This window comes from Lepidochelys olivacea (assembly GCF_965140295.1).
Source record: "Lepidochelys olivacea isolate rLepOli2 genome assembly, chromosome: 9".
Taxonomy (NCBI): domain Eukaryota; kingdom Metazoa; phylum Chordata; order Testudines; family Cheloniidae; genus Lepidochelys; species Lepidochelys olivacea.
In genome coordinates, this window is record NC_140419.1 from 1688605 (window position 1) to 1829020 (window position 140416).

Sequence of the window (140416 nt, forward strand, 5' to 3'; positions counted from 1 at the left end):
GCCCAGGAGCCGCCTGAGGGGCCCCGCTGCGGGGGGCTGGCCTGGAGAAGCAGTGCGCCCTCGGCTCTGTGCTGCTGCTCGGTAAGTGACCAGCTGTTTCTCCTCCCTCTGTCACGGGGGGGATGGAGCTGTCCCCCAGTGGGGCGCATGCTGTGTCAAAGCCGCCGATGGGGAGGGGCAGCGCTGACGGGGGGTTGCAGCTGGGAGGCAGCAGCCCTGGGCTCTGTTCCCTGCTGTATCCCTGTGTGACCTTGGGCAAGACACTTAATTTCCCCGTGCCTCAGTGTCCCCATCTGAGAATTGCAGCCCCCTCCCTCTGTACAGCGTGCTGAGGTCAGCGGGGAAAGGCGCTGTCTGAGCAGCTTGAGACTCTGGTAATCATCAGCCTAGCTCCCGCTCTTCCCAGGTCTGTAGGCTGGTCCCGCATATCACTGGAGGGTTGTCTGTGATCTGTTGGGGGGGGGAGCTCTCCTCCTGTGACCAGGACCTGTGATCTAGGCGACATCTCTGCTGTTGTAACATCCAGTTCTCGGGGCTCGCTGCTTCCCTCCAGACAAAAGCATCAGGACTCTCAAGGATTAAAATATAGGGTTACATGACAGCTCTTGAGACAAACGTTCCGCTCGTTTTGGGAACATCAGGAGGGAAATAGTCCCAAGGTTTTTCTATTCCAATGATTTCTCTAGCCTCTGACACTGCCCCTTTGCTGATTCATTGATTTGGATGGTTTAAATACTGGGAGGGGACACGGCACTCTGCTCACACAGCAGCACTGTGCTTTCTGCTGCTTAACATCTCCCTGGCTCTGCAAGGTCTGAGCAGCAAGACACAGGGCTGGTAAGTTTTTTTAATTTATTTTGTTGAGAGCTCTCACTCGAGGCTCAGTGCGGCTCTTCAGGGACAGGGCTGAGGGACATCAGTGTGTTCATCCAACCCTCCAGTTCTTTTAGCAACTCTGAGGGTTTGCCTGGCAAGGGTTTGTTCTTACCCAGCAGACCAGTTCTAGAGAATTATTGTGAGATCAGAAATATTTAGATAAGAGGAGTAAAAATCAAAGCATCATAAATAATAATCCATAAAGAATGGGTGAAAAGAAAAAGCCAAGTAAAAGTTTCAGAAGGGTTGATTGTTAAAGGGAAACAGGGTGTGTGTGTGTGGGTGTGTGTGGGTGTGTAATATTCAGGCACTTCATTTGTGCAGTGGTAAGTTCTTGTCCTGACCAAGACAAAGGAATATAATAGTTTTCAGCTGGTTTTAATTAACTGGTGCTTGAATTTTTCAAGTTCTCTTTAAAGGGTGTGACACGAAGAGACCGTTTGATGTGCAGAGTGCTCGGTTAAGTTTATAAGCTGCTTGAGGTAAACAAAATTGTTCTCAGATGCAAACTGTTTCCATCTGTAAACCAAAAAAATGTGATGGCTTTTTAGGGATTTTTTCCCTCTTGCAAGCAAATATTTTCCCTGGCAGCGACACAGAGAGTCCAGTTAGCGAGTCCTCCCTGCTCCACTTTGGGACGCTCACCCAGCACTTAGGCAGGTAAAGGGGGTGTCAGTTTGAGTTACTGGAGTCAGGGGTCAGAGCTCCTGGGAAGCTGCCAAGGGCTGGTGATTGAGTCCTGGGCAGCAGGAGAGGGGAGCAAACAGCGAGTTTCCATTTCTGCCCTGTGTGGACCAGCGCCACTAAGTCGAGTTCTGAACTGATGGGGGCTGGATGGGGCTGTGATAGCATCGGGGCCGTGGCTCTGTTCCAGCGACGGGTGGGCCAGTGGAGGTGAAGGTCACAAGCTCAGAGTGGGAGGCTAGGGGCTCGGGATGGATGCTGGGGCTCTGCAGTGCTCCCCGTGGCTGAGAACGGTCGGGCTCCAAAGGGCGTCTGTCTCCTCCCGCACCCTCCCACCCAGGTGTGGTGGGCCGGGCTGCTGCGAGCCTCACGCAGACACCTCCTGCCCCTGGGGCAGGGTTTGCCGGGGGTCTCTGGACCCACGTAAAGAGCCAGGAGTCCGGGCGTGCGAGAGAAGTGCAAAGCGGCACCATGATTACCCCAGTGCTCACACCCGTGCGCGGCCCATACCCTGGCACCACGCCATCGTGCCAGGCCTTCGAGAAACAGTCTCCACCGGGCTGCCTGTGCTCCAAGTGCCCCCCTCCCCAGGAGCGGGGGCTGAGCGTAGGCTCCGTCTCTGCCTGGCCGCACATTGCCGGGAGGAGGCTGCCTTTGATTACTTGACTCTCTCTCCAGCGGTTTCGGAGAGGCCGGCCAGCCTCTGCTGTCCGGCTGCAGGCTCCTCAGCGCACCACAGCCCGGGGGAGCTGCTGTCCCCTAGGGAGCCACGGCTGCCCGCCCCTCTCCAGAATGCCAGCTTTAGGCCTGTCTCACGGGCGTGGCTCTTTGGGAATGGGCTCCAGGGCCACAACCCGCCGCATCTGATCCGCGCTCCGGGGCTGGCCGCTAGATCTAGAACAGACAGAACCGAGATGGCAGCTCTCAGCTGTGGATGGCCTTTCTGGAGCCGCTGAACCAGTGTTGGGGCCTGGGTGCTGGGACCCCGTGTGTCTGTGGGAGGTGGGGGGTTGTGCCCTCCTGGGCATGCGTCTGCCAGTTTGGGCTCACTGCTCAGCCCCTCTGCGGGGGCGGGGGGCACAGTATGGTGCAGGAAGGGGCATGTCCTGCTCCTTGTGGGCTCAGAAGCCAGGTGCCCCCATTGTGTGTTTCATCCCCACCCGCCCTGCAAAGGCAGGATGGCCCCACAGCCCCATCTCCGCACTCCTCCCCAGGAAGGAGCCAGGCTGACCTTCAATACCAGGGTCCAGCCAGCACCGAGGCTTCCTCTCCAGCAAGGCCCGTGATGGCCTTCCCGGTGAACTCCCTCTGGCAGCCCTCAGTGCTGCTGCTGCGTCAGTCAGGTTTGGGGGCTCTGCAGATGGGGCAGGCATGTCCCCTGGGGACGGCCAAGCTCCTATGTATGTGCCCTGAGTAGTTGGCCTGCGAGCCAGACCCAGGCCCTATTCTGAGAATGGCTCTAGGACCCCTGTGCTCCCAGCCCCAAAGGGCAGAGTCCCAGAGCTGCCCTGCCTTTCGCTGGCCTGAACAAACCCAGGGAGATAGAAAAGGGGGCTGGCCCGGAGAGCATCCTGGCAATCCGTCAGCAGGCTCCCTCCCACAACCCAGGGACACCATCCACCTGGCCCACAGCACAAGCCGAAGAACTTGCACCAAGGCGTTTCCTTTGTCTCCCCAAAGGGCTAACCCTGAACAAAGAGATGCTTTCTGGGAACGTTAGCAACGGTTCCAAAGAGCCTGGCACTTAACATGAGTCACAACTCGCCCCGCCAGGACTGCACAGCGCCTGGAGGTTCCTGTCCTGGCATGCAGCGAAGCTGCAGTGAGTCTGTGAAAGCATCCCCTGGGCTCTGTGCACCCGGTGCAGTGAGCCAGTGGGGCTGACTGGCTCGCAGTGAATGTGCAGTGGCTGGAGTCATTGCAGTTACCGGGGCTTGTAAACAGGTCCAAAGCAGAGCCCAGGGTGTAATTATGCCTGCTCAGCAGCCCTGCAAACGCCAGGGCTCAGAGTTTCCAGTCATCAGTCTAACCACCTCCGTTTATTGCCATCAAGCACGCAGGCCTGGGGGTCTGTGCTCAGCACTGCTTCTCCCCAGCGGCAAGTGCCACAGAGATGCTGCTGTGGCAGAGGAAGCCGCAGGCTCATTCCAGTGGGGAACCGGCTGGACCGTGCAATTAACGCCGATTATTGTTGCACATGCAGCGGATATAATTAGTTCAGCTCCACTAACCGTTTGAAGATGGAGGGTGCTACCTAACTGCCCAGTTTTCTCGTTCGCAGCTTTGCTCACCTAATTGTCCTGGGGTTTGGCTGAATTTCTAAACCCTGAATGGATGCCAGGAACTGCTGGTTTGAGTTTTCCACTGGGTTCTGCTCTGGAGACTTTCCAAAGCTGGTTCCAGCTGGAACAGCTCGCGAATGCTGCTCTGCTGGAGCACAGGAAACCACGCTTGCAGCCCCTGGGGACAACGCAGGAGCAAAGCAATTTTCAGTTTTGTTGCAAAAAGTCTGTGAACGCTTCTAGTAGCTGTGGTGGGGTGCAGGGGCCGCCGGGCTGCGTGTGAGACACTGGTTGGCTTTGCTCCCAGTTTGTTCTAGCCTGCCCTTTGTTTGTCCAGGCTGACACTCAGAGATCCCGTTCCCATCCCTCGGTTGGGTGGGAGGTCTGTGCATCCTCAATGGGGTGGTCGAGCCCTCCAGCCTGAATCTTCTCCAGGGAGAGGGGCTGGCTCAGGGAAGGAACTGTAACTGGTTTTAGTAACGTGTACAAAATCTGTACCACAGAGCCAAGCTAGGATCTTCCGGCCCCATTTCCAGCCAGCTAGGCCCCTGGGCACTACATTTCTGAGAGTACAACTCCCACAGAGCAGCACTGATCGGTCCAGGTGCATCATGTGGATTTTATACTTCCTGTGGATGCATCGGTCATTGGCCACTGCCAGCAGCCCCAGGGCTAGATGGGCTATTGATCTGTGCCCAGGTGCCAGCTGCCATGTGTCTATTAGCATCTTCCCGTTGAACCCAGGGTGTGAATGTGTGTGCCCTGGTCCTTGCTGTGGGCGAGGGACTCCTGGCGTGTTGCCACCCTGGGAACGGGGAAACTGGCGCACCCTCGCCCCAAAGGCCCTGTTCCAGCTGGAGTGGTAGTGGGAGAACTCCCTGTCGCAGTGTCATCTGCCTCGGCGTCCCTGCGCACACGGGGAGGCGGGGGCAGGTCACGGGCGGGGCAGCTGGAGCCCAAAGATGTTAATAAGGGAAGTAGCGTGTTCTAATGGTTAGAACCAGGACTGGGGACCTGGTCTTTAACCCCACTGCTCCCACAAACCTGCTGGGCCCTTGTGCCAGTCACCTCCCCTCTCCACCCCTCAGGCCCCCCCGTGAAGTGGGGGTAACAAGGCCCACGTCTGTAAAGCCTGCAGACCCTGTGGCCACGTGCTCTATAGCTGCTAAGGGCTTATCACCCTTTGCTCGTATAAATGTGTCTCGGGGGCTCTGTGCATTTCACCCAGATGCCGGTTTCGTCTAATCTCACCCAGCCAGTGCAGGGCATCTCTGCTTGAATGCTAGTTTCCCAGCTGGTCACGGGTTTCCTTGGCCTGTTCTGTGTATTGTATGGTATGAAGCTGCTGCATCTCTTGTGCTGTAAGATCCACTCTCTGGTGAGGGGATTGATGGCACTAGGGACCTCCAGCCCGCCTGGCATTCTTGCAGCTGATGGGAAAGCGTGGCAGTTGAATGCTCTTTGTTTGTTTTGCTTCCAGGCCCCATGGAGCTGACAGGCTGGGTCCCGCTGCTCGTGGGGTTTCAAGTCCTTCGCTTGGCACTTGGTCAGTGTCCTGAAGAATGTCAGTGCTCCAAATCCGCCCAAGTGGAGTGCTCAGGACCAGTGATCACGCAACTTCCCAGCCCCATCCCCGCGAATGCCATGAGCCTGCAGATAATCAACACCCACATCGCTGAGCTGGGTGACGTTCCCTTTGGCAACGTCTCCATGCTGATTGCGCTGAGAATTGAGAAGAACGACCTGTCCCGGATCAGCCCCAGAGCCTTTCAGGGCCTGGCTGCCCTGCGCTACCTCAGCCTGTCCAGCAATAAGCTGCAAGAGCTGCCCGTGGAGCTCTTCCAAACCTTGGGGAAACTAGAATCTCTGCTGCTGTCAGGCAACCAGATCCTGCACATTCAGCCCTCCCACTTTGCCCAGCTCAGCAACCTCAAAGAGCTGCAGCTGCACGGAAACAACCTGCATTCCCTCCCGGAGGGGGTGTTCGACCGGCTGCCCAGCCTGACCAAGCTCAACCTGGCCAAGAACAGCATCACTGCCCTTCCGGCCAAGGCCTTGCGGCGGCTGCCGAGGCTGCAGGTGCTCAGGCTGTACGAGAACCAGCTCCGTGAGATCCCTGCGGGCGCCTTCGACAAGCTCCGGGAGCTGCAGGAGCTGGGGCTGCACCAGAACCAGATCAGGCGCCTGTCGGCCGGGCTCTTCACGCACAACGGCCAGCTGCAGAAGCTCTTCCTGTCCAACAACGTCATAGCAGCTCTGCCCCCGGGGGTCTTCCTGCACCTGCCCGAGCTCTCCAAGCTGACGCTCCATGGGAACGCGGTGCGAGACATCGCCCCTGGGGCGTTCGGGCCCATGCCCAAGCTGAGGGAGCTGTGGCTCTATGATAACCAGCTCACCACCCTGCCAGACTTCGTCTTCAGCAACCTCACCCACCTGCAGCTGCTGATTCTGAGCAGGAACCAGATCCGCTCCATCGCCCCCTTCGCCTTCCAGGGCCTGAGCGAACTCCTGGAGCTGTCCCTGCACACCAATGCTCTGCGCACCGTGGACGGGGCGCTCTTGCAGGGCCTGCCCAAGCTGCAGAACGTCTCCCTGCAGAACAACCGGCTGCGCGCCCTGCCGGGGGACCTGCTCCAGAATGCCACGGGGCTGCTGAGCCTCCAGCTGCAGAACAATTCCCTGGAGAGCCTCCCCGCCGGCCTCCTGGATCCTCTGGCCCAGCTGCGCCAGGTGAAGCTGCACGACAACCCCTGGCGCTGTGACGCCAGCATCCTGGCGCTGAAGAACTGGCTCCGGGTCAATCGGCTAAAGGTGGGGGACACCCCGCCCCTGTGTGCCCTGCCGCTCCTCGTTAGGGGTGCCCCAGTCGTATCGTTTGATGAGGGGCACTCCTCCCCAGGGACCCCTTCTGGGGCCCCGACGTACGGACCGAACCCCACCTCCTTCGGTCACCCAGAAACGTCGCCCTATGCCCATCCGTCCAACCAGGCTCCAGAGAAAGTGCCACCAACTCCCCTCGGCCCCTCGCTGGCCAACCAGCCAGGCGCAGGGACGGAGCGTGGGTCCCTGACCAGGCCACCGGCCATCCCTGGCGTCGCCCAGGAGAAGGGGCTGTGGGGCCTGACTCGCACTCAGAGCGGGGTGGTGGTGGCTGTCATCACGCTGGGCTGCCTGGCTGTGCTCTGCACGCTGGTGGGGCTGGTAGCATACAGCTGCCGGAAGAGGAGCCAGCTGGTCCTGATGCGGAGGAAGGGGCAGAACAAAGCGTAAGCTGAGCACCGTGAAGCTCTGTGCGGACTGTGTTGGCTCTGCAGAGCCCCCCGTGCCCCGCCCCCTCAGGGCAACGCAGGCGGGTGTGGGGCTGGGAGAGGGGGAGGATTTCAGTCCACACGCTACCAGCCGGGCCTTGCATCGAATATAGCGACTGAGGCTAAATCGCCTTCCTCACAAATTGACCCAAACCTCCTCACCCCGCCCTGTAGGCAGAGCCTGAGGCCTCTTGCCCCCACCGCATCACCCTTGCCCTCGGGGGTGCCCCCATGGGCCCAGCCTAGGCACACAGGAAGTAGCCCCCCCCGCCCCCATGGGCTCTCCGTGGCCTGCCGCCCCATGAGTGGCACAGCTCCCCCATGCGCTGTGTGGTGGGGTCAGCCTGGGGCCTTGGATGTAGGCGAGAGGCACCAAACGCTGGCTTCCTCCAGCAGCTCTGAGGCAGAGCCATGGGCGTGTGACGAGTTTGCTCAGTCAGTCCCTGGCCCTTCGTCCCTCTCACTGTCCCAGCTCCGTCACCTGCGAGGGTCCAGGGCTCTGCTGGGGAAGGGCCGGGGGCCTGACGCTCGGCCAGGACTCTGAGCTGCCCCCACCCCAGCGCCATGTGTGCAGGGATCCGCTGGCCATGGCCCTGCTGCCGGGACAGGTGGGCACGGGGTGCCCAGAGCTTTGCGGAGCGGGTGCGCGCGTGCGAGCTAGGCCCTGGCAGGTAGCGGGGTGCTCAGTCACGGCGGAAAGGGGAGTGCTGAGCGGGTGGCCCCGGAAGGCAGAAGGAGAAGGGCTGAAACCCTTCACCCTGCCCTTCTGGAGCCCAGCTCTCCGCCGCGCCTGGGACCAGGGCTGCTCCTGGTGGGGCCTGTCTCTAGGGCAAAGCGAGTCTGAGCGGCGTGAAGCCCTGAGTTGTGTGGGACCCCCCGGGTTCTGGGCCTCATTCCCCAACCCAGGCTGGGGGCAGTGGCTGAGGGGCACGGACCCTCTTGCCGAACCACTTTCCCTTTAAAATTTGCTAAGTTGAAATGGCCGCACACTGCCTCTGCTGGGGCTCGTGCCCAGCCGTGACACAGGTGTGTTGTGGCAGTGTGTGTCCGTGGGGGTGCCCCGTCCCCCCAGGCTCCCGCTCCCGTCAGCCCTGAGGCAGAGCTGGCCATAGAATCAGGCTCCAAACCCACGAGCAGCTTGCAGAACCAGTCAGCCCAATTTAGGCAAACAATTGTACTGCATGGAAACTCAGGAAAAACCGGGCCCAATCCAAACGCCTGGTGCCCTGGAAATGGTGCGGCCCGAGGTCTGGGCTGGATCGGTGCATGTCTGCCGCGCAATCAGCGGCGGGGCGCGTCCCTGTGCTCCCACACTGCATGCTGTTCATTATGGAGCATGGACCTTCCTGTTTTTTCACCTCTCACCACCCATAACTCTGACCCCCACAGCAGTGCCCAGTGTCTGCCTCTTCCCTGATCCCTATGGCACGACACCCTCCCCGCTGCCATCCCCCCATTTCCAGTATGGGCTGGAATCCCTCACTTATCACGGCTCGAGCCATCTCCCCACTCCGGAGCTGACCCCACTGCTCATCGTGCTGACCAGTATGGTCTCGTCGTTTCCTTGTGCTTCTCCATTGACCTGTCTGTACTCACCTGTTGTCTCTTGGCCAATACTTAGAATGTGAGCCCCGTGGGCCAGGGACCCTCTGTTTGCTCTGCATTTGTACAGCGCCTTGCACAATGGGTCCTGGCCCAGGGCTGGGGTTCCTAGGTGCTACAGCAATATGAAGAATAAGTGACAATAAATATCACTGACCCAATCAAACTCCCCTCTGTCTGCTCACTAACATCTCCTCCCACCCTCCAGACACCGGACTCTGAGAGCCGCCTGCCATGAGGCCCCAGGCAGCAGCATCTACCCCACCCTCTGAAGCACACGGTGACTGACCTGGCCTAATAGCTCCCTTGCTCTCATGGTCAGAGACTCCTCTGATGCACTCGGGAGAGTTGGTGGGGGGAGGAGAGGGGGCTTGGTGTAAACTGGTAAAACAAAACCTCCAGGCCCAGAAAGCAAGGGCCAGAGCGTGACCCTGGCGACGCTGGCTGTAAATCCAGGGTAACCCCGCGGACCTTACTGCACTCACTCCGGATTTACACCTGAGTCACTGAGGCCAGACTCTGCCCCGCCAGGCTGAAGGCTCTGACATGACTGTATCTGCAGTGGGCGTTTACTCCAACGCAATTGGGAGTGGCAAGAACCTCTGCCCAACCTGGGAAAGAGCCCAGGCTGATGGCTGGCGCTGCCCCAAGCCGGGGCTGGGCGTGACCTGTCAGCCAACGGCATAGCACCGTCAGCTGTGCTCCCTTTCCATGCCAAGCACGCCCCCACCTCCTCTGGCATGGCTTCTCCCCAGCCCCGGCCTGGCTCAGTCTCTCCCCCTCGTGCTCTGGCCGACCACTGTCAGCGTCCTCAAACCACAGCCCTTCGCCTGTGCTGTCATCCGCCCGCGTTGCTGGAGCTCCTCCTCGTGTTCACAGCGAGGGCTGAGTGTGCTGGCCCTGCTCTGGTCAGCTGGCATTAGGAGCACCTCATCCCTGCGTCCCGCATCCATGTAACTCTCACTTCCCAGTGCTGGTCTCTCCCCAGGGCGCCCCCGCCCGCCGAGTGTACTCATCACGGCCATCTTTGCCGCAGGCCGAGGGACACGCACGCGCCCCGGGGCGGGTTCCCTGCGTGGCTAACAAGAGTGCAGCCCCGTAGTGCACTGCGCGTAGCTGCCCAGGCTGGGGCCTGCTCTGCTGCAATTTGTCAAACAAAAGTCCCCTGGCCTGAGCAGTGATTTTTGTTTCGAAGCCAGATTCCCTCCCTCATTTTAGTTTCAAACCCTAATTATGGCTAAAATTCTGGCGGGGCAGGGGGGTTGGCTAACTGGAAAGCATTGGCAGTGAGCTGGGGGACATGGGTCAGGATTCCCCTCATTGCCCTCCTCCCAGGACAGGTGTGACGCTCTGCTAGGACACCCAGACCCGTAAGCCGCTGTGTTACCTTTGCCTCAGCAAGGGTGAGCTTTGCTGTGACTTAGCCTCTGCCACACCCGTCTGTCCACCCCTCCACCTCAGGACTCTGCCAGACTTAGCCTTCCTGGTAACACTCAGTGAACCCCGTTCCCGAGCTCCCCGGAGATGCCTCTCTGCAGAGTCCGGTCTCTCTGCCAGGAGACCCACAGAAATGACCCACGGCTGCTGTCTCCAGAGTAGCAGCCGTGTTAGTCTGTCTTCGCAAAAAGAAAAGGAGGACTTGTGGCACCTTAGAGACTAACCAATTTATTTGAGCATGAGCTTTCCTGAGCGACAGCTCACTTCCTCGGATGCATCGGATGTCTCCAGAGAGACAGTACACACACCAGCCTGTTTGGCTCCCTGCGGACTTTCTCGTTACTTCAAAAGAGCAGCATGGAGACGGCCGAGAGTACAACTAGTACGTTCCTTAGTAAAGCTCAGAGACTGACGTGATGATAAGCAGAGATCATAGAAAACAGCAAATGGTCACAAACAAAACCAAACAGGCCTTTCAGTGTCTGTCTGTCGCAAGCTACCATCTTCCCTCAACAGCTGCCTCGCTGCCATCAGGCCACCAGCATTTCCCGGCCCTGCATCCACCACTCCCGGGTGCTGTCCCCTAGGCGACTGGGGGTTCCCTCTCCGTCCTTTCAGCGTCCAGTGACACGTGGAGAGGTAGGCCCTTGATAACGGCTTCTCCCCTGCTGCTTGTGCAGGCTGCAGGCTGTGTCCCTCCCAGGCTGGTGAATTTGGTTCTCCAGGTGGCTTAATCGCAGTTTACCTTAGACGTAAATGTCCTTCCATTGTCTCTGCGCTCACTTTACCGGGGAGACGCAGGCAGATGAAACACCGTTCCTTTGTCTAGGACAGGCTGGTATACCCATTGCCTCCAAAACCTGCGTACAGAACACACTTCCAGCATACACACGCACACTTCGTTACACCCCGGCTGTGGAGACGGCATGCACTGACAGGCAGGCGTAGCATGTCACCAGGGGCGAGACGGTGCTTTGCTTGATACACTTTTAAGGTCCAGAAATCCTGTATCCAGTCAGGTGACTCAATTGCTTATCCCCTGGAGTGCTGAGCCCCGGTCTCTCCCTGCGGCGACTGGCCCCTGATTGGCACCCAGGCCAGCGGGGCGGCTGAGCCCCTGTGTGGCCCTATCACTGTGGCGGCCCGCTGGGAAAAGCGAGCCCAGCGGTGTCGCTATGGAGGTGCCGTGGCAGAGCGGACACCAGGCTGGATCCGCCTCCCCACCAGGGTCAGCAAGGCCTGCTGTGTCCAGCGGGCTTCAGCCCTGGGTGGGCAGACGGCATGCTCACCACTGTCCCATCCACAGGGGCTCTGCCGGCTGAGGCTGCGGGTGTGTGTGTGTGTGTGTTGGGGGGGGGTTCAGGTCACGTCCCAGCTGTCCTGGCCATCTTCGGGGTTGTGCTGGCTGCTTGCAGGCGCCCCCCTTCCCTTGTGCCACAGCAAACCCTACGTTCCTGGTGGCTGTCCTGCCCTGGCTCTGTGCCAGCAGGAGGCCACTGGCTGGAGGAGAGCATGCGTGGATGGTGCCTATTGGCGGCACTGAAATATAAAGGGCCAGATTCCCCCTCCACACACCCACCTCCTCCTTCTCACTCACACCCTGGTGTCCGTCAGGACTGACCCGCACTGGGGTCAGCACAGTTTTCTGGGGAGAAAAACTGGTGTAAGAGAGGGGGAATGTCTTTATTAAGCCTAACCAGGGACCCCACCACTGGGTTTGCTTGCCTTGAGGCTGACACAAGACTAGCCATGGGCACCCCTGGGAGCTCTAGGGCACTGACAGGGAGAGGGTGAACGTCCAGCCACGGAGGCCTGTAAAGAGCTCTGTAGCTCTGTATGGCCCAACTCCTGCTCACCTGGTGATTCCTGCCCCAGCACCTTCCTGTCAGGTTTTATTCAGAGGAACGCATTTGGCTGTGCGAAACCGCCTGCAAGCGTGTGAAAGCACACCGTGCCCGTTCGGTTCCGGTCCTGCCTGGTGTGTGCCACGCCCTCTGCTGTCGACACACTGAGTGGCCGTGTCACTCCCAGAGCGCGTGGGGCCTTAGCCCGCGCGTGCGAATAACCTGGCAGTTATTTTCTGGTCCTTCGACAAGCGTGCTGAACACACCGCGCCGGCCGCTGAGCGGCTGTGGCTCAGCGTAACCCCATGGCCACGGACAGCAACGGGGACACGCTGTGGTGCCCCAGCTGAGAACCTGCCGCAGCACCCTGACAGGTGGAGGAGGTGACTAGGGTGACAGGACTCAGGTGTGTGGGCTTGGCTGACCCGGGGCAGGACCTGGGCATTTCTAGCTCACGGGGAGCCAGTGCCATGGGATAGCTGTGGGGCGGGCCTGTCTGAAACGGGTCAGAGAACGCCATGCCAGCCCCGATGAAGAATCTCATCACCTTTTGCTTGCACCAGGGTCGTGCTGGAATAGTGCCCTCGACGTCAGCGGTGCTACGGCTGACTTGCAGCGGCGTGAGCGAGCGGGGACTCCCCGCACTGCTGCTCTCGGGCGCTTCGTTAGACCCGGGAACTGAACTGTTAGGCGTGTTATGGGGCAGCTGCGGGTTTCACCGCGGGGCAGAAAGTACATTGAGCCCAGCACAGCTGAGAGGAAGTGGTTGCTTCACGTTAACTCAGCTGACAAAGTGCTGAGTCTGGCTTTTCTTTTTCTGCTTCTACAGCAAGAGACGCTTCCGACCTTCCATGGCCCAGTCTCACCCCGCAGAGAGCAGGAGCTCAGAGGCACTTAAAACAACCCACCGCAGCCGGGGGCTTAGTCTGGCTTTAGAGAGCCAGTTGCTGATGTGACTATGACAGAAGTGACTGAAAACGATACGTTTCGTACAGTAGCAGCTCTGGGCATCCAGCCAGCCAGTGACACCTGTACAAGAACCCCCCCTTACCAGACGACGTCCTCAGGTATGCGACCATCTCCCCGCCAGCGACCCCCCAGATTTACTAAATACAACATCCAGCCCCCCTGCTAGCTTGGGCAACTGTTTTCTCTTGGCCCTTGAGGGGGGTCCTTTGAGCGAGGACTCACTGACAGGGCCTGGGGAACAGGGTGTCTCTCTGGCCATCTCACAGCGGGCCAAGATCTCTGCTCTCCCATGCCAAGCAAGCCTGGGGGCTGGATGTGAGGCTAGCCAGGGGCCCCAAGGGCTGCAGGAAGCAGTGCTGGCTGATCAGGAGATGGTGGTTGTCTGTCTGAACTCTGACAGCGTGCCCAGTCTGGCCCTGGGGACTGCACTCTGGAAGGGATGCCTTTCGGATGAGATAAAACCAAACCCTCAAACCCTTGTGGTTTATGAAGAATCCCGTGGAACTTTCTGCAAGATCATCAGTGTTAGTGCTAGATCCTGTCCAATTCCTAATGGCTAGGGACGGGGCTGAGCTGTGCGGTTTAATGTTGATGGGGCCGAGCTGTGCAGTTGTTTAAAAGGCCTTAACAGAGAAGTTGGGGAGTGGCCTGGATCTGAGCTTCCCCAAAGCGTGTGCGGGGTTGCAGTTTGCATCTGGATTTCTGTCTCTAAGGGGCACATTCTGCACCCCTCTCATTTCCCCTTTGGTAGCAACAGGAGAAGTTACTGGTCACTTCCTCCCCTAAAAGCTCTGGGCGGTGTTCTTGTGTCAAGCAGCTGCTGCATTCCACCCCAGTGGTGGCTGCTTTTCAGGCGTGGGTGAGAGACCCCTTTACTATGCAGGCAGTTTGTAAAAAGCTGTGAGATCCTCCTAAATGAAAGGTGCTCGATAAGCATCAGATTTTTATATTCTACCCACTTTGCTAGGTCCATTCTTGAGTGAGCTTCATTAAAGACAAGGGGGAATTTAAAAGCGTAGCTGATCGCACTCTAATATTTTTAGTGAGTGCTGATGCTGGGTGTTCCAGAAGCTGTCCCCCGCTCTGGAAAGTGCCTTTGTTTTGCGGGAGCCGGTCAGTGGTGGTGGTATGCTGCTCTTTCGTTTACTGAGAAGCAACGTGTTTATCTCTGTTCACCCCGACACATTAAATCTTTTCAGAGCGCTCTCAGGACACAGGATGTTGATGCTAAGCAGAAATCACTGGCCCCACCCAGTCTGAAAGTACTCAGTCAGCTGGCTCCATGTCCCTTTCAGTAAACATGTTGCTATTTGAAGGGGCAAGTCCCTCCTGCAAGGAAATGGAGGAATCGCGCCCGCTGCCTAGCTTGGTTCGACGGTAGGTGTCCGCATTGTCACTCCTCTCGGGTGCTAGGGATCCTGGGTTTGTTGGCAGGAACGGGGACTTTTACAGCTGCTTTTGGCTTTGCATGAAAAACAGCTTGGGTAGTACACCTGAAAAGGGTGGGTCAAATCCAGCTCTGTTGCCCTGGTGTAAATTCAGAGTATCTCTAATATCATCAGTGGCATCACTCTAGGCTGACAGCAGTGCCGTGGAGAGCAGAAGTTGGCCAGATATCTCGTCGGTGTAACTAGTGCACGCTTTTGGCTACTGCAGATAACAGCTGTGTTCTGGAGGCTGCTCATTGCTCGAGCGGTCTGAAATCTCTATCGCTGCCTGATTCCATATAAACTAGGACTAGTCATCAGGACAGTAAAATGTCACCCAAAGTTGGCTGCAGCTATTCAGCTCACCCAGTATGGTCTGGGAAAGGGAACAAAGGTTCATCTGATAGCAAGCGTTGTGCAAAACTCAAAGCTCACCACGTATTTTCAGGTTGGGGAAAATGTGAAATGGTTGGTGGGTTTGTCTGAAATGTTAACTGGGTTCTATAAATGTGAGAGGCGCTTCCTAGAGACTCCTCCTTGTCCCTCTTTCTGGCTGGGCGTTGTAGCCGTGAGAGCTAGGGAGTTACAAGTGCAGGGGTGTGTTTTACAAGTACTACTGGACGGATGCGCAGATACCGCTAGTTAACCTGACAGATGTATGTGCAAATCAGGGCATTGTGTTTATACTCTTGGCAGTGCACATACAAAGTTAGGCCACTTTGCCTGTGCACAGACACACCCCTACAATCTCACTAAACCTTTGATGCTGACATGTGACTTGTGCACCTACTTTGCACACGCACGCTGCTACACAGGTGTTCTAAATCCCTGATTGTGCACATGCATGGCAAAATAAGTGCCTTTGTACACCAGCAAACCACAGATTTCCAAATGCATACAGAATGGTACTGGCATAAAGCAGGCGCATCACTGAATGTGTGCAATGCATGGAGACCTGTTTACATAAAACCAGGCCTAATGGGGTAGAGTCTCATCTAGCCTAGGTTGGCATCTCTCCATTAAAGTCACTGGAGCTATGCTCATTTACACCAGTTGAGGATCTGGCTCACTAACCCTGAAGTTTGTTAGACACGTGAGTGTAGACCAATTCTACAGAACATGCCTTTACTAAGGGCCGGGTAATGAAGTTATGTACGTAAGAGCGACAGGTGCCTTGGCGCAGAACAGGTATATTCCTAAACCTACCAAGTGTCTGACTGTGTCCTCCTCAGATGTGGTAATAAACTCCAGTTAGACGTTTACTTTCGCCCCCCTGAATCCCTCCTGCTCCCCACACGTGCACGTTAACTAGCCGTGAGGCCTAATCACTCTTCACCACCGATTTCAAACATCAGTGTCAAGTGCACACTTGTGGGGCCAGGCCAGCTCCGTCCCCCCGGTGTAAATCTGCAGTGAGGCTGCTGACTCAGCGTAACTCGCTAGTAATTCCCCTGGTGTCACCAAGCGCAACGTCTGGCCCGTTCAGCAGTAGGCCTGAGGGATCCTTCTCCCCTCCTGGCACAAAGCCCAGATGTGGTTCTGCTCCCAGCCCAGCACGTGGGTCTAATAACAAACACTGCATGAGCAGGCGGCCACGGAGACGTGGCAGAGACAAACCCCTCTGCTTAGAGGAGAGGGGCAGGTCTAGGGTGGGCGGGGTCCTGGGCCCTGAATCACAAATGGGCGCTGGCTGCTGCCCTTAAAGGTGATAAGCCAAAGAAGACTTTGACGGCACCAGTTGTGTGAGTGGCTCAGAGCAATCTGCGAAATACTGAGCCTAAGCCTGCACTCAGCAGGGCTGAGAACTGGGCCACTTCCTTGGGTGCCTCCCTCTGGGATCACAAGCCCAACTGCAGGCCCCCCACACCCCGAACCGCTCCAGCCACTGTCCCTTGGGAAAGGCCTCACGATGGCTCCATGGCAGAACAGGGACTAAACCTCGTCTTGCCCCTGCTTCAGGCCTGTGCTCCTGCCGCTGCGTAGCCGGGGGGACCTAACCTGCCTCTCATGTCACTTCCCAGCAGCTCTATCGGGATTCCCGCCCGTCCCCCCAAATCCCGCCTCCCCCACCCGGCTGGAGGGAGCTGCCTGCAGTGGGACCACTGGAGTGGGGGGCTGGTGTGCAGGATTGCGACGTGGGGCCACATGCAGGAGCTGGGCACCCAGTGGCTGCCAGGTCGGGGGGAGGCTCCCTGCCGAGCTGCAGGGAGAAGATTTTGGGTGAAGGCAGTAGATCCCCAGATCTCCGGAGGCAGGGATTGTTGCGGGAGAGGCACTGCCCATGGCTGTACCATGGGGAGCCGGTGGAGATCCCTAGCAGCCTGCCCTGCCCCACGGTGGCAGAGGTGAGACCAGCCGACCTCAGATCAGACAGCTGTCACCCAGAGCAACCTTTGCCTTAAAGGAAACCCTGCAGCCTCTGGTGAGCTCCCGCTTTCTGTGACTTTTCCAGTCCCCCCCGCCCAGCCCGCAGCCAATGGCATTGCCGCGGAGCTGGCGGGGGCCCGGTGCATCTAGAAAGGGGCTGTGCCAGGGGCTATTGACCAGTGTGTTTTTCTCTAGTGCAGGATGATGCTTCCCAGACCCCTGCTGCTGTGTCTCCAGGGCCTGCTGCTGGGCAGGTTTACCCAGGCCTGCCCGCCCCCCTGCCAGTGCTATGATGGAACAAAGGTCTTCTGCTCCGGGGAGGAGATCTGGGACATCCCCGAGGGCCTGCCAGGCAATGCCACTCAGCTCTTCTTTGTGGAGACCTCCCTCACCACTATCGGGAGCGGGCCCTTCAGCAACCACAGCAGCCTCGCCAGGCTCGTTTTCCTTAACAACCCGAGCCTGTCCCTGGAAGCGGGCGCCTTTGGGGAGAGGCCCAGCCTCACCGAGCTCGAGGTGTCAGGCAGCAATTTGTCAGCCCTGAGCAGCGAGGCCTTTGGCAGCCTGCTGGAGCTGCGCAAACTCTCCCTCACCTTCAGCGCCCTCCGAGCCCTGGAGCCGGGGCTCTTCAACCGCACGCCCGGCCTGGAAGCGCTTCACTTGCAAGGGAACCAGATAGAGGCCCTGCCCCCCAAGATCTTTTCCCCGCTGAGGGAGCTGAGGGTGCTTGACCTGTCTCACAACCCCATGGCCCAGGTGCCCGACAGGCTGTTCGACCCGCTCGCCCAGCTCCAAGTGCTGAAACTGAGCAACATCAGCCTCGCCCGCCTCCCACTCGGCACCTTCCGGCGCCTGAGAAGCCTCCAAGAGCTCTCCCTGGACAGGAACACGCTGGCGGATCTGCCCCCGGGAGCCTTCTCCGGGCTCACCCACCTGCGGAGGCTGCAGCTCCAGCACAATGCCCTCACCGGCCTGCGCCCCTACATCTTCTCCTGCCTGCCGAGCCTGGACTTTCTAAACCTGGAGGGCAACCGCCTCTCTGCGCTCCCCGCCGGCCTGCTCCGGGGCACGCCTAAGCTGAGCCAGCTCTTCGCCGCCTCCAACCGGCTTGAGACCATCCCTGAGGGGATCTTCAGCAACCTGTTAGAGCTGCAGACCATCGTGCTCTCACACAACCGGCTTACTCACTTGCCCGCTGGGGTCTTCGGAGACCTCTCCAGCCTCACCACGCTCCAGCTGGACCACAACAACCTCACCGCCCTGGCCGGGGACACCTTCCACAACCTCACCAGCCTGGAGGTGCTGGACCTGACTGGGAACCGCCTGCAGGCGCTGCCCGAGGGGATCTTCGACTTCAATGACTACCTGCTCGGCGTGGCCATGAAGGACAACCCCTGGGTGTGTGACTGCCGGCTGGCCTCTCTTGCCAGCTGGATCCGGACCTGGTCTGCGCCCCTGAACTCTCAGACCTTCTGCGCAAGCCCTGATCACTTAAAGGGATGGGCACTCCCAGCTTTACCTCAAGAGCAACTGGTGTGTCTGGCTGCTCCAGGCCAGGCAGACTCCTCCTTGTCCCCGGGAGAGGCAGAGACAGACCGGGCCCCATGCACCTACAGTGACCCCGAAGGCACCGTGCAGCTCACCTGTGATGCAGCCGCATGCCACCGGCTAACTGTTCATCTCCCTCCACAAGGGGCCTCGACTGGCCAGGGACCGGGCTACGATAGCGACTGGGTCTTGAATTCCAGCTGTGGAAGAGTGAGGGTCTCGGTTGCCATCCGTGCAGAGCCAGGAGGGACGGTGAGAGAGGAAGAGGCTGTTTCTCTCAACCCCCATTCTGAGCCCTAGACCGGAGCTCTTCCCAATGGGCTGGTGCCATTAAAAGTCACAACCGGAGTGATGGGTTGCTACTGTTCAGGTCATTTGTCCCCTGCTCTGTGCCTTTATTGTCCCCGAAGCGCTGTCTGAGAGCGGGGCATTGTTACGGGATTACGTGCATCCCTGTGTATTGATTGTAGCTCAAGTTTAATTAAACGCTATTCCTAGTTCAGAGTTTCCCACCGTAAAGAAAGTGAGGCGGCTCCCAGGGTGAGGCTGCCTCCCCCGTTCCGGCGGTGCACCCCAGGGCAAAGGGGCGTCCTCGCAATCACCAAGATAAATACATGCAGGGCTGCAGTTACCCAGGGTGTCCCTCAGACACACCAGCAGGGAGGGGCCTGATTCTGACCTCACTTCCGCTGGTGTCAGCTGGGAGTGAATCATTGAATAGCCAGGCCCAAGGCACCAGCTCCAAAACGCCAGAGTATTTATGGTCTATAGCAGCCTAACCCAGCAGGGATGAAGGACAGAGCAAAGGGTTGGGAGGGGCACAGAGATGGGGTGGGGGGTTCAATAAGCAATCCTCCTCTCGTTTGCTCAGCGCTTCTGGAAATCAGGCCCTGGTCTTCAGCTGGGACACAGAGGCCCCCAAATGAGTGGGGGGTTGTCATGCTGTCTGGAGCGGTTCACGACCGTTTGCATGAAGCTTGGGGCCAATTGAGAGCCAAGACCCCAGACTGGCTGCATGTTCTACAATTCGATTTCACCAGCTCGGTAACCAATGTGAACACCTGAAGCAGTGTAACCGTCTTACCAGACAGTCCCCTTGGGCACTCCAGTCTGTCGTGCCACCCAGGCAAGACTCCGGGATAAATAGGCTGTTATACCAAGGATGACACAATATTCAGGTTGCTCCCAGTCCCAAAAGACCATTCACTTACCCCAGGTCAATTTGTATCAGAGACCTCACACCAAAGACAGCGCTGGTGGCCTGTCCCGTAATAAACTAACTAGGATCAAGAAAGAAGAGAGTTAATTACAGGTTAAAGCAACAGCTGTACATACACCAGTGAGGGTCAGTCTGTGGGCTCGTCTGCACTTGCTGCCTGCTGGAGCACTTAGTGAAGATGCTACCTACGGTGATAGGAGAACGTCTGCCATCGGTGTAGTTTCTCCACCTCCCGAGAGGCGGTAGCCGTGTTGGCGGGAGGAGCCCTCCCGTGCAGGTAGTGCTGTCTGCACGGGGGGATCATAGCGTCGCTCGGGGGGGGATTTTCCATGTAGTTAAACCGACATGAGCTGGCAGTGCAGCCGATTCAAAGGGCGACAGGGTTGTAGTAATCTGGCCGTTCAAACCGTCTCCTAGGGCTGACCCTGGCCAAGCAGCAGGGCATCTCTTTGCTTATGTCTACGTAAGGGGACTGTTGCCCCCTTACTAACATTCGGGGGGGGGGGGCGTTTTAGTTGCTAGCTCCCTGTACTAAAAAGGGGGAAGGGTCGATGGGGAATCAGGACCCGAGACTGACAGCCCCCAGGAACAAAGGGGAGAGGCCAATGCTCCAGGTCAGCCTGCATGACAGGGCGGGCCGGCTAATCGGGGAGTCAGGAGGCCAGGGAGGTCCCGTCCTCCGTGTGAGCTGGATTTGCCTGGGTCAGACAGAGTGGGGCCGAGCTAAGGGGAAAGCAGGAGGCCAAGCTGAGCTGTGCCAGATCCAGAGGGACCAGACCCTGTCCTGGCAGCAGAGCTGCAGCCCCAAAGCCAGAGGCGCAGCCCAGAGAGAGCAGAACTGTCCTGGGAGCGGAGCTGCAGCAACCAGAGCCAGAGGGGCCAGAGAAGCAGCCCAGGGAGCTGGGGGCAGAGCAGCAGCAGCCCGGCAGAGACCGAATGGTGCAGCTGGGGCTGGAGCCGTCCGGAGCTGGGTGCGGTGAGCCGCTGGGGAGAGCGAGGGGGACCCTGGGCAGCGGGCCCGGCACAGGGAGACGCCTCAGCCAAGGGGCTCTGCAGGCCAGGCGTGGATCGTAACCCCGCCAGGGCGGGGGCGACACCGGGAAGAAGGGTCCTGCCACTTAGAGCCTGAGAGCGTGTGGCCACCACCAGAGCAAGTGTCCGACCCGCAGCATCCCTGCAGCACGGCCAGGGCCGGAGCAGGGGGCCTGGGACTTACAAGGAGCAGACTGTGAACTGCCCGGACGTTCCAGAGACACTGTTTGTGATGTTCCCTGCCACAGAGCGGGGTGATGTGTTTCCTTTCACCTTTCCCATTTTCCCTTATTCTTTTTAAAATAAATTGTTGATTAAATAACTTGCATTTGCTTTAACTTGTATGTAATGGTCAGTGGGTCATAGAAGTGCCCAGTGCAGAGAGAGTACCCCGGAGTGGGGACACCCTAGCCCCTGTCCTAGGTGACCACAGCAGGGTTGGGGGTCGACCCCCCCCATGAATCCTGGGCCCAGCCTTGTTGGGGTTACGAGGACTCTGCCAGACAGGAGAGTGGAAGGGGAGTCCTCAAGGGCAGGGAAGCCACTGGGTAAAGGAAGCAGGAGCGAGGACTCAGATCCTTTCGCTAGCCCACTTCACCGGGGTAGTGCAGAAGCCAGGAAAGTTCCCCACAAGAGCAGGACTATCTCCCGCTTACATCTAGGAATCTTTGCCCCTCCAAGTTCAGACAGCATCAAAGAGATTCAGTTTCTTCCTGACAGGGATTTTATCCCCTCTACTCCAGAGTCCAAACCCATGGGATGAGCCCATGCCTTGGTCTCTCCTTGCTGGAGGGAGTGAGGACTGCAATCCCTGGGGCCTCTTGCCTTTGATGCTAACACTACCTGGTTGGCCTTCCACAGGCTGAGACTTTACCTTAACTAACGCTGCTGCTTCTGTGTGGTGAGTTACACAGCGACAGAGCTTACAGCCGACCAGCAACAGAGCTACCCCATGGGCTAGCGAGGCTCTAAGGGAGAGCAAGACATGCTGCATCCTACAAGCATTTGGTGAAGTCTAAGCACGCAATGCAATGCAAGTCAGTGTTACCAACTTCCTAGCCAGTCCCTAGTCTGATAATGCTAATGCACAGGCAAGCAAGACTGTTTCCAGCTATGACTTTGTAAGTTTTCAGGGCTTGGCATGAGCTGTTGCCTGGTCTGCCAGCGTCACAGGGGCGGGGGAGGAGTATTTGGGGTACACAGAGCGGATTGCCCTATTGTGACAGTGACGTCCCTTCTCTGGAATGAAGGCTCTGCTGTACGTGGGCTGGACACCCAGAGGATCTCCCCCTTTGTCTGTGCACAGGCTTGGGATGGAGGTGACAGCAGTCACGTGGGGCCGGGACCCAGTGACAGCCAGCCCTGTGCCAAGGCCTCTAGCTAGTCACCGGCCTTTGACTGACAGATGGGGGGGCGGGGAGCCGCTTTGCCATTGAGTCTCCCCTGAGCGTCGGTCTGGTGGGGGCTGTGCAGGGTCTGGCCAGGTGAGTGATGCTCTTCTCCTATGTCATAAACTTAGCGTTTGTCCTTTCAGAACTGTCCACCCCCTCAGCCCCCGCTTGGTGACTTCCCTCGCCAAGGTCATGCCTGCAGCTGTGGCTGGCTGGGCTGGGGAGCAGAGGACACCGAAGCAATTTGTCCGTGCTCAGTGCATTCCTTGTCCCAGAGGTTATTTGAGAGAGTCTGTGGTGCCTTCCGCATGCAGAGCAACCCCTCGCTCAGGCTGAGAAACCACGTCTATGAGGCAGGAAATCTCCGTCCGAGATCTGTGTAGAATCATCCCGGGGTAGGACGCTTGCCTGCATGGCTGGCTGGGGCAGCACAGGGTCGTTTCCCGCCCCCCCCCACCCGTCCCCGTTCCCCCCCCAGCACAGGGCTTTGCTTAATTCAGTAATAAAAACTACAGGCTCTCTGGGGCAGGGCCTGTCCCTGTGCTTGTACAGCACCTAACACCCTGGGGTCCTGGGCCATGGCTGGCTCTCTTCAGCACTAAGCAAATACAAATAATAACAAGAAAGCCCTCGCTCCACCCCCTCCCCCTGTTTTTAGTGCACTGCACTGGCTGCCTAACCCAGCCCCGGAGGGCGTGTGTACCCTGCAATCCAAGGTGAGAGTGCAGCCCGGCTAGACGTACCCTGCCAGCTTTACCCACGCTAGCGAGCTAAACGCTATTGATCCGGGGGTGCAGGCTCCAGCAATCCCAGCACATCCCCAGGTGGGCTCGTCCAGCCGGCATCTCCAGTGCTGTCTAGCTGCAGTAGCCCAGGGAAAGCTACCCAAGCGGCAGTCACGCCTCTGAGTGCAGCATGACAATACCCATCGCCTGGAGGGAAAGGGCGGAGGGTGGCTGGACAGGGGACTGGTGAGGGGTTATTGCCCTTTCACCGGCCGCTCCACAGCGCCGATGCTGTTACCACCTGTTGGCTGGTGTGAAGTGAGCTGGTCCATGCCCGCGTGCTGCCCAAAGGAGACAGGGACCGGGCTAGCCTGGTGACCGTAGCCTGGGCCCTTCCAGAGCCGGATGGCGCACCGCCGCTGCCCGCGCTGTGGAAGGAGCTCTCCGGTTCCCGGGGCCACCGGTCCCATTCACTGCAGTCGTGCCACGTTCGCAGGGAGGGATTTTTCGAAAGAGAGAAAAGTAGATACAAGTATTGTTTCTCTTGGGCAGTTCTGTGCTCTCCGGCCCCACGGGCCCCAAGTCTGGTACTGGGGTCCCACTGCACCAACTGAGAGGAGATTGTCCCCTGCACGGCTGCTCCCCCCGAGCCCGGCTGAGCCCCCAGGCCATTTCCAGCCCTGGCTGGGCTGGGCCATCTGTAGGCAGGTCAGTCACTGATGAACCGAATCGCGCTTTATTGATCTACTGTTCCTAGTTCCCTGGCTGCTGCCCCAGCCCCCTGCAGCCTCAAGTCCTGCCAAGTGAAGCCCAAGCACGTGGCGAGTGTGCCCCTGCAATCCGGATCCCTCCCGCTGCGAGGGCTGGGTCACCGGGAGAGGCTGGTCTGCACCGGAAAGTCAATTTGGATTAAGGCAGGTTGTGAAGTGAAAACTCCACTGGTGACTCCAGAATAACGCCCCCGGGTGACAAGCTGGGGAGGAAAGTTACTCAGAGGCCTGTGCTGCAGCGCCACCTCATGGCCCAAAGCAGGGGGTGCCGCTGAACTGGAGCCCGAGGATCAGCCCTAGAGACATGGGCACCCAGCGCCCCGAACAACGTCGTCCGCGGGCGGGAGGGAAGCCAGCCAGCACACTCTGGCTAGAGGAAAACCTGTGTTTACACTCTCCCCATGGGGTGCGCCTCCCCCAGTTCCTTCTCCGCTCCGGGCTGCCCCGCCAGGAGGGCAGTGCGGCGAGGGAGGGAGCTGCCTGGTGGACAGCCACCATTGCCCTCCGAGCAGCTGGGAGCTCCCGCTGCGTCCTGGTGCTGTGCCCTCCAGCCGGGCCGCAGACTCCCTGGGGTGCCCTGGCCCCTCTGCCTGCAAAGTTATAACTGTACCGCGAGAGTTAAACCGCTGAAGTGACAGCGACGTAACGCCCGGCGGGGACCCTCTCGTTCTGCACAGGAGTGATGTGTCCTGGCCTAGCTTAACGCCCTTCCCAAGCGACCTCAGATGAACCGGAACAAGCCATTTACACCAGAAGATGAGCGTCCCCACACAGCACAGCGGGGTGCTGCTGTAACAATAGCGGTTTAAATCCTGCCCTCCCTTAGGCTGGGGACTGCCCCACGCAGAGGAGCTCTCCGAGGCGTGGGTACTGTGGCCGCTCAGTGACCACTGTGTAACTGGCTAAATGCTGGTGTCCTGGGGCGTGTCCACGCTGCACCGGGAGGTCTAACTGCAGCACACAGACCCTGCCCGACCTAGCTAGAGCAAAGTCAGCTCGAGTAACCGCAGCAACAAAGCCGCATGGGCGTTGGCTGCACGGGTATGTGCCCAGGGTCCCGGGCAGGAGGGGCCCATGCACCCGCCCATGCTGCTGAGGCTTCCCTGGGTTGTTACTGGATCTGGCTTTGCTCTAGCTAGCTCGGGTACATCCACACGTGCTGCAGTCACACCTCCTGAGAGCCACATGCATGGCCCCGAACGCCAGCCCCTGAGCTGTGCACAGAGCACGTTCCAGCCAGGAGTCGCCTGGCCCAGCCTGCTCTCCGCACCCTGCCCACGCTGGGTTACTAGGGTGCTTCTGCCAAGGACTCACTGCTGTGGGGCAGCAGGGCTCCTTTACCCCAAACCCACAACCTGACCCCTCGTTCCGCACTACCTGGAGTGAAAGGGCCACAACATCTGTACACACCCACAGCCCATGTGGGGGTGAACTTTGTGGCCTGGAGGTAACTGATCCTAGATTTGATCTCAGTCAGGGCTGGCTCATGACATCGTGAGGAAATTAACAAATATTGCAGAGCAACAGAAACTTCGTTGTCAGCAGTCTGACTGAGTTCCAACTCCTACTAACGAGGTGTGTTTGTCAGGGAGGGGCGGCGGGGGTGGACCAGGACACCTTCCACCCCAGGTTCTGCAAGCAGGGCCCCTGGCTGGCTGTCGCACCATTGTTCACTGTTAGCGAACTGGCGTTCATGCAGATGTAGGCTTGACTCGAAGGGAGCGCTGTCTGGGCCAGGAGCTGAGCCGGTGTAATGATGGTGCGGGTCACACAGCTGTGGTTCTAGAAGGGAAGTACTTGTCTGTCCTAGAGCGAGTCTTGACCTTGAACTCTTCTGTTGGTTGTGATTCCATAGGCTGCCAGGTCCATCACTCCTGAGCCGCTCTTTGTGCAAACCAACACGTTGGCTATAAGATCAAGACAGTCGAGGTTGGAGCCTTTGTTAACTTGGAGAAACTTGAGGAACTGGAAATCTCTGGTGCCAGGTTAGAGGAAGTGGCTGTTCGTACCTTTGAAAATCTGGCAAGCTGGAACAAACGGGACCTAAGCCCGTCAGATCAGACAGATCCAGAAAGGGCTGTTTAATGATCTTGCGGACGTAGAAGAATTTCATCTGAATGTCCGTGAAATCCCTTCTCCCCCTCAGGCGTATCTGACTCATTTCTCAATCTCACATTCTCACCCCTGGCTAAAAACGAGACCCTAGCTCTGCCCAAGGTGCCTTGAGCAAACTCTCTTGGCTGAAGGTTCTCAGACGCTCCGAGAATGAGCTCGTCGACCTCCCCGATGGAGTGCTGGGCAATCGGCCTGGCCCAGCAGAGCTCGGTCTCCAGAAGAACAAGATCAGAGCATTGACCGTCATGCTCCCAAAGAAGCTGCCGAGGCCAGAAGAACTGCTTTTGGACAAAACTGGATCGGGAGCCGCCCACCCCAGGCTTTCTTTGGACAACAGTTGAAGCTGGTTCAGACCAGCTTAAAATGCTTCCTTGTCAGTTGGCTGCCAAGGGAGCTGGGTGTGAGTCAGAGCAGGTTGGCACTATCCCAAAGGACCCCTTCATCAACCTCATGTCAGCCCGCAAGCCAACCAGCAGCCCTGCCCCGGGAGCTTCCACCAGGCTCCAGTTAGACACGAGCGAACCCTCCCCTCGAAGAGCCGTGGTTTTGCTGCTCTCCCGGATCTGAAAACCCGCAGTCTCTGCAAGAACTACACATTCCCATGGGGCTCTCTGACTCTTGGGGCGAACTCAGCTCCGTGGATCTCTGAGTGAGGCTTCCTGGAGGCGTGACGGTAACCTACGCTGTCCGCACACCTGGGTTCAGCGCCTAGAGCCTACTGCAGTGCTGTGCACAAATCCAGATGATCCGGGAGGGAAAGCGAACAATTGGTTAAAAAAGAGACCAGTTAATTTGCTTAACCACCATGCCCATTTCATCTACTTTCACCGCCACTTGGCCATCCACTTCCATCTCCGCTTCCCCAGAAGCGATCGCTACGTTACTAGCCACAATATTCCTCCTGGCTCGGAGGCTCGGAGGCTGAACTGGTTGCCAAGATGGTGCCACCATGCCAGTGCCATCCATCCCTAGAACTGCCACCACACTGGTTCCAACCACAATGCTGGAGACCACCATGGCCATGCAGGCAACTACCGTGATGTCAGCACCATACATAATGCGGGAGGCTGCCTCCACCACACGCCAGCCCAGCCATGCTGCCGGAGGCCACTTCCAGCACACCGGTTCCAACCATGCCCCTGGAGGTGACCGCCACTGCCCCAGCCCCAAGTACAACACTGCAGGCAGCCATCACCAGCATGGAGCCAGAGGCTGCCACCACCGTGCCGGCCCTGACCGCGACACCAGAGGCCACCGCCATGAATAAATCTGCTACCTCTGTTAGTACAAATGTACCATCTGTCCTCCCTGCAGCCCTTGAGCACCATGACACCTGCGTTTGAAGCCACTCCTAATGAATGGTCTACAGTATCCCGAACAGCCGTGGATCATCGCACGCCTCTTAGTACCTCCACAGCCAATGGGTTCACCTCATTCCTAGCTTTACAACCTGCTTGTCTCTTGGCTATAACCGCAAGCCTTCTGGCTACCACCACCAGGCATCAGCATATTCTGGGCACCCGCTGCATTCCCCACACCTGTGATCATGCCAGCCCACAGCCAGGACTCTAGCCCTCCTGTCTCCACTCCTTCATCCCCTTCCCAGCTCCATCCTTGGGGTTTCCAGCTGAGTTCCAGTTATAGGTCTTGCCAGTTGTCTCTGGGGCTGTATTTGCCTGAGCTTGTTGTGGATATCTGCCACATCGCCTTTTGGGTAAGTTTGTGTTTCTCTTCTATAAAGCCACATGCTATAAAGATCAGCCCTTTGCACCTGTAAAACTGGCTAAACTGTAACCCAGGAAAGAAAAGCTATAGTGCAGCCCGGCCAATATCTCCTTCATTAAATCTCATTGATTCTGGTGTAGAAAACTCAAAAGCATCAGGAAGTGGGGTTGGCTCCAAACACCTCTGACCTTTGAGGAAGTTTGGATCCAGATCTAAACGTCACATCTGGCCCCTGTGTGATTCATCAAACATCAACGTTCCTTGAGTGCAACCAACTCGCTCATCACAATTCATAGAATATCAGGGTTGGAAGGGACCTCAGGAGGTCATCTCGTCCGACCCCCTGCTCAAAGCAGGACTAATCCCCAGTTTTTGCCCCACATCCCTAAATGGCCCCCTCAAGGATTGAACTCACAACCCTGGGTTTAGCAGACCAATGCTCAAACCACTGAGCTATTCCTCCCCCCGTTCAGGATGTAAATAACTTCCAACAAAAAAAAAATTCGGGGGGAAACCAAATTTGTGGTGCTAGCCAGGAAGTTTGTGACGACACGGTGACGGTCTCTGAAACGAGGCACATTTCAGAGGTATGCCCGTGCAACTGTAGGCCAACCCCACTGGCTGGGGCTGGTGGCACTGAGATCAGAATCCAGCTCTGTGTTTGCCAGCTTCAGGTGAACACGTGAGTGAAACTGCATGACACTGCATTTCCAGATCTGTTACCCCTTGTCTGGCTGGTGACTCAGGAGAGGAGCTGGCAAAGGGCTGCTTTGTCTCTTAGCCTTGCTGCGCTCCAGTCACCGTCTGCACTGCAGAGGACAGACAGCTGCTCACAGCAGACACCCGGAGAAGGCTGATACAGGAAGGCTGAATCTCGCCATAGTGACACCATTATGAGTCTCTCCGGGCATGGACCCATGTGTGGGGGAGGTGGCTGGATACAGAAGAAATAACACAGAGGTTCTGCTAAGTGCCAAGGCTGTTGCCCTAGAGGCTGGTGGCCGAGTCATGAGCGGCAGAGAAGCTGAGGAGTGGAGTGACGGGCTAAGGGGCAAGACCCCAGAACCCCAAGTACTTCACCAGCAAACTGAGTGGTCGTGAGCCCAGCTTCCAGCACCATTCATGTCTTTCAGAAACGTTGTCAGGGCCCCAGGCAAGGATTCCACGTGGCTGGTTTCTCCCCGGGAAGGCCTTGGAGGTAACTAACCTGGACCTCTAGCCCCTGCTCTCTGCACCCATCTCCACCGGGGAATGGTTCGTGGTCTTGCGCTGGGGCTGTGGGGGTGCTGGCTGCGGGCGAGAGCCCTGTCCATGCTTTGCCAAAGGCACCACTCGCTTTCCCCTGCCCTCCAGCTTCCCAATTACAGCCACTTGCCCTCTCGGCTTGACCCTCTGGCTGGCTGGTCAGTGGAGCAGGAGCCCAGGGCCTTGTGTTCCTGAGCTGAGGAGGTAGAGGTCTGTGTGTGGAGTTGGGGGGTCCTGGCTTCAGTCCCCACGGATGGGGATATCGCTAGTTGCAAGATGCTTTGGGGTTGTGACAAGTAGGTGTCTTTACGGCTGCCTTGTGACTGCCCCCTCCTGCGGCTCTGCTGGGCAGCGGGGGAGTCAGAGCGGCAGTGATCAAACAGTTCACCACCTGGCCCGACACCCAGAACAGCAAATGAGCTCAGCCCCCGGCCCCCTTCCCACATGGGAGAGACACGGGATCAGCTGTGATGCCATCCTAGGGCACTCCACTGCGTGCCGCTGTCCTAGCCCTGTCGCCTGGCACAGTCAGTGAGGGGGGCAGCGGGTCCAGGCTCAGAGCGCAGCCAGGAGGGAAAGACCAAGTTAAACGGAGACTGGCGAGCACCCTGTGAGTCCCCCCAGGGGAGCCCTAGTTCCCCCAGCCTGCCCCCTCTGCTGTCTCCTCCCCCGCCCCTCCCCAGCCACCTCCCCCACACAGCAGGGGATCCTCACGCAGGCTGGACGGAGGGGAGGCTGTGCCTTGGCCCAAACCAGCTGAGCTGGGCTTTGCCCGGGGCCTCGGGCAGTCTTCGCAGGCGTGTAAATAACAAGGGCAGCCCAGTGCTCAGCCCATCACTCGCTGACACCGGCCTGCTCCGTCAGTGGAGCTAGACCCTAGATTGCAAGAGACCCTGGGGCAGCTCGGTCACACTGCAGCCCCTTTAAACACGACCCCCCGCTGGAGGATAGTGCCCAGGGCTCTGGGTGTCACAGAAGGGGGGATGGCTGTGCCCATCTTGGGCTCTGGGAACTGAGTCCATCTGCCCAATCCTCCAGCGCCCACCCTCACGCTGGCCATTGTGGGTGTCTCATCCCCCCACATCCCCTGGTGATGGGGTTCCTCTGGTGGGTGCTCTGTGTGTGCACCTCCCCGCACTGTTTGCAGGGTTAGCTGAACCCAGGGAGCGGCAGGTGCCATTCACCGGCATCCCTGCTGCTTTAGTAGACTCAGCTGGGGAGCTAGCCTGCCTCCAGCGCTCGCTTCGCTCATACAGGGTCTCCTGTGAGAAGGACAGCGCCCTGGGGGAGGCGCGGGGAGAGGAGACTGGGGTTGCGGGGGCGGGGAGAAATGGGGTTTGTGGAGACGGAATCTCTGCCCCATAGAGTGTGTGCACAGCTCATCACCGAGAAAACTGGCAAAGGCGCTAAGGGAAAACAAGACTGCGCTGACTGATGTCAGCCAGGTTGCTGGGACTGGAAATCTTCTGACGGGTCTTTCTGCAAAGAGTCGCTAGATGGCACCAACCGATAGCCAGTGATCTTGCTTCACACCGCCCATGGGCTACTGAAAGTTTGATGCTCCAGCTCCTCACTAACCAATAGCTTTACACTGCACCTTGCACTTCACTTAGCAGCAGCGAGAGGGAATGGCTGCACGAGCTGGAAATAGAGACTAAGGACTCTGGAAGCACTGGCAGAATCCACCAGGCTGGGATGGCACAAAGTAATGGGCAGTTATTGGGACAAATTCCTTTGGGTGGCTCTGGGATTCTCTACCACAGGCAAAGTGTCAAACTCACTGCCACAGCTGAGTCTGAAGGACTTTTCCCCCTGTTGGTCCTGGGGACTATGGGGCACGGAGGGAGTCCTGCATGAGTTCAGCTTGGGTTTATGCCACGCAGCACAGGAGTAAGGGAGGCTGGTGCTGAGCTTGGCTCTGATGGGCCTTTGCCCATTTTAATCTGCTTTCTTTTTCCTTCATTTCTAAACTTCATTTGCCTGAGACAGCCCATAGAGATTCGTGAGCGTCCACCCAGAACTAGGTATTTGCATTGCTCTGGTGCACTTGATTTGTGCTGTTTCTGACAAAGCTGATCGTCTTCTTTGCCTCTGACAATTGAGCTCCCAAGGGACAGGACAGGCACACAGGGTTTGAGCCTGCTCCCGTTGACTGTAGAGGGCTTGAGCTCATTGTCTTGGTTTCCTTCTTGTTACTGGAAGACTTGACGTGTGGATTATGCAAAGAGCCATGCCTCAGGGCAGCTCCCCAGTCACAGCAAACCCCACAGGGCTCTGTGTTCTGTCCAACTTCCCCTGCACTGTGTTACACGACAGACCAATACTTGGATGTCTGAGCTCCTCTCTCTCTCTCTCTCTCCTCAGTTTCCTCTTCTCTGATATTAAAGTCGTCCTTATGTGCCTCTGCTGCCTTGTATTAACCCGGTGACCAGACAAATGCTTTTATCCCAAGGTCTTTCTCCTTGTAACCTCCTGCAGTGGGTTCCTGTTCCTCGTCTTCTGCTTGAATGCTGGGGTCCTAAACCAGAACTTGCTGGCAGAAAGCTGTGAGCACCCCTGGGTGGGAAATTTCCCTGACACAATGGCAGAGCGAGAACAAGCATCTTTTCCTTTAGATTACTCCCCACCAAAAGCAAACAACAAACCCGCCACCTCTTTGAAATGCTGCCTGACCGATGTGCTGCCTGGAGCTGCAGTTTGGCTGGGGACAGGCCAGTTTGTTCAGCTACAATAACTGACCCGAACCTTCCCCAGAATCTCCAGCTGACTCCAGCTCTCCTTTGAACTTCAGAACAAGTCTGGCCAACTGTCCTAATCTCCTGATTTCGGACGTGTGTCCCCGTCTCTGTAGTCCTGGGCTCCCGCTCACAGCAGAAAGGTGCGTGCCAAACTACCACAGAGTCTGTCATGGGGGTTGCCCTGGCCTAGCAGGAAGTTGCAAAGCTGTCACTAGGAAGTTGTTCCCATGAGATCTTTAGTCCAGCTGCTGACACAAAGGGTTCAGGTAGAGCTGATAAGCTCTGGATAATAAGTGTGTTCGCTCTGGAGCTGTTATGCCTTCATTTGCAGTGTACTGCACCTTTAACTCTCTAAGAGCTGATGTTTACAGAGACAGGGAGCCAGAGTTTTGTTCCGTTCAATGCAGCCTGTCACAGAGGGGAGAGACACATTGTGTGTTCTCCGCTGGAGAGTTCAGTGTTGCTAGCTCTCAGTTTTATCATCAGTCTCACAATAGCTTTTTTTACAAGCCCCAGCTCCTGTAGTGAAGTGAGTAGGTGAGAATCTCAGCTTCTCTTTGAAAAACAAAGCAAAATGTAAATTTCAAGCCCTCATGATTGCAGCGAAAAGCTTGAGAATGTGAACCTTAAAGGCTCAAACCAGAAGGCAAATAAAAGGACTGAACATGTATTATTGATTAAAATCTTATGCTTTTTTGGGATCTGACTCAAGTTTTTTGAATGCTTGGTGCTGGCAACATTGTGACTTTATTTTTATTCTTTCTTGTTCTGTTGTTCTCAGTCAGAAATAAACCATTGTGACTGAAAGTGTCTGTGCATCAAAAACAACAACAACAAAACCAGGTGAGGTTTTTGCATCCGATTCAAACTGAGCCACGGCTCTAAACATTGTAGAGGTTCCCTCACCACTAGTTTTGGATCCAGAGGTTGAAAAGTTTCTGCAGCTTTCTGAAATGTCATCCCAGTGTGGCAGGTTCCAGAGGAGCAGCCGTGTGAGTCTGTATCCGCAAAAAGAACAGGAGGACGTGCGGCACCTTAGAGACTCACCAATTTATTTGAGCTTAAGCTTTCGTGAGCTACAGCTCACTTCATCGGATGCAACATCGCTGTAGCTCAGGAAAGCTCACGCTCAAATAAATTGGTTAGTCTCTAAGGTGTCACAAGTCCTCCTGTTCTCTTTATCCCAATGTGGGGATAGCTAAGAGGACACAAAGCAGGAGAAAACAAACACAGCTAGCCAAATATTAAGGAAAGAAGAGCCTGGCTTTCCACTGTCTTCTGGGTTACTCAGAGGGGAGAGGCAAAGTTAGACTCAATCCATGTTTTGAGCAGAATAGGATACAGAGCACACAACTCCTATGTATCCAGAAAGCTGACAGTGCTTTGTGTTAGACTGCATTAGAAATGGGCGTAGACCAAAACTCTTAGAGGGGACACCACTGAATATTGGGGTGTTTGTTCCAATGACCCTTCTCTCTTTATAATGAGCTCAACCAAACCCCCAGATCTTTACATCCTTGGCCTTTGGAAAAGTCTGGATCCAGATTTGGAGCCAACCCCAAACTTTTCAGCTCAGGCCCATTTCATGCATCAGTGCAGTCAAACTCTAGGTTCCTGGTCTGATCCCCAGCTCTGAACAGCCTGAGTGCTGGGATGTTCAAGATTCATGGGATCGGGATGTTGCAGTCTGAATTGGACGTGTTTTTCTCACGGTCCTTTATACCGTGGGAATAAGGTGGTGAGAAACGAAAACTCCCCTGGCTGTGCAATACAGCACATAGTGCTGGCTACCGACTGCCCACACATGGCACCCTGTGACCGTCGCACAGCTTGGCCCCATTAGGACTTAGCACCGTTTGCATAGCACGGGGGCAGCTCAGCTGCTAGTTCGCTGTGAAGGTGCACCAGGTGCAGGCTTTCGATGGCATGCTAGTGAGGGATCTGCGAAGCAAGGACTGTGTTTCCCATCTCACCTGTCCCCACTGCACTTCCCTTTCCCCTGGCCAAGGGGAAGGGTCCTGAATCAGGAAGGGACGGGGTACTTTGGGGAAGTGGTGGCTGCATGGCTTGCCAGGAGCTGCCGAAAAGCTGGATGCAGCAGGAAGCCCCAGGAGCTGCCTGTGGAAGCCAGACATCACAGCTGGCAGGGAGCAGGTCTGTGTGGCACTCACTGGGGAGCAGCAGCAGCTGGGCAGGGAGCCAGGGCAGAGGGGTCCCAGTGAGAGACACTGACTGAGCCTGGCTTGGAAACCCACCAGGGCGTATTTGCTTGAACAGAGACAGGCCTGGAGAGGGCAGCTCAGGCACTAGGCTGAAGAGCCCTGATGCTCGGTTGGGCTGCCCCAGGGACCCCAACAGGAACGGCTCTTGCTGACTTTGAACTGTGACTATTTTAGCCTCTGTGTCTAGGATATCTGCCACTGCCCCTTTCCTGCCAGCCCTAGTGAAATACTCTCTCCCTCAGCCCCTTATCTGAGTGGTTACTGGGGCCTCCCCATGGCCTAGCTGCTGAAGGGCCTACAGTGGTACACCTGGCATGCTGCTGGCACCCTGGGCGTTTGGTGTGTACCAGCACTGACCAGCAGCCATAGTTACCCTGGCAAAGTGCCTAGAGCTTATCCCGTGCCTTGTGCTGTGTTGTGTTGCTGCTGAAAGAGAGCAGGGCAATGTCTCAGCAGAACTTGCCTGCCCTCAGCAATGTGGGGGAAATGCTCTAGAAGGAGCAGAACGTAGCTCTGTGTTAGTTCGCTAACCCTGACTGTAAGTTTGTGCTTAGAGCTAGCATGGTGTTTCAGGCCCTGCAGCTGCTCACCGGAGCCCCAACGATGTCTGTAAAATACTGTAGGGAAAAGTGGGGCAGCCGCACATCTGCATGGGATAGAGAGAACTAGAGCCCCGGGAAGGCCCGTCACTCAAGGTAATGAGAGACAGATGTGGGGTGGGTGTGTTTTTCCTGGCAGGCCATATGTACTCTGCTTAATAAATGCTTTTGAAGGGATGGGATTTTACAGGGTTCTGGGGAGCAGAACCCTGGACATTTCACAGGTGAGAGGGATTGGTTTTGATTTGCAGATACTGGCTGGCCCGGTGCATTTTCAACAGGGCAGCACTCGAGGCTGTGAGTAGCGCAACATAATCACATCTTTAGGGACATTAAGGAGTCCGGTGGCACCTTAAAGACTAACAGATTTATTTGAGCATAAGTTTTCGTGGGTAAAAACCTCACTTCTTCAGATGCATAGAGTGAAAGTTACAGATGCAGATGTAAATAAACTTTCACTCTATGCATCTGAAGAAGTGGGGTTTTTACCCACGGAAGCTTATGCTCAAATAAATCTGTTCGTCTTTAAGGTGCCACCGGACTAACACGGCTACCCCCTGATACTTTAGGGACATTGAGAGCCACAACGCACGCTCACCTTCTTATTAATTATGTCTTATTAGCACAGTGTGGCCTGTGGCTAGCGGTGCACATTCTAGGGTATATGGGCTGCCCTTTTCTGCAGATCCGTGTACTTTTCAGAGGCATGTCCCGTTCTCCCCCCCACCCCACGCACTGTTTGGCAACTGAGCAAAATCTTTACAGAGTTTTGTCCTAGAGCCGGCCCTGGGTAGGGCTGGGGCCAGAGCAAAGAGAAAAGTGAGCACCGGCATGGAGGGGGGTACTAACCTCCAGTGTGTGCCCTCTTGCTGGACTCCCGTTCAATCTCTGTGCATCACAGGTGCTGTGGGAACGCCCCGCCTAGCGCTGCGTGCGAGGCGAGTGACGTCCGTGTGAACGACCGGTCACCCTGACATCCAGCCTGGACTAGATAATGGAGCAGCTGAGAGGGGACTCAACTAATAAAGAATTAAAGGAGGCTATTACAATTAGTGCCCATCAGCATGGGGGTTCATGGAAAATAGATCCTGCCAGGCGAGCTTGATATCTCTTTTCAATGAGACGTGACGAGTTTGGCTGGTAAAGGTGAGAGTGTTGGTGGAACAGACGTAGTGGCCTGCAGGGCGTTGGACTTGGTAGCACGTGACGTTTTGATTAAAAGACTAGGATGATACAAAATCAACATAGCAGACGTGGAATGGATTAAAAGGTGGCTAATAACAGGGTTCAAACTGGACAGTCTCTACGTAAAAGAATAAATGGACACAAATCAGATGTCAAGAATTATAACATTCATAAACCAGTCGGAGAACACTTCAATCTCTCTGGTCACTCAATCACAGACATGAAGGTCGCTATCTTAAAACAAAAAAACTTCAAATCCAGACTCCAGCGAGAAACTGCTGAATTGGAATTCATTTGCAAATTGGATACTATTAATTTAGGCTTAAATAGAGACTGGGAGTGGCTAAGTCATTATGCAAGGTAGCCTATTTCCCCTTGTTTTTTCCTACCCCCCCCCCCCAGATGTTCTGGTTTAACTTGGATTTAAACTTGGAGAGTGGTCAGTTTGGATGAGCTATTACCAGCAGGAGAGTGAGTTTGTGTGTGTATGGGGGTGAGGGGGTGAGAAAACCTGGATTTGTGCTGGACATGGCCCACCTTGATTACCATGCACATTGTAGGGAGAGTGGTCACTTTGGATGAGCTATTATCAGCAGGAGAGTGAGTTTGTGTGTGTGGTTTTAGGGAGGGGGGTGGGGGGGTGAGAAAACCTGGATTTGTGCAGGAAATGGCCCAACTTGATTATCATGCACATTGTGTAGAGAGTTGTCACTTTGGATGGGCTATCACCAGCAGGAGAGTGAATTTGTGTGGGGGGGTGGAGGGTGAGAAAACCTGGATTTGTGCTGGAAATGGCCCAACTTGATGATCACTTTAGATAAGCTATTACCAGCAGGACAGTGGGGTGGGAGGAGGTATTGTTTCATGATCTCTGTGTGTATATAAAGTCTGCTGCAGTTTCCACGGTATGCATCCGATGAAGTGAGCTGTAGCTCACAAAAGCTTATGCTCTAATAAATTGGTTAGTCTCTAAGGTGCCACAAGTCCTCCTTTTCTTTTAGGGTTCCAAATGTAACTGTTAATGGGGAATGGTCATCGAGTGTGTGTGTTTCTTGTGGGATCCTGCAGAGATCGGTTCTTGGCCCTGTGCTATTTAACATTTTTATCGATGACCTGGTGTGATGTTATTGACTTGAACTGGGACCGTATAGAACATAGTTGCAACCAAGGCCCTATGATGGCACCAAATCTTGTATAAAGGGGGTCAAATGAGGTGTCTAGGACAGGGTTGTGGTTTGCTGGTTGTGATTGTGCTGTCTGTGTGTGTGTGTGGTTTTTGTAGTTGAAGTTATGAACGTTGGCTCTGTACTGTCTCAAGCTTGTGCTGTGCTTCAGGGGGACACCCCAGACAGGTTGGGGTCAGCTCTGCCTAGCCTGCTGGGTGGCCCATTAAGGACCATCAGCGACACAACTGACCCACTGAGAGAAGGCAGACACGCCTGGGGACTCAGCCAGGCATACAGGGACCTGCCTATGGACAGAACTCTGAGGTGTTTCCAGGCCATGGGGTGGGCAGCTTGTCTTTGGGACAAAGAAAGCAGAGACCACACGGCAAGAGACTATAAATAGCTGCTGCAGCTTCTACATCTTGTCTTCAATCCTGCTTCTGCCCTCTGGAGGGACTTTACTACACTGAAGCTTTGAACCAAGGACTGAAAGACCCCTCCCAACTGGGGATGTTTTCCAGAGACGGGATTTGAACCTGCAGTTTAATCCATCACTGCTGCAAGCCTGAACCAAGAACTTTGCCATCACTGTATGTCATTGATTCCATTGAACCAATTCTAGCTCTCGTCTCTATCTTTTTCCTTTTATGAATAAACCTTTAGATTTTAGATTCTAAAGGACTGGCAACAGTGTGATTTGTGGGTAAGATCTGATTTGTATATTGACCTGGGTCTGGGGCTTGGTCCTTTGGGACCGAGAGAACCTTTTTTCTTTTACTGGGGTGTTGGTTTTCATAACCCTTTGTCCCCATAATGAGAGGCACTGGTGGTGATACTGGGAAACTGGAGTGTCTAAGGGAATTGCTTGTGTGACTTGTGGTTAGCCAGTGGGGTGAGACCAAAGTCTACTCTTTTTGGCTGGTTTGGTTTGCCTTGGTGTGCATAGGAACCCCAGCCTTGGGCTGTAACTGCCCTGCTTTAAGCAATGTGTCTTGAATTGGCACTCTCCGTTGGGTCCCGCCAGAACCAGCATCGTTACACCTGGAAGGAAACATAAAATCATCACTGATAAAGTTTGCAGATGACACAAAGATTGGGGGAGTGGTAAAGTAAATAACGAAGAGGACAGGTCACTAATACAGAGCAATCTGGACTGCTGGGCGCATGCAAACAATGTGCATTTTAATAGGACTAAATGTATATGTATCCATCTAGGAACAAAGAATGTTGGCCAGATGTACAGGATGAGGGACTCTATCCTGGGAAGTCATGACTCTGAAAGAGACTTGGGGGTCATGGTGGATAATCAGCTCAACTTGAGTTCTCAGTGTGATGCTGTAGCCAAGAGGGTTGATGTGATCTTTGGCTGCATGAACAGGGGAATCACAAGTAGGAGCAGGGAGGTTATTTTACTTCTGTGTTTGGCCTGGGTGCAACCGGTGCTGGAATCCTGTGCCCAGTGCTGGTGTTCACAATTCAAGAAATACTGGAGAGGGTTCAGAGAAGAGTCATGACAATGCCTAAAGGATTAGAAAACCTGCCTTATAGTGATAGACTCAAGGAGTTCAATCGATTTAGCTTAACAAAGAGAAGGTTCAGGGCTAAGTTCCCTGTAAGCTATGCGGCCGCGCAGGTGTTCTGGGCTGCAGCGGGGAGAGGCACCTCTCTGGTGGCCCCAGCCCCGGACCTGCTGCGGCAGGGAGAGGTACCTCTCCCCGCCTGCCCAGGTGCTGCTGCGGGGAGAAAGGGCTGCGGGGGGAGTCCTCTCTCCCCACCGCAGCCCCGGGATAGCCTGCACCCCAAAAGTCCTCATCCCCAGTCCCACCCCAGAGCCCCCACCCCCAGCTGGAGCCCTCACCCCCTCCCACACTCCTACCCGCTGCCCCAGCCCTGAGCCCCCTCCTGCACCCTGAACGCCTCATCCCTGGCCCCACCGCAGAGCCTCCATTCCCAGCCGGAGGCCTCCCCCTTCCCTCCCCCCCACACCCCAACCGTCGGCTCCAGCCCTGAGCCCCCTCCTGCACTCCGAACTCCTCAGCCCCACCCCACCCCTACACATCACCTCCATATTGGTGCACATAACAAAATTCATTCTGCACATGCATGGGAAAAATTAGAGGGAACACTAGTTAAGGGGTGACTTGATGCCAGTCTATAAGTATCTACATGGGGGACAAATATTTAATAATGGGCTCTTCAGTCTAGCAGAGAACGATTTAATAAGATCCAGTGGCTGGAAGCTGAAGCTAGGTGAATTCAGACTGGAAATAAGGCATACATTTTTAACAGTGACAGTAACTAACCATGGGAACAATTTACCAAGGGTTGTGGTGGATTCTCCATCACTGGCAATTTTTAAATCAAGACTGGACGTTTTTGTAGCAGATCTGCCCTAGGAATTATGTTGGGGCAGGTCTCTGGCCTGTGCTGTACAGGAGGTCAGAGTAGACAATCACAATGGTCCCTGCTGGCCTGTGTGTCTATATGGTGTCATCCACAGCTGGCTTTTTCTCTGGAGTGGGGTGGAGAAGCAGCCATGCCCATCACATGGAAACAAGGCCGTGGCAGGCCCTGTGCTGAAGGGTGGTGTAATGCAGCATGGATGCCATGCTGAGCCCTTGTCCACAATCACGCTGCGCTGTGCTGATGTGTTCTCTGGCTGCCACTCTGCCGCTACCTTCCGATCTGGTCCTACTGAAGCACTGCTGAGTGCAGTCAGGCCACCTGAAGCCTGTCTGGTACAGCAGCGATCCTGACGTCTTCACATGTAGATCCTCTGTAGCTTATTGATGGAAACTGCCCTGCCAATACATTGTTCCCAACCTGTGTAACCCCAGCAGGAACAGGGTTGAATCCTGCTTGCCTGGCTTCGGTGACTGCTCCGTAGCTCTCCTGAATTCCCAGCAAAATGTTTTTTTCTTTCATAAAAACATTAGAATGGCCAGGCTGGGTCAGACCAAAGGTCCATCTAGCCAGTATCCTGTTTACTGACAGTGGCCAATGCCAGGTGCCCCAGAGGGAAGGAACAGAACAGGGAATCATCGAGGGATCCATCCCCTGTCACCCATTCCCAGCTTCTGGCAAACTGAGGCTAGGGACACCATCCCTGCCCATCCTGGTTAATAGCCATTGATGGACCTCTCCTCCATGAACTTATCTAGTTCTTTTTTGAAACCTGTTGTAGTCTTGGCCTTCACAACATCCTCTGTCAAAGAGTTTCACAGGTGGACTGTGAGTTGTGTGAAGAAATACTTCCTTCTGTTTGTTTTAAACCTACTGCCTATTAATTGCATGTGATGACCCCTAGTTCTTGTGTTATGAGACGGAGTAAATAACACTTCCTTATTGACTTTCTCCACACCAGTCGTGATTTTATAGACCTCAATCATATCTCCCCTTAGTCATCTCTTTTTCCAAGCTGAAAAGTCCCAGTTTTATTAATCTTTCCTCATACGGAAGCCATTCCATACCCCTAATCATTTTTGTTGCTCTTTTCTGAACCTTTCCTAATTCCAACATATCTTTTTTGAGATGGGACGACCACATCTGCAAGTAGGGATTTATCTAGAGGCAACATGATATTTTCTGTCTTATTGTCTATCCCTTTCTTAATGAGTCCCAACATTCTGTTCGCTTTTTTGACTGCCGCCGCACATTGAGTGGATGTTTTCAGAGAACTGTCCACAATGACTCCAGATCTCTTTCTTGAGTGGTAACAGCTAATTTAGACCCCATCATTTGATATGTATAGTTGGGATTATGTTTTCCAATGTGCATTACTTTGCATTTATCAATATTGAATTTCATCTGCCATTTTGTTGCCCAGTCACCCAGTTTTGAGAGATCCTTTTAGCTCTTCACAGTCTGTCTGGGACTTAACTACCTTGTGTAGTTTTGTATCATCTTCAAATTTTGCCATCTCACTGTTTACTCCCTTTTCCAGAACATTTATGACCCACTTTCTACTTACTAGGGTCCTACTGTACTTTCAGTAACAAATGTGGAATTTTACCCTGACCTGCAGTGTAGGTTTGACTATTCAGTCCTGGGCCAATACAGTCTTGGGTTCATGTACCTGAAGACTCATTAGAGCTAAACGAGGGGCTTTATAGGTCAGGGCCCCCCTTCGCATGGCATATGCCGCTTATTTCTAGCCCTGACAGAACTTGAAGTATCACCCCTTAAATCAGGAAGGGGAGAATTTTCAGAACTAACCAGGTGAATTGGCACCTAAGTGCCACTGAAAGTCCCTCTGATGATCCCTGGGATTAGGATTCCTTGCATCACTTAGTGGTTTGAAAATGGCACCTGTCGTCGTTGTTATAGCAAGGCATTTCTGTGGGACACCCTGAGTGTCAGACAAGTGAGATTTGCCCCTGCATCCGCACTACAAGAATATTAGTGAACTCTTCTGATACTGGGACCGCTGGTGGACAGGATGCTCGTCCCTTTTTTAATGGTTCAGTGGTTACGGGTTTTACCCAGCTACCAACTGGCCACTGAGCTCACGTGAACTGGAGTGCAGAGATCAGGGCCACTTTGCTACATGTTGTCTCAGGGTCTGTCTGTGCTAGGAACATGACAGCAGCACAGCTGCATCACCGTAGCAAAGACAATTCCTGCGACAGAAGGGGTTTCATTGCCGTAGTAAATCCACCTGTCCAAAAGATGCGAGCTAAATTGACAATCCAGCCACCTACCGCTGTCTGCACTGGGGCTTGGGTTAGCTTAAGTACATTGCATAGGGTGTGACATTTTCCGTGTCTCTAAGGAGGTAGTTAAGCCAAACTAACTTTGTAGTGCAGAGCAGGGCTAAAAGCGTTCTGTATTTTGACTGATGTGGCTGAATGTCACGCTTGCCACTGGCGAGATTGGCTCCTGATGGCAGAGACGCCTGCTGGACAGCCTGTCATCCATTCACTGTCAGCCGCTGAACAAAGCCAGAAACGTTCTCAGCCTTTCAAAGTGCTTATCTGCAAAACAGATTCATTCTGACCTTGCTTCCAGAGCTGTTCCATATGTGGATCACTCTGCACGGCTATAATAACACACCGAAGAAAAAGGCCCCTCTCTGGCAGTCTTGCTTCCCTCTGAGAGTCACGCTGTTAATTTATGAGAGAGGCCAGGGCACTTCATGCAGCTGCCAGTGCCAGAACACCCAATATAACATGGCAAAGAATTCGGCCGATGACCAGGGTGGAATCAGGACCATACTGAGCTCAAACAAGCCTAAGGCAGGGTGTCTCCAGCATGCACAACTCTGGGTCATCTGGAGCCACTAACTTTTTGTTGTTGTTGGTCTTTTTTGATCCCCAGAAAGGAAAACTGGCTGCAACGTGATACCACCATCAGAACCAACAACTCTGGTGCTAAGCCGCATGCCCCTGAACTTGCCGTAATAATGGAGCATGTGTAGGGTTTGGTGTTGATTTCATGTTCGTACGCTGTATTACAGTTCCTGTCATCCAGAAGAATCACAGAGCACTTACGCACTCAAAGCGTGGTGCAGCCACCATGACGCACACCACGGAAATGCAGCTGCCGCTGGGGCAGAGCAGGGCAGAGTTTAACATCGCGTACGGTACAGCCCTTTCAGCTGGAGTGTTGCTGGCACAAGGCCCGCAAGGGCAGGCCACAGGAGAGGCAGGATACTTTGTCCAAGGGAAAGCGCGGGAGGAATTTCAGGGAGGCCGCGTGTGATTACTCAGCGTGGAGTTTGGGCAGGCTCAGGAGCTAACACCCTGCGCTCGCAGAAAGCGAGAAGGACAGCCTAGTGGCATGGAAATGCCGTGGGCCAGACCCTCAGCTGGTGTCAATCGATGTAGTTCCATTGAATTAAATGTACTTATGAGGTGGCCCTATGAGTTTAAACGAGCTGTTTCCACGGTATTCGCTCACCAAAGGGTTTGTGCAAAGCAATGCCCGTAATGACCTCAACTAAACAGAAAGCTGCAGCTCTCTCCTCTCCTCCTCCCACAGTCCTGCGCCGGCTTCCCAGAGGGTCGCGTTCGCGGGCTCAGCCCTGGCCCTCGGGGGGCTGGGCCTGGGCCCTGGAAGAATCTGAAGCGCCAGGGTGAAGGCCGTGGTTGACATCTCTGCTCCTCGGGCACAGGGGAGCTCTCTGCAGTCAGAGTAAAGCCCGTCTGGGCGGCTGTGCCCTGCCCTCAGGTACAGAGGCTTTCCCCTTAGCGCAGCCGTGTCCCATCCCACTGTGCGGCCCCGTGGCTACCGCAGAGGGACAGGAGTGGCTGACGAAGGCCTTACCCTACAGCGCGTGTGGCTGGCGCCTGGCTGCGGGGACACCACGGTGCCCTGCCTCACGCTGCTGCGGGGCGTTTGCTGCTGAAAAGGGGCCAGGCCTTCCTCTGGCAGTGGCAGGTGCTTCTTGGGTTCATCTCAGTAACTTTCTGCCCCTCTGGCCCGTTCTGCCACGTTTCCTGTCCATGCTGTCTGGCCAGGGACCGGAGAGCTCACAGGACTGGCAGTGGGTCACAGAGCCCTGCACGCCTGGGCTGCCAGTCTCGATCCATCCCAGGCTGCAGGGTATTTCTGGCTGAAGCCTCTTTGGGAGGCCCGTGTCAGTGTCCCTCATCCCCCTCCCCATGGAGAGGGGTCCACATCACGTCAATCTATAGTAACCGGGGTCCATGTTGGTAATCTCCCCTATGGAGCCCAGCGCTCGTTAGCAATAAGACTTGGACACCTCATCAGTCCTTCTGGAGCAGAATGGGGGCCGCTGGCAGGGCCTGCTCCTCCCCAGTGTCACCCGGAGCCCTCAGTGCAGCACCTCGCCACCCGCCCTGGAGCCACTTGACAGGGCTGGTTTTAGTGTGTTCCCCGCTCATCAGTCCAGAGCTGGACCCCCCACCCTCGGGCCACTGCCCACATGCTGGTGAACGATCGCTTGCTCTCTGTATGGCAGGATGGAGTGCCAATCTTGCCGAGGTGGCCAGAGATATTGGGCCAGGCTCTCTGCCCCACTGCGTTTGCTTTGCACTTCTCCGGGGCTGCAGAGCAGACAGGAAGCTGACCTAAGTGGCCCGCTTGGGCATCCTCTGGGAACAGAGAAATCCTCCCCTGGTCAGAGCTCGCCCTATGCCACACCCCCAGGATCCCAGCAGAGGGACCTTTGGGTGTAGCCAGAGCACTACTGCCCTCCAGCGATCCCCAGCAGTCAAATTGGGGCTGGAGAGCGGGGTGTGGGGGCTGCTCTAAGCTGTGCCAGGAGATGAGCTGGCTGACGCAGCCCCAGGCTTGGGGAGGATACAGGGGGAGAACAGCCGCTTTGCTCCCCCCAGCACACACCCTGGGGTCCTGGGATCCAGTCCCTGGAATGTGGACCGGGGGCCCTGTCGATGGTGACAAACAGGTCCTGCCACCTGTCTGCTGGCTGCTTCCTGCCACACAGGAACCAGCCGGTGCGAAGGGTGCCGCGCTCCCTGCCTGCACTGTGCCCTGCTGCTCGCTCCGGAGGCTATGAAATAACAGGCCTTTCTTGTGGCTGATAGAGATGGGTTGAACACCTGCAGGTGGAGACTTTAAAATAACCCTGAGCCCCCCGGGCGGCTTGCAAACCCAGGCCTTTACCTCGCAAGTACCGCCCCCCCGCCCGCATTAGCCCACCCCCTTGCTGCGCCATCCCAGCCTCTCGCTGCCTCGGCTTCCTTTCCGAGGGGTCTGCTCATAAAAATCTGCACAGATGCGCCCGGCTGATGGCAGGCGGTGGCTGCCTGATGTGGTTGCGTTGCTCCTGCATGCCGACCCCGTCAGCCCCGCCGTTCTGTAGCGAGGGGCGGGGGCGGGAGGGTGGACGTGATGTTTACCAGACGAGCTCGTCTGCGCTCCTGTGCCGGCCCTGGCAGCGGTGTGAGAGAAGTGCCGGGCGGCCCCCGGGGCCGCTGTGCTCTAGCTGTGCCCTGCGGATGCTGCTGGGCGGCCCATGGGCAGCTGGCAGGTTGTGTGGTCCGGCCCCCTCCTCCGGGCCCTCAGCTGCTTCCAGGAGCGTCCCGGCGGCTCGCGGCCAAGGTGGCCAGCCGTCGGGGCAGCTGGCAGCCTGGAGGACCTGGCCTCGCCGCCCCAGAGCGCAGGAAAAGAGTCCTCCTCAGGGACCGGCCCAGCCAGCGGGAGGGGAACACGTAGGGGAGGACCGGGAAGGGAAGTGGGGCTTGGGGCCTGGGAAAGGAGGGGGTGACTCTGAGATGTGCCTCCCGGGAGGAAGAAGCCTGCGGGCTTGGTCTCAAGGTGGTGGGGAAAGGCCCTGCTCCCTGCACTCTCCCCGAGTAACAGCCAGCCTGCAGAGGTGAAGAGTCAAAGCCACAGACAGAGGGGCTGTTTGCTGTTCAGTTCACCCCGGGACACAGCGTGTGATGTAACCATGCGAAGCTGAAGCCAACAATCACGCTCCCCGCACGCTGCTCTGTCTGCAAATCTGGCCTGCTGCATGCCTGCGACTCGGTAGGGCCCAGTTCTTCACACCCAGGCAGCCCCAGGCGGGGCGGCCGGTACCGTGTTAGCCACAGGCATAAGTAAATCCTGGGCTGAACTCATAATCAATGAGCTGTTGATCGTGTCTGTCTCTCTAAGGCCTTTCTGATACTCCCGTCACTACAGCACCCACAGCCCGGTGTCTACATGAGAATCGGGGCAGCGTAATGAATCCCAGGCCACAAACCAGGCTTGTCCCACCAGCAGCACAGCCAGGGAATGGAGCAATGTCAGAGATCCAGCCGTCTTCTTGCACTGCTCAGCAAAGATCAGTGGATGTTACCAGTCATGTTTTTGCTATTTACCCCCTCAGTCCCAGCTGGCAAGAGCGAGCCTCCTGGTTTCCCACAGCAGCTGCCTTCCTGTCCATGCTGGGGCCCGGCTCGCCCATTCTCTCACCACCAGCATGCCGCACTTTTGGAATTAGTGGGCTAGATCCTCAGCTGGTGTCAACACAGACTTTCCGCTCTGCCGTCAGTGCTAACGGCCTCCTTGTATTCCATGCACGGGGGCCGGGTCCCCCACTCTGCCAGTGCTCCCTGCTCGAGTCTGGGTCTGGAATTCCACGCCCAGGCAGTGTCCAGCTTTCATGCATGTGCCAGTCAAGGCTGGATGTAGTTCACGCAGCTCTGCTGTAGATCAGCCGGAAGTTCTGGGCTGGGTGCAGGAATGGCTGGTGAGGCTCTGCCCTGGGCGATGCAGGAGGGCAGAGGAGATGATCAGAACGGTCCCTTCTGACCTTGACATCTATGACTTGATTAATTATTTTTATAAAAATGGAGGGGCCTCCTTTGTCTCGGTCCCACCAGTGTGAAGCAGGAGCAGCTCCGCTGACGTCAGTGGAATTACGCCAGTGTAACAATGGGGCGCGTGAGAGGGGACCCAGGCTGTGTGTGATGTTCCTGCTGGGGAAAGGTACCAGACTGACAGCCTGAAGGTGTAGGGGTTGGTTCCTGCCTGCCTAACACCTTGTCTTGTCAATTACAGCTGTGCGGCTCCAGATCCTTTCCCAAGCTGCTCTTTAGCCCCGCTCTTTCGGCAGCATGTGAAAAGCAAGAGAGCAAAAGCAAGGCCTCGTGCCAGGAGCAGGAGCCGGAGGAGCGGAAGTTGCCTGTTTGTTTAAGGTGCCGGCGAGTTATGTCAGTCCGCTGCCTGTTTGTATTTCTTTAGAATGTGCATGGGCGAGCGGAGTATATAAAGTCCCTTCATTGTGCTGGGGGAGGGTTGTGCTGTTTGAAGCTGAGGTGAGAAAACACAGCGAGGCAGATGGAACCTGCTTTTGTAGTGAAAGGTTTTTTTCGGCTATTTATGATAATTAGTGGGAAATGTTCCTCAAGCGTTTCAGATGATTCTGTAATGAAGCCGGGCAGAATGTTCTGGCTTTGTTCCTTTGGAACCATTAAAAATCCCCCTTCTTTGGCTTCGTTAATGCAACGCTGAAAAGGCACAATGGAATAAAAGTAACTCTGGGCAGAGTGGAACGCCCCTTTCCCCCCCTTCTATACAGAGACCTTTATAGCGGAGATTTTCTGGGTTATAAACCTCAGTGCTCATAATGTTCATGTGAACACAGCAGAATCCTGTTACTAAGGTTATCTGGCATCTCTAATGTGTATTAGTGCAGCTAAGATGGGAAGCCCACAGACGTGCTCAACAGAAAACAAAAGACGGAATTAAAAAAAAAAAAAGGAGCAGACGTGATGCAAAACGCCATCAATCAATTTTTGCAAAAGTTGCTTTTCCGAAAGCGGTTGTGGCTGGGCAGATACAGACAAGACGCTGTCTGGTGTCAAAGATCGCCACGCCTTGAAGGAATGTAGAGGGATTCCTTATCTGGGCAGATGGAAATATAAAGTCGGCTCCCAAGGAAATTCTTTTAGAAGTGTTGAATCATTGCTTTCAACGGTCCAGATCCTGTCCTGCTTACTCGTATCAAATAGTCCTTTACTCTCTGAGTAGTCCCACTGGAATCGGAACAGACTAAGGGACTAATGTGAATAAGGAGGGTAGAATCTCTCTCTCTGTAGCTGGGGGGTGATGTGCCACTCTGGTTTCATCATTATTAGGGAGTGAGAGCTGGTTGATTCTTTTCTTTTCTTTAGCAGTGGGATTATCTCTGGCATAAATGATCAAAAGAATGTCCATCCCCATGATATAATCCCATTGCCATAGACCTAGTAGAGTTATTTCCCCCAGAGAGAGGTGTAAAGATGATACGCCGATTTAAGATGGCCACTAAAGTGATGAAAAAGGGGAAATGCCAGTAGCTTTTAGCAAAATGATCAAGGTTTATCTGGACAAGCAGGATTTCTTTCTTTCTGCAATGGTTGTAACTTGTAGCAGGGAAGTGCTGGGCTCCTCAGCTGGGATGACATGGGAGGTTGCAATGGAGAAAGTTTCTTCCAGATTCTAGGTGAAGGAGGATAAGAAATTAGGAGAGTGGGATGGGAAAACGGAACAAAACTGAAGCAAGAACCTGTATTCAAACCGCTCCAGACTCTGGGATGTTTGAAACTCATATCTCGGTCTCAATGTTGTGGCTCAGACCCTTGGATAGCATGTGTCACAACCTGGCCCAGCCCTCCTCTGGGACATCCAACCACTGGTCCCCACATGCCTTTAAGCCTGGGGTCTGGGCAGCGCCAGCTCATTGTCCCTAGCTCTTGGTCTCTGGGGCTCAGACCAGACTCGGACCCTTTTCTGAGCCCTTCCTTGGGATGCCGGACTCCACAGTTCAGCTGCCCCCAGGTCCTGGGACCAGTGCCTCAGACCTTTCCCCCAACCCCAGTCACTTACTCTCCACCGGAGCTCCACCCAGCTGTGGGCATTCTGGGCTTCTAGTTTAACCCCTTTGGGAACACTGTGGCCGGAAGGTGAGGAACATAGGCTCAGCCAAGGGATTTCTCAGCTGCAGACACTTCACTCTTTAAAAAGCAGTAGCGAGTTACAGGTCTTGGCAAGATAACCAAAACCCTGAGACACACTCCCTTCCCCGAGCCTGTGTTCAGCCCTTCTGCGAGGCCGTGTCAGAGCTTCAGGCTTGGCAGGGTCCATCCTGCCTGCTCTCTCTACAGCTCACTCTTTTTGCATGTGGACAGCCCCACTCCACAGAGAATCTCCCGCTTCCTAAATACAGAGCAGCAGCATCCTGTGATTGGGGCACTAGCCTAGGACATGAGAGACCTGGGTTTGAGTCCCAGCTCTGCGAAACGCTCCCTGTGTGACCATGGCAAGTCACTTAGGCTCCTAAATACCTTTCAGTTTGGGCCTATCTCTGACTGATTTCAATAGGAGTTAGGTGCCTAAATACCTCTGAGGATCTGGGCCTAAGTCTCTCTCTGCCTCCATTCCCTGTATGTCCAATGGGGTTAACAGCACTGCCCTGCCGCACGAGGGTGCTCTGAGGATAATGACATTAAAGATCGTGAGGTGCTCAGATACCCTGGTTGTCGGGGGTCAGATAAGCATCTTAGATAGCCTCTATCCCTTTTTGCCATGTACCCAGGGCGAGAAACCCCAGCCCTTCCCCCCCTCAAGCTTCTGCATAGAGAGTCCCTTGTTCCATTGGGTTGAGCCAGCAGATGAGACGATCAAAGTTGATGGCTCTGGATTGCTCTGGGGTGGCTTCTCAGTCATAGCCATGTCCTGGGCTGGGCATTATGAAGTCTGGAGTGCATTATGATAACCTGCCTTCAACAAGGTGTTCGTCACCTAAAACAAAATGGATGTCCAAATCCAAAATGGAGGTTACAATCCAAAATGGAGTTCACAGTTTGACCCAGAGGTACCCTGCTCTGTCATAATATGAATTTGTAATTGTGATCAATTTTAGAAAACAAAATCATGCTGAGGATGGCTCTCATGGCAGGGTCTGATCTGGTGTTGATACAATGCCTCTAATACTGAAGGCTCCCAGAGCACTTTACAGACTCTTGGAATTGTTTCACTGAACAATGAAATTTAGCCACCTCTAAGATGAAACATAGCAACTGTTTGCTGGGTTCCGAAAACTCTGAAAAGTTTGGGTAACCCTGCTAGTATCCCATGTAATTACTCAAAACCCCACAGAGAGCAATGCTTTTGGAGAAAGCATGTCTAGAAAGATAGCAATGTAAACATCATAACCTAGCTTTATAAGAGAACGGTCTCCCTTCCCAATGTGGATTACATCTGGGACCATTTTAGACTTTAGAATCACACCACACCGTGCCCTGTATTGCAGAGATACTCTGTTTTCATGATGATTGGACCTGACTGTGCCTGGCAATACTTGAAAACGACCAGGAACAATGAGGCTGCCTTAGCGTTATTTCTCTGCTTCTGGGAACTCATCGGCAGAAGGACAATGGACCAATTACTACGTAAAATGTGCAAGCTCCTGAGGAGAGGTTAAGGGCTGGGAGCACAGCTTCCTTTGAGCTGGCTCTGCGACTCCATGTCATCTGCCCCTGTCCTTAATCAAGTTATCGTCTCAACCAATGTCTGTGCCAGCGGGCCCCGTCACTCTTTTCAATGAGGAAAAAAACTGCAGACAAATTTCTAGCAGCAGGAAGTTGGAGCTCTCCTGCCTGGCTGGATGAAAAGTACCTGTAACCTCTGCACGGCCTCCCCGCTCTCTCATGCTGAGAGATCGCTTCAAGTTAGCACCACGCTGGTTTTGGAGCCCATCCTTTCGGGCTAGCTGGGGAATGGGCTGGGGAGACCCTTTGAATGAGAAGGCTGTTATCTTCTCCTAGATAATACACTGAGTGCAGTGGCAACCGCACAATGTGGCCATCTGTGTCTAGGCTGGCATTTGTGCCTCAGGTTTTTGTTTGGACAGCTCCTAAAGTTCCCCTTAAAGTGTGATGCCCATTCTGAGACACAAGTCAATGAAAGCAAAATTTTTGTGGGCAAGATCAATGGGTGAATGATAGATTTCCTTTGAAGATGCCCCTTCCAGCATGTCCGGAAGATCAGACAGTTAGAACTGGGCCAGAGCTTGAGAGGTAGGTAAATTCTATGGGAGTCTGAGAGATGAAGTGACTTGCTGAAAGTTGGCTGGTGAGTCCATCCATCTCTCTGAAGTACCCATCTATGTGATAGTTTGTTACTGAGGTCATGGGGGGTCAGGCTGCAGACCTAGGAACAGAACCGAGAACTCCAGATACCACTCGCCTTATACCTCTCCATACAGGCCGGCTCCTGCCCCTCAGACAGGAATGCCGTGGGAAGCACGGTGAAGGGCCTGGCTCAGCTGGGCGAGTGATCACCACCATGTGGACGAGGTAGGCATATTCCCTCTCCCTCTGCCTCTTTTTGGCCTACGCTTGCTTTCCAACAAATTATTTCTATAAGCTCTCGCCAGCGGCCAGGGACAAAAGCTCAGGTATGGAGCCTCGGCGTGCTCCTGACCTTTCACATCCTTGGACAAACGTGCAGCAAGCAAGAGAAGGCAGCACAAAGGGGACCCCAAGCTGGCTGGAGCTGTGACCCTGCCTTGCCACAACTACCTGCTGCTCCAGACAATGGAGCCCACAGACCAGGGGCCTGCCTTCCGCAGCGATGAGAAAGGACCCGAGATAATAATGAGCCCCGCTACCACTGCTCTCTTCAGAGAACCGAGTCAGCTCCTTGGGAAGAAAAAACCCCTCTTGGATAATAAAGAAGTAACAAATGAAGAATAAAAGCCTATAGAAGACGTCTTAACCCAGCCAAGAAAAAAATGTCAACATCTGTGGGGCTGTCTGCAAAAACAGACCAAACCCCTAATGAATCCCCTCTAGAAAAGGCATTCACTCGAGGAAAGGCAAAAGGCTACATTTTTCTATGGAGGCATAAAGATTTTGATGAATCTGCCCTTTTTCTTTCCAGGGCAGTTGAACCAAGCACTACCGTTCATCTTCAGCTTTATTAAAGAATTGTGGGGTGGGGAAGGGGGAGGAGAAAGGAGCAGCTTGATCGGGAAGTTTATGAGGAGGGTGGATTTAGGGAGCCTGCATAGATGTCTGCACATTGAGGCGAGGAAGAAAAGCAACGGGTATTAGAGAAAATACTGTTTAACAAGAGTTTCTTTAGACAGCCCATTTGCAGAGAGACTGGCTTTCCAATAAATGTAATCCTCTTAGCACCGACTTAAACGTGTGTGTACAAAACAGGGAAATAGAATATGAATGGAATAGTCGCTTTTGCTAAAATACTTAATAAAAAGACAAAAGTTCTTTATTTTGATCTTCAACTCCAATTCGGGATTGGGACACAGCAGCTGTTTGCTCAGAAGGCTGCTAAAAGAAAAGAAAAGAAAAGAAAGAAAATAGCTTTCCAAACTCACTCTGCTGTGCAGAACCTTTGGTTATAAACCCACTGCTTATCTGCAAGGAAAACAAGCCTTTATGCAGCTTCTGTGTTTTCTGAACTATAATCTAGTAGCTATATTTTTTTTAACCTATGGAACTTCAGGAGGAATACTTGATAAACAAATCACATTCCTGGTGGAAATACACATGTAATTTTCTTGTACATCTCTTGGGGCTTTTTTGTTTTTTTTTTAATCTGGTTTTTTTATGCACAATAAGTACTTAGTGATGTCCCCAAACTAGAAATATTAAATCTTTACCAATTCACTGAGATTTTAGAACCGGTGTTTCTAAACTGACCACGGGTATCACCCAGGTATCCTCTCAAATTCCTCTCAAATATTGCTCACATTGTGCTGTGCTGAATGGAGAACTACATTATGACTTTGACTACCATTCTAAATATAAACTAATCACAACATAATTTTCACTGGGAGAGTGGACCCATTTTTTGAGTGAAATGGAGCCAAAATTTACAGATTTTTCACAAACAAAAATTATGAAATTGAAATGCAAAGGCCTTCCATTGAGCAGCCGCTGTTTTAACTCTAAGGAAATTCTCCTGAACAAAACAAGTACAGACACCCTTTTATCTAATGCTGATGCATTTATGCAAACATAGGCACTCTTTAATGCTTTGAGAAGATGTTTTATGTCACAAATGCAGATCTCAAAAACAATTGTATCAGTCTGTCTAATAGAGCTGTTCATTTGGGTGCTAGAGGACATCGTTGTTACAGCCGGTAAAAAAAAATTTCAGCTGAACACTTTTCTGTCAGAATATGCTGTTGGACGGAAGTCAAAACTTTTCATGTCAATTTCAACAAAATTTTGGCTGAGAAATCTTGAAACAATTTGAATCAAAGTTGTGTATTTCATTGTGACTTCAACAGCTTGTTTTGTCCTAATTTTTCAAACTTTTTAAACTTCTAATTTAATGTAAATTTGCTGTAACACTGAAACATTCGTATAATACAATACAGAATATTCTATATGCAAAATATTGCACATAAATAAAGTATTAAACATATAATACACTAATTATATATTTAATAATTTGTTTATATGCAATATTTAGTATATAGACTATTCAGCATTGTATTATATGACTGTTTCAGTGTTATCAGAGAAAAATGTGTCAACATTATCAAAACAAAATATTTCAATAAGGTCATTTCAATGTTTCTGAATCGGAATATTTTTGAATTTCCATTCTGCTGTCAACTTCGAAATCTTAATTTTTTGTCCCAACTCGAGAAAAAAGGGAATTTCAGAATGTCAGAATTTCCCTCGTGATGGAAGCTCTGTTTGCCAGCCCTTGTAACTATATTGGGGCAAACCTGATCAGGCCTAATAGCTCGGGATTTGCATCGGTGTGGTTCTTCCACATTGGTGTGTTTAATCCCTCAGGTCCCATTTAAGGGGCTAAACTAGCAGGAGAGCTGGTCTTCTCCCGGGGCTTCTGTAACCCGTGAGCTGCAAGATGACGAAACGACAATGAGTTGGATTCCTCTGTCACAACAGTGTGAATCAGGAGTGAGCCAATGGAGCCCATGTGAAATTAGTGCAAATGAGATGACAATCAGGCCCAATATCTCATGTTATTCTGGCTTTATAAATGGCATGCAGAAACATAAACAAGCACAAGTACCCGAAATATGAATTCTAGTCCCCATTTACATTCCTAATTAACAGATCAACCAGCTAATGAACTGCACCTTCCCCCAGGAACTTGCTTGCCACCTTGGTCCTTAAAGCTTATAGAATTAACTATGGGAGCCACCTTAGAAGCTTATGAGAGTGCAAACATGTGATGGGGGCTGACTGACAGGGGACTAGGCTACGAGGCATTACCCAGAACCACTGGGGTGTGGCTTGAGGGGCATCCGGTGCCTTAGGTGGTGCCATTTTTCTGAAGTCCTGCTGGTTCTTTCTGTAGGCCAGATGGTGAAATATGGGAAGGTAACCTGGAAAGTAGCCCTGTGGGGTCACTTTCTTCATTGCTGTTTTTACTCTCAGCTTGCCAGCCCCAGAAACATTGTTGGGAATAAACGACTCTTCGTTGGTGCTGGTGAGTAACCATCAGTGCATCGGTTTTGTTTCCAGACCGGTCAATGAATATTACTGCAAAGGTTGGATCTCTCTTTGGGTGTGTCTGTGCCATGTAACTGGGGAGAGAAATCTCCTCTGGACTGTCTCCAATTTGTCCTCATTTTTCTATAGTGCGGTGCCCAGAACTGAACACAGTACTCCAGCAGAGGCCTCACCAGTGCTGGGTAGGGAGGGCAATTACCTCGTGTCTTACACACAACACTCCTGTTAATATGCCCATGATGGGGTGCCCTTGAAGGGGTCAAGGTGGCTAGCTAGGCCAATTAACTCCCAAGGCTGCACCTGGTGGAGGAGCCAGGGAGCAGGGATTAATTAGAGGAGGCTCAGCTGGAGGGGAACAGGAGGGGCCTGGATAAAGCTCAGTAGTTGAGAACAGCTGGGGGGCTGCAGGGGAGCAGTCTGCAGTCACTCCCTGGGAGAAAGGAGGTGTGCGACTGGCAAACCCAGAGAAGGGGGAGAGCCAGAAAGGTAGGAAAGGCTCAGGGGAAAAGCAGCGACATATAGGATAGTGCGGACCTTGACTGCTGACAAGAGGGTCCCTGTGCTGGAAATGGGAGTAGACGGCTGACCTGGGTTCCCCTGAGAGCCACTGGGGACATGGCACAAACCAGGCAATGGAGAACGGACAGCCTGGGGCAGTTTGCCCTGAAAGACCTTGATACCCCAGAGGGGAAGGACCATAGTGACCTGGCTGGAGGGCCCAGGCATGAAAAAGAAGCTGCAGCTCCTGGAGCAAGAGGGGCTGCAGGGTGAGAGACATCAACACATGGAGAGACCAGCATAGGAGGGCACAGCACGCAGAAGGAGCTAATCCCCAGGGCAGTCAGGAGGAGGCGCCCTAGCGGTGAGTGAACCCCATGAACACCCCAGAATGATTTGGCCTTTTTTGCACCTGCATCACATTATTGACTCACTTAATATGTGATCCATTAGAACACCCAGATCCTTTTCAGCACTACCATCTAGCCAGTTATTCCCCATTTTGCAGGTGTGCATTAGTGAAGTACATTGCACTTATCTTGATTGAATTTCAGCTTGCTGATTTCAGATCTGTTATCCAGTTTCTCAGGGTTGTTTTGAATTCTTGCAACCTCTCCCAGCTTGATGTCATCTGCAAATTTCGTACACAAACTCTCCACTCCATTATCCAAGTCATTAATTAAAATATTGACTAGTCCAAGAGCCAGGACTGATCCCCTGTGGAACCTCATTAGATATACCCTCCCAGTTTGACAGCAAACAATTGAGAACTACTCTGAGTACGGTCTTGCAACCTGTTGTGTGCCCACTTTATAGTATTTTCCTCTAGACTGCGTATCCCTTGTTTGCTTATGAAAATGTCCTGTGGGATTGAGCCAAAGGCCTTACTAAAACCAAGATTCATCACGTCTACTGCTTCCTCCCTAGCCACAAGGCCAGTAACCGTGTCAAAGAAGGAAATTAGTTTGGTTTGTGTAGCAGGGTCGCTGCAGGGCCCTCTTGGTTCCTGCCCCTGCTGTGCTGACAAAGTCACTCGGAGACCCTGGAGTTCAGTAACCTCTGGTGGTGGTTAGTTACAGGTTGTGCGCCCATCACCTTTTCACCATACACAGCTTGGGTTGTAGTTAGTCTGTACTCAGGTGGGAAGAGCTATCGCTCTGCTTCCACTCCCTCACTCCCCCCATGGCTGCCTTCCTCCCAGCCCTTTATATAACCCCCGGCTCATAGGGCAGGCAGCTGTCTCCCATTCACCAATTAGGCTCAGGTTTTCTGTAGCCAGCTCCAATTTACTTCCCTTAATGGGAGCTGGCATGACAGAGGGCTGAGTCAGCAGTTCTTGCCCAGCTCCCTGTCACAGTTTGGCATGATTTGTTGTTAGAATCATAGAATATCAGGGTTGGAAGGGACCCCAGAAGGTCATCTAGTCCAACCCCCTGCTCGAAGCAGGACCAATTCCCAGTTAAATCATCCCAGCCAGGGCTTTGTCAAGCCTGACCTTAAAAACCTCTAAGAAAGGAGATTCTACCACCTCCCTAGGTAACGCATTCCAGTGTTTCACCACCCTCTTAGTGAAAAAGTTTTTCCTAATATCCAATCTAAACCTCCCCCACTGCAACTTGAGACCATTACTCCTCGTTCTGTCATCTGCTACCATTGAGAACAGTCTAGAGCCATCCTCTTTGGAACCCCCTTTCAGGTAGTTGAAAGCAGCTATCAAATCCCCCCTCATTCTTCTCTTCTGCAGGCTAAACAATCCCAGCTCCCTCAGCCTCTCCTCATAACTCATGTGTTCCAGTCCCCTAATCATTTTTGTTGCTCTTCGCTGGACTCTCTCCAATTTATCCACATCCTTCTTGAAGTGTGGGGCCCAAAACTGGACACAGTACTCCAGATGAGGCCTCACCAATGTCGAATAGAGGGGAACGATCACGTCCCTCGATCTGCTCGCTATGCCCCTACTTATACATCCCAAAATGCCATTGGCCTTCTTGGCAACAAGGGCACACTGCTGACTCATATCCAGCTTCTCATCCACTGTCACCCCTAGGTCCTTTTCCGCAGAACTGCTGCCTAGCCATTCGGTCCCTAGTCTGTAGCTGTGCATTGGGTTCTTCCGTCCTAAGTGCAGGACCCTGCACTTATCCTTATTGAACCTCATCAGATTTCTTTTGGCCCAATCCTCCAATTTGTCTAGGTCCTTCTGTATCCTATCCCTCCCCTCCAGCGTATCTACCACTCCTCCCAGTTTAGTATCATCCGCAAATTTGCTGAGAGTGCAATCCACACCATCCTCCAGATCATTTATGAAGATATTGAACAAAACCGGCCCCAGGACCAACCCTTGGGGCACTCCACTTGATACCGGCTGCCAACTAGACATGGAGCCATTGATCACTACCCGTTGAGCCCGACAATCTAGCCAAATCCATGTTGACAAATCCATGTTGGCTATTCCTTAGTACGCTATTATCCTCTAGGTGCTTATAAATTGATGGTTTAATAATTTGTTCCAGTATCTTTCCAAGAATCAAAGTCAGGCTGACTGGTCTATCATTCCCTGGTTCTTTTTGTTCCCCTTTTTAAAGATGGGTGCTATGTTTGCCCTTCTCCAGACCTCTAGGACCTCACCTGTTCTCTGTGAGTTCTTGAAGATAATCGCTAACCATTCTGAGATAGTTTCTTACTTGTCCTAGAGTGAATTTCATCAGGCTCCACCAACTTGAATACATCTGGAATATCTAAATATTCTTTGACATGTTCCTTCCCTATTCTGGCTTGTGTTCCTTCCCCCTTGTTAATATGAATTGTGTTAAGTATCTAGTCACAATTAACCTTATTAGTGAAGACAGAAGCAAAATAGGCATTAAAGACCTCCGCTTTCTTGGTGTTATCCATTATTAGTTCTCCTTCTTACTAAGTAGTATACCTACGCTTTTCCTTTGTCTTTTTCTTGTTACTAATGTATTTATAGTCCCTTGCTAGGTGTAATTCATTTTGTGCCTTAACCTTTCAGATTTTGTCCCTATGTGCTTGTGTTATTCTTTGTGCTCCTCCTTAGCACTTTGTCTGTGTTTCCATTTTTTGTAGTATTTCTCTTTGATTTTCAGGTTGTTAACGAGCTCCTCATGGAGCCATATTGGCTTCTTACTAGTCAACTGATGTCTCCCTTGCATCATGATAGTTTGCAGTTGTGCCTTTAACATTTTCTCGTTGAGGAACTGCCAGCTCTCCTGAACTCGTTTTTCCCTTAAATTTCCTTCCCATGGGACCTGCCTACCCATTCTCTGAGTTTCAGTGCTCACTTTTTTGAAGTCCGTTGTCCTTATTCTGTTGGTCTCACTCCTTCCTTTCCTTAGACTTATGAAATCTATCCTTTCATGCTCACGATCACCCAAGTTCCTTTCCACCTTCAGATTTTCAACCAGTTCCTCCCTGTTGGTCAGAATCAAGTCTGAAATGCCTGTCCCCCTGGCCACTTCCTCCACCACCTGAAACAAGTAGTTGTCCCAACACATTCCAAGAGCTGGCCAAGCCTGTCTCAGGACGGAGAGAGACCAGGTGCCACGGTGTCGAAGCCACCAGAGCTCATATAGGTACTGAGAGTATGCCACTGGTGTCACACGAGGGTACCCCGCTCCCCTCACTTTACGCTTTTCCTGCTCAGGTCTGGGGTGGGAGGGTACCCTACCGCACTCCTTGCACTGCCCATTGATGCTGACTCTTGTTGCGGGCACATCTGTGGCCACTGCAGTGAGCCTTGACCTCTGCCAGTCACAGGGTGGCATGTGGCGCCATCACTGCTCCTTGCTACACTTCCTGCTGCTCGCCTCTTCCTGACTGCAGGATCCTGGTTTCCATTTGCTCCTTTTATGCAGACTTGGCCTCCCTCATACCCCAGCCACAGGATCAGGCCCAGGGTCTAGCAACCATGTCCACGGTGACACGCTTAGCAGTTCGCATCGTGCGTCCCTCCGGCAATGCTAGCTTTGGTGTATCTCTAAGGCAAACTGAAATACAAAGGGCCAAATTCAAGCTCGGGGTAAACAAGCCCAACTCCTCTGAAGTCCAGGGAGTGGCACCTGCCTAATTAGCACGTGTTTCTTATTCTGGGGTGTTTCCCTCAAAGTGGCTACGCTCTGAGGGTGGCAGGTCCTGTGCCTACCACGTGGCCCTCATCCCGAGGTTACGGGAGGGCCGGTGTCAGGTGTTCCATGGAGAGAGAAAAGGACTTTGCTAGGTTCTGTACTTCCTTAGCTCCCCCGGCAAACCCAGGCCTGGCTCACCTGTCCCTCCGATTGCACCGGTACACGCGGCAGCTGCCCCTCTGGTGCAGCGGGGGGGCTGCAGAAGTTGGGAAAAGGGTAAGTGGGCTCCGCTCGCCCCCGCAAGTGGCTGCTGCCCCCAGTGACTTGCCTCTCCCCCCTCCTGACTCCATGCTCTCTGTGAAGCTGGGGGCTTCCTCACTGGGCGGCTGATTCCTGATGTCAGTTACGGCTTGTCCCGTGCTCCGGGCGTGGGAAATGCGAGACACGTGCTAAGTGGCGTTTAACAGGTCACAAAGTCTGGCAGTCTGAGAACCCTGTTTATTCGCCCAAGCCAGACCCTCAGCTGCTGTGGCTTGGCGCAGCTCCACCCCAACTCACGGCCTAGCCCCTTCCGTCCCGCACTGCGTGCGCAGTACCAGCAAGGGGAGGGGCTGACCGAGCTCATTGTCTGGCTCCAGGGATTTTAAAGTGCTCTTTGCAGCCTATGGGAAACATTTTCAAACTGGCAGCTGCATTACAAAACCAAGCACCTTCTTTATGCTACATTATGGCAAGAGGGATCACCTGGGTCAGAGACATGAGTCGTGCTGGGTTACCTGGGCTGTTCCCAGGCTCCAAGATAGGACCATTCCGCATGTTCCCCAGTGCTTTGCCAGTCAGGTATTGGGATTCCCACCTTGCACTGGGGAGACTGTTCTGCACTCTAATAGATCTGACTGTGTGCCCAATCCTGCCTCCACTGAAGTCGATGGGAGTTGTGCTTGGACTTCACTGGGAGCAAGATCTTGAGGACTGAGAGCTGTGCTTTCTACATGTGTCGGCAACGCACCATGCACCCATGTGAAGCTGCAGAAATAATATCAGCAAGCTCACTGTCGGTGAGGATAGCCAGCCTGGGTTTCCCGTTACTCATCCCCAGGGAGTGAACGTCTCCTGCTCCAGTGCTCCGATTCCGGGGGGCTGAGCTACCGCAGGATCTCCATTCCCAGCCTGGGGCTATGGCACACAGCTGGGCAGTTCTGATTCCATCCAGCAGAGGCCAGTGGCTTCCATACCGTCCACTCCCGCCCGCTCACTGCACGTGTTGTGGGCCCCGTTTAGGAGCATATGTCTGAGACCCTGGCTGCAAGCGTCCGTCGGAAAGCCAGACGTTCGGAGGAGAGGGTGTTTCCGTCAGCCATAACCCCTCCCGCGGTGGCCTTGCAGACACAAACCCAGCTGAACAGCACAGCTGTACCGTGTGTACGACGTGCCGTACACCACATACCATGTGTGCGTCAGCCCGGAGGTCTAGTGGGGAGGGAGTAGCTGGCGTTTGCCTTCCCCATCACATCCTCCTTGTGGGGGCTGTGAGTCAGGCATATGACACTGTTTGCCCCTATCCTCCTATTCTGCATGGTTCATTAATAACTCAGTCCCTGCCGCAATTCCCCTCCTGTGACAGCTCCCAGCAGATTCGGCGCAGTGGGGGGAGACTAACCAGAAGCAAACCCACAGTTAAAAGCAGAACAGCGCAGCATCTTGCATCCATCTCAGCAGCTGCCCACGCCACATGACAGACCAAGGCACAGCTCAGAATTCCCTCCCACTGGGGTGTCTGCGAGGAGCCAGACGCTGCTGGTGCCTGCCACCACGGCGCAGAAAATCTCGTCCTCCACTTGACATTTAAAAGGCAGAGGCAGTGACCGCTCCTGGGCTGCAAGAAAGGCATGCTGCCACGCTGCGGTCACGCTTCTTTCTTCCGCTTAAGAAAAGCGGCAACCGATTTCAAGAGGGAAAAAGGCCCTGGCGTTTGCTGAACTGTGGTGGAAGCTTAGATCTTCTCACCTTCCCTCTCTGCCCGGCAATCCCTGAGCCCCAGTGCCAACAACCCCCTGCCTGAATGGAGCAGCCCGCAGAGGCTGAGCCATGCTGAGACGCCCCCTCCCAATCGGGTCCGAGCAACCGTATCTTGGCAGTGCTCCTGTGGGCTCTAGGAAGCAGGAATGTCTGACTCCAAAACTGCTTCTCATGCAGCAGCCCAAAAGCTCCAGGCTGCCTGGGCAATGGGCTCTGCTAGACCCCGGGCTGGCCTGTTGGCTCCTAATTCCAGAGGGAGGGATCCCTGGGACCTGGCCCCGCACGGCACCGAGCCCCACAGGGAGGTGGGCAGGAGCTGGGGGAGCTCAGGAGCTGCGGCTCCTAAAGAAACGCTAGGGGCAAGTCATCCTGGGGCTGAGAGGCCATGGGGTAGAGCCCCGTGTGCGCTGCTTGGCCAAGGGTGGGAAAGCCGTGACCCCAGGGGCCTTCCCCAGGAAGCTCTGCAGTAATGTTATCTCACCTCCTGTCATTTCTGAGCTAGACAGACAAAAAATGGCTTTAAACCTAGAGACGAGCTGGAACCAGCTCCCTTGAACTGTGGGAAAGTTTGGATCCTGGTCTGAACATCCTGGCTGGATTTCTCTCTCCCGGATCAAAATGACCCTTCCACAGATTTTGTGGCTCAGACCCATCTCTGTGTAAACCCCGTGTGACCAAATAATAGCTCATGCTAGGCCCGGTGACCTGACTGTGTCTCGTCTGCCTGCTGGGTGGGGTGGCGGTGAGGGTGTGGGTTTATTTTCAAGGGAACATGCCGAAGCCAAGGGTTTTGTCAGCCAGCTATGCCGTGGCGAGACACCAGCAGAGCTCTGGTGTGCGTCCTGCACACACTATGCTTCCCAGACACACTCCCCCAGCCCAGAAGGGTCTTGTGGGCTCCAGTGCAGAGCTGGTTGGAAAACGGGGTTTTTTTCCTGCAGAAAATTTCAATGTAAATTAAGAAAAAAATAGTTTCCTTTAAAATTTTCTGCAGAAAATTTCCACTTTTTGTGAAAAAAACACAAATATTTTTGGCGAAAACCCAGAAGTGTTTGGTTGTTGGGCAAAACATTTTAAATGAAAGCTTCATGCATTCTGTGGGAAGCAGATATTGTTTTGCAAAACATTTTGTCTTGTCGAAAATCCATTTTGCCTTTGGAAAACGTCTGACAGACTCGTTTCTCTCTGCCACAGTCCCTAGGCAGCAGCTCTCTCCAAGGCACTAAGAGCTCTGCCGCAGGCTACGCAGGTCCTTGAAGGTAGCTCCCTGCAGAGAGGACAGGATGCGGAACGGTGCTGAGAGCCCCCTGACGTCTGTGCAGGATTGGCCCCTGGAGATGGCTCACGCTGCAGGATTCAGATGCGGGTTTTGAACACTCAGAAGTTCAGGAGTGTTTGGATTCAAGGTGTGGATTGAGGCCTCGCTCTCTCACTATCAGACGAAATGGAATGTTTTTCAGTCCCATCAGTTTGGCACGATTGAAAAGCCCCATTAAGATGCAGGCTGACTTGCTTGGAGCTTCAGCTGGCCACGGTTTAGTCCTGAACTACATCTGCGAACAGCTAGCGAACGTGGCTTCAAGTACGTTCGCCTGCATCTCAGCGGGGCTTGTCGATCATGTTAAGCTAACTCAAGTGAGTGACAGCGTTTGGAAAACATACCCTCTTTGCCCGACAAGACCCATGCTCCCAGACCAACGCGATCTGGGCCAGGCCATGCTCGGGTGCTTGCCTGAATGTTTGCTGAAAGTGGTATTATGTGTGAAGGTCACAAGGAAGATTTCCTGGTTGTGTTTTTACCAAGGGCAGCCTTACACCAGCTGCGTGGCTAAACCCTGTACAGTCACAAAGCTGATTTTAATTCCCATGGTAGGGAACTTTTTCAAGCGCATAGAGCTTGTCCTGCTCTTCTTTAGCTACATGACTTCCCCCCTAACATGTTTCATTTAGACATCACTCAAACCAGTAAAACCTGGATCCAGATTTCAAACACCTGAAGGCAAAGGGCACGTGGTTCAGGCCTTTATAAAAATAGAGAGCAGTTGGCAACATTGGATCTAATGCTGGGTTCCCTTTTCATGAGTCTCCCACCTACTTCAGTCTTGGGGGGGTGGGATGTTGGATTCTGGCCTGTCTAGAATTTCAAGCCCTGTCGTACAAATGGATCTCCTCGCTAGGACTGACTCCGAGAGAGGGACCAGGCAGGGCAGCTGTCTGCACCACTCAGGCAGTTTCACATTGCTCAGTGCGGATCTCTGAATGGAGTCTGGCTTGTGGAGGTGGAGGGGCTCCTGTGCGGGGTGGAGGGGTGCTGACTGATAGGGTCAGGGCAGGCCTGAGAGGGGGCCTGGCTGTGTCAGCTCCGGCAGTGAAGAATAGTTGGCCAGCTGCCCGCCCTGCCTTGTTATCTGACCTCTAATTCCTTTTTATTCCTGCTGGGAAATAAAGTGGCTGCTGTGGAGAGATGTTGCTGCAGGCTAGAAGTGCTGACTGAGAGTGAGGGACCAGCCTCGTGCCAGGTGATCAGGCAGCTCAGGTGCCGCCAGCCACGGGGACGGCTTGAATCCTGAATATCGGGCTTGTGAGGAAAGGTTCTGGGTGAGGGGCCCTGGGCACACAGTCATCTATTCACCCTCAGCACAGGGAACGCCAGAGACCCTCCCCTGTCGCTCCCCCTTCCTGCCTTCAGGCCGGAGGATTCGGGCTGGCCTTAGCTGAGAGCACCAGCTAGTGCTAGCTGGGTGGGGAGATTGTGTGAGGTGAGCGCCTGTTCTCTGGGAACTGGACTGAGGCCACCGAAGAGCCACCAGCCTGCAGGGACGACTGTCGGGACTGGAAATAAGAACAGCCAGACTGGGTCAGACCAATGGTCCATCTAGGCCAGTGTTCTGTCTTCCACCAGTGCCAATGCCAGGTGCCCCAGAGGGAGTGAACAGAACAGGGCAATGATCCAGTGATCCATCCGCTGTCGTCCAGTCCCAGCTTCTGACAGTCAGAGGATATGGGACTCTCAGAGCATGGGGCTGCATCCCTGACCATCGTGGCTAATAGCCATGGATAGACCTGCCCTCCATGAACTTCTCTCGTTCTTTGGTGAACCCAGTTCTACTTTTGACCTTCACAACATCCCCTGGCAGCGAGTTCCACAGGTTGACTGTGCGTTGTGTGAAGAAATACTTCCTTTTGTTTGTTTTAAACCTGCTACCTGTTAATTTCATTGGGTGACTCCTGGTTCTTGTGTTATGTGAAGGGGTAAATGTGACATTATGCCCCATATTCTTCATAGAAATATTGTTATAATATGAATATGGCATAAGTAAGATATGTTTTATGCAAGATGAGTCATGTGAGATATCATTGGAAATTGGAGATATCATCCAATTTGTATGCATTTATCATTTCTGTATCTGAAATTAGAAATATTGACTATGTAATAATTACAACTGTGTTTTCACCTGGGGAACGCCCACCAGACAATATGCAAATAGCCTGGATGAGCCATTAGGAAGGGCAATAGGACTTTGAAGATACTAATCTCCCTCCTTCCTGGGAAGTTTCCTGGGATACTGCTTTGACACTGCTGGCTCAGGTGATCCTGTCACCTAGTACTGACATCATTTTGGACTTCTGGTATTTTTCCACTGGAAGGGGGAGGCGCACAAACTAGGAAATAAAGGATTCCTGCCATATGTAAATGCTATTTAAGGCTGGGGAGTGAGTTAATCTTGATTTTTCTCCACTGCTTCCCTGACCAAGAAGGAAGACGGCTGAAAACACCTGAAGAAACAAAGGAACTTAGCTGGGAGGGGCAGGGGCTAGGCCCGGGCTGGGAATGGTGTCTGTCCCATGAAGGATATACCTGGAGTTTTAAGCTGCAAGCAAGAGCTGTCTGTCCACAAAGAAATTCTGCAACCTGCTTAAAACAACATTTAGGGTGAGAAGTTATTATTTGTAGCCAGTATTCTTTAGTGTATCAAGCTTAGTTTGTGTGTTTTGTTTTATTTGCTCAGTAATCTGCTTTGTTCTGTTTGCTCTCTCTTATAATCGCTTAAAATTTACCTTTTGTAGTTAATAAACTTGTTTTCTGTTTATTCTAAAACCCAGATTGTGCAATTCATAACTGGGGGTGGAGGGTGGGAAGGGAACTAAAAGCTGTGCATATCTTCCTCCACATTGAGGGAAGGAATGAATTTCATGAGCTCATGCTGTATATAGATCCCTTTCCGGTGCAAGACAATATCATTTTGGGTTTACACTCCAGAGGGTGTGTGCTCCAGAGTGCTGGGCAATTCCCTGAGCCAAGTCTTCCCACACAGAGCTGATTGCAGACTGTGCGATTTGACAGCTGGGTGTGTCCCTACCTCTGTGTGTGTGCAGCAGGACAGAGTAAGGGAGCCCAGGCTGGTGGAGCAGGCGGGTTCAGTGGGACCCCAATACATCAGGTGGCACCCCAGAAGGGGGGTCCAACCCGTCACAGTAAATAACACCTCCTTATTTACTTTCTCCACACCAGTCACAATTTTAGGACCGCTAATGTATCCCCGCTCAATCGTCTTTTTCCTAAAATGAACATTCCCAGTCTTTAATCTGTCCTGATAGGGAAGCTGCTCCTTATTGCTAAGCATTTTTGTTGCCCTTCTCTTTTTCTAATTCTAAAATATGTTTTTTGAGATGGGCTGACTAGAACTGCATGCAGTATTCAAGGTGAGGCTGTACCATGGATTTATATAGTGGTATTATGATATTTATTGTCTTATTATCTATCCCTTTCCTAAGGGGTCCTAACATTGTTACCTTTTTTGGCTGCTGCTGCAGAGAACTATCTACAATGACTCTTTCTTTCAGTATCCGATGAAGTGAGCTCTAGCTCACGAAAGCTTCTGCTCAAATAAATTTGTTAGTCTCTAAGGTGCCACAAGTCCTCCTTTTCTTTTCTTGAGTGGTAACAGCTAATTTAGACCCCATCATTTTATATGTATAGTTGGGATTATGTTTTCCAGTGTGCACTACTTTGTGTTTATCAACATTGAATTTCATCTGCCATTTTGTTTCCCAGTCTCCCAGTTTAGTGAGATCCTTTTGCAATTCTTGGCAGTCAGTTTTGGACTTAACTAGCTTGAGTAATTTTGTATCATCTGCAAACTTTGCCACATCGCTGTTCTTCCCCTTTGCCAGATCATTTATGAATAGGTTGACCAACACTGGTCCCAGTACAAATCTTTGGGGGACCCCTATTTACCTGTCTCCATTGTGAAAACTGACTGTTTATGCCTACCCTTTGTTTCCTACTTTTAACTAGTTACTGATTCATGAGAGGATTTTCCCTCTTATTCCATGACTGCTTACTTTGCTTAACAGCTTTTGGCAGGGGACCTTGTCAAAGGCTTTCTGAAAGTTCAAGTACACTGTATCCACTGGATCCCCCTTGTCCACATGCTTGTTGACCCCCTCAAAGAATTCTAAGAGATTGATGAGGCATGATTTCCCTTTACAACAGCCATGCAGACTCTTCCCCAACATATTGTGTTTTTGTGTCTGATAATTCTGCTCTTTACTATAGGTTCAACCAGTTTGCCTGGTACTGAAGTTAGATCTACCAGCCTGTAATTGCCAGGATTGCCTCTGGAGTCTTTTTTTAAAATAAGCATTACATTAGCTATCCTCCAGTCATCTGGTACAGATGCTGATTTAAGCGATAGGTTACATACCACAGTTGGTAGTTCTCCAATATCTTATCTGAGTTCCTTCAGAACTCTTGGGTGAATGCCATCTGGTCCCGGTGACTTATTACTGTTTAATTTATCAGTTTGTTCCAAAACCTCTACTGACACCTCAATCTGGATTTGAAGCAGCAAACTATATTCACATTGAGCAGAACTCAGTGCTCTGGTTTGCAAAAGTATTTGTGAATCCATTTTTTTAAATTGTGACCAGCTCTGGTGAGATGCAAAGATGTTTTCTGAAGTTTCGTTGACAGGTGCACATAAAATTACAGCTGTTACATGCATGGCAGCATCACGGTGCTTGTCAGCCTCCCAAGGTTCTGTTGGGATATGCACCCCAGACGTTTGAAGGCTTCTGCATGCATGCACTAAACTGTCTACACTGCAAGATTGGGCGTGGGAATCTCGCAAGAATGGGCTTTCTCGTGAGCTTTCTCCTGGGCTGGCTGGAAATCCTGTGGGAAGCCTAGAGCCCTGTGCTGACTGCGTGTTGAAACGGTCACTGCTCCTATTGTAGTGCAGTGTGCTCTGGTCAGTGTCTGTGCTGCGGGCAGCAGCTCTGGCTCAGTGGATTGGCTGCTTAAGGACGCCGTGTCCTGCCGGTATATACGTGATGAAGGTGCATTCAGAGCCCTTACAGCAGTGGGTAAAGACCTGTTTGTACCTGCTGCTGACCCTGCCTGCTTTGGCAAGTCTCTGCTGAGTCTGGGTTTCAGAGCAAAGGCTGGGCTGGTGGTTAGGGATCAGGACTGGAAGGGAGGAGATTTGGATTTCTGGCTTGGCTGTGGGTGGACTTGGGCAAGTCTCTTATGATTGTCTGTGTTGGCTCATGTGATGTGCACCAGTGCCCTCTGCTGGACAGAGTGGGAGCTGGGTCTCGCTAACATAACAGCTCAAAGGCTCTGGGCCCCTGCCGTGGGAGCACGAGGAGTCTGGGTTCTGGTCCCACCGTCTCCGGGAAGTTCCCAGTGGCTAGAGCGTGTGGCATACCGACAATCCAAGGGGCCGCGCGTCTGTTACCGTCGGTGCCACGCAGAGAGGTGAAGCGAGACCATTCACAGCGCGTGCTGCTGTTCAGAGGGGGTGGGCTGCATGGACCAGATCCTGGGCCCAGCCAGGTCAGTTACGAGGCTTCCACTGCGTGTAGCGGTGCAGGAGTGAGCTCTACAAAGACAAATTGTAATGGTTTTTAGTTGACGGCCCTAGGCAACTGCCTTGTCCTCACGGGGTCTATGGTGCAGCTGGCCCTGTGCCAGCAAGTCGCTGTTTTGTTGTTAAAAGTGAAAAACCAATTTGCCACCAGCAGAAGACACTGAATCACCAGTTGTGAGAGGAGGAGAAGTGGAGTTATTCTCCGGGTCTGTCATCGCCTCCTCCAGACCTTAAAGGCCCCTTTCCCCACTAAGTGAAAAACTAAACAAAGAAGGTTTATTCCCAGCAAATCACATCTACTTTTCTGGAGATCAGAGGAGCACTTCTGGCTTCGTATTGCTCTGAATGGGAATTTGAGATCTACTCGGGTTAGCGACAGGGCCATTGTTCTTCAGCATAAAGCAAAATTGGTTTGTCACATATTTCCAGCCGTCACAGTAAGTCAATGAAGTTGCTCGAGCAAGGCAGACACTGAGAGCTAACCAAACAGAAGAGAAGACTGAGATTTTGTTGACAGTTGCTATTTTTCCCCACTCAGCCAAGCTGTACGTCCAGGGCACATCTTAAAACGAGCCCAAGCGTGAGAGGACACAGGTGGAAGGTGGACGAGGCGGAGAGTTCAGCTGCTGGTGATGTGCCGGCTCCGTTTGCTCAAGAGGGGCTGAGGAAACGTAGCAGCTCTTAAGACAATAGGAGCCTTTTCCCCTGTTTCTCTTCCACATGTTGGGTTTTTTGTAGGTTTTTCTAAATGTGACAGCAGGCTGAAGTGAGCCCTTTGGCTTCCTAGCTGATGATGTTCTTCCCAAGGTCTTTGTGTAAAAGGCACATGTTTTGCACAAACAGCATCAGTATTTGACAAGGGAACAACCCAGTGTACAATCCAATAAGCCCTTGCATCCTTCGATGATAATGCTTACAATATGTGCATTGTTTCAGGGCAGGACCAACAAATAACTCATGTTTTATATAAATGAAGTTCTGTGTCCTTTGCTAATTAATACCTGGGACCAGCCCCTGGATTGGCAGGTTTATTACTTCAAGGAAGCAATGCAATTTCTTAAAGAATCTCATTGCCAATACAATGTTGCTAGCTTGTATGTCTGGAGAACTGAAGTTACAATAATCTGTGTAATATGAAGAGCTCTGACCATCTGCTGGGCCCAAAATCAGGGTTTAAAAGATCCCTAAATACATAGCTGTAGTTCTCTCTCTCTCTCTCACTCTCCCCCTCTTTCCTTCCATAAAGAAATTAACAAGTTTACTGCACAAAAACTATGTTTAATGTTACAAAACCCAGCTCATTGTCAATGCAGCTGAACTGTGGTGGAGATCTTTCACTGACTTCTGTAAGCAAACACAGGTATCAAATCTACCTGTCTGATCTCCAATGGCTGTTTGGTGGATATCTAGCTGGGCTGAGTGGTCTCAGAGACTTAGGCTGATTTTACAATCAGATAAAAACCTTGTTTTTCAAGAAGCTGGGATTTGCTTTCTGAAAACATCTGACTAAATCTGACAATCCAGCACGATCATACTGAATGGCTGTTACTGTGACCGAGAGATGGGCCAAGGAAGCAGCAATTAGATTTGGATCTTGTATTAGGCTCATAGAATCATAGAAGATTAGGGATGGAACAGACCTCAGGAGGTCATCTAGTCCAACCCCCTGCTCAAAGCAGGACCAATCCCCAATTAAATCATCCCAACCAGGGCTTTGTCAAGCCAGGCCTTAAAAACCTCTAAGGAGGGAGATTCCACCACCTCCCTAGGTAACCCATTCCAGTGCTTCACCACCCTCCTCATGAAATAGTTTTTCCTAATATCCAACCTAGACCTCCCCCACTGCAACTTGAGACCATTGCTCCTTGTTCTGTCATCTGCCACCACTGAGAACAGTTGAGCTCCATCCTCTTTGGAACCCCCCTTCAGGTAGCTGAAGGCTGCTATCAAATCCCCCCTCACTCTTCTCTTCTGCAGACTAAATAAGCCCAGTCCCTCAGCCCCTCCTTGTAAGTCATGTGCCCCAGCCCCCTAATAATTTTCGTTGCCCTCTGCTGGACTCTCTCCAATTTGTCCACATCCCTGCTGTAGTGGGGGGACCAAAACTGGACACAATACTCCAGGTGTGGTCTCACCAGTGCTGAATAGAGGGGAATAATCACTTACCTCAATCTGCTGGCAATGCTCCTACTAATGCAGCCCAATATGCCCTTAGCCTTCTTGGCAACAAAGGCACACTGTTGACTCATATCCAGCTTCTCATCCACTGCAATCTCCAGGTCCTTTTCTGCAGAACTGCTGCCTAGCCAGTTGGTCCCCAGCCTGTAGCGGTGCATGGGATTCTTCTGTCCTCAGTGCAGGACTCTGTACTTGTCCTTGTTGAACCTCATCAACAAGGCTCAGGCCAAAGTTAGGTCTGACCCCAGGCTGGGCTGTGGGGCTAGACCCCTCTCTCCACAATGGTCAGCCCAGGCCCCTGGGCCCAGACACCCCGTGTGGGAGCTGGGAGGCCACGGAGAGACCTGAAGCTAGGCGTGGGCCTTGGACACCTCGTCTCCCCACTCGCAGAGCTGGGGAGTGCTGTGCGAATAGAGGCAGTGGAAGGAGAGCTCTGTGTCCCCTCTAGTCACCCCTCCGGGGGATGCCTGGAGGGCCACTGCCAGGCCCTTGAGGGAACCTGTGTGGGTCAATTAGAGAGGGGCTCCCTCTCCCAGTGATGGGAAGGCCGCTGTGAACTCTGAGGAAAGAGGAGCTAACGAGGGAATGCTGGCCGGGGGGGGAGGGGGGGGGCTGGGGAGGTACTGGGGAGAAAAGCACCTTTTGGCCTGGTGACCAGTGCAGAATGAGCCCTCCATTGCATTAGTGGCTTGCTCACTGTAGCTGGGGTGCACTCAGAGAGGGTGTTAGGCAGCAGCTGTGAGCCGTGCACTCCCCCTTCCAGAGCCTGATACCAGCTGGACAGTGCCAGGGCAACATGATCTGGATCGCCCTATCCCACTCGTCGGACGAAGCACCACTGAAACTCTCCCGCCTGGACGCAGGGCTGCTGGTGCAAAGGCTCGCACGGGCAGGGGAGCGTGAGTCCTGACTTGCTCAGCGCTGAGTGAGTGGAGGCAGAGTTTGAAGCAGCTGGTGCTGGGTTGCTGTTGCACTGACGGGAAGGGGTCCAAGGGCTATCACACCCCAGGGCTATCAAACCCCAGGCAACACACATCACGGCTAAGAGAGGAGAAGCTGTCGTAAGGCTGGGGAAGGAGAAGGGCCCTGCTGCTTGCTTTGCCAGCTGGCCACACTACGAGCAAAGACCCCTTTTGTGTTACAGGAGAAGAGTATTTGCAACCTCGCTCTTGGTGTAAATACAGCCTCCCCCACCCCATAGCAGGCTTGGTCACCAGGGAAACACCCAGCTCCTCTCCCCAGGAATGTACAGCCTGGCTTGAGAAGGCATTGTCCTCGGGGAAGAGCCATTAGCCCACCTAAGTGGGGCGCAAAAAGAAAAGGAGGACTTGTGGCACCTTAGAGACTAACCAATTTATTAGAGCATAAGCTTTCGTGAGCTACAGCTCACTTCCTCAGATGTTATTTACTCTCCTGTCAGGCCTCATGGCTGTCTCGGTGCCTCCCTTTGTGTGCATTGTGCAGCGATAGAAGATGTGTACAGAGGTGCTGTTTGCCATTTGGGACCGCAGCGTTTCCTCTCCTCCAAGGGCTGGTGAGTGGCAGCTTCTCTCTCTTTCCTCCCAGGATTCTCCTGCTCCCTCGTAGGTTTGCAGTGCCTCCCGGCTGCCAGAGCTGCCTGAAGGGTCTTCCCTCTAGCTTGCTTGTGTTTGGGAATTGCCAGGCCCTGCTTGCAGGATCCCAGAAGATTCAGGGCTCATTGCCTGTGCTCTGTGTGCTTCTTGGCCAGACTCCCCTTCCCAGCTCCAGCTCCCCAGGGGTCGGGTGTGGTGTGGGGGGAGTCAGGCTGACTGGGGCTTAGATCCAGTCCAGCCAAAGGGGCCCCAACAAGCCAATAAACTGACCTACTCATGACATGTCTAGCTCCCTTCCCTGTAAGCGCTCCAGGGGCCAGATCTGTGAATTCATGGATGCTGCCTTCATCCAACTCGGGGTGTGGTGACCCCTTCTCATCCAAATTCTAGGGTACATTGCCAAGAAGGGCAGGCTGCATAGACCCTTCTAGACTTGACCGTGGCACCGTTTAAGCTGCAAACCGGCCTCTCTCTCGAGCCATTTGCTCCTGCAGTCTGTCTACATGGCACGGTGTACACTGGCTCAATTCACCTGCAGCTGCTTCTGAACAAGTGCGTTTGTGCACCCATGCCAACAGGCCCTGCCAAGCCCACCAGAACAGCTGCGTGGCCGCACCGGTATGATGCCCACATCTTGTTTCATTGCTGTAAGAGACACAAAACTGGCAATGAAGAGAAAATAGTGAATGGCATCTTGTGGGAAAATTACAGAGTTTACTGCAGAAAATGAGGATTGTCAGCAGTATGCTGAAAGATTGGGCCACTATATTCTGGCAAACGAGGTTAGAGATGAGGAAAACCAGAAAGCAATATTTCTCAGTGACTGTGGCAGTAAATCGTACTGCCTTTTAAGGAGTTTGTTACAGGAGAGAAACGTTTAGAAGAACTGAACCGCAAAGGATGTTAACTGAGCACTATACTGCATAGCCCAGCATTACTGTGGAACATTTTAAGCTTCATAATTGGTCATGACTCGTGAGAAACCAAATAAATCTATCCCTGTAAAATATAAAAGCCAAAAGGACAAAAAGCAAAACAAAAAACTTACCAGTCTTAGTGATCTGAGGAAAAAGGCAAAATTTGTCAGGCAGAGATTGGATGAAAGAACTAAAATGGAATTGGGAAGAAATATTTAAAGTAGAACAGGGTTGTGATGTTATTGACTTGAACTGGGACCATATAGAACATTGTTGCAACCAAGGCCCTATGGTGGCACCAAATCTTGTATAAAGGGGGTCAAATGAGGTGTCTAGGACAGGGTTGTGGTTTGCTGGTTGTGATTGTGCTGTCTGTGTGTGTGTGTCGTTTTTGTAGTTGAAGTTATGAATGTTGGCTCTGTACTGTCTCAAGCTTGTGCTGTGCTTCAGGGGGACACCCCAGACAGGTTGGGGTCAGCTCTGCCTAGCCTGCTGGGTGGCCCATTAAGGACCATCAGCGACACAAGTGACCCATTGAGAGAAGGCAGACACGCCTGGGGACTCAGCCAGGCATGCAGGGACCTGCCTATGGACAGAACTCTGAGGTGTTTCCAGGCCATGGGGTGGGCAGCTTGTCTTTGGGACAAAGAAAGCAGAGACCACACAGCAAGAGACTATAAATAGCTGCTGCAGCTCCTCCATCTTGTTTTCAATTCTGCTTCTGCCCTCTGGAGGGACTTTGCTACCCTGAAGCTCTGAACGAAGGACTGAATGACCCAGCCCAGCTGGGGATGTTCTCCAGAGACTTGATTTGAACCTGCAGTTTATTCTATCACTGCTACAAGCCTGAACCAAGAACTTTGCTGTTACTATGTGTCATTGATTCCATTGAATCAATTCTAGCTCTCATCTATATTTCTTTCCTTTTATGAATAAACCTTTAGATTCTAAAGGATTGGCAACAGGGTGATTTGTGGGTAAGATCTGATTTGTATATTCATAGAATCATAGAATATCAGGGTTGGAAGGGACCTCAGGAGGTCATCTAGTCCAACCCCCTGCTCAAAGTAGGACCAATCCCCCATAGTTGCCCCAGATCCCTAAACGGCCCCCTCAAGGATTGAACTCACAACCCTGGGTTTAGCAGGCCAATGCTCAAACCACTGAGCTATCCCTCCCACACAAATTGACCTGAGTCTGGGGCTTGATCCTTTGGGATCGAGAGAACCTTTTTTCTTTTACTGGGGTATTGGTTTTCATAACCCTTTGTCCGCATAACGAGTGGCACTGGTGGAGATACTGGGAAACTGGAGTGTCTAAGGGAATTGCTTGTGTGACTTGTGGTTAGCCAGTGGGGTGAGACCAAAGTCTGCTCTGTCTGGCTGGTTTGGTTTGCCTTAGAGGTGGAAAAACCCCAGCCTTGGGCTGTAACTGCCCTGCTTTAAGCAATGTGTCCTGAATTGGCACTCTTAGTTGGGTCCCACCAGAACCAGCATTGTTACAAGGGTAAAATACTCACACTCCAGGAAGTTCAAGATGTTCATCCCACAATTTTCCAAGAAGCATTAGGGACCATGGAGGAGGTAACAGCCAGGGTTTATATTCAGGATGGGGGCCAGTCAAAACATTTTAAAGCAAGACTAGTTCTTTATGTTCTCAGATTTAAAAAAATCCAGACTGAGTGGGACAGGTTGGAATAGGAGGGCATCATTTCACCAGTGCAGTTTTTGGAATGGGCTACCCCTGTAGTACCAGTGGTTAAACCCAACAAAACCAGCCGCATCTATGGGGATTATAAAGGAACAGTGAATCAAGTCTCTAAACTAGACACTTACCCCATTCTGCGCACAGAAGACTTGCTTATCTTGCAGTGCTAGGTAGAAGTCAAAAATTCAGAAAACTGGACTTGTCTCAGGTGTACCACAGATGAGACTGGAGGATGAGGGTAAGAAATTCACCACTGGGAACACCCTCAAGGGTTTGTATCAATGCAATAGATTGCCATACGGAGTACTGTCAGCCCCTGGGATTTTCCAGGGTGCCATGGGAAGTTTTTTGAAAAGTGTTAGGGGTTGTAGTGAGGATTGAGGTTATTCTCATCAGCGGCAGAAGTGACCCTGAACATCTTTCAACCTCGGAAAAGGTTCTTAAAAGATCAGAAGTGGTGGGACTTCACTTGAAACAAAATAACTGCTTTTTTATGAGCCCAGAAGCAATGTCCCTGGGGTCCAGGATAGAGCAGGAGGGAGTTCACCCTATGGCTGACAAGGTCACAGCAATTGAACAAGTGCCAGTACCTCAGAATACCAGTGAGCTAAAAGCTGGCATATGTATGTTAAATTACTATTGCAGATTTCTTCCAAAAGTTTCAGCCCTTTTAGAGCCTTTACCCCACCTTTTGAGGAATGAGACGCCTTCACACTGGGAAAGAAAGCAGAGAAAGCGCTCCAGGAGTCTAAAAAGCTACTCAGATCCTCCGAGCGCCTTGTTCCTTTTGACCTGGGCAAAGAATTAATCCTATCCTGCAAATGGCGCAGGGGCAGTTTCATGGCATAAAATGAAAGATTTTAGAGAGAGACCAATTGGCTATGTCTCCCAGACCCTGAATGAAGCTGAATGGGTTACTCCCAGCTAGAGAGAGAAAGCCTTGCTATTGTTTTTGGAATAAAAATTTCCACCAGTACCTCTATGGGAAATCTTTTACCATTTTGGCAAATCACAGACCACTGGTGGGACTCTTCAGTGAAAATCAGAGGAGCCGATCATGACAGCTGCCCGACTACAGCGTTGGGCTTTGACATGAGCTGCCTATACAATAGTTTATAGTAGTGCCAACAGCGATGCCCTCAGTCAGTTACTGTTAGTAGAACCAGCTGGTTCTATGGAGAGATTTTGCTGCTCCTGGAACACCCACAGACCAGACCCAGGAAAGGCTTTCCAGGCCAGAAAACGGTCTAGACAGGGTCCTGTCTTCTCCCAGGTAATGCAGCACACATTGCACAGATGGCCAATCAGAGTAAGGGAAAAGAATTTCAACCATTTAGGACCACGAGTACGGAACGAAATATAGAGAATGAATGTGTACCGTGGGGCACAGGCACTGTGATTCCCCCACAAGGATGAGATCAAGCCTGACCGAAGGACGTGACGCACACCCTGGCATTTCACGCATGAAATCTGTGGCTGGGAGCTGAGTATGGTGGTCGGATGAGGACTTAGACAAAGTCGTGAAGGATGTCACTGATGTCAGGGCTATCAGCAGACCCCTGCACGGCACCCTTCATCCCTGGGAATGTCCAGGCCACACATGGTTCTGAATATATATCGATTTTGCAGGCCTATACGCAGGGAAGGCGTTTTTAGTTATAGTGGATCCTCATTCTAAATGGTTAGACGTGCACGTGATGACCTCAACAACAGCCTTGGTTACCTGTGAGAAGCTCGGACAGTCCTTTCCCACACATGGATTACCAGTCGTACTTGTACCCCCAGTTTTCACCAGTCTGAAGTTGAAAGATTTTCTGAGAAGAAATGGGATTAAATATATTCAGACTTCGCATCCAGCTTCAAATGGTCTAGCACGGTGTTTCTCAATCTCTTTGATACCAGAGACTAGCTTGCTGCCTTCCTAAACTGGCTGCTCATTGAGAAACACCGACTAGCAGAAAGAGGGGCTCCAACTTTCAAAGAAGAAATGAAGAAGATGATGAATAGGAGCTTGGAAACAAAGCTGTCTTGATTTCTTTTGACGTCACAAACCACGCCTCAGAATAATGGGGGTGAGCCTGGACCAGCTGTTGATGGGAAAAAGGATAAAAACTAATTTGGATTTAATTCATCACGGCATGGAGGGGGCGGTTTAAGGAAAACAGGCTGATCAAACAAACATGAGTATCATGCTGAAGATAGAGAGTTGGGTTTGAAGGATCAAGTCTATACCAAAAATGTTAACATGGATTCTGGGTACTATCCTAGAATAAACTGGATCTTTGTCTTTTCAAATATGTTTAAGTGATGGTCAAGGGGTACGACGACATCTGGATCAGGGTCCGCTTATGGAGTGACATGCCTGACCCTGAGCTTTTGGGTGAGGAATACTGCTAGAAGCAAAGGCCAGTAGGGGATGAAGAATTGCCCAGAATGCCCAAGTCGGGGGTATCTACCGAATCGCCAAACTCAGAGACTGGGGGAAGAGTTTCCCCAACACCTGAGTTTTCATCAGCAGCCGAGGAGGGCTGCAATCCAGCAAGAGAAAGAAGTGCCTAGGTTATTTAAAGGAGCAGATTCAGGCCGTCAATTAAGAGAGGAGGGATGTAGTAAAGTGGTTATTAAAGGGTTAACCAAGTGACTCAGAGTATTATGGGCCGGGGTCCTGCTTCACTTTTTGACCTTTCTTCCTGTTTGAGTTGGGGGGCGGGGGTGGGGAGGAAGGTGCTGAGTAGGTAGTCCCAACAGTCATTCAGCACGTCCCATAGCCTGCAGTAACTGTATGTAGACAGTGGGTTATTGTACCCACTGGGGGGCCCTATACCTGCCCCGTGCTGTGTAGTGTCATGTGGCTGGTAGTTTGCAGACCCAGGGTTTACTCCAATGACTGGTTCTGTCCTTGCTGAGGATCCCTGTATAGGAATGTCGCTACACCTCTCTCGCACTGCAGCAAGGGCTAGCAGCAGGCAACGTCTTCCTCCCCGGTCACTTCTCTCCCTCCCTGCCGCACCTGTCCCTCCAGGGGGTGTACCAGTCCTCTGGGAGGGAGCCACCTGGCCAGTGAGAAGGGCAGGGTAGGGGCAGGACTTGCTTGTCCACTGAGTGAACGCATACTTTCCTGGTGTGACTCCTGCTGACGTCTCTAGCAGGTGTCCCGCATCCCAGAGACGTCTCTTCCCCAGCTGTCCGACTGTGGTGGCAGCCCTGGGCAAGCCCAAGTCTGTGCTGGGTTGGCTTAGAGGCACTGTGAGGGCCTGATACAGAGAGGTGCGGCGCTCCCACAATTTCCATTGATCTTAGTGGGAGTCGTGGGTGCTCAGCATCTCTCAGAGAATGGACCTTTCCTTGGGGAACAAGAACGGCCAGACTTCGACCAGTACTTACTACAAAAAGTCCCGGAAGGGAGATAAAACTTCCTGCTTCAGGGCTTTTGAGGATCTCCAGCTATTGGGAGCTAGGTGCAGACTTCCCTGGGCAGTGTAGAAGGATTAGGGCCTACCCTGTAGTGGCCTCCTCCGCCCAGCCCTGGCTTTGCGCTAGGTTACTCACCCCCCAGGTGAGTCACTCACCCCGCAGGTTAATTCTGTCCGAGCTCTCTCAAGGAGTCCCGCCCCGGGGAGCAGTTTCCAGCAGGGTTAGTTCTTTCATTCAAGCCTTCTTAACGAACACAATCAAAACCTTGCAGCTTCATAGAATCATAGAATATCAGGGTTGGAAGGGACCTCAGGAGGTCATCTAGTCCAACCCCCTGCTCGAAGCAGGACCAATCCCCAATTAAATCATCCCAGCCAGGGCTTTGTCAAGCCTGACCTTAAAAACTTCTAAGGAAGGAGATTCCACCACCTCCTTAGGCAATGCATTCCAGTGTTTCACCACCCTCCTAGTGAAAAAGTTTTTCCTAATATCCAACCTAAACCTCCCCCACTGCAACTTGAGACCATTACTCCTTGTCCTGCCCTCTTCTACCACTGAGAATAGTCTAGAACCATCCTCTCTGGAACCACCTCTCAGGTAGTTGAAAGCAGCTATCAAATCCCCCCTCATTCTTCTCTTCTGCAGACTTCTTCCCTCCAAAGCCTGTGCAGGCCGAGCAATCCCTTCCCCAGATCTGCCCCGCACCCCCGTAATTCCAGGAAAGCTCACAGCCCCGTCAGTAAAGGACTCCACACGGTCTCCCCTTCTGTCCATTTGGTTTCTTAAACCATTCCTGGGAGCGACTGTTGATACTCACCCCTTCTTGTCAACTGCTGGGAATAGACCACATCCACCTTGACTGCGTTGGCCTCGTTAGCACTGACCCTCCACTCGGTAAGGCAACTCCCATCTTTTCATGTGCTGTGTATCTATACCTGCCCTTCTGTATTTTCCACTCCATGCATCCAATGAAGTAGGTTCTAGCCCACGAAAGCTTATGCCCAAATAAATGTGTTCATCTCTAAGGAGCCACAAGGACTCCTCATTGTTTTTGCTGATACAGACTAACATGGCTACCCCTCGGAAACCTGATTCCTCTCCACAGTAGCTCCAGTAGCCGTCCATGGGGAGCACAGCACCTGGCCCCTCAGCTTTCGGGAGGGTGTTGCAATTCCTCCCTCCATTTCCTGCTGCCCTCTTTTATAGGGGTCAGCTAATTAAGTTCCAGATCTTTCTCAGGTGTGGGGAGGGGGAGCTAATCCGCTAGCCAGCCAGCTGCAGACCTTTGACCCCCCAGAAGAATGGTATCCCTTATACTGTCACAGGCAGGTTGTCTCATAATGCCTGTTTCTGGGGTGCTTGCACCTTCCTCTGAAGCAGCTGGTGCTGGCCACTGGGCTGGATGTCCCTGAGGTCTGATCGAGGCTGGCGTTTCCTGTGTACTGGGCTAGATGGACCATGGGCCTGACCCAGTATGGCCGTTCTTATGTACCTGTGTCAGTTCCTCAGCTTGCACCAGCTGCCTCGTTTTCCAGACTTCTCTCTCTCTAAACAAGGCAGGGCCTAAGAACCTTTACAAATGGCTGGCACTTCAGGAGCCCTCTGATATAGCTAGCGATTAAACTTGCTTCACTGCTGCACAAGGAAATCCGAGAGCAATGTATCACTTCAAAGGGAATTCCTCCTCCTCATCACCGAGGTCTCAGGGAAAAATGGCTGTGTGTGCAGCTAAAGCACAGGCCTGGGCCCTGGAAACCTCACCTGTGTTCCCCGCTCTGCTACAGGCTTCCTGTCTCCCCTGGGGCAAGCCATTTCCCCAGGAATGCCGCCTGCTTGTGTTTGTGGTGGTTAGACCCAGAGAGGAGAAGGGGCCTGATCCATCTCCCATTGCAGCCAACAGGAATCTTTCCACTGAGTTAAAGTGGGTCCCTATAGACTCTGGCATTCGCAGACTGTGTCAGTGGAGTTGTCCTGGCTTATGCAAAAAAAGGTGTGTTCTTACCTGGAGTTAGCCCGCATCAGGTAGGAGCCCACCCTTGTTACTAGTGCAGACCAGGCCTGTGTCTGCTTCTTCATCTGCCCAGTGGAGATCATAGTGCTTACCGACGGGGCGCGGGGAGCTGTGTTCTACATGGTCTCGGGTTTTATGTACGGCCTTAGGCCCAGCTCCTGCGGAGGTCAATGAAAAGGCTCTCAACGAGGTCAGCACGGGTTGGGTCAGGCCCTTGAAGTGCTTTAATGGCTCCTGAAGGGCAAAGTAATATTATTTATTTTATTTTCTCTTTTCCATTGGAGGGAAGTGATAATGGACCCGTTTCAGAGCCAGCGTGAGGGGCCCAGCTCTAGCGACCTCACTCCTGTATGTACCTGGTTAGACCGATCAGATAACAAGGCCTGTCTGAGGTGACTCTGTCAGAAGCTGCAAAACCAAATCAAGCCAAGCACCCCTAGACCATGAGACTCCTCTCCCACCCAACCTGCTTCTCCCACCACCACCTCCCTCAGCAGCAGTTCGGCTCCCGTGGAGCAGCACCACACTCGCCAGGCCTGCGAGCGTGCACAGTGCAGGCAGGGTGAGTCCGTGCTCTCCTCGCCAGGCCCTGCATTCCCCTTGGCTACAGCTACCCTTTGGGCGTTGGTTTCCCTGGCAGCTCGATCCCTCCCCGTCTCTGAGCTCCAGAGAGCCACCACTCCCTCTTTCCCATCCATTGCCCTCATTATAGATTTACTGGCTTGGTCACATGGTTGGAAGACCTGTCGCTGACAGAGCTGCTGGCCATTCACAGCAGAGGAGCCTGCTCCTGGTGTTCTGACTGTCTCAAGCAATGCACTAGCAGAGGAATATGGCTGTGTTTCTGGGCCAGCATGTCTCGGTGTTAGTGCCTGGAACACTGGGAATGTGCTGGGGGACGAGGGGGTAGGTTAGTGGGTACAGCAGGATTCAGCCTGCCGTCCACCTTGGAGAAGGCGCTCTGCCTTTCAGTAAGTTGCTCCTCAGGCATGTAGCGCACCGGGCTCATGGCCTTTGCTGTTCCCTGCCCCGCAGGGGGAGCTGGATGCTGGTGTAAAACATGGCATTGTCTCACAGGCAGTGTTGTGATCATGCAGTGAGTCTAATGTGATTTACATCTCGTATTCGACCTCTGACAACTTCAAAGCCCCTGAGCCCCAGTGAGTTGGGAACTGAGCGGAGAGACTCCGGCTGGAGAAACCGGGAATGGGCACAGATCACCCTGGAGCTTCCATTGTTGCTTCCCCTCATAGCCCCTGCTCGCAGTTCCGGGATAATCATCTCTCTCATTGTGCTGGAGGGAAAGCCCCAGTGCAAACACAGGGAGCCCGTCAATATTGGTTTTTAAGAAGACTCTTTTTTTTAACCGTGTCTGGAGGTTTATTCCTAAATCCCCTCAGGCTACTGAGACTTCCCTTGGGAAGGACAATCCTGGGAGTTTATACTAACACCAGCCATTGATTGAAATTTCACGCCCACCTGTTTGCACACAAGATTTAATTTGGTTGATTCTTCATGCTCTTTTCCTGCTTAATCAACAACCTATTGAACTTAACATTAAAAGGGAGAGAGATGGAATTTCCTGAAAGGAACTAGAAAGTTCCAAATTGCAAAACAGTGAGAACAACTTTGAACTAATGACAATAAAGTGATTTCTCCGTTTGTATGAAATCAGGAAATAATATGCTACCCATTGACTTTGAATCGCCCTGCTAAAGAACACCTCTTTGATGTTAAAATATAGTTAATATAGGCCCTTTCATACTGACTGTCTGCCAGGTGCACTCTCTGTCTGTTTCTATGGCGCTGATCACTGTGGTCTCTGACAGCCAAAATGCTTTACAGCAGTCATAGAGGTTAAGGCCAGAAGAGATCATTAGATTGTCTAGTCTGACCTCCTAGATATCACAGCCCATCACATTTTGCCCAGCTACCCCTGTACTGAGCCCAGTAACTTGTGTTTGGCTCACACGTATCTTCCAGAAAGGCCTCCAGGTTTTGATCTGAAGACATCAGGAGTTGACAAATCCACCACTTGCCTTGGTAATTTGTTCCAGTGGTTCATCGCCGTTGGTACCGCCAGTGGCTGCACCTCAACACACTCGACAGTTCAAGAATGTAGCTGCTGGGTCAAATAACAAACGCCAGCAAAGGGAGAGGCACAGGCCAGGGCAGCAAGACGGGGAACCAACAGGCAGAGAAATATCCTGTTTTTACGTGAAGCATTTTGCAGTGATTAAAAAGCTCCAGGCCTTGCCTCGGAGAATGTACCGTCTGCAACAGACCACAGGGCAATGGAGCTCACAGCAGGGGAGGTGGAGAGGCAAAGGAGGGGTGCGTGTTACAACAACCAGAAATCATGGTATTGCAATTGGTTCTGGCACGCACTGAATGTGTTTGGGCACGTCTACACTAGAGCTGGAGGGGTCTGTCTACACTGGAGGGGGAGTTCTCAGCTTGAGCAGACCTACTTATGCTAGCTCTGATCCAGCTAGTATGCTGAAAATAGGAGCGAAGCCGTGGTGGCACAAGCCCTGGGATGAGTACAATCCGGTCTGAAACCTTAGGTGTGTACCTGGGCGTGGCAAGCCCCTCCCTTTGCTCTGCTGCTGTTTTTAGCACACGAGCTGGATCAGAGCTAGTACCAGTATGTCTCCTGGAGCTGGAAAGTACACCCCTTCCCCAGTGTGGCTGCACCCTGGGAGCCAAAGCCATGGAAGGGCAAGTGGGGAGGGGCAGCTCGTGGTGGGGAGCAAGGGGAAAGGAGTGAGGGTTTACGGGAGGAGGTGCAGGAGGGAGAGTGAGGTGCACAGGCTCCTGGGGAAGGAAGCAGCCTGGTGTGAAGGGGAGCCTGAGGAGGAGACGGGCAGGAGCAGCAAGGTGGGACAAGCACAGGTGGCGAGGCAGGGGTCAGACCCCTGACCAGGAGGAAAAGGGGTTTGAAGCTGATCGGGAGGCAGGGAAGGGAGGAGGTGCATAGGGCGGCAGGATTGGGGGATGCAGGAGGGATTGAAATGGGGGAAGGCGTGGAGGGAGCAGGAGTCCAGGGGAGAGAGAACCAGGGTGCTGGCAGTGGGAATGGTTGTGGGAACCATCTGGGGCGGGGAGCCTGGATGGGAGGAGAGAAGCAGGTGAGTGTGCGTTCAGGTATGTGCTGTGAGGAAGCAGTGCCCACTGGGGAGAGCACTCGCCTCCCAGCGCGCGCTGTGCTTACAGAGATCAGCAGGCAGAAAGTGGCCTGGCAACAGAGGGGTTCAGAGATGGCTTGTACCTGCTGTGTTTCCTGACAGGGACTGTGAGAGACCATGAGGCCAGGTGCTCGCTTTCCTTGGCTGTCACTCCCTCCAGCTCAGGGGCCAGCTTAGGCACATGCCTCTAAAACGCTGCAGCACTGCATGATTGGAACATGGTGCCGGCTAGAGCTGAGAGGATGGTGGTTGTTGAAGAGGGCAGGCTACAGCACTTCAGAGCCCTGAGGCACGTCACAGGGGGGTGTGTGTGTGCAGCATCTGTGGGGTTTGTCAGGTGTGGGTCAGGGCCATTCCTCCCTCCTTGTTGACTGGCCCCCCCGCCCAAAGGGAAGCTCCAGCACTTGACGCATTTAACACTGGGCTGGCCAAAGCTCTGGAAACTGGTCTGTAGGGCTCAGTCCTGCCTTGGTCTCTGGGGCATGGACTAGATGGGACCTAATGGATCTCTTGCCATCCCTCGAGCCCGTGAGTGATGGTTGGGTGCAGCTTATGAATTCGGTTTGGTAGTGTGTATCTGCGTCAGACTTGGACTCCATTTGGGCCGTGGGCCTTGCTGCCTTTGCTGCTGCCCTGGTGCCTCCCCGCTGGGTTGGAATTCCAAGGGTAGGGGCATGAGGCTAGCAACAGAGGGTCGTTACATCGGGATGGCACTCTGTTCACATAGGAGCACCTGGGGCAGAGTTGGCTGCCACTCAGAAGAGCCAGTCTGCCCTGGTGGGCTGGTAACTAGGTAACGGATCATCTGGTGAGGGACTGGGCTCTCCTGATGAGGCTGATCCGGGGGCACCTGACAGAGGGGGCTGGAGGTTTTACAAAAGAAGGCCTCTCAGCTGCCATCTTAGAGAGAGAGAGAGGGAGGAGAGAGCAGAGACTGCATGTTCTGGAGGAGAAGCTGTGTGCAAGAGAAAAGGGGGTCCTGGGTGCCTTGCAGGGGCTTGGCCCAAGCCCAGAGAATGCTCCAGCGAGGTGAGAACCTGAGTCAGAGAGATGCGTACAGGTGTGTTTATTATTGTGTCTAGCTCTGTGCATTGCTCAAGCTAAGTGATGAACAGCAGTGTGTAGAGTCCTGTGCATCCTCTGTGTGTCTGCCTGTTGCCTTCACTAGCTCATGCTTTTGAAGAGTTAAACTGTGAGCCCAGAGCATCCGCATGGTTGTAGTTCTGGGAGAAGTTTAAGCTATGGGGAGTCCAGGATCCCCCTCCGGAGGCTTAAAGCACACAGGGCTCAGACAGGTGGGACCCAAACACAACAGTCTAGTGAGTGTCAAGCAGAGCACAGTCTGCCAGCGCTGTGTGTGTGTTTGACTCAATGTAGCCTGGCATCTCACCAGCTTCTGCCTTATAATTAACCAACATTGCATTAGCGGCCGATCCTGTGTGGTTCTCACACCACCAACGCCATTACTGAACTTGCTTCTGCTGCAGTCAGTGAAAAAAAATCCCATTGCCTTCAGAGTGGGATCAGGGCCCAAGCCGATGGGAGGGGAGGAAGTTCTGTATTTCATAGGACCAGTTCTGTGTAAGAGAGCTAGACTCCGGGCACGTGGCATTGCTGGAGGGAGAGTTATTTTGTGGCATCTTTATACAATTCTGAGTAATTAAAGAATATCTACAAGGCAAGGTCTTCAGGGAGAGGAATTATTTAAGCTCAGTACCAATGTGGACACAAGAACAAATGGATATAAACTGGCCATCGGGAAGTTTAGACTTGAAATTAGACTAAGGTTTCTAACCATCAGAGGAGTGAAGTTCTGGAATAGCCTTCCAAGGGAAGCAGTGGGGGTAAAAGACCTATCTGGCTTCAAGATTAAACTCGATAAATTTATGGAGGAGATGGTATGATGGGATAACATGATTTTGGCAATTAATTGATCTTTGAATATTCATGGTAAATAGGCCCAATGGCCTGTGATGGGATGTTAGATGGGGTGGGATCTGAGTTACTACAGAGAATTTTTTCCTGCGTATCTGGCTGGTGAATCTTGCCCATATGCTCAGGGTTTAGCTGATCGCCATATTTGGGGTCGAGAAGGAATTTTCTTCCAGGGCAGATTGGAAGAGGCCCTGGAGGTTTTTTGCCTTCCTCTGCAGCATGGGGCATGGGTCACTTGCTGGAGGATTCTCTGCACCTTGAAGTCTTTAAACCATGATTTGAGGACTTCAATAGCTCAGACATAGGTGAGAGGTTTATCGCAGGAGTGGGTGAGTGAGATTCCGTGGCCTGCGTTGTGCAGGAGGTCAGACTAGATGATCATAATGGTCCCTTCTGACCTTAGTATCTATGAATCTGTGAATTGTTTGTTGAAATATTTAAAAATACAAGTACAAACTATGGTCTGATACACAGTGTCTATCTAATCTACCCTGGTCTAATGACCTAGAGCCTACATTCCAAATCTGATTCCCTAACTGGAACTCTTTATATCAAGCTGAACTTCATAGACCAGATTTTTAAAGGAGCTTCTGCCCACTCTCTTTTTTAAATGTGGGTGTGAACCACACCCAAAGACTTTGCACTTGGATCCACTATTTTTGCAGGTGCAGTTTGCACTCAGAAGAAGGGAAGCCGTCCTTCCAAAAACGGCTCCTGCATCTCTGTAATGGGTCAAAATCCCAAACCCAAGCAATCCTGAATCTGCCAGGTCGAAACCACCATTTCCCATCTATTGGCTCAATGAACTTGGGGTGTGTGTGTGTGTGATTGTTTTGGTTTGCAGAGAACAGTCATGTGTATTTAATATGTGATGTCCCTTCTGTCTGTAGTGCTGACTTATTAATTGCCAGACAATGAGCAATGGAACCCAGATGTTCCCGTTTGGTGGCCTCCCATCCTTCGTAAAGACTGTACCATGTGAGAAAAAGACAAGAGGAAGTGCCTTTTAAAATGTTTGCATTGCTGCGCACTTTACTTCCCTCGCCACAGACAGGCTTAGAGTCTCTCTCAAACGCTGGGCCCCCTCGTCACCCACATCTGAACTTGCAGCGTGGGGCACCAGCAAAGAAGTTCAGGCCAATGGGCTGGATGTGGGGAGAAGTCAGAAGAGAAGAGAGGCAGAAGAGGGCATTTCTTTCTCTCTCGGAGGGTGTATTAACCCCAGGGTTTTCCAGGCACTGCTCCCACTCTGCCAGGCTCAGGAACTCACATCCGTGGCAGTGCAACATGAATACACTTGCAGTTCTAAGCGTTACCCTTAGGTGGCGACTCCACCGCAGTCTGGTGCAGCCCGTGAGATTTAGGAACCTTCTGTAAGGATAATCCTTTGTATTTTGCAGCTTCTCTCCTGGGGAAACTCAGAGCACTTCACAAACATTAAGTAACGAATACCTTAATCGTCATGCAATGCCTCTGTGAGGCAGGTGAGAGCTATACCCATTTCTAAGGTTAGTTAAATGGATACTAGAAAGTGGCTTGACCAAGGCCACACGGGAACTCAGTGGCAGAGCTAGGAATAGAATCCAAGAGTTCCCTGCTCTGACCATTAGACAACACTGCCTCTTGTAATACTACACAACAGAGGGCTGGACTGGTGACTTTGTTTCCTTCCTGATCTTTAGTGATTGGACCCCACTGCTCTGGAATGCTCCAGGAGCCCTCAGAGGAACCGGTATTTGCCTGACCCAAGAGTATGTTGGGCTGCATGGAAGGTGAGTCACTAGCTTACTCACAGGTTTCACATTTGAAAAAAAAGAATCCATTATTTCAATAACCAGCAAATGAAATCTTGGCTTCCATGATCTCCCAAAAGTGTCAGCACTGCCGACCAATGATGGATGTAATTAAGACTTTAATAACATGTGCTAAGCTTCTGTGCTGCCTTCAGATAATTCCCCAGAGACTGTATACAGTCGATTGCATATGTCCCCACTAAGCGCATGAAATCGACCGAGCGCTGCTGAATTCCACCTAAACTCCTAGCTCCCAAACAAGAGGCTGACCTGGGGGACTCTGTCATTTTTTAATTACTATCATTGCTAAATAAAAAGTAACTTTGTAACAGGCACAGGTTTACCGGGAAGTCACTCGGCTCCTGACTCTTCCCTTTGGCCAGGGGCTAAAGAACCATGTTTAAACCATGTGGTTTTAAAAGCGACAGCAGAAAGGGTGGTGTTAAGGGGCTGGCCTGGCGTTTAGGGGTCAATTCCCTGCTCTGCCACAGACTTTCTGTGTGACCTGTTCCTATTTGCAGTGTTCACGCCTCTAACCGTTATTAATTATTTCTTCATTATCCAGGTATCACCAGGACAAGCTTTACTGGAGACTACCACAGGTTAGTCTGTGGGATGGCTTTATTGTTAGTAATAGGGGGGTTGTAATGGCTTGGGTTGCTGTGCGATCGGTTTTAAAGACATGTTGAGAACAGAGCGCATAAGGATTTGACCAACAAATAACCTCTTGTAAGGTTTCCACTTCACGTTTTTAAACAGGAAAGGAATATGATATCGATGCTCTTCGAATTATGATCTGATAAGTTCTCCTGGCAAGTTGTCACATTAGCTGTTACTGTCTTTCTCTGACATTAAAATTTGAAACCTTTCTACACCATGGATTTAATCCTGAGACTCGTCCCCTGGGACGATGTCACCATTCGTTATTTCGTCCCTGCATCTCCTCTCAGCGGGTTTTCTCATAGATTCCTAGGACTCCATTTCACCCCGTGCATGTCACGTGGCTGAGCTGGGATTTCCCAGTGGCCCGTAGTTTGGGGGAGATGCTCTGGGGCTGGCTCAGTTGTCCGGCAGTATCTTGGAGAGTTTTGTGATCTAAGCACCACGGTGTTGGGAAAGTCGCTCTGACTGCAGGCTCCTAACATGGCGCCTATGTACTGCAGGGCCGTTACCAAGCACCAGACTGGTTCACAGGAACTAGAGTCCTGATGAGACCCTGCAAGGGGCACCAGGATTCCAAAGGAGCTGAGATTCACTAGGACCAACCCGATCGTCAGTGGCTGCGGCCTGGTTATCGGGCACGGCGTGATGCTCAGGAATCGGGAGGGGCCTGCACTTTCAGGCTGAGTGCCCACAGTCTCTGGGCCCCCACAGTGATTCCTCAGTCCCTTGTAGGGGGCAGGGTGGGATGTCTTGCTCATAACCTAGCAGATCCTGTGAGCCCAGTGGAGATAGAGACCCATCTGGGCAGCGGCCTTGCTCCTCCACGTTGGCTACCAGCCCCTCAGGACCCCTACAGATCCATGGCAGCAGGGAGCTCCCTCATGCTGACAAGGTCACAGAGGGGTCTCTGCACAGCCTGGGGAAGGCGGGTATGATGCTATGGCAGTGTCACTCCCCGGCAGAAATCCACTGGGTTTTCATCTCCACTTGCAGCACGGCCAGCAGAGTCCATTGCTGGGGCTTGTCCTGTGGTTTGGTTCCTACTGCTCAGTCAGCTGAGGCCCACGTACCGGACAGAGGCGTACAGCGAGGGAGAACAAAGTCCTGGAGCAGGTCAGAGGGACAGGCCTGCCCCACTGACACTGGACTTTGCACGAGTAGTGGGGCTGGCTGAATGTCCCTTGGCTGCTGGTTGCCGGCCTGGTGTGTGTGTGTGGGCAGGGGTGCGTGCACTAGGGTGTGTGCACGTCTCCTTCTCCGATGTCTTGGCTGCAGGCTCGATGAGCAAAACCCAGCTGCCTTCTGGCTGGGGAGCATCCACTGTGGAAATCGAGGAGGAGCTGACAATCCCTAAGGATTGGCTGCACATACAGCCAAGCAAGAGCTGCTGGCTCCCAGCCTAATTCACTGCAAATGTTCTTCAAATGTGGTTCTAATTTGTACCTCCCTCCCCTCCCTTGGCTCTGGGAGAGGGCTGCAGTCGCCAGTGTGCTGTCAGACTGCAGGGCGGCCTCACATTTCAGCTGACGGGGGATGGTGTGTGGACCAGGACCAATAAATCCTCAGTGCTCACACAGCTCAAACCGGTGACCTGGGGGCCATCTCCAGACAGGAAATGACAGCTCCTACTGCATGCTGCTTGTTACCAGAAGGACAGGGCACCTCTAAGCATGTGTCCTGATTTGAACATCCACAGGGCCCAAGCCTGTGAGACTTTGAGCCCCCTCAACTCTTATCAGCTCCCTTGAGCGTATCAGGGCCTTTCATGGTAAACTCTTTGTGGCAGGCTGTAAAGATCCTAGTGGACTGCTGGTGCTATTCAAATAATGGCCAGCTCTAATTCTAGCTCAGACATGAGGCATACTCTTCCCATGATTTTGTCCTTTATTTGCATGACTAGTACGGTGAACACAGGACTGGGAGCCAGGAGCTGCAGAGTTCTTATTGTGCTTAATTGCTCTGTGCCTCAGTTTCCCCTCCTGTAAAATGGGACTGAAGACCTCTAACCACTTTGCATTATGCCAGTCGGGCACAGCCCGTTCTGCCTCCCATAGCTCCCAGGCAGGTTGGTGGGTGGAGGCTGCACCTTCCTGGGTGCAGCTGATTCTCCTTCCCCTGCTGTGTGTCGAGCTAGCCACACTGGCCGGTTCAATGGGGGGCTGAGGCTGGAACCCTTTCCCTGCCTGCTCTCTGCTCCCTTTGGGGCACTGTGCGCCCCCAGGCGAGCAGGGCTGGGGCAGCCCCTGCATTCCCTGGAGCCCGATGCTAGCTTATGGCATACTAGTGGGGAGGGGGGTTCCTGATCCCTCTCACTACACTGATCCAGGCAGGATGTGCCCTGAATGGACCCAGGCCAGGCAGGGCATTCTTCTCATCCCCATTTCAGAGATGGGAAAACCAAGGCGCATAGAGGGGCATGATGTACCCAAGCGAATCAGTGCCAAAGCTGGGATGCAGCCTGCTCTGGTGACTGGTTTCAGCCAGGGCCTCGAGGCACTACCATCATGTAACTAATAGTCTCTTGCATCCCAGTCCTGAGCTCTAAGCGCTTCCAGCCCCCGTTTCCGTCCACCTGGCCTTGGCTAAATGTAAGTATTGCACCGTGTTCACTGTTAAAGCTCAGCAGACTTGTCTGAGGTGGCGTCATGAATTAGTGTCCCCTGTGCTTCAGAGCGCCTGGCCTGCAACGTGCTGCTTCTCTGTGCTCTGGGGCAGGAGGGGTGTGTGTCAGGGACAAGCAAACAGCACAGAGGCCTCTTGAATACTCTGACCATGATCTAGGTGACTCAAAGGGATGTAGCGTGAGATAATTGAATAATGGTGATATATGGGGGGAGAATTCAGGGTCCGTGTCCCTTGTGCTCACGCCCTACACGTGTGGAGGCAGGCTACCTATTTACAGCTCACTAGGCAGCAAGGTAAAAGATGGCGCTGAACTGGCAGAAGGCTGCTTCTTGTTTTGCAAACATACTCTCTTCTCCTGCGCCGGTGCAGTGTTTTGATTCTGCATTTAAAGGAGTGAAAAATCATTTCCACTGGGTGGACTGGCTATCTATCTATCTAAAGCACAGTTTGTGAGGCTGTGCCATGAGACAATGCAGACTGTCACAATAACGGGGGAGATACAGGGTTGCAATGTATGTGATGACACCTGACTCCTTAATTCACACAGCCAAATGCACAAGGTGTTGTGGTTTGCTGCTTTCTGTGATCTTTAGCAGCAAGGTTGGGCAGAGTAACTCAGATAGAATAGAGCCTCCCCCTTTCTGCAGAACTATTCAAACCAAAATCTTAGATTAGACCTATCTGGGGAGCTGGAGAAGTCTGGGGAGCTTTTCCCCAGTGTGGTCTGCGTAGCGCTGGGTGGCTTGGGACCTAGCTACCCCTGAAGCAGAAAGCTGGAGTCAGCTGGACCGCTCAGCTCTGAACAGCTCGCGGTGTTGGGGCAGAGGCAGTGAGTGCCTTTGTCGAGGGACTTCTCCTGCACTGTTATCCTGAAGGTGCTGATGTCCCAAGTTGGGTGGTTTGAATTGGCTGAGCGGCCGCTCCCTGGTTTGTGCTTCGGTCAGAGTGGCTAAGCTTCCAGCTGGAAGGTGTTGAAACTGGAGTCCAGGGGCTGTAATGGGCACATGAGATGAACACACTTGGGCACCCCCTTTGCACACTTGTGTTGAGGTCTGTGCTCCAGGAGAGACGCTTCTCACGCTATTTCCAACCCAACTGGAAGCAGCAAGAGCCAGATCTCTGGTGCGGTTTCTAGCCCAGATTTGCTGTCTCAGGAGGTTCGGATACAGAGTCAAGCCTTGTCCAAGTGAACTGACCCGAGCAGATGATCACAGGTTTTGGGGTGCAGGTAACCACTGCCTGAGGGGCCCTGGGCTTCAGAGGGCCCTACAAATAAATTTTCATTTAAAACACAAAATAGCAGCCTGTAGCCTTTTTGCCTTGAGAGCACCTTGGAAATGGCAGCCCACGTAAGCCCACCGCTGGCCCCGCCTGCTCGCAGCAGGGATTTGCCTGTGGCTCACAAGCCAAGTGCTCGGACACGAGGGTCTGCCCCTGGTATAAACACCTGGGTGGCTAGATCGAGATGGCGACGCCCAGGGAGCCAGCCACCTCACCCAGGGCTGGCCTTAGGAGCGGATGGACCCGGCTACCGGATCTGGGGGGACTCCAGATGAATTTGCAGCTGCAGGAGCTTCGGCCAAAGATGCTGAGGATGCCACGTTCTCCCGGCCCACGGGCTGCGTGGCCTCCGACCACCAGCAAGGGTGGCCCAGCAGCGTGCCTCAGTCCAGGCAACAGGCAAAGCGCAGAGCAGGGAGGATGGGGCTCCTGTGCTCTGATCTCCTCCGACAAGAGACTGCCGCACACGCGTCACTCGCTACCTGAGGCTTGTCAGGGAGAGGGCCGGGGCGGCTCCAGCCTCTTCCTGCTGGGGAGGCTGAGGTGGGCTCGACCGAAAATCGGGGGGGAGCTGTGCCCCCCCCTTGCCACAAGGCCCCGCGTCTCTCTGTGGTCCCGCTCCCTGCTCCTCCTCAGTTAAGTGCTGGCCCCTCCTCCTTCCCTGAGGCCCCGCCCCCTGGGCAGGTCGGAGCTGGAGCTGGGCATTATGGGGCGGCTGCTGGGCTGGCTGGTGCCGTGGTGCGGGCGGCTGCGGCTGCGGCTCTCCCATCTCCTCCTTTCGCTGCTGCTGGTGCCCGGGGCCGCAGTTGCTCCTCAGTTCCCCATTGCCCTTCGACGGCTCACAGCCCATAAGAGCCGCCCAGGCCGGGGGACCCGGCTCTGGGGCTGGCAGAGCGCTCAGGGAGCAGTGACCGCGGGGCTGGGGCCCAGGAGCCAGGGCCAGAGGGAGTCCGTTCAGGCTGCTGGGGGAACCGGTGCCCCCCGGCGGGTGGGGACACAGGCTAGGGGCCGCCTGTAGCAGCGGAGAAGCAATGTTTGTCCTTTGCTCTGGGAGAGGTGGCTGTAAGGGGGCTAAGGCAAATTTTGGTGTGGCTACACTCCTGGAAAGGGGATGATCTTCCCTATCTCTGCCAGTGTCCATTGTGACAACCGGTGCTTATCTGTAAGGTTCTGTGTATGTGTTAGCCTTCACCAGGATCCCTCTAATGAACCCAGCTCCTCTGGACAACTGTCATTTAACGAACGGTTTGGCCACTACTCGGGTCCCCTCCTGCCATTCCACGGGGGGTCAGAGCCCCTTCCTCCCAGTGCTGCTGCAGCTGCATGCCCACTGTGTGAGATAGGGTGTCACAGAGACTCACAACGGGGGACCAAAGCACTAAGAACTGCCCAGGAATCCTTGAACAAAAAAACCCCCATCACCCGATGTCTGAGCACCTGGCTTGTGAGCTGTAGGGCCTAGCAGTGGGTTTACATGGCTTGGGGCTCTCAAGGCAACAGGACTAAGATGGAATATGATAGAGGCCTATAAAATCATGACTGGTGTGGAGAAAGTAAATAAGGAAGAGTTATTTACTCCTTCTCATAACACAAGAACTAGGGGTCACCCAATGAAATTAATAGGCAACAGGTTTAAAACAAACAAAGGGAAGTATTTCTTCACATAACACACAGTCAATCTGTGGAACTCCTTGCCAGAGGATGTTGTGAAGGCCAAGACTATAACAGGGTTCAAAAAAGAACTAGATAAGTTCATGGAGGATAGGTCCATCAAAGGTTATTAGCCAGGATGGGCAGGGATGGTGTCCCTAGCCTCTGTTTGCCAGAAGCTGGAAATGGGCGACAGGGGATGGATCACTTGATGATTCCCTGTTCTGTTCCTTCCCTCTGGGGCACCTGGCATTGGCCACTGTCAGAAGATAATGGGCTAAATGGACCTTTGGTCTGACCCAGTATGGCTGTTCTTATGGTCTTATGACTACACACTTTTGTTTAACCTTTTAGGAGGAATACCAGTGTCTGCTTGAACAGGGGCAGGTCCATGTGGGACAGGATCATGTGAGTGCTCAAGCTAAGGGATGATTGTGCCATAGGCTGGAGGCCATCACGATCTGTGAGCCTGATCCTGCATCCATGGAAGGCCATGGGCGTTTGGCACTCTGGCACTGGGAGCAGGTCCCATTGTGGAGGTGTATATTTCGACAAACACCCTCGTCTGTGCACGGGCAATAACAGAAGGAAGGAGCAGTGTCACTGACCATTATGCTAATGTACTTCCCCACAATCCTGGGGCACAGTGGGGTTTCTCTGATCCAGCCTTTGTGTTCAGTTAAATAGGGACATTAATATTTTATATTGACACAAGCTTTTCCCTCTGAGGATCTCTATGTGCTTTGGGACCATTAATTAACCCCCCTTATAACACAGACAAGCACCATTATGCCTATTTTAAACATGACTGAGGCACGGAGCAGTTCCAGGAGTTGCTCACGGTCACTCAGGGGATGTGAGGGAGAGTACACTGGGGTCCTGGGTCTCCTCACCCATTCCTCCCACGAGGCACCACTCCGTCATACTCAGCTGTTGACACTGCTAATGCTTTGCCCCTCTGTGTTCATGCAACTTGAACGTAGTCGTGCCTCTCGTTCGTTTTTAATCTTCAAAAAATAAAATACTTGACCCACAGTGCACAGTTTCAGCCGCTCTCACATTGTTTTATGGCTGGGTTAGAAATGCCTGAATAGCTGAGTTCTGAATGGAAACCCTGACGCAAAGTCAGCTCTCATGGTATTGAAATAAAATTGCCTCAGACGAATACAATTCTTCTCCAGTTTCAGGAGGGTCAGGCTCAATGGGCCAGGAGTCTCCAAGAGCGAGTGCAGCCTGGGTGAGCCAGCACCTGCAATAACATCTTTCAAGTCAGTGTGCTGATGGCAGATAATGCAGGACCGGAAAAGGAAATGAGGAGTAAAGGAGCTGGGAGTAGCAAAGTGGAAGGGAAAACTCAGCAAGAGGACTGAATTCCCTCCCCACTGACCTGGCTAGAAGGGGATTTTGTTAATGATTATTTTGCCAAGTAATTTTAGAGGAGGAACTCCCCCTGCAACATATCCTGTGTATGTGATTAACTATTGGAGGCTCACTGCTGTCTGTGGGGTGAGGGTGCTGGGTTTTTTGGCACTAAAGATCCCTTCATACCGGGCAAATCCAGAACCTGGTGATTACATTCTACCTGACTAAAATTCCCCATACAGTTTCAATTGGATACAGGAATCTACTTGACTTCCCTGTCCTAAATTATTGCATATTATTGTTGTGTGCTATTAGCAGACACCACATTCCACTTTACAGGTGGCTGCATTTCAATAGTGGGCGATGCAATCCTACTTTCCCAGTATTGTGTTTGTAAATAGTTGGTCCAAAACTGCAATCTTGCTACCAAAGGCAAAGTAATTTCAGGGAGTTCTGGATTCCTTTGTAACCCTTCTTGTCCCTCCAGTTTGGCCTCTGACAGATTGCTTGGATCCAGAGTCAAAAGAGAGAGATACATTTTCCATTTCTGGTTGAGATGCTGCCATAATCTCTCAAGAACAGCTGATTGATCCACTAAAATGTCTCCCATTTGGGGATGAGATCTCCAAACAACTTGTGACATTTCAGCACTATCCAAACTACAGGCATGATCTGGTCTGTGGCCTGCAGCTTAGCCTGAATCTGAACCATATGCAGACTTCAACAACTTGGCCCATTTTATCATCAGAGTGCATTGAGATCCAAACGGCAGTACTGAAAGGCAGAATGTTAACTGTCTCTGTAGCTGTACTTGGTGGAAACTGTAGAAGGAGGTAAACCCTGTGGCCACAGACATAGAGAGTTAATTGGTTCATCTGTCCATTTCTGGAAGGCAAATTGACGGGTTTGGACTGGACCCTAGAGAGAACTTACCCTATTGGAGGAGTCCCCCTCCAGTGACAGGGGGTCACTGTGTGTTCATCTCATGTGTGTTCATGTAGCCAAAACTCACAATGGGAACCTCACAATCTTATAGGCAAGATCTCCAGCAGGTGACACAAAGCCAGGTAAGTGCCTGTCAAGTGTTCGGATGCCTCTATCTCTGTGTTAGGCCAAACCAAACACACAGAGGTGAAGGCCAGTTTTGGGACAGTTTGGATTTTGATCAAAACTCAGCATGTGGTAAATGTGCCTTGCAGTTACATGTGCTAATTGTATGTGTTAATGTCACTTTGATTGGGAGAGAGCAGGAAAGGAAGAAATTCAGTTACAACAGACTGAAAACCATCTTTTCTTTAAATAAACCACTGATCTGGTGCAGCTCTGCTGGGATTGTCCTAGTGAGAGAACAAGACCCTGGGTACAAGGAAACACGGGGCTTGTCCTTTTAAGATCAGAAGGGTTTTTTAATTGACTTTAGCTCTGGTACACTAAGGAAAACATACAGAAGGGTAATTAAAGTGTAAGAGCAATGCTGGGTTTACCTTTAATGGCTTGCAGCTGCAAATATTTTTCTGTCTTCCCTGGCCCACTTGTAAGACGTCTGGTTGTATTTCTCATCCTGACCAATTAGGTTCCCATGTGTGCTGCAGGAGTGAAAATATAGAAAGTGAATAATCCTTCAGTTCTGCTCCTCATCTCAAAAGTCTTTGAACCTCTCAGTTCGATGGCTCTGTTCCATTAGAAAACATGTTGGTTCTTAGTTCTGCCCCCCTCCCACCACTCCCCTGCCCCGTCCCTTGTTTAAAAATTATCTTAACCTTTAGCAAAGGTGCCTGGGCACCACCATTCATCTTCAAACCCTTCTGGTCAAAGCTGAGGGCTTCCCTTTTCTTTCGCTTAGTTTCACAACAGGTTTCCCTTTTTGATGCTGGTTTTCTGCCAACATTTCCATGCTGAAATCAAAAGGGACCATCCATTAATAGAAGGCATCTGTAACAAGCACACTATTGTTATGTTTCTTTCAAGGTGCCCTGTTTTTTTAGTAAACTGGTAGTGACGTGTAACCTCCAAAATGGGGAAAGGGGGAAATCAGTGGCTAAAATCCTAGCGGAGTAGACTCTACAGTAGTAGGGGAGTGTGTGTGATAGGGATGCTTTCGGTGCCAGGGTGACTCAGGGGGTAACCAGTAGCCTACGGTTCTTAGGACGGGGTGCCAGGGGTCTGCTGTGACATGAGGGTATGGTCACCTTTGAGTTCCTCTCTTTCGGGCCACTGCCCCCTTGTTTGGTCCTCACAGGGATGTGTGAGGGCCCCAGGGAGGGTCCACCCACAGACACAAGGAGCCACCCCCTCAACACAAAAGAGGAGAGGGCTGTGGAACACCAAGGACTAGCTCATTCTGGGGAACCAAGAACGCAAACGTGTGTGGGGGGGTGCAGCTCATGTGATCCAAAGCCGGGATCTAGAGCCGTGGGGAAGGACTGACATCCCCACTGAACCCCAGGGCAATCCCAGCACAGGCAGCTGCTGCAGCCTCTTCGCCACACAGCCCATGAGTATGCGTCTGTCCTGAGCCACAGAGCCCACCCCTAAGGTGTGTGGGCATGGGGCAGTCTGCGAGCTCCCCTCAGGTCCCAGCCTTTGTGTGCGTAGGTCAGGATTGTGTCTGGCTTGGCTGGCGAGGGAGAAAACTCCTTGGGAAAGGAGTGAGGCACTGCACGCTCCTGCACTGAGCAAGAGGAGCTCCAGCCTGGGAGCGCAGCACTGCCCATCCCAACACAGGGCTCTGCCGGGGCACCATCAGCCCTCGCCTGGCCAGCCCCCAGGAACTTGCCAGCGTTGTTCATCTCTGCGGGCAGCGGGGCCTGGGCATGTGGCCAGCCCAGAGAAATGGGCTCCTGCTTCAGCAGCCGGGGGCTTCCCATTCCCATTTACTGCCACCTCCATATTAAGGTCCCCTGGGAGCCATGTGCTTCCCTGCCCACCTGCTGCAGGTTTAGGGGATGCCACTGCTGAAGTAGCCAGGCTCCGCCACAGGGCACAAAAGGAAGCAGACAACAGAGAGAAGAGCTGCTAGGGCCTCCCCTTGTTTGGAGGAGGTATAGGCGGCATCTCTGGCTAGGGCATCTCTGAGCCACATGTCTAGGGCTGGAGGGCAGCTTCTGGCCTATGTCAGGAGAATGACGGGCACAGGAGTCCCTCTGAGCAGTAGCAGGCAGCTCTCCAGCCGGTGGGGCAAGCATGGGGAGGACACCGGGAGGGGGAGGTGTGTGCTGAGCTAAGCTCAATGCTGGACCGTTAATTGAAACATTCCTGGCGTAGTTGTGTGTGTAAATGGGCCAGATTCCACCCTGAGACTAGGAGACTGCACAGGGGTCATGGGGTGGAATTTGGCACAAACAGTGGGTCTGATTCTGCTCTTATTTATCCCCGGTGTGAAGCAGGAGCAGCTCTGCTGAAGTCAGCAAAGTTGCACTGTTGTAAAATCTGCAGGAGCAAGAATCGGGCCCAAGGGTTAATTTCTGCTGGTGGGGTTAAATCCCAGCAGGTATCAGCGACGGGCCCAGACCGTGCCACTGGCTCTGAGCTCTGAGTCCAAATGTGACGACGTGAGTTTCAATCTACAGCAGGCTGGAGAATGCCCTGAGTTTGGAGAGAGTCCAGATTCACATTCAGATCTGAACACTGCAGCTTGAGTCCATCTCTGTAGAAACCAGCAAATGTCTGACATACTCCTGGTTAGGCTTGGCACAGCTCAAAGGGGCTGTCTCCAGCTGTCTCAGCCTTAAGAATCTCCTGCAAAGCAGAATGGTGAGTGTCTAATAAATGCCAAGTAAAAGCGGCGTTGAGTGTGAGAGCGCCTCATCAGTGTCAGGAGCTGGTGATTAATGACCCTCTAATCCCGCTCGGAATATCTGACCAAACACGCTGGAGCCCCGCAGCACAACAAACCGCATTAGTCCGATCAGCCCCCTTGCAAAGGTGTGGGCTGCGGCTGCTCCGACCGGCGCCGTGGCCACGCAGCCCTCTTCCCTCGGGTTTTTAAGCGTGCAGAAGAATGAAGTGCGTACAATGGAAAAGGAACTTGGTCTAAAGGAATAGGCTGTGCCATGAATAAACATGCAGGTTCCTGTGTTGGTATTTGGGTGAATGCCTTGCTGAGGGGGTTGAGATGCCCCAGTTACCCCCATTGTGTGAGAGGAGTGACTCTCCGTTTGAAGTCAAGGTGAGGACATGCTGCGGGCAGATGGAACCTGCTCTGTTTGTGAAAGAGTTTTTCTGCTATTTAGGCTAAGCAGTGGGAACGCTTCTCAAGCATCGCAGATGATTCTGTAATGAGGCCAGCCTAAATATGCCCACATTGTTTGTCCAGGACAATTAAAAACTCCCCCTTGCCACATTAGCGGGCTCTTTCTTTCCAGGAAGGCACTTGGAGGCTGAAAGAGGACAATGGGGGGAGAGTGAAAACACCACAAAGACCGACTTTTGTTTTGTGTTCCTTTGAACCTTCTCAAAGAGCCTATTTCAAGGGGTGTCCTTTGTGGGCTTTTCAGCGGTACTGAACCCAGAATTGCCTGTTGTTTAGCAACACAGAAATGTGACCTTAATTGACTCTACTCCTGAGTGAACTTTGTAAATCATTCCTGGCCCAGAGTGGAATTTGGTGAAATAAAACTTGGCTTTGGTAAATCTAGGTAGAGTCATTTCTTTACAGTTCTCTGGCAGGTCCATCCAAGCAGCTGAGAAATACAGTAGGATGTGAAAGGACTTTTATTAAACACGGGGTCTGTCATATAGAACATATCTCAGAAAGGCATCACAGAGGTAGACAATACTTTGCACCTCCATAGCACCCAATTTCGCGGGCTCTTGATGCCTTTACAAACACTGAAGAATTAAATCCCCGTGAGAGAGTTACAGAATATTACTCCCAGTTTACAGCTGGGGAAACTGAGGCACAGAGCAGTCAGGTGGGTTGCCTGAGGTCACATGGTAAGAGTGGTGCAGAGCTGGGAACAGGGCCCATGTCTCCTGGATCCTGTCCTGTGATGGCGGGAGAGATAAATTGGAAATCCGGAGAGGAGGGGGGGATGTGTTTCCTGCTTTGTTTTGAAGTGAAGCAAAGAGATACTTGGAGGATATTTCAGGTGGCAGGAAGGGCTGAAGAAGATAAGGTGACAGCATCAATAGTGACCAGATTGTGAGCAGGGAAAGACAGGAGCCTGGTGCTACAGCAGATGTGCGTGTGTGCGTGCACGGGGAACTGTGTTAGGCTTCACATGCCAGCTCACCTGCAGGAAGCTATCCTCTCTCACAGCAACGCTACATGGTGCTGCAGGGCTTAATTGCACTGTATGGTACTTGCAGGCATCTAGGTGCAAAAATTACAGCTTGCTGCCCAGGGGAGAGAAAGGAAACCCCTTCCTCGCCGCCGCCCCCCCCCCCCCCCGGGCCATGTTCCCAGAGGTCCAGACGCAGTTCCACTGACTTGCATGGGAATCCTGTGGCTCCAAGGAGGATCAGGCTGCGGATGTCTGGGCCGGGACTCCAAATCCTGATCCTAACACTCCTGGGCTCTGAGAAAGCTCAGCTCTGGTTGTGAACGCTGATGCTCCAGCCCTGGCTGTGGTTTGGGGATTTCTGCGGGGGGCCGGATACCTCTTGGTGTAACCAACGCGGGTGTTTTTCAGCCTCCCTTCCCAGGTGCTGTATTTTCCACGGTTGGGTTATGAGTGATGGCCGCTTGTTACGGGGTGGCTGGCCCTTTAAGGCAGGGCTTCTCAAACTGGGGTTTGGGACCCCTCAGGGGGTCGCGAGGTTATTACATGGGGAGTCATGAGCTGTCAACCTCCACCCCAAACCCCGCTTTGCATCCAGCATTTATAATGGTGTTAAATATATAAAAAAGTGTTTTTAATTTATAAGCGGGGTGGGGTCGCACTCAGAGGCTTGCTGTGTGAAAGGGGTCACCAGTAAAAAAAGTTTGAGAGCCACTGCTTTAAGGCTAACAAATTTAAGGGGAGACGGGGCTCAGCCCCACCTGGGACACACTTTACTTGCCTCCCCAGGGTGGGGAAATGGGTCCTGTGGGACGGAGAAGGGAGAGGCCTGGGGGAAGAGAGCGAGAGATGTGTCAGCAGGGGAGAGCAGGGCAGCTGCCGAGGTGACTCTGAGGCACCAGGGGAGCAATGGGCCAGCCAGGTAGGGCTGGGAGCCGCCTGCCACAGCTGGGCAAGGCTGCCGGCTGGAGGGCCTGGGAGGGGCCTGATGAAGAGCAGGGCATACAGGGACTGACAGGACCCTACTTGAAGGGGTCTGTGATCCTCAGCCAGGGACAAGCCTGTGGGGCGTTTACTGAAGGGTCCTGAGGAGAGGGATTGAGGGCAGGTGCCTGCAGGGTGACCCGAGGGCTGTGGCCATGAGGGCTGCTCGGGGAGCTGTGACCTGTTACGCTCCCCCTAACAGAAAGAGGGGGGACGTTAAGCAGTTTGGGGGCTCCCTCCCCTCCATTCCTGCCCCAGCCCCTTCCCTGCGCCGTGTCCCCATGAGCGATGGCAGCCGTCACTGCTCCAATCATTAAGTCAGGAAGACAGAGCCACCTTCTCTCTGGTCAGCATAAGCTGGCGTGGGCGTGTGGGGTTGAGAGCCTGGTCTCCGAATGGCAGTGTAATGCCCAGGAGCTGAGCCAGTGGGCTGGCAGCTGGAGGACATGAGCAAGAAATGAGCCAGGCCGCATGGTACGAGGATTTCTTTCACCGGAGACAGTCAAACACCTGGTGGCTTTACCATTGAAAGTGGTGTTTAGGTGTGAGATCTGCCTCTCCTTCTGTATGAGATTTGAGCAGGTTGCTACATTTAGTTCAAATCGAGGTGGGTCAAAACGGCAGTCAATTTTCCAAAAGCTCCAACTTCCAAGGGTCGAGATCTGGACCCACCCCTGCTTTTGGTTGGTACCACAAAACCCAACCAAACCAGGCTTTTTCAAATCGCCCCCTCTTGGGGTCGTTTCTCTCTGGGGGTATTGGTACTTCCCTAGTGTGGTGTCTTGTGCATTATGGCATCAGATCGTTCTGCTCCAAGGGGCTATGTAGAAAACCATCATTCTTCCTGGTCTCCAAAAGCCCTTTGCGGACGTATTTCTACTCTGTCCCCATTCAGACAGATCTGAGTGTTAGAACAGAGGAAAATACGGCTCTTTACTTTCATTCCCCAGGATTCACTGGGTTAAAGCTTTATTGCAAGGAGAAATTATATGTGGCAAGAATGTAACAAAGGCCCTCTGTGAATGATTGACATTCACTTAACCAGACAACTTGTTTGAACGATACCAGGGGCTGTACATTAGCAGATATAATTTGTAGGCTCCTGAGGAGAGGTTAAGGGCTGGGAGCACAGCTTCCTTTGAGCTGGCTCTGCAACTCCATGTCATCTGCCCCTGTCCTTAATCAAGTTATCATATCAACCGACGCCTCCCGGGCCCCGTCAGTCTTTTCAATGAGAAAAATTTGCAGACAAATTTCTAGCAGCAGGAAGTTGGAGCTCTCCTGCCTGGCTGGATGAAAAGTACCTGTAACCTCTGCACGGCCTCCCCGCTCTCTCATGCTGAGAGATCGCTTCAAGTTAGCACCATGCTGCTTCCCTTATTTGATTACGCCTCTCATGCCTTCAGCTGTGTAGGCAGGTCCATTCACTAACACTCCCAGCGCTTCCTGCAAAGCGCTAGCCTTGTGTTAGACCCCGCTGATGGCAAGTGGGACATTGCAGATACAGGATACGTACTTCGATTAGGGCGAGAGCTTAGCAATTGAATTGCTCGCATTGCTGTAGAGTCTCTTCCTTATATTTTGTAACGAGGGCAGCTCATAATATTGGTTTTTCACCAGAACTCCCTAACAGTCAATGGCAAAGGGGGACTGGCAGAGAGAAAAAGACTCAGCCTATCTACTTTGTGGTTTGTTCTGCTCGATGATGCCATTACTATTATACTGCTATACTATTTGGGTGTTTAAGAAATCTCAGCAGTAACGGATTATTGTAATCTAGTCCGTTCTGGCCAGCAGACCTGTATGCAGGCACAGTCCCCCTCCCCAGCTTACAAGTGCTGGGACCGACAGTTCTCCAGTCATATGTCTGCATTTTGGCTCTTTTCACAATAGTTTTTCTTTATTACCTTGTCATCCACTTTAAAAGAAGTGACTGAGTACTAACCCTGAAGCCTCTATTCCCAGAGGGCCCTGTCGGGCACTTGCAAGTCCCACCGAGATCTTGGGGGCCTGACTCAATGCCACAAGATTCAACAGAGTCTTTTCATTGTTCTGCACAGGGCTTTGGGCCAGGCCTTTAGTCCTTCAGTCAAGAGGGACATTCTAAAACTCCAACTTTATTTCAGGCAAACTCCCCTGGGATTCATCACTGAGTCAAATCTTCAGGATTTCCCCCTGTCATTTATAATTCACCTTTCAGAATTTCATATATTTAATAATTAATAAAAAAGACGTTTGGTAAGAAGTGGTTTGGCTGGAGCCCTCTTATCGTAGCTGGGCTTTGAAATGGCTTGTACTGGGCTCCGCTTCCTAAATTAATGAATAATCATTGGGGCTCGTTAGAAGTGGGTTTGAAGAGAAAAAATACCCCACGTGCAGGTTATTCTTGTGAGTCAGGAAATGGGATCTGAAACTGATATTGATTTGTGAGCTTCCAAAGAGGGGGAACAAATTGTCTCCCTACTTGTTAGCTTTTGATTGAGAGAAGGGCTCTCAGTGCAAGTTCCCACAAAGCCTTTAAAGGCTGAGAGGAGGGGCTGGGGGTGGCGGGGGGGCGGGAGGGAGAGACTGCAGCTCTTCGTTTGTGTAAAAAAGGCATCCCGCCGCATTGCGTGCTGGAATCTCAACAGTTAAAGATTCCTCGGCACAAAGAGCTTCCAGCTGTAATCTGAAAATAAATTTAATTTTGCGGATTCCTTGGCACCGGGCGACAAAAGCTCAGGTATGGAGCCTCGGCGGGGGATGACCTTTCAGAGCTGCAAGCAAACCCGCAGTGAGCTGTCAGCACAAAGGGGCTCCGGAGCCGGACGGACCAAGGACTTTGCCTGCCACGGCTACCTGCTGCTCCACTACAATGGAGCCTGAGTCCCCAGGCCTGCCTTCTCCACAGATGAAAAAGGGCCTCAGAGAATAACAAGGCAGGCCTTGTTCCAAGGGGCTTGGGGTGGCCATTTCATCTGCCAAGAATAAGAGATGTGCCCCCCAAAAGCCTAAACATTTTGGAACTGCTTTTGCCTGATTGCCTCCCCATTGAGGGTTAGTAACACCTCCTAAGCAGAACTAACTGATTAGAGCCACTCGGAAGGGAACAGAGCTAATAACCAGCCCTGGAAATGGAGTGAGAGAAACAGAGCTGGGGGCTCATTAACAGGGACCTTGAGAAGGGAGAGAGGGACAAGCTGCTCCACCCCACGGGATAGCGCTGGGGTTGATGGATCCCTTACCCTGGTGGGGAGATGGGTAGCAGGCAGCTGGAGGAAACCACTTGGGCCACCCCAGTCAAAGTACTTGCTGCTGGGAGATGCCCATTCCTGCTTCCCCTGAACTACTCCCTGGTGCAGGAACAGTGTCTACAAGTTAGAGCAGGGCCCTGGGGGTCAGGTCTCCCAGCTCTGTCACTGACTGGGCCGAAACACTTTGCCTGCTCAGTAGGGCGCTGTGAGGGGGAGCGGGGGCAACACACTCCGAGATCCTCCAGTAAAAGGGGTTCTCTGTGGGGCCAAGAGCAGAGTCGTGGTTGAGGTTAAAAGAGGTTGAGAGGTGTAAAGATAATCCAGAACAGTACGGCCAGCCCCAAGCACTAAAAATCACAAGTCAGGCCCCCGAAATCACAAGACTGCTTAAAAAATAATCCATGTGGGTCCCTGCTGGGCGTCGCTTACCAGCTTTTCTTCACCACCACAAGGGCTGGAAACTTACTTTTTCTTCTTCAAGTAGATGCAGCTGTGTATTCTATGTGGGGGGGTGCATGTCCTATGCACCAGAGCTGGAGGACTACTTATACAGCCCAAAATGCCATTGGTCTTCTTGGCAACAAGGGCACGCTGTTGACTCATATCCAGCTTCTCGTCCACTGTCACCCCTAAGTCCTTTTCCGCAGAACTGCTGCCTAGCCATTCGGTCCCCAGTCTGTAGCGGTGCATTGGGTTCTTCTGTCCTAAGTGCAGGACCCTGCACGTATCCTTGTTGAACCTCATCAGATTTCTCTTGGCCCAATCCTCCAATTTGTCTAGGGCCCTCTGTATCCTATCCCTACCCTCCAGCGTATCTACCACTCCTCCCAGTTTAGTGTCATCTGCAAACTTGCTGAGGGTGCAATCCACACCATCCTCCAGATCATTTATGAAGATATTGAACAAAACCGGCCCCAGGACCGACCCTTGGGGCACTCCGCTTGATACCGGCTGCCAACTAGACATGGAGCCATTGATCACTACCCGTTGAGCCCGACAATCTAGCCAACTTTCTACCCACTTTATAGTGCATTCATCCAGCCCATACTTCTTTAACTTGCTGGCAAGAATACTGTGGGAGACCTTGTCAAAAGCTTCGCTAAAGTCAAGGAACAACACGTCCACTGCTTTCCTTTCATCCACAGAACCAGTTATCTCGTCATAGAAGGCAATTAGATTAGTCAGGCATGACTTGCCCTTGGTGAATCCATGCTGACTGTTCCTGATCACTTTCCTCTCCTCTAAGTGCTTCAGAATTGATTCCTTGAGGAACTGCTCCATGATTTTTCCAGGGACTGAGGTGAGGCTGACTGGTCTGTAGTTCCCAGGATCCTCCTTCTTCCCTTTTTTAAAGATGGGCACTACATTAGCCTTTTTCCAGTCGTCCGGGACCTTCCCCGATCGCCATGAGTACCTTAGGAGCAGTACCTTAGGTTTAGTTAAGCTCTAGGTTAGTGTTAGAGTTGTTGGCTGCCCATGTGATGCCCTCTCCAGGGTCCAAGCATTGTCATAAAGGGGGCCATCCGCAAGAGCGACCCCCACATGAGGTGCTTGTTGTGTCTTGGCGAAGGACACGGTCAAGAGCGGTGCTCCGTTTGCCCGTCGCTCCCCAAGGAACCCGGGGGCGAGAGACATGCGGTTGAAGCAGCACCTGCCGGAGCAAGCCAGGAGACCCGCGTTGGCACCAAGGCCCTGGTCTGATCAGCCGTCGCCTCCGGACCTGCTCTGCGTTCAGGCTCTGGCGTTTCCCTCAGGAGGAAAAAGAGTCGTTCATCGTCCTCTGGTGTGGCCAGGACAGGATCCCATAAAATAAACCGGGCCCCTTCCAGGGCTTGGGGAGACTCCTCCCCTTCCTGTAAGAGGCGAGCTGACCAGTACTATGCTCCCTCTGGCACAGGGGATGGAGCAGGTCCATCCGTCCGCTCCCCAGTGCTGCGCCAAGAACAGCGAGGGCCCATACCATTGGCTCTGGTTCCAGCTATGGGAGTCCACTGAGGCCGGTACCAGCACCAATTGTCTCCACGCCAACGGCATGCCAGGCAGCATCAGGCCTGTTTTGCCTCAGTCCTGGACTCTCCACACCTGGGTCTTTACCAAAAGCATGGTCGTGATGACAGCTTACTTCAGGAAGAGGGGAATTAATATCTTCCCGTATCTGGATGACTGGTTACTGAGGGGCAAGTCCAGAGAGGACATTCTCTATCATGTCTAGTTCACACTACATCTACTCGATCATACGAGTCCCATCCTGAAAGGCGGGACGTCGACACTGTTTCCAACTTGAAGAATCGAGCTCACTGGGGCCCTGATAGACTCTTCGAGTTTGAGAGCATTTCTGCCGACCGACTGATTCCAGGAGATTCGCTGCGTATAGCTGAAGCTGCAGTCCCAACCCTCAGCCACAACCTGAGTATGTCTGAGGTTGCTAGCCCATCTGGCTGCCTGTGAACGTGTAGTCCAATGTGCCAGGCGGGGCCTTCGTCCTCTTCAAATGTGTTGAAGTCTGTCTAGCATACGTCATCCCTTGGACAAACTGGCCTGTCTTCCTCTGCCGATCCTGGCAGAAGGTTCCGGGTGGAAGGCCAATGTGGGAAAGGGCGTTCCCTTTGCTCGATCTCCACTGACCAGAACTATTGTCACCGGTGCCTCCTAATAGGTTGAGGTGCACATCTGGCGTCTCTGACTGTTCACGACCTGTGGTGGGAACAGGAAGCTGTTCTGTCTTTCTCTGCTAAGTTAAAGAACTCTGCAAGACCTGGTATCCCCCCCGCCCCCGAAGGTCCTTAGACACAGGAATCAAGCCGCCTCTCCGTCGTCTCTGTGCAAAGCTGAGCACATCGAGCTCTCTAAGGCCCTCACTGTGCAGAATTTTCTCCAGTCTCAAATCTTTTTTTGTGGCATCATCTGTTTTACACCCACTCTAATGTTTCAATGCCCTTTTTAAAATGGGGAGCCCTGGCTGCAGGAGCACAGTATCGGTCTCACCAATGCCATACGTAGAGGTGCGATCTCCTCTCTGCTTCTGCTCATTACTTCCTGTTTTCACACAGCCAGGGGATGGAGAGTGACGCCCTTCAAGGCCAGCATTGGGAGACTCATGTCCCCCGTGACCAGTATCAATGGGCAATGTGACTTTCCTGCACCGGATGGCCAGTGTCTCCATTGGAGCCGTGCAAACCACCCAACTCCGTCCTTCCTGGGGTCCCGCAAACACTTCCTGCACTCTCTGTCAACTTTGGGCTCATGCTCCCCATCTTGAGTTTTGCTTTGAGCTTCAAGCACAAACAATCCCCAAACCCCAAGTGAGACTCAGGGCAAACTGGCAGCATGGGGTGGGTAGGGGTCAAAACACAAGGCCACTCTGGGCTTGGGGTGGGCTGATGCAGGGTGTCTGGGATCCCGAAAGAATCCTGGCTGGTCTGTGGCTCTCCTGGCTTCCTTAAGGGTTTCTGTCTGCATTGGGTTTCTAGACACTGGCGCAGACCCCCTAGTGGAAACACAATTTGCACTGACAGAGATGATTTGCACTAGTGCAGCTTCCCCCGCCGCTTGAAACTACAGCGGCGGCTAAAAACCCAGTGTCAGCAAGTCCTTAAAGAACATCTTCCACTCCCTGCGGGCCGAGCCTGCCTGCTGGCACCAGAGACAAGCTGGGTTACTGGCAGGCCCAGGTGTAGGAGCAGCCAGTCAGGGTAGTGGCCAGCAGCAGAAGGAGTGGGGTTGGAGATGGAGGCGCTCTGGATCAGAGAACAGGTCTGTCTGGGGTGCCCTGTGCCGGTGGCCAGCCATCCCCTGCCCAGGTTGGCTGGAGGAGTTTATCTAGGTGCCGTTCGCTGGGCAGGGTAGAATACTGAGTTTGGAATGAAATGTGAATCTGTCCGAGTTTCACTCCGGCCATGGAACATTTTGTGGTGCTCTTTTCTTTCTCTATGCGCCAGGGAAGTGTGCAGGCAGCCAGAGACCTCTGTGTGAAGGCCGCTGCTCGCTGGCAAACGTTGAACTTGGGTCCTACCTCTGTGAGAGTCTGAACAAAAATCTCAAGCACCCCCATAATACAGGGGGGCTTTGGCTCCAGGTCTGCCCACTGTGGCTCCATTCCTGTGAAAGGGCATTTTTTGCTGTGCAGTAGAATTCCCTCTGGCTCCCTGTACTCTACTTTTGTCCAGGAGGGAGTTCTAATTTTGTTCTCTGATCTTCCTGTTCTTTTTGGAGATTTGTGCTGCTTGCTGCCCTGCTGATCCCTTTACATTCTTCTCACACGGCTGGAAAAGTGGCTTTTTCTGGACTCAGGTCACTGCACTTTAGCAAACAGGCTCACTGCAAAGTTATGAACAGAATTTCCTCCTCCGCTTGTGCTGTTATGAATGGAACCTTCAGCTGCACTCCCTTCCTATTGTCCCAAGGAGATAATTGGAGGCACAAATGAACCAAGGGTATAATGAATTCTTCACCTATTCAGCTTGAGCTCAGAAGCAGCAAGCTAGCACTGAAGTGCTGAGGTTGCTACATTCATTCTTGGGAAGCTCAGGAAGGGTGACCCTCTTTTGTAGGAGCTCGGGGGGTGAGATTGCAAGCAGCATCTGCAGCTTTATCCTGTATGTGCAAATACAATTTTAAGTGCTGTCAGTCACAGCTGTGAAACGGATTCCATTGGAATCTTCCCCTCAAGAACCTCTTAGAGACCGAGTCTGAAATGAGGGCAGGAGGCCAGCTAGCATCTTGGAGTTTTCCTGAATAAACCAGATCAGGAAGTGAGACACTCACACCCAGCGTGAGTGCAGGAAACTCAGCATCAGAATATAAGAATGGCCAGACTGGGTCAGACCAAAGGTCCATCCAGCCCAGTATCCTGCCTTCTCACAGTGACCAGTGCCAGGTGCCCCAGAGGAATGAACAGAACAGGGAATCATCAAGTGATCCATCCCCTGTCACTCATTCTCAGCTTCTGGCAGACAGAGGTTAGGGACATCATCCCTGTCCATCCTGGCTAATAACCATTGATGGACCTATCCTCCATGAACTTATCTAGTTGTTTTTTGAACCCTGTTTTCGTCTTGACCTTCACAACCTCCTCTGACAGACAGTTCTACAGGTTGACTGTGCGTTGAGTGAAGAAACACTTCCTTTGTTTGTTTTAAACCTGCTGCCTATTAATTTCATTGGGTGACCCCTGGTTCTTGTGTTATTAGAAGGAGTAAATAACTTATTTACTTTCTCCACACCCATCATAGTTTTATAGACCAGAGGCCTGGGGTTGCAGCCCACCTCCATGGGACAGACTGTGGGGGTTCAGTCCCCCTGGGGCTGCTCTCCTAGATTGTAACCTACTCCCATGCAGATGGTCCTGGCCACTGGGTCCCTAGACCTGGAACAGGATCGTACTCAATCCCCATGCTAGTGTCTGTGAAGGGTGAGTTGTAAAATGGCCCATTCTCATACAGCTGGGTGCTGGAATTAATATGGAAGCTTTCTGTGTCCTGGAGTCCACAGGACTGACATATACACATCGTGATGTCCCATCTCCTACAGGTCTCCCCATTGACGGCATGCCCTTCTTCCACCCAGCTCCAGCACTGGGAACCCCTGCCAGGCTTGGTCGGCCCCCATTCTCGCCTCCTCCAAGTTTTGTTCAAAGCTCTCTTTTCTGAGAGGGCCTTGAACAGGAATCCTGGCCCTAATCAGATACCCTCTCCGCTACCCTGCTTAGCCCACATGGCCTCCCACAGCATCCCACCCACCACCCACTGTGTCAGGGCAGGGCCAGCTATGGGCCACGCTGTGTTACCTTATGTACCTGTTACTTTGGGGTATGCTCATTTATTAGGGTTTCACTTTGGGAGCGGGGAGGGGGGTTCTGTAAGTCTATCGATGTACTGCTTCTGTCACTTGGGTTCTCATATGGAGCTCTATTTGTCCCTTCTGCAAGTCCCCTCCCCATGGAGCTGTCCTGCAGGACCTAGGTTCCCTAGGGTGGGTTCCGTCAGCCCCAGAATCAGATGAACACACACACACACTAACAGAGCAAGCCTGAGCGGACTGGGTCAATCAGCTCTCTCCAGCTGACCCCCTTGGTCGCCCTGGACCCAATGGGCTGGGCCAAGCAGCACGTTCAAGCTGCCACCCGTAAGTGCCAAAGGTACCGCACCGGAACAGAGCAAGCCTGAGCAGGCGGGGTCGAAGAGCACTTCCAGGCTGCCACCCTCGTATGTCCCAGGTTCAGCACGTCCCTATCCCACTTCCACGTCACAATTGTACGGGTAGTAACCCACTGGATGAGCAAACCCCACAGGATTTTGGGCTCTACAGGGATCTTTAGCTTCGGTAAAAGAAGCGTTCCTGCAGAGTAAATGGGGGAAGCTAAAAACACAAAAGAGTAAAGTTGAGAGAGAGGGAGAGAAGCAACCAGCTTAACCACAAAAGTTATTTATTGAATAATAGTGATAACTACCCAAGGAGAGCCTAAACCAACATAACAGTTACATTATTAAAGGTTAATACCTGAGGTAGAAAAGAAAACAGAGAGAGGGAGGGAGGGATCTCCACAGCTCCATGAAGCTTGAACTGGTCGGGGTTCCCAGGGGATGGGGTAGCTCAGGGTCCTGAGGGCAGGAGACAGGCAGAGCCCACAGCACGGTCAGTCAGGAGAAGATGGAGACCAGTGCAACTGATGCAGAGTTTGGATCCAAGCATCAGAACACTGACTGGAGGGTGAGTAGGGTTTTTTATAGGGGAAATACAGTGGTTCAAGGGAGAACACTAGATTTGTTTATGGGTAAACTGATGACTCAAGGGTTTTCTTTAGGCTAGTCAGTAGGAGCTGATCACTCTTGGCTATGGATGATGTTCCTTCTGGGGAGCTCACAATGCAGTTAGGCTGCTTCAGTATTTTGGATGTCAATCAAGGATTCCTTACTAGAATTGGTCTGATAACTGCTGAGCTGGGTGTGTGCAGGCGTAGGTTCATTAACATCTGGAGCAGAGATCCTCCATGATGCAGTGCTTCCCTGCTTTTCTGGTCCCAGAGTTCAGTGCGGTTCTCTGTTCTCCATTCTGTATGCTAATGCAGATGCCTCCCTGTCCCATCTTCCATGCAGATGAGGCTAGAGGAGTTGCCTTAATCTTGTCACCCTTGTCAGGAGGGGTCTAGGTGTGTCTCCCCTGGCTCTCTGCAAGCCTTTTCTCGGATTGGTTTTTGTTTAGGCAGAGGCTGAGGGGGTGGGGTGTCTTTCATGAGTCAGACAGGCTGGATACTGCACCCTTGTTCCCCAAGAACACAGAGCTGACTGGTATCAGATCAGCTGTGCCTGGCCCTGCACAGGCAGGGGAGAGCTCTTCTGCTCTTGCGTGCCTCCACAGGGTCTGTGTGCTTGCCTGCAAAGCAGTGTTGGCTGGTTTGTCCCTAGCTGGCTGGCTCTGAGAATCTTGGAGTGTGGCCCGAGGAGGAGCGAAGGGGGGACACGGAGAGAGAGAACGCTGAGGCTGACTACTAGGGGACACCTGGTGGGGAGTGGAGCAGCCGCCCAAGGCAAGGGGTGGGAGCCCCACTGCTGGGAACATTTAAAACTGGGCTGGACAAAGCACTAGAGAATGTGGCATAGGGCACAATCCTGCTCTGGCTCCAGGCAATGGGCTGGAGGGCTCAGCACCGCCTCTCGATTCTCTGGATAAGATACAAACCAGACTCCTGGCCGGACACTCCATGGCTGCCAAGCAGGAATCATGAGATCCAGCCCCCTATCTGCTTTGTGCTAGCTGGAGCCCAGGGCTTGGCAGTTCCTCTCACACGCTGCTGCAGGTGGCCTACAATCCTGAGACATCTTGTATGGCTTGGCTCAGGCTTTCCACAGCAGCTGCCAAGCTCTCTGTTGGATGTTGCAGCCTTGTGTGATTTTTCCTGTTAGGTGTCTGTGCAGCACCAGACCTCTTTTGTATTTCCGTGCAACAACTTCCAGCAGGCTGCAGCTAGAGCCAAGGGGGCAGGTGCCAAACCTGGGTCCCCTGAATTAATGGACGCTCTGGAGAATTTGGCCTAAACGGCTTTCCCAGAATTGCACAGCGAGTCAGTTTTAGGAAGAGAGACTGAGTCTTCTGGCTCCCAGTCCTGTGCTCAGTCCACTAGCTGGGGGCTATTGGAAATGAAAACTCACCCTCCCTGGCTTCTCCAGGGGCCGTGTGAGCACTGTTCCCTCTAAGCTGTGCGCGTGTGCATGTGCACACAGATCCTAAACCCTGCGCACACGCAAAACACCACGCGCACAGAAGCACAACAATTTGCACAGAAGAAATTTTTTCGCACACGGCCTGTCAAAAATTAGAGGGAACGTTGCGCGTGAGCCGTGTCCCATCTCAGGGAGTGCAAGCCAAGTGCTGAGGTTCGAGCCGGCTCTCAGGCTTGGAAGATCAGAGACCTTCCCCACCTCAGGCTGGGCCAGCCCCAGACTCTCTCCTAAAGCCCAGCTGGCCATTGGTGACCCTGGTGCAGCACGTCCTGTACTGTGGTGAAACACCCACGTGCCTGTTTTTCTCTGGATGAAAAATGACCCGACGTCGAAATGCAGGAATGTGTCTGGAAAACAATCAGCGTGAGGTGTGGAGCGCAGCGTCATGCGCATGGAGACCCCTGGGAGGTGAGGAGAAGGGGCACAGTAGAGCCCCGGAGCTGTCAGGGAACAAAGCAGCTGAGCGCTGACTGGTAGGCACTTGTCCCAGCTGAGCAGTGCATGTCCAGAGGCTCGAGCACTCCAGACGCATACGCTGGGGGCCAGACCAGCACACGCAGCAACAACCAACTACCCAGACATTCCTGCCGCCCTTTGGGCAGATAGAAGGACCTGGGTCATCAGCATGGGGAGACGGGCCCCAAGTCGTTTGCTCCAGGATGTGGAGGGTGACAGAGCTGGGGGGGAGGGGGAAGCACAGAGCCCTGCCGGCTTCAGGGATCCAGAACCACGCGTTGAAGGAAACAACCCCCCTCCGCAATAACTTAGAAAAGGGGAGAGAGACGGGCAGTGTGACAGGGCAGGTCCCACAAGCTAGCAGCCCCTCAGTGCCTCTGGCTGACTTCGGCAGGACTTGGCAGGGAGCAGCTTCCTGCGGGTGTGACCGTTTGCAGGTCAGGGCCAGCATTGGCAGCTCTGGCTGCGGGAGGCTGGGGGTTGGGCGGAGGCAGGTTTAGAGTCTGTGGGCCTGACCCGCCTTCCTCTTACCCCCGTGTAGTTGGAGAGCAGCGTCAGTGGGGTTAGACTGGGGAAAAGCTGGTGTCAGGGAAGAGTCAGCTCCCCCACGCTGAGGTCAGTTCACTTGCCTTTAAATCCTCTTCTCTCTCTGCAGATTCGGGAGGTGGGGACCCGGAGTAGCTCCCCTCCCTGGCCCGGCAGGATGGGGGCAGAAGGATGCAGCTGGAGCACGGCCTGTGAGGGGAACTCTGCTCCCTTCCAGGGCGTATCGGAGAGCGGTGCTGCTACGGCTGAGGGTCCCGTGCAGCGAAGGTACCAGCGGGTTCCTTCTAATTCAGCCTGACCGAAAAGTCCAGTAATATTTACTGAGGGTGAAACTCCTAGCGGGCTAGAGAAGCTACTCGGAAAGGCTATAGAATGTAATCGAGGGTGATGTTCTTAACAGAGGATTTTAACCACCCTGTAGAAGTCTGTGGCAGGGACAGTCCCTGAACAAGCAGTTTGTTAGATTGATCGGCTAGGTGGTTAATGGTTAATTACTCACTGAGGCATATGGCCATGACACCGACAAGTCCTTCTGCTTGGATTGCATCTCTGGCTGTTTGCCTTGCTTCTTGCTCCCAGTGTTCATGGGGATGGGAAGGCGGCTGGCCAGAAGATTCAATTTCATCAGAGTAACGCACTTCCCAGCCCTCGCCAGCCAGGAATGGGTCTGATGGACTCTCTGTAATGACTAGAAATAACATTAGAATTGTTTTCTCAGTCATTATGCAACATGGTCCAGGTAAAGCGTGACCCAGCAGCCTGTCTCCTTTCCATTGGCCTGGCACGCCCAGTTAAGGGCACCATTGTATGGACCAAATGGGCAAGGACGCAAGTACATACCATGGCCGCAAAGGCACTCACATTGGCCCTATTCCCACACAGAGTGCTCTGGCAGCTAATGGCGCTCTGGCAAAGAGCAAGGCTCAAGGCTCAGGGGTTTGTCTCCCTTTCCTTGCCAAGAGAGCTCTAATACCCCTGGGGTAAAACCTCGCAAACCAGTCAGTGTGTGTTAAATCACCCTGGTGACGCCCATCACACTTTTATGCCAAGGCTGCTATGATGTGTTATTCACATGGGGTCAGCAGCATGCTGGGACCCCCAGCCCCTCGCTGTGGGGGTGCAGGGGCAGTGCCCAAGAAGCAGCATCCAGTCTCCATGGGACATAAGAAGGGCCAGACTGGGTCAGACCAAAGATCCATCTAGCTCAGTATCCGGTCTTCCAAGAGTGGCCAATGCCAGGTGCCCCAGAGGGAATGAACAGAACAGGTAATTATCAATTTTTCCATCCCCTGTCGCCCATTCCCAGCCCCTGGCAAACAGAGGCTAGGGACACCATCCCTGCCTGTCCTGGCTAATAGCCATTGATGGACCTATCCTCCATGAACGTATCTAGTTCTTTTTTGAACCCTGTTATAGTCTTGGCCTTCACAACATCCTCTGGCAAAGAGTTCCACAGGTTGACTGTGCATTGTGTGAAGAAATGCTTCCTTCTGTTTGTTTTAAACCTGTTGCCTGTTTAATTTCATTGGGTGACCCCTAGTTCTTGTGTTATGAGAAGGAGTAAATAATACTTCCTGATTCACTTTCTTCACACCAGTCATGATTTTATAGACCTCTATCATATCCCCCTTAGTCATCTCTTTTCCAAGCTGAAACATCCCAGTCTTATTAATTGTGTTAAGAGAAAAAGACGTATCACGACCATAACTTTTTTAAAAATTAAGAAAGGAAAGGAAAAGAAAAGGGCCCCCTGTGAAATGAAGACTTACCTATTGAGTTCACAGCACAGAGGGGCCCAGCTTTGTAACCACAAATGTGCTTTCGGACACAGCTTCTTTAGAAGAGATCTGGAAAGTGATGAGCATGGATTGCCCTCAAGGCAGGTGCCGTGATGGAGCAGGGTCACCTGGAGCAAATGCCCTCGTGGGAGGGAGAACCAGGTTGTTTGTTTTAAATTCAAATAATGTCACACACAAATCACACTTAAAATAAAACACACACTCCACTCTCCAAAATGAGATGAGTTCAGACCTTGAAGGAGGATTTAGGGCTTTTGTCCCTAGTCCAGCAAACCAGGTGGTCACATAATCAGCAAACTAGGAACAATTGCAGAGGTTACAATTTCCTGCGTCAGTGCCATAAACAAACAGTGAGCAGTGGGGCAGGGAAAGCCAAGAGCATGGGCAACCTGAATAGAAAGGGAAGACAAACAAGACTTTGTCCCGAGATTTACACTAGGCCTCAGGTCGTCACCAGGGCTAAACATGCTGCCGCTTCTCTGGTGCTCAATGTTCAGATGAAGAATCTCATAATACCGTGGCTTAGTAGAGCTTAGCCAGCTGTAACAGGCCCCAGCAAGGGCCTTCCTGACCTCCGCTGTAAATGACTTTAGCTAGCAAGGAATCGAATGTCTGCCACTTCCTTTGTGAGGGGGGTTTTCCCTACTGGCTTTAATGGCGGTAACATTTAGACTTCACCAAGAAAATGCAGGGAGCTGTGAATCTGAACCTGAAAACCACATCATGGTCTAGGTTCCAGAGGGTGCTTTTTATCTTCACACCCTTTTATTTATCAATTTCCAGGATTACATACCAGCCATGCAGAGCCACAGCGATAAGATCCTTCTGACAGCAGGAAAGGAAGGACAGCACACCCCCTGATACGGTGACCTTTGTAGCAGACCAGTTTATGAGAAAAGGGGAAACAAGGAAAAAAAGTTATCTATTCAAAAAAAGTCCCACTTTGTGGCCATCCGCAACTATAGACCCAGTCGCTGTAACACAGTGCCCGTAGGATGCAGCACAGAAATCTGCGAGACCCCGCAGCAACCACAAATCCTGCAGGAGTGGAAAGAGCCACGACTGTAAACTGACAGCCAAAGCGGGAGGGGTTTGTAAATCGTTTCCCAACTATGTAATCCTATAAAGAGAATTAAAGAAATGAAGTGCCGAATTAATTCCCACAGAGAAGAAATAAATTTCTGATCTGTGCAACTGACCTACTTTAATTAAACTTTTTTTGCGGGGGTGGAAAGGCAAAAAAGGCATTTCTATGCTATGTATCAGAGTGCTAGAACATAAGAGCAGCCAGACTGGGCCAGAGCAAAGGTCTGTCCAGCCAAGTGTCCTGTCTGCCGACAGTGGCCAGGGCCGGGGCCCCAGCAGGAGTGCACTGGACAGGGGATGACCCAGTGCTCTCTCCTGCTGGGACACTTACCCGCAGAGCCTTGAGAGCAACTAGATTTTTAAATGATACTAGTATTTTTATAGTACTTCTGTTGCCTCCTCGCGATATCAAAGTGCATTACATTTGGTCCCACCCTCGAGAGGGGAGAGGGCATCCCATTGACCACCAACACCCCGCCCCCCTTTGAGCCACCCTGTGCCCCGGAGTGTGTCTTGGCTCTGGGCTGGCTGGTTGTTTATTTTTGTGCCCTGCCTTTTCCTCACCTGCAAACAAACAGGGCTGCCAACTTTCTACTCACACAAAACCAAACGCCCTTGCCCCACCCCTCCCGCACCCCTCCTCTGAGGCTCTCCCTACTCTCACTCACTTGCTCATTTTCACCGGGCTGACTCAGGGGGCTGGGGTGTGGGAGGGGGTGCGGCCTACGGCTGGGGGTGCAGGCTCTGGGGTGGATCCAGAAATGAGGAGTTCAGAGTGCGGGAGGGGGCTCCAGGCTGAGGCAGTGGGTTGGGATGCAAGAGGGGGTGTGGGCTCTGGGGTGGGGCTGGGGATGAGGTGTTTGGGGTGCAGAAGGGTGCTCCAGGCTGGGACTGAGGGATTCGGAGGGTGGGAGAGGGATCAGGGCTAGGGCAGGACGTTGGGGTGTGGGGGCGGGAGTGAGGGCTCTGGCTGGGGTGCGGGCTCTGGGGTGGGGCTGGGGATGAGGGATTTGGGGTATAGGAGGGTGCTCCGGGCTGGGACTGAGGGGTTCGGAGGGTGGGAGAAGGAACAGGGCTGGAATTGGGGCAAGGGGTTGGGGCCTGGGGAAGGGGTCAAGGGTGCAGGTGCCAGGCAGTGCTTACCTCAAGCGGCTCCCGGAAGCAGCGGCATGCCTCCCATCTGGCTCCTATGCAGAGGCAAGGCCAGACGGCTCTGCGCGCTGCCCTGTCTGCAGGTGCTGCCCCCACGGCTCCCATTGGCTGGGAACCGTGGCCAATGGGAACTGTGGGAGCGGTGCTTTGGGCAGGGGCAGTGTGTGGAGCCCCCAGCTGCTCCTAGGTGTAGGAGCCGGAGGGGGACATGCTGGTTGCTTTCCAGGAGTTGTGCGGCGTGGAGGCTAGCAGGGAGCCTGCCAGTCCCGCTGTATGGTGCCGCCAACCGGACAGTCAACGGCCCGGTCAGCAGTGCTGACTGGAGCCGCCAGGATCCCTTTTTGACTGGGTGTTCCGATCAAAAACCATACAAACAAACCCTGAATATTTATGAATGATAAGCTCCATACAGCACTAGCTCTTTGTACCCATAAGCACTGTGTAGAGGGCAGGCCTGAGACTAACCTTTGTGATGATGGGCTCCATAGAATCATAGAATCATAGAATCATAGAATCATAGAATATCAGGGTTGGAAGGGACCCCAGAAGGTCATCTAGTCCAACCCCCTGCTCGAAGCAGGACCAATTCCCAGTTAAATCATTCCAGCCAGGGCTTTGTCAAGCCTGACCTTAAAAACCTCTAAGGAAGGAGATTCTACCACCTCCCTAGGTAACGCATTCCAGTGTTTCACCACCCTCTTAGTGAAAAAGTTTTTCCTAATATCCAATCTAAACCTCCCCCATTGCAACTTGAGACCATTACTCCTCGTTCTGTCATCTGCTACCATTGAGAACAGTCTAGAGCCATCCTCTTTGGAACCCCCTTTCAGGTAGTTGAAAGCAGCTATCAAATCCCCCCTCATTCTTCTCTTCTGCAGGCTAAACAATCCCAGCTCCCTCAGCCTCTCCTCATAACTCATGTGTTCCAGTCCCCTAATCATTTTTGTTGCCCTTCGCTGGACTCTCTCCAATTTATCCACATCCTTCTTGAAGTGTGGGGCCCAAAACTGGACACAGTACTCCAGATGAGGCCTCACCAATGTCGAATAGAGGGGAACGATCACGTCCCTCGATCTGCTCGCTATGCCCCTACTTATACATCCCAAAATGCCATTGGCCTTCTTGGCAACAAGGGCACACTGCTGACTCATATCCAGCTTCTCGTCCACTGTCATCCCTAGGTCCTTTTCCGCAGAACTGCTGCCTAGCCATTCGGTCCCTAGTCTGTAGCTGTGCATTGGGTTCTTCCGTCCTAAGTGCAGGACCCTGCACTTATCCTTATTGAACCTCATCAGATTCCTTTTGGCCCAATCTTCCAATTGGTCTAGGTCCTTCTGTATCCTATCCCTCCCCTCCAGCGTATCTACCACTCCTCCCAGTTTAGTATCATCCGCAAATTTGCTGAGAGTGCAATCCACACCATCCTCCAGATCATTTATGAAGATATTGAATAAAACCGGCCCCAGGACCGACCCTTGGGGCACTCCACTTGATACCGGCTGCCAACTAGACATGGAGCCATTGATCACTACCCGTTGAGCCCGACAATTTAGCCAGCTTTCTACCCACCTTATAGTGCATTCATCCAGCCCATACTTCCTTAACTTGCTGACAAGAATACTATGGGAGACCGTGTCAAAAGCTTTGCTAAAGTCAAGAAACAATACATCCACTGCTTTCCCTTCATCCACAGAACCAGTAATCTCATCATAAAAGGCGATTAGATTAGTCAGGCATGACCTTCCCTTGGTGAATCCATGCTGGCTGTTCCTGATCACTTTCCTCTCATGCAAGTGCTTCAGGATTGATTCTTTGAGGACCTGCTCCATGATTTTTCCAGGGACTGAGGTGAGGCTGACTGGCCTGTAGTTCCCAGGATCTTCCTTCTTCCCTTTTTTAAAGATTGGCACTACATTAGCCTTTTTCCAGTCATCCGGGACTTCCCCGGTTCGCCACGAGTTTTCAAAGATAATGGCCAGTGGCTCTGCAATCACAGCCGCCAATTCCTTCAGCACTCTCGGATGCAACTCGTCCGGCCCCATGGACTTGTGCACATCCAGCTTTTCTAAATAGTCCCTAACCGCCTCTATCTCCACAGAGGGCTGGCCATCTCTTCCGCATTTTGTGATGCCCAGTGCAGCAGTCTGGGAGCTGACCTTGTTAGTGAAAACAGAGGCAAAAAAAGCATTGAGTACATTAGCTTTTTCCACATCCTCTGTCACTAGGTTGCCTCCCTCATTCAGTAAGGGGCCCACACATTCCTTGGCTTTCTTCTTGTTGCCAACATACCTGAAAAAACCCTTCTTGTTACTCTTGACATCTCTGGCTAGCTGCAGCTCCAGGTGCGATTTGGCCCTCCTGATAACATTCCTACATGCCCGAGCAATATTTTTATACTCTTCCCTGGTCATATGTCTAGTCCAGAGAAGGACTAGAGACAGGCCTCAAGCCCCTGATCTGAACACTCCTCAAATGTATGAAGTTTGGATTCACATCCCCATCCGGATCCAAACTTAGCAACTTGGGCCCAGAATAAAGACCCCATGAGCATGGGCAAAGAGATCTGAGGCAGAATCCATTCTGGCACAGCTGAGATGCCATTGTGCTGTGAGCATGGTTATCTGGCTTGCTGGCAGGGCCAGCACAGCTGGAGGCTCCCACCAGGTGAGTTTGGAGTGCAGGTGGTTTGTGGGATTGGGTTCAGGGCTCCCAGCCTTCCAAAGCAGGTGTGTTTAATCTTCTGTAAGTGGAGCAGGGCAAAGATGCCAATGTAGCTCGCACAGTGCTAAAGCGTCATCACTTATTCAGAAGCCTGACTTCCTAAGACCCAGCAGCTCTGCAGGAGAAATTGCCTTTGAACTCACTGCTCACTAGATTCCTCGGAAACTTCACAGGGAGTTTTGTTTACGATTCATACAGCCTTATTATTACTTTGAAGCTGGCTGAACAAACCCAATGGCGTTCAGTGTGCCCAGGATGCTGGGGAGCAGGCCCAGCAGCTGAGTATAAACGCTTGTGCTACTGAAAGAACAGGCAATAATATCTTGCAGGAGCAATACCCAGCTGCTTTTTGGGACTTAACATCAAAATAGCTCCTCCACCTCTCCCAGTGCATGCTCACGGTGTCCCGAGCTGAACGGCCTCGTGACATACCAGGGATGCCCCACGATGAAACAGCACTTGCTGAACCTGAGAAAGGAGAGGTGGCCAAGCCATGTCGCCCGGGGGCCAGTGTGGGTTTCTTCCCTACAGCGTTTTTCCTGGGGTTTCGCCCGGCCTAGACTGGGCCTTCTGCCACTTGCCTTTGCAGAAGACTCTGCAGCTACCACTTACAGCAAGTTGTTCCTGACTCAGTCTAAAAATCTTCTTATTTTCCACCCATGGTCCCGTGTTATGGGACTCCTGTAATGAATGCAAACTGTTCTGGTCATGCTCCTGTGCCATGCTCCATCCCTCCTCTCCTTCCTTGGTGCTGACACCCTTCAGACCTGTGTAGCCTGCTGCCCCAGTCCCTGCGGTCGTTGCCTCGCCAAGCTGCACACCCATGTGGCTCCTATATTTGTTTCTCATTCCTGGGTTGCTCCATCCCACTGCTTCTTTTCATTGCTCCTGCTTAGCTGCCCCCTTCTGTCCATCCATGGCTTTCTGGTAACGTGATGCCCCAGGTGGTGCCCCAGGTTTGATGGCACCAGGGCCAGCTCTAGGTTTTTTGCCGCTCCAAGTTCCGAGAGCGCAACTATCCAAGCCAAAAAAAAGGGATGGCCGGAACACCGCCCCTGGAATTGTGCTTTGCTGGTGCCTAGAGCTGGTCCTGGATGGCACCCAAAGCCCTAGAAAGGCGGGGGTCTGTCCTCTCCCTGCCCTTGCATGCAGCCCAGTGTTTCACCTGGCTTGTCAAACTGTTACCTGCACACCTCGGGGTACCCACCTTTACCCTGTTCCTAGGGCTTAAGGCGTGACCCTACACTCCAGGGCACCCACCCTTACCCTTGCATGGGCTCAAGGCGTAACCTTCTGTGGGTTTGCAGGACCTTTTACTAGTGAAAGAGCCTTACCCAGTAATATCCTTGACCTCTGTTTATTAACAGTCACCAAGCCATACAATGCTATGCTCACCAATCCTGATCATGCAGGCGGGACTTTCCCTGCTGGCCAGGCAAGGTCAGTCTCCTCTGGGTCCTCATTGCTGCACATCACAGTCATGCACAGGAGTCTAGCAGCTCTGATCTCAGGCTGTGTCTTGGAGGTGAGTTCTTCTTCCTCCTCCTCTTCCTTTACCTCTCCCTTTCCCTTTCTTTTTTCCTTCCCAGCTGCTCTCCTTCTTGGACCCCAGTTTATATAGTGAAACTTGAGACTTGCTTAGCTGTACCTTAACCAATCATTTTACTACAATATTACAGAATGATTCTTTGACCAATCCTAACGTATTGCGACATCATTCTTTACCCAGTCATACCCCGCCACCTTAGTTGATTTAAATCTTGTAAAATTAATTATGCAACAGACAGAAACAATCCAAGAACCAGACAGAAACCAGATAGATAAACCGGAGAGAAGTGGGGACCATAAAAGCAAAACAATGAAGAAGTAGAAGAAGATCTCATGCCCACAGCTGTTGATAGGTGATTCCTTGCCAGACAGATGCCGTCAAACAAAGTTTTCATTAAACATCTTAAGATCGGTTTATCTGGTGATGGTGGGTACCATTAGGACTGGGTCTTCTTCTTAACAGCCGGATATTACATTATCTTAAAGTAATTTAGATGGAATGAGAGGATGTGACTTTCTGCTTCTTGGCTCATGGCTGCTACTCTCCTAACATATCTGTAGAAAAAAGCCTCAGGCATTCCTAAACCTTTTCAGAAATTAAACACTTAGCAGGAAAATTCTTAGGAGGTGAAGGCCAAAGTCCTGCTCTGGTTTGGGTGGGTACAGGGGGGATACAGGGAGCCCCAAAGAGGGAGGAATCCTGCCTAGAAGGAAGGCATGTGGCTATGGACTTTTGGCTAGAAAGGGATGCCAGGCCCCCAGCTAGTTGGCACGCTGTGGTAGGCAGAATGCACTGGCCAGGGTGTAGGCTGCTTCTGCTGGGATCAGCTGTAACCTACTCCCAGTGAATTAAGTAGCAAATCTCCCACTGGCTCACTGGGGGCAGGAGCAGGCAGCATCTCCTCTCCTAGCACATCTTGAGCTGCCCTGACCCATGCTGGCAGGATGGCTTCAGGGCTGGACGCACGGCTACCACGGCTCCCCTCCCCACCCCCTTGTGACCATCTCTGTTTAGGGGCTTCTCTTGAGTAGAGGGTTACAGCTGTGCGGGTCATCAATGGAGTGTCCCTGGTACAAATCTCCTGATTGATTTGGGGATGCTGAAAGGCAGAGGGCCTGGGATCAGTGACGTTTGCTCAGCAGCTCCTGAGCATGGCGTCAGCTCAGAGAGCTGCCGGGGCTGCCCACAGGCAGCAGGCACTCCATAGCCAACAACGCAGCAGGACGTGCCCGTGCCAGGCTGCCCAGAGTCCTGCTCCTTTCATACCTTCTAGGCTGCAAGGAGCCGAACTCCCTGCAGCCCCTGGCTTCAGCCTGGCCCTGCTAGCAGCTGAGCACAGCGGGGAAGCAGACAAACTCCACTGCTGTCCACAAGCATCAACAGCTGCTTGGAGCCTGATCAAAACCATCAGCCCTGGCTGTGTAACCGCCAGCCCCATATTTACAAACCCAGGAAATGCTGGAAGGATGAGAGTCGGCACCAGGGAATGTAAATCAGCAGTAGCTCCGCAGACAGATGTGGACTTGTGCTGCGGTACATGAGAAGCCACTCGGGCCCCGGACAACGAATGGTCACATCCTTGAGACCCCGCAAACGGGAGCAATGGGCCCCCTTTCCACGAGATGCGTGGTGCCGCAGAACGGAGCTGAAACGCAGGTATCAGCTGGGCCCCAAAGGGCTCCTCTCGGGGCCGAGCCCAGCGTTCTCCCCGGGGCAGATGTAGCCCGGGTGCCTCTGAGCAGTCGTCGTGCCCCAGAACAAGTCACGTTCCACAAACACACGGCCACTCTGTCCATGCGGGTTGGCGCCGGCTGGGCTGCCTCCTGTCGGTAAAGGGGATCTTCAGCCTGGCTTAGCCAGAGATAGCCGCAGGGCCAAATTCTGCAATGTGGCAAATGGCTTCAGCTCCACACCTGTGACGGCGGCAGAGGGCCTCAGAATATGAAGCCGCTTGTGGGATGGCAGCTGCCTGAGTGCGAATGCTCGTCCAGTGCCCCGGCGGAGTGCAGCGATGGGGCAGTCACGTGTGCACAGATGTGGTGGGGAGCAGTGTGGACACGGGAAGAAGAGCCCTTCTTAAAGTTACGCTACTCGACGCTCCTGGCAGGGGCACTGCAGGAAATCTGAAGTTGCTCCTGACTGACACGGTTATAACTGAGGCCAGGTCTACACTGCCACCGACTAACCTGCACCGCTCGGGGTGTGACTAGGCCACCGCCCCGAGCGACGTAAGTTACAGCGACCTCAGCGCCAGTGTGGACAGGGCGAGGTCGGTGGGAGACGCTCTCCTGACGACCTCGCTCCCGCGGCTCGTGGGGGTGGAGCTGTCATGCTGACGGAAGAGCTCTCTCCCCTCGGTATAGAGCATCTTCCCCAGACGCACGGCGTCGGCACCGCGAGAGCATTTCTGGGGTAGACTAGCCCGGAGGTTGCGGAAAGTGAGCGCAATGGGCCATTCCCCCGGCCCAGCTGGACGTGTTTTGACAAAGGCTGTTTTTGCAGCGTTCAGCCACCCCTGCAGAAGACTGGTCCTAACAGAGGTGAGGACGAATGCCAAAATTTGGTCTTGGATTTCCATCCGAATCCAAATGTTCCTAAAGTCTGGGGAGATCTCATGGGTTCTGGGTCAGGCTCATTGTTTATCAGCTCATTAAATGGGCAGCTGGGCTCACCCAGAACCAAAGCTGGCTTCCACATTCAGCACCACCCGCCGCTGCCCTGCACTGCTGCCCACGTGTGGTCCAAGCTGGCTTCCTGGAGCCTGACATGCGAGCCGGGTGAAGGAACAGGGCCTGGCAGACGTGCCTGGAGAACGGAGACTATTTGAAGCATGAGTTTCTGCTAGCCAGTGTCAGAGAGAAACACTGGGGGGGCGGGGGGGGGGATGTGGTGCCCAGCTTTGGAGGCAGAAGAAAGGCCAAGGAATGACCCGAGCTGCTCCCTACGTCTGTGCGCTCTGCAGCAGGGGCCCAGGAGGGCAGACTGGGGCTGGCCCCTTGCACAGGGCTCTGTGCTGGTCGGGGGTTGTACACGGTGTTCCCTTTTCTCCCGAAAGCCCTAAATGCTCATGATCCCAGAGGCTGCCTCTTCCTGCATCCTCTGCAGGCAGGTCCCCCCGGGGAAGGATATTGCAGCTGTCAGTCTCCAGGCTGGAACTCCTGGGGCGCGCAGGGGCCAGTTCTGCCCCCCCACCCCACCCCCCGAACTGGGCATCGACCGCTCCTGAATCTCACCCCTTAGAGGGCACAAGACGCACCTCTTCTGCCTGGCTTTTGTACGCTGGGGTGCTGGCAGCACTGGGTATTTATCCCTTTGGGATTGGCCCCCAGGTGCGTAACCCCCCTGCCAACAGCAGCGGGGGCTGGAGTGAGCACGCTCCCTCTTTGGGGTCACGCTGGTCTCTGAGGCGCCCGAGACGGCTGAGCATGGCACTCTAGCGGGGGCCGAGGGAGGGGGACTGCGCCACGGCCACGGGTCCCGTGGGCCTGCCATGGGCTCGCCACAAGTGCGAAGTGCATGGCCCAGCCCGGAGAAAGCTGTCACTTCGTCCTCGTTGGTAGTGCCAATTTAATTCCTGGTGCGCCCTGCCTGAGGGAGCAGGCTCTGCCCTACGCTGCGGGGCCCGGACTCCGCTCCTACAGGCCGCTTCCATCTCTCACTGCTGGGCTCTTGTGATCTGAGCCCACAGGGTGGAACTGGGCCAGGGGTGAGCAGGCTCAGGAGATCCCAGACGGCCCCAGCCCTGGAGCAGGGTGCGGAGCCAGCAAGGGACAGGCCGCGAGCTCAGCAAGATGCTCCCACAGGCTAGGGATGGAAACCTCAGGCTGAGGCCGCGCTCGCTGGTGTGGGCAGGGCCAGGAGCACTGCGCCAGGGCCCGGTGAGCACTGCTCCCTGCTGCCCTCAGCTGGGTCTTCGGCCAGTGGATCAGTGCAGTGGATGGACCATTGGGTCTGCCCCAATGCTCCCATCCCCCATCCTCAGCGTGGCCTCCAGTCAGAGACATGCCGAGGAGCCTTCTCCAATCTGCCCAGGGCAGCCGCAGTGGGCCTGGAGTCACTGTGGGGTTGGGGCCTTGGGGCATAAACTGACCCACTGACTCCACTTACTCCAGATTTAGAGCAAAAACTGCTGTTTCCCGGGGATCCCATGGGGTCGGGGTGATCGCTGGTGGGGAGGTGCACGCGAAGGAACGACGGGGGGGCACTTCTTTGTACTGCACACGGTCGCTCCGTGCTGACCGGGTGGCATGCACCCCTGGGTGATGCACGGGGGTTTGCAGGGAGATGTGCTCCAATGAGATGTCACGGGGATGGCCATGTGCAAATTCCCACCAGTCAGAGTCCCAGTGTTACCCAGGACACGCTCCCCTGCATTGCCTCCTCCCTGACCCAGTGCTGGGGCCCCACAGCGTGCAGAGCCGAGGGAGCAGCCAGGCAGCCCCCCACCCCAGGGGCCCTGGCACCTAAGGGCCTGCCAGGGTGCGGGTCTCAGCCCGTTGCCTTGCCTTGGCAGTGGGAAACGGTTCGATGATACTGCCACCCAGCGGCAGATGGCAGGAACTGCACTGGCAGGGACACCCTCTCCAGCCCCAGGTGTTCCTCGGCAAATGTTCCAACCACGCAGCCCAGCCCTCAGCCAAAACTCAGTTTGCCTGGCCTTTTCTGTGTCGCTCCGTTTTGCCTGAGTGAGTGAGGACAGCAGGGTTAGGCCCGTTCCTGGGTACAGGGTGGGTCTGTTTTCAATTAAGGGCTGTGTTGCTTTTGACAGCAAACATGAGCTGAAGTTTGGGTGAGGAGCAGAAAGCCTGCGGGAACCCTGGTGGCTGTCTGCGCATTGATTTCTCCCACGCCAGTGCCCAGCAGGGCAGGGCCAGGAGACAGCCCGGTTTACAGTGCCCTGCTCTTTGCTCAGCTGTTATTTTACTGTAATTATCATGCGACTGCAGCTTGAGAAACAATCGGAATTGTCTCTTTGTCTCTTTTTCCAGGCTGTGACCCAAAGTTGATTTGGTTAATAAAATGGCTCTTTGCCTTATCGTTCATTGTTCCGCTGGGTCACCTCCAGCACACGCACTTTGGCTTCCTAGAGGAGAAGCTGCCCTTCAAGTCCTTTTAGCCACTGAGTCCCCCCGTCCTTACTCAGCATCAGCACAGAAAGCGACAAAAGAGATGAGTAGTGAACAATTATTAATGGGTGGAAGATGGTCCTTGTTCATTCAGATTCATTACAGTGACAGCTCTTGTCTTGAAGGGCAATAAAGATCGAGCTGGGATGACAGATTCTTTACTTCTCTCCATTATGAAGTCAGTTTGGGAATGTAATAAAAAATCATGCAACTGTTCATGGAGAGAACAGCACTTCCCTTTAAAAATGGTGACACCTGTCCTTCCTTTTCTTTCTTTTCTTTCCAGAGATCTGTTGTAATACGTGTTTTAATTCTGAAACATCAGCCTGGCTGCCCCATGGGAGCTGATGGGACATTGATCTCTTCTCCTGAGCAGAGAACTCAAACAGGGGATGCTGTTGTGTGTGGAGAGGATGGAGGGTGAGAGGAGGTGCAAAGCCCCCTTAAACTGGCAGCCAACTGGGGAGTTCCCTTGCACAGGGCAAAACCTGGGGTGACAGAGACGGCATCGTCAACTCTAGGCCAACCCCACACAGTCCCTGACTTTAGGAGCCCTGCTGGGGGGGTGGGGGGGCATGGCTCAGGAATGAACTGTACGCCAGAGATCCTTGCTTGATCACAGGCTGCCCTGAGCTAGAATAGGCCTGAGACTGCTCTACAGTGTGCCAGGGTTGAACCCCCACCCCCGGCAGCCCCAGGGATCAGGGAGGTGCAAGGGGGGCTAAAAACTCCGGTGCAAAACACAGCTCAGCCAGGCCTGAGAAAAGTGTTGGGGCAAAACCTCAGGCCCTTCAGAAATAGCATCTGCTGCTCCAGGCGTTTCCTCCTCTCTCCGACTGCAACCCCTTGGTAAACATCCCGTGGATCGGTCTCTGCTGCAGCCTGACCGATCGCCTGATAAACTTTAATGGGGAGAGTCAGGGAGCGCGGAGAGGGATTTTTAAAGTCACCCACTGGAATATCTCCTGGCTGAGGGCCAGGGATCCCAAAGTTCAAAAGGAATCCAAGCAGGAGTCTTGAGGGCTCCGCACGTGGGCCAGCGCTCGTCCCACCCACTGCCAGGGTTCGGCAGAGCTGCTAGGAGCAAAGGCAATGCTGCGTCTGCTGCGGTATGTTACCAGCCTGACGCTCCCATACAGCTCCTGCTCTGTGATCTTTCTCCCGCTGTATGCAGCGTGAGTGACTTCTCTGCCTGTGTCTGCAGGGGTTGTGGGCTTCCCCAGGCTCCGCGGGCTTCAGGGCCAGCATTTAGAGCTGGCTCTTCAGAGAGACCCAGTGCAGCCTGGTCTGACTCTTCCCGGCATTTGCAGGGTTCCGAGCCAGGTTCTGATTCGGCCCATCAGGATGACATGGGTCAGCTGATCCCATCTACCCTTCCCAGTGGAGTTGGGCCCTGGGGGCTGAGTTCAGGCCTGTCTCTCCAGGTGGCCTGCGTGCTGTTGACAAGTGCTGCAGGGAGAGGGTGGAGATGTGAGTGTGTGAATGAGGAGCAGTGCCCACCTCCACCGGAGCAGGGAGAGGCTTCCCAAGGGCCTGCATGCTGGTCCCAGGGGCCGGAAGCTGCCCCAGGGGAGACAGGCCTGGCAGCTCCGCACGGCACTTGGTGGCCTTGGTCTCTCCGGTGCAATCACTTTGTTACCTTCTGATCAGACTGCGGCCAGGGCAGGAACCTGAGAGTTTGTGAGATTTCTGCTCTACTCCCCAAAGGCCAGGGGTGGGCTATTTACAGACCGGGATGTGTGCACTGAATTCCTTCCCGCCCCCCCTCACACTCACTCCCTGAATTGCAAAGCAGAGGGCCAAGTCCTGCAGCCCTAACAGAACAAAGCTCCCTTTGCTTCAGCTCTGGCTCCGGCTCAGAGATGTCATGAAGAGCAGGAGTGATGGCAGGATGCCCGGAGACATTCAGCAGGACCTTTCCCGCTTAGGGGCCAGCTCCTGCAAGCTGGCGAGTGACTTTTCTGCAGGACTGGGCCCTCATTTCTTATTGCATCTCATAGGTGACAAATGCAGTCACGTGGACATAGCAGGTGGCCTGCTCGGATTCACCTGCAGATTCGGGAGAGGGTGGCTGCAGTCTGCTCCTCACCATCAGACCTTCCAGCTCCTTGGGTTCTGGAGAGGCTGCTATGGCCCCAATACCACCCTGCTGGATGTGCTATGGCTGAGATTGGTCAGAACTAGGCGGAGAGTAGGTGTCTCTGCAGAAGAGGCTCATTACTCAGTCCCTATGTGTTTGCTAAGGTCCCTGCAATGTTTGCTGCTTTTATCCCAGCAAAAGCCTCTCAAAGCCCCAGGATTTCAGCGGAATCAGGGCTCCATCTCCTCCCACTTCCTGAGGTGGGAGGGGGCACCCCATGGTCTGGAAGCTGCAGACTGAAGTCACTGTGTGTGGTGGGACTGGGGAATCCTGTGACGAACCAGCTGGTAGGGATGAGACCACTATCTCCTGCTGCACAGAGTCAGACCCATTCCCATGTATGAGTGTGGTGGGCTGTACCCAGCCTTGGTGGTGTCCTACTACACCCTATCCAAGGAATCAATCCTGTGGGAGGAATGGAGCTGTGAAGGTGGGTCCTCCAGGCCTGCCTAGAGAGGCCTCTCCAGAGCAGCCACTTGGAAACTACCAAGGCCTGGTCCTCCAAGGGCTAGAAGGGCTATTGACGGCCAATCACAGCCCAGCTGGCTCAGATAAAAGGTGCGGCAGAGCCCTGGGCAGGGCAGTCCCTGGTTGGGATCAGAGGAGTGTTGGTGTAGGCATGGTGGGGTGCAGCTCTGGCCATAGGTACCTGGGATTAGCTGGGGTTTGCAGGGCTCTGGCAATGGGCATAGTGGGGTTTGCAGGGAGCGAGGAGCTGAGAGCTCTGGCCCTGAGCTATGGGTGAAGAGAAGGGGCCAGGTGGGAAGAGCCCCAGGCATGCAGCAGTAATGAAGTGAAGGACGCAGTACAGGGCTGTGGTTCAGGGGTCTGTGGGTTGGAACCCGCAGTAGTGGGTGGGCCTGGGTTCCCCTGGCAGCAGCATGGTGGCACAAACCCCAGAAAGGTTAGGCTCAACCATCCTAAGCCCCAGGTAGGGGACAGGGCTTGTTTGGAAGCCAGAGCGAAGGGCTGTGTTTAAATGGCCTAGAGCCAGGTCTGAACACCCTGTTGAGGGTAGAGAGACTGTTTCTTTGTTGGACTCCGTTACCCTGAAAGGGGTTTCCCTTGGCCCTGCGATCTGGCTGAGGGCTGAGCCACAGAAGACCAGCCGAGGCAGGGAGACGGCCTGCAGGGGCGTCAGGAGCCGGCTGAGGAGTGCAATATCCCCGCCCCAGCTGGAAGGAGGAGCTTGAGAGGTGAGTGCCCCCCCACCCCACCACAGTGGGACATAGCTACAGCTCTTCCCCCTGCTGATGGGGATTCTCCTTGACATCGGGCCGGAGGGGCCAGGCCCTTTAAAGCAGAAGGTTTTGAGATCTGTCCTGAGCAACTGCAGGAAGCGGTGGGGTTGGGGTGGGGGCGGGCGGGGGGAGAGATCAAGATCTGTGAGAACAGGGTGAGCAGGGCCCTAGGGAGACTGCAGCAGGGCACGGGGACAGGAACCTAGGGAGCCTCCTGAAGGGAAATGAGGGAATGTTCTGCCTGGCCCAGTGCCTGGTGCTGCTAAGTCAGCCTCTCCTGCAGAGATCCCCCGGGCAGACTGGGCCGGCCCGTACCCCCGCTCCACCTGGCTGGGATCACGGAGGGATGCTGGACAGACACCCAGTGGCCCCCTCCAAGCTAAAGCAAACAGGTGCAAAAGTGAAGCTGAGAGCGCCCCAAGCCGTGACGTCTCTCTGCCCTGAAAGACTCCTACTGATCTCCACTAAATGCGACCTCTGGTCACCCGCCAGACTGTGGGCAGGGACCTTGTCTCTCTCTCTCTCCCCAGCTCCAGCCAGTAACAGCCAGCAGCTGCAGGGAGTGGGCAGAGGAGTCTGGAGATACCGCATGGAACCCTCTCCTCCATCTCTGGGGTGTGCTCATTCAGTGCCCTGCCCCGAGGCTCCTCCCTTCTCTGCATGGATCCTGCCCTTGTGTGCGCTCAGAACCAGACTGCAGTGGGAGCTGAGCACCAAGCAGGATGGAGTCCTTGGAGCACTGCCTCCCAGGCTTGAGCCAATAACCCCAGTGCTGGAGTGGGGAGCTGTAGTCGTCCTGGAGCTGAGCCAGGAGTTATCTCCAGGTGAAAGATAATGACAGCGAATGAAAGCAGCATCTGTCCGACACGCCAGACAGCAAGCTGCTCTGTATAAAAGAGACATTAATACAGGGGAACTCCTGCTCTCCTGTATCTAGATGGCCCAAGGAGGTAGTGTCTGGATTAGGTGTAGGTTACAGTTTGGGGCTTGGGTCCAAGGGCTACGCTGTGTGTTTGGATTAGAAGAAGCAGAAATCTTGTGATTTGGTCTGGTTATATTTCGGCCTTAGTTCATTGTTAGAAGATTTCTGGTCTATCCAGACCAGGACCAGGAAACCAGCTCCTCCTGGTTTTGGATCTGACCTGGAGTCAAAGCTGTGGGTTTGGGTATGAGGATTGGAATCCAAATTCCAAAGGAGTTCAGTGAGCTCTGCTGCCCTGTCCCTGTTATGTGTGTGTTTCTCTGCACTGCACCTTTCCGGGCAGCGCTGCTGTTTTAGAAGACAGCATTGATGCAGCGTATTACAGGGGAGATGTACGCACTTTGTTTTCTTTTGCTGGAGACTTTACTTTTGTTCTTTCTTTCTTGCTGTGTTGCTTTCCTTGACCTAAAGTGAAAGTCATCCTGGCTGCAAGTGTATGGCTCACATTTTGTGTCTGGAAAAGCCCAGGAAAGAGTTCCTCGTAGTTGGCCTGGCTACAGGTTTGGATCTGAAGTTTCAGTTTGGGCCCATCTCTGGGTTTGACCCTTGTCACTTGAACGGACTTTATATGCAATATGCTATCTTAGTGCCTGTGGGGATCAGGTGTCCCTCCAGGGGCTGAGATAAAGACCTGCTGCTTAGTTCACAGTTAACTCAGACTCCTGCTAGTGAAGGTCTCGAGTTCCATCCTTCCTGTTGGCTTCTGGCCTGTCCAGACTCCTCAGACACTCCAGTGCTGTTGTCTGACGGAAGAGTAGTTGGCACATCGGCCTCCTGTACTTGATCACGTTTCTCTTGAATGGCTGGTCCTTGCTGCTGTAACGGTCTGCTACTCACTGGTGGGTTTGGTCCTGTTGATACTCATGTGTGTGACTGCGGTTTGTAACACACAGATCTGTATATTCAGTATCCAGAGAGGGCGTTCCTTCTTCCTAGAAGAACAGTCCCTGACAAGTAGAGATGAAGGCTTGAGACAAGCTTTGACTGCATGATTCATATACCAGCCAATCCAGCCTGTCTGAACTACTTCAATTATATTAACTTCCTGTGAAGGATCAGGTGCGGAATCATTTTCTTACATAAACTCTGTTAATACTTAACGTGTCTACTTATCACATGAACAATGTAGTCACAGGAATTTAGGAAGAGAGCCCAGTTCCGCACAGAGGAGCTAATGACAAACCGTGATCGATGGTTACAAGATGTGCAGTGGGGGTTCTGCCTTCCTGCTGCTCCCGGAGCACGCACTTGGTCAGCTGTATTGGAGCCAGGCCTGGCACACCTCTGAGCGTAGGGGTGCGCTTGCTTACAGGACTGGCATTTGGCTGGGGGGGAGGGAATAGACAGTTTAACCCTTAGATCAGTGGCTTGAATTACGAAGGGTCCTGAAGTGGATCACCAGGCCCAGCCTCCCCGCTCCTGACCTCTGAGGGAAGTTCCAACCTGCATCCCAGCGTGGCTCCAGACTGGGTGGGCAGAGCCTGCCAGCCGGTGGCTGTTCACTGACATGTGTGATGCGATTGTCAGCCTCCCTCCAGCCCCAGCACAGCTGACAGAGCAGACGACGGGGCGTGAGGATTGCTGGAGCCCGATTTCCCCATTGCCTCTCACCACGTGGAGTCATTTATACCAGAGCAAAGTGGGTACAGAGCAGCTGGGCAGTGTTCTACCCCCGCTCTGGGTTCCTGTTGCCCCGGTGTTACTGGTGACACAAGGTGCAGGGCAGTGGATGCTGGATTCTAGTCGTGGAGCTGGGTAATTGTGGGCATGTCACTTACAGGGGCACTGTCGGGTGAGATTTCAACCCTGTGTAACCCTCCCCACGGGGCTGCAGGTGCAGAAAATCTGTCCAGGCAAGAGCAGCATTAGCGTATGTGTGGCTGTTGGCCTCGCAGTGGCGCGTGCTGTTTCAGGGGCCCTCCGCCCAGACCCTCACCTCAGTGAAACCCCGGGGGATCCCTGCCCGTGGGCTCACCCGCGGAGAGGCTTCCACTGGGCTCTGGGCTGGCAGAAAGGACCAGTCAATGTTCGCACCTGCTGTGCTCTCCGAGGTGAAAGAGAAGCTCGGGGTCCTTATGTCTCACTCAGTTTAGGCCCAATACTGATGCATTTGAAACTTCCCCTCCTAGGCCAGTGGGAAGGAAGACCCCAGCCCCAGGGGCCGTGAGCTGGCGGGGGCAGACGAGGCAGTGCACGGGGGGTAGTTCTGCCCTGGATCTCCGGTTTAGGGCTCAAGCCCTCGCTGGGGAGACAACCCTGCCTGCTCTCTGCTAGGGAGAGGTTCAGAGGAAGCTCCTGGAGTGTCCTGTCCCTGGTGTGGGACTATCCCTGCTGGGCAAGAGGTGCCCTTCGATTTGAGACTGTGCTGCCCAAGTGGGCTGCTCCCCCTGAGCGGGGCCCAGAAACGGGCTCTCCCTGCTTTGCCGTGCAGCTGGCAGCCAGGGGCTCCAGCTTCACTGCTGCTCTCCCGGTGCAGTTTGTTTGCCTGCAGGCAGGATTGATCTCGCCCAGATTCAGCTTTGTGCTCCCTGCACTCATAGCATGGTGACTGGGTTCCTTGTATCACTGCTCTGAGAGGGGGCGGGATGGGTGACTTCTTGGCAAGGCTCAGGCTCGTGTGTGCATCTCTAGGCGCAAAGGAGCGCCAGGTGTGTGTCAACAGAAGGGGCTGCTGGAGAGGGTGGAGACCAGGATCTCTGCAAGGCTGGGAGTTTCCTTCTGATCTTAGGGGGTGGGAATGCAGGTCGCACGCCGTGTAGCTCGGCTGGGTCAGCCTCTTGCTGCAGGTCCCAGGTTGGATCCACAGGGAACCAAGCTCTAGTTCTGGGGAGAACAGGCCCCCCTGCATGGCTTCTCTGGCCACCCTCCTCACTGGCCTGTGCTACCTTTCCTCAGCACCCTGAGCTGCACCCATCCCCTTTCCCAGCCATGCCAGAGCCCTCTCCAAGGGAGTCGCCCTTGTCCCTGGAGAGAGGGTGCCATGGAGAGCTGCCCATCCCCCGGGCCGCACCCCAGCCTCAACCCTGAGGAGCACTAGAAGGGGAGCAGCTCTGAGGAAGGGGTTGGGTGAGGGGACAATGCCAAGGAGCTGGCTCTCCCCACATCCACGTCCCCAGTGGGAGATCAGCCCTGGGCTTGTCTCCTCCATTTGCAGAAGCAGAGGGTTTTCCCACCCGTCTGCAGCTCCGCTGTACGCTTTGGGGAACTGTCCCAAACACCAGTTTATGGTGCAACCAGCAAGGAATGGAGTGGAGCCCTTTGCCGGGCTGGTCCTGCCTCGAACGTGTTTCACTCACACACACGTCACCCTTGGGAATCATAAGCCCCTTTCCCCAGTCCCACTCGGGCCAGCAGCCGAGTGAAATCCCAGGGTCCTGCAGCAAATGTGACTTGTAAAGAACTGACGACTTGGCTTCCCATTGTTTAGGACTGGTGCCCCAGCCCAAAGCTCAGCTGGGCCCCAGTGGGCTGCCCTCTGCAGTGCCAGAAGGCCTGCCCCCTGGGCTGTCCTTCACCCCAACGCTTCACTGGGTAGTTCTTCAAACAGGTTTGGCAGTCAACACTTCTCCCCTCTGCCCTGGGAGTGGAGGGGCAGAGCCTCCAGCTGCTTCCTCAGCTCACCCTGGGTGCTGAGATTGCACGTTCCCTGAGCTGCCCTCCTGCATAGCCACTGGGCAGCATCCTGCTCTCATGCTGGCCAGGGTGCTCCTTGCAGGAGTGCGACACTGGGCTCTCACCTGGGGGGACATTCTAGGGCATCAGCAGGTGGTGTGGGCTGTAGCTGGGCTGGGAGTCAGGGCCTGCTCTCACCCTATGGGGTTATGCCCCTGGCGGCAGTGGAAGCCCCTCTGTGCCCTGGATTGGTGCAAGCAGAGCCAGGCACTGCCAGGCTGGTACCTTTCACCAGCCCCACCCTCCCCTCAGCCCTTAAACCAGGGCCCGGGCTGCAGGCCACATGAGCTGCAGACACCAGGAGCTCAGCGAACACCCCGCAAAGACCAGCTCTTTGGGGGCCCAATTCTGAGCAGGGTCCAGCGCCCAGTGTGGTCAGCCGGAGCAGAGGGTGCTCAGCCCCCTGCAGAACCAGGCCCAGCAGCATCAGCCAGGGCCCAGGTTGCTCAGCCCTGCCCCGTCTCCTCCCAGGATCGGGCCCAGTGACCGGCTGGAGCAGGCTCCCCCTTCAGAGGCTGCCAGGTGCTAGGACCGCAGCAGTGGCGGACAGGCAGGGTGCTGGGTGCTGCCCGCTCGCAGGCCCGAGCAAAGGTGGGTGTCAGACATGCCCCCCGTGGCCTCCCCCACGCTCCTGGATCCCCCCACGGCATGGCAGGGGGGTCGCTCTGTTCTCCTGACCTCGGGTTCTGGAGCTGGCAGGAGTGAGTCCAGCCCACCAGTGCTCCCAGTGCCCGGTCTGGCACCAGGCTCGTGCGGCTCTCAGACCTTGGGCTGTGAGCCCAGCAGCCCCGGGGAGCAAGGGGCGGTTCCGCCCTGGGCAGGGAGCATGTGGAGAGTGAGCCGGCCGCGGCGGCAGGTCCCCGGGCAGTGGGCGTGCGTGGATCCCGCAGGGGTGGTGCAGTTGCATGGGGGAGCAGCACCCCTGGGCCCCCTGCCCAATGTGCTCTCCTCAGCATCCCAGCCAGGGGGCGGCCCTACATGTGCCGCCGAGAAGCAAACTTTGGTCCCGGTTTGCAGCTGCTGCCTACCAATTTAATAACCCTAATCACCAGCTCGGCGGGGAAGGGCCCCTCCTCAGCCTCCTCCTGAGGCTTATCCTCACGCCGCTGGCTGGGCTGAGGCCTGTCCTACTTGCTGGCTGAGTTTACTGCAGGAGCTGGCTCTGGCTGCCCGATCCCCCGGAATGTCCGAGACACCTGAGGAAATCCCAGCCGGGTCTGGCAGCTGCTGTCACACGCTGGCTAGGATCACCTCTTGTTGAAGCACTAATGGGGACCCTGGCCTGGGTTCCTATGGCTCATGTGGAGTCACAGACGAGGGGAGTGAAATCCAGGTGAGTTGGGGCAGGTGGGTGTTATCATGGAGGCCTTCTTTCCTCTCCTGGCCACCGAGCTCAACATCTTCAAAGCAGGGAGTGATTTTTTGGGTGCCCAGCTTAAGCCCTGATTTTCCCAGTCACTCCGCGTCTCGGATGATGTTGTGGGCGCTCAGCACCTGTGGAAATCACATCAAGGTGCCTAATAACGGTCACCCCCAATGACAGGCCACTCTTCAAACTTTGGGCTTTAATTCATAACTGGGCAGGATGAACGTAGGCGCAGCACACCGAAATAGACCGACCCTCTCCTTCGAACTAAAGGCTGATTCTCCATGCGCTTCGGCATGAGATTAGGGCCGTCCAGTGCAGTGGGCCTGGTGTATTTGTACGGATTACTCACTAGAGTAAAAGTTTCTGGGACCAGACCCTCAGTTTGCTGGGCCAACGTCAACCCTAGTGTAACTCAGCTGCCATCAGTATAGTTCCCTGGGCATGAATTTGGCCCGTCACATTTTTTTTTTTTTTTTTTAGGGGCCTGATCTTGCAAACCCAAAACAGACCTTGCTCGGTCACTAGTCCCAAGGACAGCTCTGGCAAGGGAGGGTTTCCAAGATCTGGCCCAAATTCTCTCTGTTGGAATATTTAAACACCGTCCTGATTGAGTTTTCCTGGTCTTTAACTTCAGGACTAGATGTGCTACATGATCTCCCATAGCCCATCACAGTCTTTTTCAAATAGATTTCGTCATTTAACTAAATATTTCCACAGAGGGGATGGGAACTGCTCAGTGGAAGAGGACAGAACTATTAATGATGATCCGTCATTGGATTTGCATAAATTCAATTCCAGGCCAGCTGGAGCCAGAGCTGGTGTGACGTGGTTCTCAGATAAGGGACGGGGTGAGGAACGCATGTATCTGTGAACAGTTTATAAAAGTTAAAATGGATTAGATTCCTTTCTCGTTGACATCAGTGTAAATAAGGCGACATCCCACAGAAGTCAGTGGAGTTACACCACTGTTAGTGAGAACAGAATTAATCCAATGTGTTTAAACATCTGTCTTTGGAAACCAAATACTGATGTCTTAAGAGCCAGACACAGAACAGTTTGTAGCCTTGTCAGTTACCCAAATAAGCTGTTCCTTTCTGGTGCTCTGTGTTACTAAATACATGTGATTCCAACACCCCTGTTAAGTGATATTTTTTTTTCCGTGGTTTAAACAAGAAGGTAGAGCCAGCTAAAACTGAGCAAGGCAGCAGATAACAGGCCTTCAATATACACACTACAATAAATTGCTAGCAAGGATAAATAGGAAATGTGCATTAAGAAGAGCCTAATATAGATATTTTACTCTTCCCTATAAAGTATTTTTTAAACTGAAACTTAAGGGCTGAATTCTGTCCCAGTTTTCTCCCAATGAAACCCCATTTGCTGTCTGTGAGGTAGCAAGGGATGTAAATGGGGGAAGAATTTCTATTTGAAAACAGTAACTCATCCAGGGCTGAAGCCTACAGCAGGGGCCTGCATGTCCCCTCAGGGCACTGCACTTTGGCAGAACTGCCCTGGGCGTCAGGGAGCTCTGCTGTATCGAACTGGGGTACGTGAAGGCCTGGAGTTGTGCCTGACGGGGAATGCAGAACTGACCCCTCCCGCCAGTACCCCACTATCGCTTTCTATGGTGCACTTGAGGAAGTGACTAGCAGCCAGATGAGGAAATGGGGCAACAGCCCAGATCCCAGAGGAGAGGAGCACTGTGTTTGTATCGTACAAATTTGGCACTTAGCTGCTTCAGTGAAGTGTGCACAGGAAAAATGTGTAGAGAGCCAGACAGGTTATTAGTATTGCAGAGAGACAAGGTGGGGGAGGGTATATCTTTTATTAGACCATCTTCTGTTGGTGGAAGGAAGAGGCTTTCCAGCTCTACAGAGCTCTTCCTCAGGCTTTCATGGGGCACCCCTCCCCCCTAGACAGAAGGGGAAACGACTGCACTTAGAACTTGTGTGTTAGTGGGGATGTTGAGTTGTGGTGACTGAGAACAGCTCAAGGGGTCTAAGGGCTTTGTCTTCATAGTCCTTGGAAAGGAGACAGAAAAGCAGTGCAGGAAGCCCTGCAGAGATTGACCCTGGACACTAGCCCTCCCCCTTCCCCAGCAGCAGCTCCAAGGAGCTCTCTCTGAGGGGGGAACAGAGGTGGGTGAGTGCAAGGGGGGCTACAGGTATGATCTGTCTGGTCTCGCAGTCCTTCTGGCTTTCATTTCCCCGACACCTGGATGCAGTCAAGCACCTGGCCAATCCAGACAAAATCCGACGTGTCTTTGTGGTGGGATTTGGAAGGAATTCCCTGCAGATCCTGGCATGGTTTAAAGCTGTCCGCTTTGAGTTAGGACTTGTTAAGGAGGGTTATGTGAGCTGAAATCCGAGCCTGCCATTTGCCTCTCTCTGGGGCTCACATCTTGCCGGGAAATGGGGCATGACCAAGTCAAAGGGGGCGCTTGCTGCTGGTATTTATAAGGGAAGATCATCTGCCCAGCACCAGCGCTGCTCCCCTACCCACATGTTTTCTGCGTTAGGGCTCAGGCAAAGCACAGCCTAATCAAAACCGCATGCCCTGTGTTAATCAGGGAGCTCAGCCGGACTCGGTTCTGGCTTGTTAGCCAAGGGGAAAGGACTGCACCTTTCAGCTCTCCTGAAAGGAAAGCATGGATCTAGTTTAATTCAATCGGTGCGCTATGGCTTTCCAAGCTCCTGCTGAGTAATGCCAGGGAACAAAACCCCTCAGCCGGCTCTTGGGGCGGTGGAAGAGAGTGGGTGTTTTTGTAAACTTTTCTTAATGTTATGAATCTGATTCTGTAGCTTGCTTTATTTCAGTGGAGAGCTACATCTGACTTACAGCGGGTTAAGACCCTGAAGAAGCAGGCCTAATTGCATGTAATGCTCTCCTCGCATCTGTGCTTGCAATTTCAACTTGGAATTTAGACTTCATTGGCAGGATCAATCCATCTCCCCTCACTCTCCACTTGGCTCAGTGACTGTAATTTTGTAACAGAACAACATAGCGCTTCCCATAGGCGCCTGATCAGATTCATTAAAAGGAACTAAACTGCTGCTAATGAAGTGAGATCTTTGTGCACAGGCTGCTTTCGGGTCAGATCTGTACAGACTGTCCTGTCTGACCAGGCAGAGAACATCTAGGGGCAGCTCCAGCTAGACAGTGCCTGCCTCAGCATTGTCTGCAGGGCAACCCCTGGGCTCGCACAGCAGGCAGGGGCTCCCAGATGCAAGTCAGACAGTTTATTATTGTCAAATAACTTCCCCAAGGAAGCGAGGCATTTATTGTATCGGAAGAGCATTCAGACAGGATCTTTGGTGTCACATTAAAAAAGGGGGGGAGGGCGCAAGGGAGCTCTCATGGAAAACACGAGTGGCCCACCCCACGGAGGGGCTATAGTACAGAGGCACAATCCAATATGAACAGGTAATGATAGTCCAGAGTCCTGCTACCGGTGCTGGCTCACCAGGGCCGCCACACAGAGTCCGCTGTGAGCGAAGGCCCGCCGGCAGGGCCCCCGCTGGGATACAGTGGCACCATGGCCCCGCCAGGCGCAAAGGTGTTGGGGATGAGAAAGGCGAACTGGCCGTCGGAGGCAGGCACCAGCTGGAAGCCGCCGTACACCTTGGTGGCCTCCCCCGCCGGGCTCCCCAACTTGCAAGGCATCCCGCTGAGCGGCACCACTCCACCGCCTGGGGGTGCTGCCCCCGCGGGGATCTGCACCAGTGGCTGCCCGAAGGAGGCGTGCGGAGCCCCGGGCGGGGGCAGGGGCGGTGGCTGTGCTGGGTAGTTCATGGCGTTGATCTGGGTCATGCAGCTGGCCAGGTGCCCCAGGAGCCGGGTGCGCACCTCGGTGTTCACCCCCTCGCAGGTGGAGAGGAAGCGGGTCACCTCGTTCATGCACTCGCTGAAGCCGGCCCGGTACTTGCCCAGCACTGTGGGGTCCGTGCTGAGAGCAGCTGTGGGGCAGGAGGGAGACGTAGATCAGAGCCTGTGGGGCAAGTGGAGCAAGGCATGCCCTCCCCTCTCCAATTCCAGCCTGGCTCCTTCCCCTCCCCATGACACCGTATCTCACGCTATAACCTGCACCCCCTTCCCCCGGGGGGCACACAGGGTCCTATATCCCACCGCTTCCTCCTGTCCCCTTCAGCGGGCTTTGCTGCTTTGCCCGACTCACTCCCACCCCAGACCCTGCATCCCATCGCCTGAGGCTTACACCTGCAAAGGGCTTCAGAACTGGGTTTTCCTTTTCCTCTCCCAGTTTCCTTGAAAGTGAGTTAACCTCCCCCCCCCTCCCCTCCCCCGCAGTGCTGTGACTTGTGCAAGACACTGCCTTGGCCCGGATCCACCGACTTCCCCTCACCCCCCGGCAGCCCCCGGCCCGGCGGGACTCGCGCTGGGCGGTACACAAGCGCGGAGCGTGGGAACGGAGGCAGCGAGGCCCCTGAGCGCCGCGGGCGGACGCCTGGGAGGACCCGCCTCGCCCGGGAGCGGGCACCGGCCACTCACCCGTCATCTGGGCGCGCTGCAGGTTCCGGAGATGCTTCACGGTCATCTCCAGGATGTCGGCCTTCTCCAGCTTGGAGTGCCGCGAGCTCTGCGGGGGGAGAGGAGACGTGAGCCCGCTGGCGAGCCTGGCTCCCGGGGGGGGGCTCGGGCCTCTCCGGGCCAGGCGCCCCCCCGGCTCCCGCGCGCACGCGGCCCCCGAGGAGCCGCCCCGCGGGGCGCAGACCCACTCACGTCTTTCTTGAGGGCGTCCAGGATGAGGGTTTTCAGCTGGCTCAGGCTCTCGTTGATTCTCGCCCGTCGCCTCTTCTCCATGATGGGCTTGGAGGACTGCGGAGAGGGCGAGCGGTGAGTGCCCAGGCTCGACCCCCGCAGCGGCCCCAGCCCGCCCGCCCGCCCCACAGGGACCCCCTCCCCAGCCCCGCGGGCAGCCCCCACCAGCGGCTCCCCGGGCCGAGCCCCACAGGGACCCCCCCCCGCCCCGCCGCGGGCCGCCCGCCCGCCTTTACCTTGCGGTGCTCGGACGCGGTCTTGGGCTTGTCCGGCGTCGCGCTGACGCTGGCCGGGGTGGCCGCCACCGGCGACGCGTTTTTCTCCATCACGTCCGCGGGCATCTTCCCGCAGCGCCGCGCACCGGGCTCTGCCGGCTGCAAGCGGGCCCCTCCCCGGGGCGCGACCCTGCGGCGCTCGGGCTCCAGCCGCGGGGCCAGGGCGAGGCGGCTGCCGGCGGAGCGAGTCCCCCGGCGTCCCTGGCCGCCGCTCTTTATAGCCGGGGCCGCACGCGAGCGGCTCGTGTGAAACTTCCCAAACTTTCTTTCCCACAGTAACTTTCAGCCAATGGGAGCCGGGGACACGCGGCCCCGCTCGTGGACGGCGCCCACCCATTGGTTGCCAGGCGCAGCGACCGGCGGCCAATGGCGCACGCCTGGGCCCGGGGCACCGGAGGCTACAGTGTCAATCAAAGGCGTTTAACCCTTTCTGTGCCCCGCTGCTTCTGGTATTTTACGTTCAGCCGGGGCCTGGGAGCGCCCTGGGGGTCTGTGTCCCTGGTGCTGCGGTGGCAGAGAGCGCGGGGGCCCCTTCCTGCCCGGTGTCCGAGAAGGAGTTGCATGCATGCCCCGTTAATTAGCAACCTGCAAAATGACACCCCCGGGCAAGTCATGGTTTTCCTTCGCGGAGCCGGGTCCAGCGGCGCGTCGATGCGGTGCCTGGGCTGATCCGTGCTCAGAGCCGTCATGCAAAGGTCCTGCCG

General features: G+C 53.4%; 4 protein-coding genes across 5 annotated transcripts; 3 read left to right on the top strand and 1 right to left on the bottom strand.

The window, feature by feature from the left end:
- The first annotated feature begins 464 nt into the window (after window positions 1-464).
- On the top strand, window positions 465-8918 carry LRRC15 (leucine rich repeat containing 15). The gene is made up of 2 exons (XM_084638270.1): window positions 465-837; window positions 5323-8918. The coding sequence occupies exon 2, from the start codon at window positions 5328-5330 to the stop codon at window positions 7110-7112; it is 1785 nt and encodes a 594-aa protein (XP_084494396.1). The 5' UTR covers window positions 465-837; window positions 5323-5327; the 3' UTR covers window positions 7113-8918.
- A 5313-nt stretch (window positions 8919-14231) lies between these two features.
- On the top strand, window positions 14232-20876 carry CPN2 (carboxypeptidase N subunit 2). Of its 2 annotated transcripts, none has more exons than XM_084638877.1 (2): window positions 14232-14379; window positions 16997-20876. In XM_084638877.1, the coding sequence occupies exons 1-2, from the start codon at window positions 14285-14287 to the stop codon at window positions 18642-18644; spliced, it is 1743 nt and encodes a 580-aa protein (XP_084495003.1). In that variant the 5' UTR covers window positions 14232-14284; the 3' UTR covers window positions 18645-20876. The 2 variants fall into 2 exon arrangements, with proteins under 2 accessions (XP_084495003.1, XP_084495004.1); XM_084638878.1 differs by having other exon boundaries at window positions 14234-14379; window positions 16992-20876.
- A 5853-nt stretch (window positions 20877-26729) lies between these two features.
- Window positions 26730-114782, top strand: LOC311525766 (uncharacterized protein; the record flags this gene model as incomplete). The annotated part of the gene is made up of 7 exons (XM_084638106.1): window positions 26730-26876; window positions 69808-69943; window positions 70443-70578; window positions 85473-85562; window positions 86149-86185; window positions 111934-112091; window positions 114407-114782. 7 exons carry the CDS (start codon window positions 26730-26732, stop codon window positions 114450-114452), a joined length of 750 nt encoding a protein of 249 aa, XP_084494232.1. The 3' UTR covers window positions 114453-114782.
- Window positions 114783-137899: 23117 nt separating this feature from the next.
- On the bottom strand, window positions 137900-139960 carry HES1 (hes family bHLH transcription factor 1). The gene is made up of 4 exons (XM_084639856.1): window positions 139674-139960; window positions 139399-139494; window positions 139168-139255; window positions 137900-138617 (listed from the first exon to the last, which is right to left on the bottom strand). Exons 1-4 carry the CDS (start codon window positions 139776-139778, stop codon window positions 138121-138123), a joined length of 786 nt encoding a protein of 261 aa, XP_084495982.1. The 5' UTR covers window positions 139779-139960; the 3' UTR covers window positions 137900-138120.
- Window positions 139961-140416: the final 456 nt, after the last annotated feature.

Excerpts from the sequence above, each read along its gene's own strand:
- LRRC15 (XM_084638270.1), top strand. The coding sequence starts at position 5,328 with ATGGAGCTGACAGGCTGGGTCCCGCTGCTCGTGGGGTTTCAAGTCCTT.
- CPN2 (XM_084638877.1), top strand. The coding sequence starts at position 14,285 with ATGTCCCTTTCAGTAAACATGTTGCTATTTGAAGGGGCAAGTCCCTCC. Across the intron at positions 14,380-16,996 it reads CTGCCTAGCTTGGTTCGACG|GATGATGCTTCCCAGACCCC; the intron begins GTAGGTGTCCGC and ends TCTCTAGTGCAG.
- HES1 (XM_084639856.1), bottom strand. The coding sequence starts at position 139,778 with ATGCCCGCGGACGTGATGGAGAAAAACGCGTCGCCGGTGGCGGCCACC. Across the intron at positions 139,495-139,673 it reads CCGCGTCCGAGCACCGCAAG|TCCTCCAAGCCCATCATGGA; the intron begins GTAAAGGCGGGC and ends CCCTCTCCGCAG. Across the intron at positions 139,256-139,398 it reads TGGACGCCCTCAAGAAAGAC|AGCTCGCGGCACTCCAAGCT; the intron begins GTGAGTGGGTCT and ends CTCCCCCCGCAG.